The sequence below is a fragment of the Prionailurus bengalensis genome, chromosome B3 (assembly GCF_016509475.1).
Source record: "Prionailurus bengalensis isolate Pbe53 chromosome B3, Fcat_Pben_1.1_paternal_pri, whole genome shotgun sequence".
NCBI classification, from domain to species: Eukaryota; Metazoa; Chordata; class Mammalia; order Carnivora; family Felidae; genus Prionailurus; species Prionailurus bengalensis.
In genome coordinates this window covers 72,038,947-72,182,390 of record NC_057355.1, presented here as the reverse complement: position 1 = coordinate 72,182,390, position 143,444 = coordinate 72,038,947, and the positions used below count along the sequence as shown (strand labels likewise).

Sequence of the window (143,444 nt, the reverse complement as noted above, 5' to 3'; positions counted from 1 at the left end):
GTGCATACAGTTAACAGGTACAGTGCACTTAAAATTTTGTTAAGAGGATAAATCTCTCAGGTTAAGTTTTATCACAAAACAACAGTAACAACAACAAAGGGACACAAAGAAACTTTTGGATGTGGTGATGAATATGTTTATTACCTTGATAAATCACACCTTGATTGTGTGATGGTAACTTGATTATATACATTATGTCCACAGGTACCAAATGATCTGCATTAATTATGTGCAGGTTTTTGTGAGCCAGTTATGCCTCAAAGCTGGAAAAAAATAAATTGTACTTATCATCCTGTAGAAACTGGCCTGTGGCAGTTTCTATAATTCTGATTATAGAATATGACGTGTCGAACAGAAGTAAATCTTTAAGGCTGAGAGGGATAGTGTCTGGAGCATAGCATTTAGGTCAAGAGAGTTTCATTATAGACAAAAGGAGAAGAGATGTACTGAACATAAAATGGAAAGACCCAGGGAGTTTCTAGAGTATTTACTCTCTCCAGATAATTTTCAAAGGTGTGAAAAACACTCTCCCTTTTTTCTTTTGATTTTTCCTATCCTTTGGACTTGGAAGGTGGACTGAGCCACAGGCTACCTCTTGCCTCCTCTGAGGAGGCATTACCTACATTACCTTTGTAGGTAAATGTAAGAAATCCTACAGGGTAGGAATGGGGAAAATCTTATTTTGTTGGCATCAGGCCTCCAAATGGAGGCAAATAAAATGAGTACTTATTTCCTTTTTTTATTAAAAAAATTTAAAAACATTTATTTATTTTTGAGAGACAGAGAGAGACAGAGCATGAGTGGGGGAGGGGCAGAGAGAGAGGGAGACACAGAATCTGAAGCAGGCTCCAGGCTCTGAGCTGTCAGCACAGAGCCTGACACGGGGCTTGGGCCCATGAACCACAAGATCATGACCTGAGCTGAAGTTGGACTTCAGCTAACTTCAGCTAATGGACTGAGCTATCCAGGCACCCAAAGAAATACTTGTTTCCTAATGGAAGCCGGGTACCAAGGTTTTGGATAAGAAAAGACTAGTGTAAGTCAGGGTTGAGGGGAGAATTTGCCTTCCAGGAATGGGTGGTGATTCACGTGGCCAGACCAAGCTGCAGTCATGTCCTGGTGCTGGAGAGAACATCATCCTTAAGGGAAAAGGAAACCAAAGAAATTTGAAGTAATTAAGACAATGTGGAGAGTGGGACCTCTAGCAAGCAAGAGTTGAGGTGTAGTCTGTGGTTGTGGAGATGAGCATTAAAAAATAATAATAATAACAAACAAACCATGCTTGAATTTGTATCTTTGATGAGAATATTTTGCACATTGAGCCTTGATCTCTTCTTAAAAAAGAAAATGCAATAATAGGAGAGCACCTCTCTGCAGAGCACAATGAGATCAGCAACCTAGACTCCTGCCTTGTCTCTCTTTATTTTTGAGCAGGAAATGGCCAGCCTTATGGTGACCTGGGCTCCATGTTGCTGCTTGTCCAGCTGGACCTGCTCCTGGCTCCCTCTCCTCAAACCAGAGGGTAACCACAAATAGTTTGAGAACACAGGGATTTTCCTGGAGGTGAGGATTATTTGTGCCTGGGGTCAGCCTTCCTAGGTTCACCCATGCTGCTTCCCCCAGGTGATCATTCCTTCCCTCCAACCTTGCTCTTATGGTCTCTCCCCAAGCTCAGCATTCCCATACTTTCTAAGAGACTACTACTTTTTTGAATTTATTTTTTAAAATTATTTGAGAGAGAGGGTGGGGAGAGGGGCAGAGGGAGAGAGAGAGAGAGAGAGAGAGAGAGAGAGAGAGAGAGAATTTTAAGCAGGTTCCACACTTACTGAGGAGCCTGACAAGTGACTCGATCCCATGATCCTGGGATCATTACCTAGGCTGAAATCAACAATTGGACACTAAACCGTTGAGTCACCTAGTCATGCTGAGACTAATACTTTACACTGAATTTGGGTTTCTCAAAAAAGAAAAACAACCCAATAAAATTAAGTATGACTTCAAATACATACCTCCTTCAAAGACTACAGATATCCCCAAGCCAAGGAAATACAAAACATCTGTTGGAATGAGGGGAATGAGGAAAATATAAGAGAAGAAAGAAAAAGTAAGATCTCAGAAAAATATTCTGCCTTGCATTTATCTTTTAATTTTCTTACTGAAAAATTTCTGAGCACTGTCTCTGTGCTCTTCCCACCTAAGGACTCAGAATAGGGAGAATATGACGTAATTGTATCCAGTCTGTAATTTCAAATTTACCTTGAGTTGCAACGTGAGATCCAGTTGCTGGGAACTGCGGCAGTTTCTGCAAAGGTAGAGGGGTTCATGCACTGTGCCCCTCAGCTGCTCTTTCTTAACCTCACCTAAACTTAAAGGAGGCTTTTTGGTGTGTGTGTGTGTGTGTGTGTGTGTGTGTGTGTGTGTGTGTGTTACAGGGGAGGTGAGCTGAGAAAGAGAACTGGTTTTCTGATGATTGAGCATCTCTTCCTTAGTCTCAAAAATGTGGGGATGGGGAAGTTTCTGGCAACATTCCTGAGAGCCAACTTATTGCCTCAAATTAGAACTTACTGTGCTACAGGGGCACCTGGATGGCTCAGTTGGTGAAGCGTCTGACTACTCTTGATTTTGACTCAGGTCATGGTCTCATGGGGTTGGAGCCCTGCATTGGGATCTGTGCTGACAGTGCCTCCCTGAGATTCTTCCTCTCTCTCTGCCCCTCCCTGCTTGTGCTCTCCCTGTGTCTCTCAAAATAAATCAAAAAAAAGTTACTGTGCTATAGACCTTTGTTAACAGATCTTGTTATTTGGGAAGATAATTCTATGCAAATATGGAATCATTTTAAAAGTGAACAACCTTAGAATGCATCTTTTTGTTCTCACTAATTGTGCATCATCACAAATTCAGATGCTCCTGATTTCTCTGAGATAGAGCTCTGGAGACTCTATCAGGATCTCCTGCGTGAACATTCTCCAGTAGTCTGAAAGTTTATTAAGTAAAAATATGTGAAGGTCCACTAATAATATCCAAGCCAGATTACGCCCAGATAATGATCTCTAGAATGTTCCAGTTCAGCACATATTGTTGAAAACAGAGAGACACACATGTGCTGTAATCAAATGTGAGTGAGCCATGTACTGAAATAGGCCAAGGGATATGGAATATCTGAAAGGGAGAAAAGGAGACAAGACGAGGAAAGAAGGAGGGAGGGAGGATATAAGAGGGTATGAGCAAAGACTCCATGAGAAGATAAAGCTCCCAGTGTGAGAGACACTTTCTCCCATAATGCCTGTGGTCTTGCTGTGCATGGAGGCAGATGAGTGGCCATATCTAGTGAGTCCATGAGGCTGGAGGCTCCCTGGAACTGGGGTGTGTCTTTGAATCCTTATTACCTGGTACAGAGTCCATGCTGAGAAATGTTTGATTGGTGAATGGTGGGACATATTTTCATCTGACCCAGTACGCTGAGTGTGCTAAACATCAATAAGTATATAAATCAGAATATTCTACCAATTATATGTGATATTAATTTCTGTTCTATGTCTCATTGATTGTCTGGGTTTCCTGTTTTTAACTCTAGTTGTCTTCTAGGACTGGCACCAGGACCAGAACCCTAGAGATTCAAATCTCTTACCAGTGCTCTCCCGTCAAGAGCTGCCTCCTTAGTTCCAGACCCTTGACTGGTGGCAGAAGCCTTCTTTCTGCAGGCTATTCACTGTAAATATTACCACAGTTCCCACCTGACTTATAGAGTCAGGTAGTGCTTGAAACCTGTCCTCCCACTGGGCTGGTTCTTCTAGAATTTTTTTGTTTGTTTCTTTATTTTGAGGGAAAGAGAGCATGTGTGGGGGGCTAGGGGGAGAGAGAGAGAGAGAGAGCGAGAGAGAGCGAGAGATTGAAAATCCCAAGCAGGCTCCACTCTGTCAGCACAGAGCCTGACTGGGGGCTGGATCTCACCAACCATGACCTGAGCTGAAACCAAGAGTTGGATGCCTAGCCGACTGAGGCACCCAGATGCCCCTGGTTCTTTTAGAATTCTGACATCAGCCTGAATCAACAGGGCATTTTACTTTGCACTCTGGCCACTCTCCTTGGGAGTCAGCTCTTTAGCCAGTTCAGTATATCCTGACAAGAACCACCTTGTTTTTTTACTCAGTGGACTATCTCAGGGGTTTCCATGTGACCAGTAGTCAAGTGGGGACATGATTTAAGGGAAGTTGGAAAATGCATTTGTGAGTATCTTAGGTATCCTAATGAATTCTCTGAAAACTGGCGGTGTGATGGAATGTTTAATCCCACCACACACTAATGCATAACAACTATGGTTAAGAAGGCTTTGCAAAAGGCTACCTAGACAGTCAACCATCCAGGGGGGTTAAAACCATAGCATAGAACCATAGCACCTATTGGTTTGCATTTCATTTCTTTTCCTATGTAGTGAACTTCAAAGGTCTTTAATTCCCTGTTATCTCAGAAGATTAGTATTGTGGGAGCAGAAGGTTCCACCAGGTCCTCTATGGAGAGAGAAAAGGATTAGGTAAGTTTTTCTAATTCACATTAGTCAATAGTTATGGGTTAAGGCTTTAAAAAGAATAATTAAAATGTCAGTAAGGCCATTCAGAGGACGTAAAAGTAAATAAAACCTTTTCTCCCTTTGACTTTCATTTCTTTTCCTTTTTGTTCTCCTGATAATGGTTTAAAGACCACTAATCCTCTTATATTTTAGAGAAATACTATTGCAGAAACACTGGTAGTACTGGATGCTCTGTTGAGGGGAAAGAGTAGGTCGTCTGTGTTAAGAAAAGTTTAAAAAGTCTGCTGCGGTGCCTGGATGGCTCAGTAGGCTGAGCATCTGATTCTTGGTTTCAGCTCAGGTTATGATCCCAGGGTGGTAGAATCGAGCTGTGTGTTGAGCCCCACACTGAGTGTGGAGCCTGTTTGGGATTCTCTCTCTCCCCCTCTGCTCCTCTCACCCACTCATTCTCTCCTATAAAATAAAATAAAATAAAATAAAATAAAATAAAATAAAATAAAATGAAATGAAATGAAATGAAATGAAATGAAATGAAATGAAATGAAATGAAATGAAATGAAATGAAATAAAATAAAATAAAATAAAATAAAATAAAATAAAATAAAAATTTATTTATTTTTTATTTAAAAATTTTTTTTAACGTTTATTTATTTTTAGACAGAGAGAGACAGAGCATGAACGGGGGAGGGGCAGAGAGAGGGAGACACAGAATCTGAAACAGGCTCCAGGCTCTGAGCTGTCAGCACAGAGCCCGAAGCGGGGCTCGAACTCACAGACCGCGAGATCGTGACCTGAGCCGAAGTCGGCCGCTTAACCGACTGAGCCACCCAGGCGCCCCAAAATGAAAAATTTAAAAGTCTGCTTATCATGGTTGGTTCTAAGATATTTACGATGTGTGTTAGAACATGGAAAACTCTGTTATAAATTCAGTTTAACTTTATTTTGTTCTTTGTCTCTAACTGTTTAGGTCTTGGAACCCCTTTTCCCCATGGTTTCTGATAAACTTTGGAAAATGCTTTTGATTTATTTCATGATCCCCTTTGGGTGCTGAGATTCTTCCCATGTTTGCTCTTCAGTGTCAGTGTAATCTTGGTATCACACTAGGCAACAAACCTGAACAATAGGAAGGTTACACAGTTCTGAACAGAATTTATGGTGCCAATAAATTACAAGGGCCTTGTCAGGTAGAAGCTTTCAAATACCAATGGAAAGAGCATACCATTTACTTTGATGGCCCGAGGGCCCACAAAAATAACATAAAGAAACTCTTCTAGTCCTCCTTCTCCAGGATAAGCAGGAAAGCTTATATCCTACTCTTCTCCATGCTTCTTCTGATATGAGAATTGTTGGAATGAGAATAGTCTGAACCGAGAGGGGCTTTGTGAAAGAAGTTGCAGAATGAAGAAGTTAGCCCATGTGGAATTTTGTGAAGCGTTTCTTCCTTGATGTACATCTATTCCCTAATGCTGGTGAGCATTTCAGGTCCAGAAAGCCTCTCCTTAAGATTCCATAGCGTTATGAGTCTCTATATGCAGACGTGAGCAATCCAGGGAGGACCCTGGGATGGTGTTCCCTGAATAGCAGAGCTTGATGCATAAAAATTATTAAACAAATATCATTTTAAAATTTTAATCATTTACTTGGAACTTAACAATTTAAAACATAATTCTAGGGGCGCCTGGGTGTCTCTGTCAGTTAAGCACCCAACTTCGGCTCAGGACATGATCTCATGGTCCATGAGTTTGAGCCCCACATTGGACTCTGTGCTCAGATTCTGTCTCCCTCTCTCTCTGCCCCTCCCCTGCTTCGTTCTCTCTCTTTCTCTCTCTCAAAATAATTAAACATTTAGAAATTTTATTTTATTTTATTTTTATTTTTTAATATATGAAATTTATTGTCAAATTGGTTTCCATACAACACCCAGTGCTCATCCCAAAAGATGCCCTCTTCAATAGCCATCACCCACCCTCTCCTCCCTCCCACCCCCCATCAACCCTCAGTTTCTTCTCAGTTTTTAAGAGTCTCTTATGCTTTGGCTCTCTCCCACTCTAACCTCTTTTTTTTTTTTCTTCCCCTCCCCCATGGGTTTCTGTTAAGTTTCTCAGGATCCACATAAGAGTGAAAACATAGGGTATCTGTCTTTCTCTGTATGGCTTATTTCACTTAGCATAACACTCTCCAGTTCCATCCACGTTGCTACAAAGGGCCATATTTCATTCTTTCTCATTGCTGTGTAGTACTCCATTGTGTATATAAACCACAATTTTTTACCCATTCATCAGTTGATGGACATTTAGGCTCTTTCCATAATTTGGCTATTGTTGAGAGTGTTGCTATAAACATTGGGGTACAAGTGTCCCTTTGCATCAGTACTCCTGTATCCCTTGGGTAAATTCCTAGCAGTGCTACTGCTGGGTCATAGGGTAGGTCTATTTTTAGGTTTTGAGGAACCTCCACACTGTTTTCCAGAGTGACTGCACCAATTTGCATTCCCACCAACAGTGCAAGAGGGTTCCCGTTTCTCCACATCCTCTCCAGCATCTATAGTCTCCTGATTTGTTCATTTTGGCTACTCTGACTGGCATGAGGTGATATCTCAGTGTGGTTTTGATTTGTATTTCCCTGATGAGGAGCGATGTTGAGCATCTTTTCATGTACCTGTTGGCCATCCGGATGTCTTCTTTAGAGAAGTGTCTATTCATGTTTTCTGCCCATTTCTTCACTGGATTATTTGTTTTTCGGTGTGGAGTTTGGTGAGCTCTTTATAGATTTTGGATACTAGCCCTTTGCCCGATATGTCATTTGCAAATATCTTTTCCCATTCCGTTGGTTGCCTTTTAGTTTTGTTGGTTGTTTCCTTTGCTGTGCAGAAGCTTTTTATCTTGATGAGGTCCCAATAGTTCATTTTTGCTTTTAATTCCCTTGCCTTTGGGGATGTGTCAAGTAAGAAATTGCTACGATTGAGGTCAGAGAGGTCTTTTCCTGCTTTCTCCTCTAGGGTTTTGATGGTTTCCTGTCTCACATTCAGGTCCTTTATCCATTTTGAGTTTATTTTTGTGAATGGTGTGAGAAAGTGGTCTAGTTTCAACCTTCTGCATGTTGCTGTCCAGTTCTCCCAGCACAAACATTTAGAAATTTTAAAACATAATTATAACTTAGTGAAGCCTTAGACATATTTATTATGAGAGGTATAAAAGAATTACTACCATGAAAAATTCTTTCAGGTTTAATCAGATTAATTTTGAATGCTTGTGAATTGTTCCCTCGGTTTCCATTTACCCCTGTCTCATTTTCTCTGCCACATTAACCCCCACAGAGCCCAGTGTGAATGGGAAATTCATTTGGCATTTTGGGAACTATCTTTACTAACAAGGGAAAAACAAAGACCTAAAGGAAATTTAGCAAACACAAAGGTAATAATGATGCCATACAGCATAGCTCACTGAACCATCTAGTGGGAGAGGCAACTTAAGCCTCTCCAATTAAGCACTGGACCCACGGTCCTTTCTTTTCATCAAAAGAAAAGGAACCCCCAACAGATATCCACTCCTCCTCTTCCCTTTAGGATTTCTCTTCCAAGGAAAGTTCTAGAATAAGATGCTTGTCCCAGACTCAGTCTTAGGTGAAGAGTAGATGTGTAATCCTCCTATTAGAGTTTCTGTGTCTTCCTTTCCTTCTGAACGAATGAAAGATAAGGTTATTTTTCCCCTAGAAAATGAGTGCTGACCTAACCTCTGTTAGGGTAAGGAATGAATCAGTACATTAAAGCATGTGTGGGTGGTGGTGGTAGTGGAGGGAGATCATAAAAATATGAAGAAAAGTCTGAAAGACTTCTAAAAGCACCATGCTTAAAGAGGCCCACAGGTAATTGAAAAAAACCTCTGCTATTTCCAACTATTATCGAATGATTTTAACCTTAATAAGTATGATATTCATGTAGGCTTTATCATGATTGTGTGAACTTACATGTGGTTCCTGCTTTTTAAGTGCCTACATCTAGTTTAATAAGAAAATATAATCATAAATAGGTATTCTTATCCTTTATAATCAGAAGCTTTGATAAAGTTCTGATCAAGGATCACATTGACTCCATTAATCTGACAAAAACTAACTGCAAAATCACTTGCCAGAGAGTTAATTTTCACCATTCATTTGTTCATTCATCAACTGTTATTTAAGTGCCTATTATTTGCCAGGAAATGTGAGAAATGTGCTAGGCATTGTAACTCAGCTGTGTGAAAGACAGACAGAAGCCCTACTTTTTAAATTTTTTTAATGTCATGATAAGTGCACTCTTTAATCCTCATCCCCGATTTCACCTATCCCCCCACTTACCTCCCCTCTGGTAACTATAAGTTTGTTCTCTATAGTTAAGGGTCTGTTTCTTAGCTTCTCTCTCTCTCTCTTACTCTTCTTTGCTTGTTTGTTTTGTTTCTTAAATTCCACATATGAATGAAATCATATGGTATTGGTGTTTCTCTGACTGACTTATTTTGCTTAGCATTATATTATTCAGCTCCATCAATGTTGTTGCAAATGCCAAAATTTCATTCTTCTTTATGGTTGAGTAATATAATGGAATATTATATATATATATATGTATACACACACACGTATATACACACACACATATATACACACACACATATATATACATACATATATATACACATATATATATACACACACACACATATATATATGTGTGTGTGTGTATATATATATATGTGTGTGTGTATATACGTGTGTGTGTATGTATATATATATATAGATATAGATATATATATAGATATATACCACATCTTCTTTATCCATTCATCTGTTGATGGACACTTGGTCTGCTTCCATAATTTGGTTATTGTAAATAATGCTGCAATAAACATAGTGGTGCATGTATCCCTTTGAATGAGTTTTTGTATTTTTTGGGTAAACACCCAGTAGTGAGATTACTGGATTTTAGGGTGGTTCTATTTTTAACTTAAAAATTTTTTTTTAACATTTATTTATTTTTGAGAGACAGAGAGAGACAGAGCATGAGCAGGGGAGGGAGAGAGAGGGAGAGAGGGAGAGAGACACAGAATCCACAGCAGGCTCCAGGCTCTGAGCTGTCAGCACAGAGCCAGACGTGGGGTTTGAACCCATCAACTGTGAGATCATGACCTGAGCCAAAGTCGGATGCTCAACCGACTGAGCCACCCAGGCATCCCTCTATTTTTAACTTTTTAAGGAAGCTCTTACTGTTTTCTGCAATGGCTGCACCAGTTTGCATTCCCAACAGTGCATGTGAGTTCCTTTTTCTCCACATCCTTGTCAACAATTGTTGTTTCTTATGTTGTTGATTTTAGACATTCTGACAGGTGCAAGGTGATATCTCATTGTGGTTTGATTTGCATTTCCCTGACGATCAGTGATATTGAGCATCTTTTCATGTGTCTGTTGACCATCTGTATGTCTTCTTTGGAGAAATGTCTGTTCATGTCTTCTGCCCAATTTTAAATTGGATTATTTGTTTTTTTGGGTGTTGAATTTTGTAAGTTCTTTTTTATAGATAGATAGATAGATAGATAGATAGATAGATAGATAGAGATAGAGATATGGATATAGATATAGATATAGATATAAATATAGGTATAGATGTAGTTTATGTATATTTTGGGTACTGTTTATTGGATATGTCATTTGCAAATATCTTTTCCCATTAAGTTGGTTGCCTTTTAGTTTTGTTGATTATTTCCTTTGCTGTGTAGAAGATTTTTTTTGGGTGTGGTCCCAATTGTGTATTTTTGCTTTTACTTCCCTTGCCTCAGGAGACATATCTAGGAAAACGTTGCTACGGCCAATGTCAGAGAAATTACTGCCCGTGCTCTCGTCTAGGATTTTTATTGTTTCAAGACTCACATTTAAGTCCTTAATCCATTTTGAGTTTATTTTTGGGTTTGGTGAAAGAAAGTGGTGCAGTTTCATACTTTTGCGTGTAGCTGTCCAGTTTTCCCAGCACCATTTGTTGAAAAGACCATCTTTCCCCCACTGGATATTCTTTCTTGCTTTGTTGAAGATTAGTTGACTGTATAGTTGTGGGTTTATTTCTGGGTTTTCTATTCTGTTCTATTGATCTATATGTATATTTTTGTGCCATACTATACTACCTTGATTTCTACAGCTTTGTAGTATAACTTGAAGTCTGGAATTGTATACTTTAAGTTTTGTTTTTCTTTTTCAAGGTTGCTTTGACTATTTGGGATCTTTTGTGGTTTCATACACATTTCAGGATTGTTTGTTGTAGTTCTGTGAAAAATCAAAGGCCCTACCTTTTGAAACATTCATTTGAGTGGAGGCAGACAATATTAAACAAGTAACAAAATAAATAATACAGATTACAATAAGAGCTATGAAGGAAAAATGTGATGTAATAGAGGAATTGGTGTGTAGAAGAACAGAACTACTATAGACTGAAAGTTTGAAATGTTGAAATCTTCACCCCTAATGTGATGGTATTGGAGGTTAAGCCCTTGAGAGATGATTAAGTCATAAAGGTAGAGACCTCTGTAGTGGGATTGGTGCCCTTATAAAAGAGATCCCCCAGAGGTCCTGGTCCTGCCACCATATGAGGACAAAGCAAAAAGATAGCCATCGATAAACCGGGAGGTGGACTCTCACCAGACACCAAATCTGCTTATGCCTTGATCTTGGACTTTCCAGCCTCCAAAACTGTGAGAAATAAAAGTGCATTGTTTATAAGCCACCCAGTCTATGGGAGTGTGTTGTAGCATCCTGAACGGACCAAGACAAGGACCACAGACAGGGTGGTCAGGGAAGAATCTCCACTGAGGGGAAATTTAAATGGAAACTTGTCAGATAAGGAGACAGTCTTATAAAAGAAAGTTTCAGGTAGAAAAAATAGCAAGTGCAAAAGCCCTGAGAATGGCAAAAGCTTGGCATTTTCTCTGTCCTTAAAGAGGCCAGTATGGCTGGGGAGAAGTAAGGGGGTGCAAGATGATGGTGAGGAGGTAGAAAGGGAAGAAATAAAATCCATACTGGAAGGAATCAGCTGAAGAGTCAACAGCTCCTGGATTTCTTGCCATAGAGTCGGCATGGCCTCAGGAAAATGGGAAAAGGAAAGCTCCCATTTCTTATTTATTCTGAGAGAGAGAGTAAATGAGTGGGAGAGGCAGAGAGAGAGGGAGAGAGAGAGAGAACCCCAAGTAGGCTCTGCACTGTCATTGCAAAGACTGATGTGGGGCTCGAACTCATGAACCATGAGATTGTGACCAGAGCCAAAACCAAGCGTTGGACACTTAATTGACTGAGCCACCCAGGCGCCCCAAGTAAAACACCAATTTCTTAAAAATTTTTTAAAAAATGTTTTATTTTATATTTGAAAGAGAGAGAGAGTGAGCGAGCACAAACGGGAGGGTCAGAGAGACGGAGACAGAATCTAAAGCAAGTTCCAGGTGCCGAGCTATCAGCACAGAGCCTGATGCAGGGCTCGAACCCACGAAATGTGAGGTCATGTTCTGAGCCAAAGTCAGATGCTCAATTGACTGAGCCATCCAGGTGCCCCGGAAAGCCCCAGTTTCTTAAAGGAAGGGACAACAGTGACTGCTGACTCTCATTTGAATGAAATTTTGGATCAGCTCACAACAAGGAGTTAGACAAGATCCAACCTGAGCTCCAGCAATCAAATCCCAGGTTAACAATTCTCTCCACTGTGACTCTGAAAGTGAGGCGGTATGTCTCTGAGGTTCTGAGATCCCCTTGCAGACGACAGAAAGATGCAATGAGCCTCAGTACTAGATAGAGAGGAGCTGAGTGATGCTTCCCCTGGAGGAGCCATGCTAAGCATTCTGCCACTAGCTTCAAATGATAGCAGCGGTGGCAGTGACAAACTATGTTAAGTAGTGACAAATTCTGTATGGATGTTAACTTACCATAAGTATTGAGAATAGAGAAAAATTAATTGCATTTAAAATGTGAACACAGAGAGTTAGAACAATTATTATAGAGCAGTGGAGAAGGCTGTGAGATGCTCCACTGGATTACGAAAAGATAAATGTTGACTCTCCCTCTGTTGGTTCTCTCTATATGGTTTTTTTTTTTCTGCCAGAAAAGCAGAATATTTGGGCTGGTCTTTAAAAGAATCAGTTATCCCACATGTCAACGATCATGAAAGATCATTGATGAAAGTAAGGTCTTCTGTTGAATTGTCCCTTTCTTTTTCGCTAGTCTAATTTCCTCCTTTATCAGCATCATTTATTGTGGTCTAATCCATCTGTCCACACAGAGTGCACACAGCCTGTCCTCTCTGGGTGCATGGCTACTGCACGCAGCCTGCCCAGGTGCCTGACAGCTTGTTCTCAGGATGGATTCATTGTATCAACCTCATGGCCTGTCTATACATTCTTGATTAAGATCAAGGCTTCCTTCTTGTTTCTCTGCTTATGGCAAACCCTGAAACTGTGTGTGCCCCACTCTAGGTCCTCCTGTGTCCAGCCATGGCTTTAATCTCCTGGGCTCACCCATCTCCACCTACCTGTCATTGCACATTTGAGCTGTAGGGCTGGTGTAGGATAAGGCTTGCGGCTGTCATGCTGAGGGACTGGAAGCACAGACCTGGGGATTATGCAGAAGCCTTTCCTGCGCTGCACTTGCTGTGTCAGCTGTGCATATTAAGACCTTGCCAACAGTTTCCTGTCCACCTGGTGACCACCTGCAAATATTTCAACTCTTAAGGGTCAACTACTCCATTGGGCTTTCCTTGGGACAGTTCCTATTCTTTCCTTTATGTTCCTTGCACATTTAAAACTCTTTGATTACAGTGTGGGTCCACATATAGAACTATAAATGCCCTGATGGCAGGAACCATATCTTATTTATCTTTGTACTATAAAGCCCAGTGCGTATAGATGCTTGATACATAATTGTCAAATAAATTAACTATAGTGAACATCTATCATAAGAGAAGTCCAAGAGGTAAAAAGAAACATAGCACAGTGGCCCAGTATTAGTTTCCTTGCAGTTTAGTTGGAAAGGTATCATGCAAACTTATACAGGGACATGACTGAAAACACCAGGTGTTTTGTTTGTTTGTTTTTGAGAGAGAGGGGCAGGGAGAGGGACAGAGGAAGAGGGAGAGAGAGAATCCCAAGCAGGCTTCACACTGTCATTGCAGAGCCCGATGCGGAGCTGGAACTCACCAACCATGAGATTATGACCTGAGCTGAAATCACTAGTCAGATGCTTAACCAACTGAGCCACCCAGGTGCCCCTGAAACACAAGGTTCTAAAAACATAATGTAAGCAGTGCAGAAATAGCCTCTCTGAGTTCAGAGCAAGAATAGATCACTCAGGGCTGAAATGGTCTGCCAGGTTCTCTGGGTGGTCATGGGGTAGTTAGTTGAAGTTGGGAGGTGGCTGGGATGAGATTAGATGGGCAAAAGCTCTCTGGACAACAGGAATGGCAAGGGATTCAAAAAGAAAATTTGTACAGTAATACATAGACACATTTGGTTGGAGCACTAAATGTAACTTTGAAGCAATATTTTTATCTGGTCTGTTTGCATACCAACTTGCCAGTTGGCCCAATAATCTCCACAGAATATTTTTTTCCCCTCTAGTACAGGATCCAGCCTAATGTCAGGTGTCACATTTAATTGCCATGTCTCTTTAGCCACCTTTAATCTGTAATATTTACATAGTCTTTTAGGTCTTTGAACGTTTTGAAGAAATTAGCATCTCTCTTTTTTAGATTTCCTGTTAAATAGACCTAATTCTTAAAGAACAGTTGTAGATACACAGAAAAACTGAGCAGAAAGTATAGAGTTCTTATATACCCTCTGCCCCCCATGCCCACAAGCATAGCCTCCTGTATTAAAGTGGTACACTTGTTCCCACCAATGGACCTACATTGACATATCATAATCACTTAAAATCCATAGAATACATTAGGGTTCATTCTTGGTGTTGTATATATGTATGTAATTATTTTTTTCTCTTGTTAGTCTATGTTTTGTCAGTTTGTTTGTTTCTTTTTCTTTTTTATTTTTAGAGAGAGAGCGTGAGTGGTGGTGGGGGGGCGGGAAGAGGTAGAGGAGAATCTCAAGCAGGCTCTACACTCAGTGCAGAGCCCATCATGGGGTTTGGTCCCCCAACCGTGGATCTTGACCTGAGCCCAAATCCAGAGTTGGATGCTCAATCGACTCAGTCACCCAGACGCCACTCTCTTTTGTCAGCTTAATTTGTAGGTCCTCAGTCACTGAACTTAAGAGGGTAGAAGAGAAAGTTTCTTCCTCCCTTATGTTTCCTCCAACCATTCTGTAATCACATGTCCAAGTTGAACCCTGACTCTTCACAACATTAACCCTTGGGCTCATTTCCTCACTCCTGTAATACATCTAACGTAGTTTGAGAATTGCTTTGCCAGTACCACTATAAAGAATAAGACCACTCAAAAAGTTAAGGATGTGCTTGCAATTTTCCCCTTACCTCTGCCCCACCTTGTTTAAGACTGAAGGTTTACACTTAAACCATAAAATCAGAGATAATAAAAGTGTCAGTATTTAGTAAGTGTGCTGTATAGCAATACATAATCAACACAACGTTGTTAACCTTAGGTTAGACTGTTGGCTTTCAGTCTCAAATTCATTCCTGTGCTGTTTTCCACTACATTATGTTCCACAAAGTCACAAATGAAATTAACTGGGCATAGAATCAGGAGCAGAAAGTGGTTTCTAGACTGAGATGATAACAGAAAGATAAGTAGGCAGATGCATCTGGCCATTCCAGGGGGAGCCCTCTTTTCTTTCCTTAGACTAGTCAGTGGACGTGATGAACTGATTATGAGGAGCATGCCCTAAGGGGCTGAAGGTCAGTGAAAGTTCAGGGCAAACCCCAGATGTCCTCCCCCCACTCCAAATACCCAGACTAATTTTAATTGCTTTTCTCTGGAAGAGAGTATTTTCTGAAACTTGAACAATCAGCAAGAGCTCAGAAATGTTAAACAAATACTGCATTGTTCACTGAGACCCTAAGTCAATAATGATTTTATTATTTGGCTGTAATTCCAGTCATCTGAACTGGCTGACCAACTTCCAGCTCTGAAATGCTATCTGCAATGGTCTGTTTTTCTGAGGCCAGGGTGTGTCTGGGAGATTTGAAGCTGCCTCAAGGATCCTAGCAGGAATCAAGGGCTCTTGAGAGGGAGTTCAGAAGATAGGGCATGACGGGACGCAGCCCAGACAGCCAGATCTGCTCCCTTTTCTTCCTGGCCCCTCTTCTGTCTACCACACAGAGGTGGTATCCAAAGGTTGGTATCCAACCTTCAAGTGCGAGGAAGCTGTGTTGTTTAGACACCTCTTCCTTCAGCCTTCATTCACACCCTTTGCCTCCTGTTAACAAACTTATCTGTCCCATTTTCCCCCTTGGGTGCAGCCATAGCTCCCACCATGGCCCCCATGGAGTTATGCTCAGTTGTACATGGTGTCCCAAGGCTCTCTCAGAGGCATTGCTTTGAATTTCTCATTGCCTGCTGCAAGTTCCCCCAATGTAAATCTCAGTGTGTCCACAATGATGTCCAAGTCCGGATCTGTCTGCATTTTCCTGATAGGAAAATGCCTAATCAAAAACTTCAACCATTGTCACCCCTACTAATTCAGAATTAAAACTGAACTTTTAATTGTGACTTTTTAGGAAACAATATCAGTACTCGTGATGAAATTATGAAATGGGGTTCATGAGCGAATGGCTAAGAAAGAATTATTGAGATGTTTTTGGTGCAAAAAGGCGATTTTATTATAGCATGGGGATAGAACCCGTGGGCAGAAAAAGCTGCACTGAGAGGAGGAGGGACCGATTATATACTTTTTAATTAGTGGGGGTTAGGGATTGCATAAGTCTCTAAGGAATTTGGAAGCAAGGATGTCAGGACCTTGAGGGGCCAGCTGCTGTTAAGATAAGGTTACTTTTAGTCTTTAATAAAACACAAATATTATGGCAGTAGGGCAGCCATGAGTTCCTTGAGGAAGGTCATGCTCTGCATGTTTCAGGTGTCTATCAGTGGACTACAAGCTGCAGGGAGATTTAATTTAAGCTACATTTATCTTGCCTTTGTTTTCCTCATCACTGGTAATAATAGTGTTACAATTCTGTTAAGGGCTTGTTATGTGCTTTGAATATGGTGACTGTATAATTTACCGTGTGAATTGAGATACTTTAAATTTTTTTTTCAACGTTTATTTATTTTGGGGACAGAGAGAGACAGAGCATGAACGGGGGAGGGGCAGAGAGAGAGGGAGACACAGAATCGGAAACAGGCTCCAGGCTCTGAGCCATCAGCCCAGAGCCTGACGCGGGGCTTGAACTCACGGACCGCGAGATGGTGACCTGGCTGAAGTCGGACGCTTAACCGACTGCGCCACCCAGGCGCCCCTGAATTGAGATACTTAAAAAAAATTTTTATTTATTTATTTTGAGATAGAGATGGAGGGGAGGGGCAGAGAGAGAGGGAGACACAGAATCCTAAACTGGCTTTATGCTCAGTGCAAAGCCCTATGCAGGGTTTGATCCCATGATCCTGGGATCATGACCTGAGCTGAAATCAAGAGTCGGACCCTCAACTGACTGAGCCACCCAAGCGCCCCTGACTTGGGACACTTTTGAGAGTGAAAAGGGACATTATTATGTATTATGCCAAGAGAGTGGGCATAAATAGGGATGGTCCTGGGCAAACAGGGGCGTATGGTTTTGTAGCTATGAACCAGTTTCTCACTATTACGTCACATGACAATAAGGGTAAGGGAGCTCTATGTGGTTTCTCTTATAAGGGCACTAATCCCATTCATAAGGGCTCTACCCTCATGACCTAATCACCTCCCGAAGGCCCCACCTCCAAATACCATCACATTTAGAGTTAGGTTTTAATAGATGAATTTGGGGGTGGGGGTGGGGAAACATTCAGTCTGTATTATCTTTGAGTAAGGTACTTTAATTATCCCTAATTACAGATATGGAAACAAATTACAGAGGCTGAAATATCACTGATCTTCAAAACAGAGGGGCACCTGGGTGGCTCATTTGGTTGGGCGTCCAACTTCGGCTCAGGTCATGATATTGTGGTCCATGAGTTCAAGCCCGGTGTCAGGCTCTGTGCTGACCGCTCAGAGCCTGGAGCCTGTTTCAGATTCTGTGTCTCCCTCTCTCTCTGACCCTCCCCTGTTCATGCTCTGTCTCTCTCTGTCTCAAAAATAAATTAAAAAAACAAAAAACAAAAAACAAAAAAACCCAAAAACAAAATAGTAATGTAGGACTCTTGTGTATTAATCTTACTCATCCAAAAATGCCAGTCAGTGTTGCAGTAACTGATTCTACACCTCTGTCCAAATACACTCCAATACCTATACATTTAAATTATCTTTTATTGTTGCTTTGCCAGTCATCAAGCCTGTCTGTTTTGTAGAGATGAAACAGATCCAGAGAGGTGAAATAATCTTCCCTGAACACAGCAAACCAGTCGTGAAGCTACAGCTAATACATACAGTCTCTTCATTCTACTGGATATATTCTTTTTTTTTTTAAGTTTCATTTATTTGAATAATCTCCCCACCCAACATGGGGCTTGAACTCATGACCTGGAGATCAAGAATCGCATGCTCCTCTGACTGAGCCAGCTAGGTACCCCACTACTGGTTCTATTCAGTTTCTCAAAAGCAATTTATGGAAATAAATATCATGTTGTATGTGCATAAAGAAACTACAGTTGTGATGTAAGTCAAACTACTTGAGAAAAATTCCTAGAGATTGACATCACCTTTTGATATGTATAGTGACGATAAATCAATGTTGATGAAATGAGGCCTCTCAGTAATGGGTCACAGACTCATTCTATACTGGATAACTTTCCCTATGATCCAGAGGACAACAGAGATGATGTAGACATTCTTAGAACCCTGGTTTTTAAAAAAATGTTTATTTATTTTTGAGACAGAGACAAAATGTGAGTGGGGGAGGGACAGCAAGAGAGGGAGACATAGAATCAGAAGCAGGCTCCAGGCTCTGAGTGGTCAGCACAGAGCCTGACGCGGGGCTCAAACCCACGAACTGTGAGATCATGACCTGAGCTGAAATCAGATGCTAAACCAACTCAGCCACCCAGGCACCCCTAGAACCCTGTTTTAAAGCAGAGGTTTGAGGCAAACAAGAGAAGTCACTCAAGTCCCTTTCATAGGAGAAAATTCCATTGCTAGAAAGGACGTTCCTGTTCTACTCATATACTTAGTCAACTTCCCCGTTTCTCAGCTGCATCCCTTTCCTTGTCTGGTACCTATGTCCCCCTTTCCAAGATGCTCACAGAGAACACAGTCTCCTGTTCTTTACCCATCTCTGCCTTGTTCCTGGGGCTATGCTCTGTCTCTGCGCTGTATTTTCAGTGTCTTCTGTACTAACTCTTTTTTTTTAACTTGTTTTATTTTTTATTTTTTAAAATTTACATCCAAATTAGTTAGCATGTAGTGCAACAATGATTTCAAGAGGAGATTCCTTAGTGCCCCTTACCTATCCCCCCTCCCACAACCCCTCCAGCAACCACTGTTTGTTCTCCACATTCATGAGTCTCTTATGTTTTGTCCCTCTCCCTGTTTTTATATTATTTTTGTTTCCCTTCCCTTATGTTCAACTGTTTTGTCTCTTAAAGTCTTCATATGAGTGAAGTCATATGATTTTTGTCTTTCTCTGACTAATTTCGCTTAGCATAATACTCTCCAGTTCCATCCACGTAGTTGCAAATGGCAAGATTTCATTCTTTTTGATTGCCGAGTAGTACTCCATTGTATATATATACCACATCTTCTTTATCCATTCATCCATCGATGGACATTTGGGCTCTTGCCATACTTTGGCTATTCCTGATAGTGCTGCTGTAAACAATGGGGTGCATGTGTCCCTTCAAAACAGCACACCTGTATCCCTTGGATAAATGCCTAATAGTGCAATTGCTGGGTCGTAGGGTAGTTCTATTTTTAGTTTTTTGAGGAACCTCTATACTGTTTTCCAGAGTGGCTGCACCAGCTTGCATTGCCACCAACAATGCAAAAGAGATCCTCTTTCTCCGCATCCTCGCCAACATCTGTTGTTGCCTGAGTTGTTAATGTTAGCCAACCTGACAGGTGTCAGGTGGTATCTCATTGTGGTTTTGATTTGTATTTCCCTGATGATGAGTGATGTTGAGCACTTTTTCATGTGTCAGTTGGCCATCTGGATGTCTTCTTTGGAGAAGTGTCTACTCATGTCTTTTGTCCATTTCTTCACTGGATTATTTGTGTTTTGGGTGTTGAGTTTGATCTGTCTTTATTTTTTTTCCCCATCTTTTCTCCCCTCAGGGAGTCCCCCTTAAAATTTCTTGCAGGGCTGGTTTAGTGGTCACAAACTACTTTAATTTTTGTTTGTCTGGGAAACTTTTTTTATGTCTTCTTCTATTTTGAATGACAGCCTTGCTGGATAAAGAATTCGTGGCTGCATATTTTTCTGATTCAGTGCATTAACTATATTCTGCCACTGCTTTCTGGCCTGCCAAGTTTCTGTGGATGGGTCTGCTGCAAACTTGATCTGTCTTTCCTTGTAGGTTAAGGACTTTTTTTCCCCTTGCTGCTTTCATGATTCTCTCCTTGCCTGAGTATTTTGTGAATTTGACTCTGATATGCCTTGTTGATGGTCGGTTTTTGTTGAATCTAATGGGAGTCCTCTGTGCTTCCTGGATTTTGATGTCTGTGTCTTTCCCCAGGTTAGGAAAGTTTTCCACTGTGATTTGCTGACATAACCTTTCTACCCCTATTTCTCTCTCTTCCTCTTGTGGGACCCCTATGATTCTGATGTTGTTTCTTTTTAATGAGTCACTGATTTCTCTAATTCTTAAATCGTGCTCTTTTGCCTTAATCTCCCTCTTTTTTTCCTGCTTCATTTTTCTCCATAAATTTGTCCTCTATATCGCTGGTGTTCTGTTCTGCCTCAGTCATCCTTGCCACCACAACATCCATTCGAGATTGCAGCTCAGTTACAACATTTTTTATTTCATCCTGACTAGTTTTACTTCTTTTACCTACGCAGAAAGGGATTCTAATTTATTTTCGACTCCAGCTAGTATTCTTATTATCGTGATTCTAAATTCTGATTCAGACATCTTGCTTGTATCTGTGTTGGTTAAATCCTTGGCTGTCATTTCTCTCTGCTCTTTCTTTTGGTGTGAATTCCTTTGTTTTGTCATTTTGAAGGGAGAAAAGGAATTAATGAGTTAGAAAAATTAAAATTAAAAAAATTAAAATTAAAAAATATTAAAATTAAAAAATTAAGAACACACACACACACACAAAATCAAATAAATGATGCTAGATACTAGGTGTGTTTTGGTCTGGGTATGGAAAGGGGCTTGATAGTTAGAGAGAAAATGGGAAAGAAAAAAAGAAATTGTTTGAAAATTTGAAAAAATGAAAACACTGAAGTAGACTAAAATTAAATGATGGAAGTAAAATAGAATTTGAAAAAATTTACAGAAAAGTAAAAAATATGATAGAAAAAATTAAAGAAAATATTTTTAGTGAAAATTGAAAATAAAAATGAATTTTTTCTTTTCTGTATTCAAGAAAAAGAAAAGAAACAAGAAAAAAAGAAAAAAGGAAGAAAAAAAGAAAATATTGAATGCATGGACCGATGAACGGACTGAAATATGACTAAGGCTATTTTGTCTTCCCCTAGGAGTCAAACTATGAAGCACTTTATAGTCCATAAACTAAGCAGGTGGAGAGACTTGTGTTCCTAAAGAGTGAGGTTGGCCCAGTTGGGCGGGGCATAAGGTAATGGCTCCATTTTTCACTAGATGGCGCTGCCTAGCTTTTGGGGTGGATTCTTGTGGCGCTTGTAGGTGCGTATGCGCATGCGCGGGTGCGGTTAAAATGGCGTCACCCAGTCACCCAGTCTTAGTATCGAACTCTGTTCTCCCCGATCAGCAATGGCACACCCATCCTATGTCTTCGGCTTCCATCCACTCCACGCTTTTACACAGTCTGCGACCAAGCCCCAGGCAGCATCTGCTTCTTGAGTTTTGTCTCAGATGCTGTTGTTTTTCCCCACCCCTTACTTCTGAGGGACTGCAGCTTTGACCTGTTCTGCCCCTCTGCAGGAGGGTCTCACTGAGCAATGACCGGGTGCCAGCTGCACCGAGGAACGTTTGCGGGACAGTGCTGCTACTGATGCCCAGAGACTGTGGCCGGGTGCCAGCCCACCCCAGAAAAAGTTCGTAAGATAGTGTAGCATCAGCGTTTCAAGGATTATGGAAAATCGCAACACACATCTGGCACCGGGCTTCACCCTTAACGACCTTGTTCCAGCACCAGCAAATGTGGTTGTTCTCCCGGGTCCACTGGGGCCTTACCTTTGGGGGACCCACACAGCCTCTGCCAGGTGTCCTCCTGACAAGGCAACCGCCTTTCCACTTGTGGCCTGAAGAACCCTGGACTCCACTCTGCTCCTGGGGATTCACCCTTCCCACCAGAGCACCGCCAGGTATCGAGCTGCGGAGTTCAGACTCTGTGCACCCCCTGTTGATAGTCTTAATGGAATTTAAACCCTTTCCTTTCTCCCTTTTTAGTTCAGTCCTTGCAGCTGTTTTCACTTTTCCACTTTCTCTCCAGCTGTTTTTTGGGGGGTGCTTTTCCTGTATTCTCCCCCCATCTCCGTCGTCTCACCGCACACAAACCCAGCTCCCTGCCCTCTATGGCTTCTTTCTCCCTAAATTCACCTCTCCATGCTGCGTACGTACTGAATTCTGTGGTTCAGTTTGTGAAGATTGTTGTGTTAATCCTCAGATCAATTTTCTAGGTGTGCAGGATGGTTTAGTGTTGGTCTGGCTCTATTTCATGGACGCGAGAGACACAAAAACCTTCCATGCTGTTCCATCATCTTGGCTCCCCTAAAAGGATTTTATTTCTCTGTCCCTTGTACTTAAATGTGACCATGAGGCTTTCTCTGGTTAATGAAGTGTGAGTAGACATGACATGTGTCCCTTACAGTAGAAGGGTTAAGAACCATCCTGTGGGTTGCTTGTCTTTCCTGTGATTATGAGGTATGTGTCAAGACGAAGTCTGTGTGTTTGTATTCCCAAGTAACTACAGGGGGCAGAGCCCCTTGGTTGGACCAGGATAGACCTGTAGCAGAAATGGGAAATTTTGAGTTTCTTTGTTACTGGAGTACAACCAAGCCTATCCTAACTGATCCCCATTGCACTTATTGTCTCTGCTAGTTTGGAATTCATACCCATTCTTTTCATTATTTACCTTAGAGATTCCAAAATGCATACTAAACATATAAAAGTCTAATCAATACCTTTTAGTCATCTCTTGAACACTTGGCAATTCATATTACTTCCAAATTATGTTACTGACAAATATTTCGATTTTATCTTAAAAAAATTTTTTAATGTTTATTTATTTTTGAGACAGAGAGAGAGAGAGAGAGAGAGAGAGAGAGAGAGAGAGAGAGACTGAGCGTGAGTGGGGGAGAGGGAGAGAGAAGGAGGGAGAGGGAGACACAGAATCCATAGCAGGCTCCAGGCTCCGATCTGTCAGCACAGAGCCCGACGCAGGCTCGAACCCACGAACCACGAGATCATGACCTGAGCCGGAGTCAGGCACTCAACCGACTGAGCCACCCAGGCACCCCTGATTTTATCTATTTAATTCAACAAGATATTATTATTTTATGCAGTTGAGAAGGTTTTTTATATTTGCTCACATATTTATCATCATCTTTTTTTTATTCCTTCCTGAATTTCAGACATCCATCGAATAGCTTTTCCCTCTAACCTGAAATCCATGCTTTGAAATTTTTTTAGTGAAGGTTTACTAGTTAGAAATTCCATGAGGTTTTATTTTATTTTATTTTTATGTCTGCAAATGTTTTATTTTACCTTAATTGTTATGTGACAGGGTAAATAATTCTAGGCTGTTGTGTTGAGAAACCAGAGCTCATGTATTAAACTAAGAATATGCAGATTATGACCTGTTGAAGAGGAGGTGCAAGCCACCTACATGGCCATGTTACTCCGTCAGCCTTCCAGCTGCCACTTTGGGGAATGAAAAGCCCAGTGTCATTTTGCTTGGAGGCATAGTTTCAGTACACATAAATAGAAGTAAAGTCACAAGATTTTTACTTACAGATCCCAGAAATGGTGAGATGGAGGGTCGGGCAGGCAGTGGTGGGGCGGTGGGGAGGGAAGGTTGGGGGATGAGCCAATGGCACAGTGAGCCAGGGGATAGGGCGGTCCTCTGTCCCTGGTCACAAGTAAGCAAGAGATAGAGAGCAAGGTAACAGGCACCCATCACTTAAAAGGTGGTTGGCGTGGAGGCCACTAACTTTCCACCAGCTCAGCTATAAGTGGTTATTTCAAAAGGTGCCCTGGGTAAAGCAGAGCAAGAACTTGTTCTTATGTAAATATCCAGACTCTGAGCAGTTGTCATACTGTAAGATGTCTAGGCAGCAACTCAAAAATTGTTTTTCTCATCACAGTTGGCAATGATTTCCTGTCAGCGCTTTAAACATAATAATAGTTCCTTGCTTTTCTGCCTTCCACAGTCTCTATTGCGAAGTCACCTATCAGTCTGTCATTCCTTTGAAAATAATCTCAAAAACCCCATAGTCTATCTTTCTCATTATACTGGGTGTTCCTCCTGTGTTCTTCATCTTTATAAATGAATCACATAAGGCAGAATTCCTACAGTCATCACTTCCTAGCACTTCTGTGCCTCTTCTGCTAATGGACATTCCATTGGTAACAAAGCAGGACCTGGAAGATACTTTGCTGTTCCCTTTGCCATGACTTGCCATTCAAGCGTCAACACTTTTGGACATCTATGTACACATATGAACAAAAACTTGAAATCCAGAAGATCATTAAAGTAGTAAACTTAAAAACAATTTTTTAAAGTAATCTCTACACCCAACATGGGACTCAAACCCATAACTCTGACATCAAGAGTTTCATGCTCCGGCGACTGAGCAAGCCAGGTGCCCCCATAAACTTTCAAATTTAAATGGAAAATGACATTTTAAAAACTATTACTTTGGGGCATCTGGGTGGCTCAATCAGTTAAGCATTAAACTCTTGGTTTCAGCTCAGGTCATGATCTCATGGTTTGTGAGATTGAGCCCCCTGTTGGACTCTGCACTGACAGCACAGATCCTGCTTGGGATTCTCTCTCTCACTCTCTATCTACCTCACCCTGCTCATGCGTGTGCACACTCTCTCTCTCTCTCTCAAAATAAATAAATTAATTAAAAAATTATTACTTCTTATTTATGTCTTATACCTGATATGTGAAAATAAATGCCCAGTCCACTGTGTTTTAGTTAATCTGGGCTTGAATATCAAATCTATTACTTTCTGGCCTCAAGTTTGGCAAGTTATATAACTTCTCTGAGGTTGCTCATCTGCAAAGTGATATAATAACAGCATTCATCTCTTGGTGTTGTTGGGAGTATTAAATGAACAATTAAATTGCTACATAGGGCAATGTAATATGGGGTTCTACTCACCAGGTCTCTTCTCTTCTCTTCTCTTCTCTTCTCTTCTCTTCTCTTCTCTTCTCTTCTCTTCTCTTCTCTTCTCTTCTCTTCCCTTCCCTTCCCTTCCCTTCCCTTCCCTTCGCTTCCCTTCCCTTTATTTCAGATTTTTAAAAAATAATCTCTGCACCCAGTGTGGGGCTTGAACCCACCACCCTGAGATCAAGAGTCACACACTCCACCAACTGAGTCAGCCAGGCACCCTATCAATGTCCCCTTTCTCTCATTGCCCTGAACCAACCAATCACCAAGTTCTGTAGATTTTGGCTCTTTCATCTCTGTCTGCTGTTTTTTATTCCCATAGCTTATTTCAGGCCATCATCAATTCCCTCAGGTTCTCTAATGTAGCTGTCTCTAGTCCTTCCCTACTGTCTTTCCTAATACCTGTTACTTCCTACATTAGCCCCACAGGCCCACCAGGACTTTCAAGGCCCAAAGAGCCATGCCCTCTCTCATCTACAGATCTTTGACTTGCTGCTTCATTTATCTGGAAAACTCTTTCTCTCAACATTACTTTACTCTTACTCATCTTTTGGGTCCCCACTCAGCTGTGACTTATTCTGGGAAACATTTCTGAAGCCTACAAAAGTAGGGCGAAGTGTTCCTCCATACGATCTCTCACACTAGTGGTCTTTGCCATGAAACATTTTAAAGTTTAGTTATTTTGAGAGAGAGAGAGAGAGAGAGAGAGAGAACACACATGCACGTGAGTGTACGAGCCAGGAGGGGCAGAGAGAAAGAGAATCCCAAGCAGTTTCCACACTCAGCGAGGAGCCCGACATGGGGCTCAAACTCACAAACTGTGAGATCGTGACCTGAGCCAAAGCCAAGAGTTGGACTGTCACGTAGCATTTTATTTTACTGTTTATTTGCTTATATCTCCCAAAGGACTGTAAGGTCACTGAGGGCAGCAATTCTGTCTGAATCACTGTTGTATCCATATTGCCTAGCACAGCCCTACACTATGCAAGCATGCAGCGTAGCATGGAGGAAGGTATTGCTGGGAAACTCATCATCATCCCACCTCTGTCCAGTAGTTATGCATTTTGTTTTCTGCTTCCAAAGTCAGAAGATTTATACCTGTGAAATTTCATCTTTTAGTTTTTGGATGTAATCCACTATGACTGGCAAGAGCTTTTTGGGTCTTGATTCTATCATCCATGTTTTTTTCTCTTTCTGTCATCTGTCTGTTGCACCATGTGTTGTGAGATCCTGCATCTTTGTTGAAGTCATCTGTAAATATGATGAACAGGACAGGCCTGATGAAGCAGCTCCATGTCACAGCATTATAAGATCTGACTTAACCAGGGAGACAGGTAGCCATGTATCACGAGACTTTATCCAATGCTTTGCTGAAGTAAAGATGCCAAATATTCCTTAATTCTATCTTGTCAAGGCAGGGAATGAGATTAGTTTCATTTGATTTTCATGTGAATCTGTGCTTGACTGTTATTTATTATCATTTCATTTCAAGTCCGAACAGTAAATCAGAGCTTTAATTGCTCTGTTTGGAATTTTATTGGAGTTAGTGTGTTATTTTTGGACTCCATTTGTTTCTTTTTTGTTTTCACTTCCTCTGGCCCTTCAACCTATGTGACCACTCCAGATATCATATCCTACCCTGTCCTTACAAGGATCCTAGGTGATCACTTAAGATCATCCCATTCATGCCCTCTTGTTCCAGATTTTCTGGTGCTCATTCTCATCTCTAGTTTTGAATATTTTGCAACATACTTGCATTTGAAATTTTGACTCATGTCCTCTTAGATTTAGAAGTCCTCTGTCTGAGGGGTTCCTGGTGGCTCAGTTGGTTAAGCGTCCGACTTCGGCTCAGGTCATGATCTCCTGGTTCATGAGCCCACATTGGGCTCCGTGCTGACAGTGCAAAGCCTGCTTGGGATTCTCTCTCTCTCCCTGTCTCTTTACCCCTCCCCTACACACACTCTCTCTCTCTCTTGCTATTGAAATAAACAAACTTTAGAAGTCTTCTGTCTGAAGGGTGCCTGGATGGCTCAGTTGATTGAGTGTCTGACTCTTGATTTCAGTTCAGGTCATGATCCCAGGGATTCTCTCTCTCTCCCTCTGCCTCTCCTCTGTCTCTTTCTAAAATATCCTGTCTGGATTTTCCCACTGTGATATATATTTTTTTAATGAGATTTTTTTTTTCATTTTGAAAAGAAACTCAAGTTCACCTAAAAGTTGAAAGTAGAATTCCAAGAGCTTTCTTTTTCTTGAGCCAATTGAGCCATAAACCAGTTTGAAACCATGATGCCCACCACCTCCTGCCACCCTGACCCCCACCAAATACATTAGCGTGTGTTGCATACAAACAAGGACATTCTCCTACTTAACCACAGTCATCAAACAGGAAATGAACATTGATGCTGAACCACAATTCAATCCTCAGATCCCATTCAAGTTTGCCAATTGCCTCAATAGCGTCTTTAAAAAAAAATTGTTTTTTAATGTTTATTTATTTTTGAGAGAGACAGAGCAAGAGTAGGGGAGGGGCAGAAAGAGAGGGAGACAGAGGATCTGAAGCAGCCTTGAATTCACGAACCGTGAGATCATGACCTGAGCCAAATTCAGACGCTTAACCAACTGAGTCACCAAGGCACTCCTCAATAGTGTCTTTTATAGCAGAAGATTTCAGTTCAGAATTACATGTTGTTTTAGTTGCTGTGTCTCTCTACTTTCCTTCCACCTGGGACAATTCCTCAGGTTTTTCTTGACTTCCTGACTTTGACAGTTGTTTTGTAGCATATCTTTCAATTTGGGTTCACCTGATTTTCTTCATTATTAAATTCAAGTTATGCATCTTTGATAGGAAGATCAGGAAAGTGATGCTGTGTTCTTCTTGTTGTACCTTAATTAGGTAGCACGTGATATTTTGACTCATTCTATTACTTATGCCTGGAACAATCCACTCTTTGCTAGATTAACTTCCTTGTCCCACTTTCTTCTGCCTATAAAGGTCTTCCATTTTGTACAGCTCTTCAGAGCTTCTGTCTGCTCAATGGGATGCAGCCCCATTCATGGATCATCAAAGCCAATTACATCTGTATACTCACTCTGCTGGATTTTGATTTTTTAGCATGGCCCACTTGGATCCCCAGAGTTGATAGGGAGACTTTTTTATGTTTATTTTTTGAGAGAGAGAGGAGCACAAATGGTGGAAGGGCAGAGAGAGAAGGAGGCAGAGAATCTGAAGCAGGGTCCATGCTGTCAGTGCAAAGCCCAACGTGGGGCTCCAACTCATGAACCATGAAATCATGACCTGAGCCAAAGTCAGACGCTCAACTGACTGAGCCACCTAGGTGCCCCGATATGGAGATTATTTTAAACTGAAGATATTTGAGACTCAGAAGATGCAGAAGAAGGCTTTTCAGAGCTTCTTTTATCTGAATAAAGGCAGAGTCTTCTGAGAGTGAAGGCACTATAAATCCCCTCTGGGGCAGTTTTACAGCCAGAAAGAAGACAAATCACTCACACCTGCATAAACAAACATTATCACAAGTTATCTTACTTCCTGCTTGTTCCCCTAAAAGCTCATTTCTCTCTCTTCAAACAAAAAACAAACAAACAAACAAACAAACAAAGTGAGCCTGGGTGGCTCCGTTGGTTAAGTGACCGACTACGGCTCAGGTCATGATCTCACGGTTTGTGGGTTTGAGCTCTGCATCTGGCTCTGTGCTGACAGCTCAGAGCCTGGAGCCTGCTTCTGATTCTGTGTCTTCCTTTCTTTCTGCCCCTCCCCCTGCTTGCAGTCTTCCTCTCTCTCTCTCTCAAAAATAAACAAACAATAAAAAGAAAATTAAAAAACAAAACAAAACAAAACCCCACCTGTTTCCTATAGAGCCCCCCCTTCTCCCTATTAAGTTAGCATATAAACCCTCATCCTTAGCTTTTTAGCTTTAAGTCACTTTTGTGCTCTTACACAGGCATATGGATAAATGTTGTCTATTTGCCTGTTAAACTGTCTTTTGTCAGTTAATTTGTAGGCTCTCCAACATGAACCTAAGTGGTTAGGAAAAGTTTTCCTCCCAACACTACTCCAGATGATATGAGTACTGTCTAAGGATTAAGAGAAGACAAAACCCAGGTGGAGGGTGGGGTGTTGGTCAATTACAGAAATACAAAACTGAAAACTCACACCATACCACATCTTCCTTGGCCCTACTGCTACTTCCAAATTCATGTGCATTAGCAAATAGTGCTGACTTTACTACAGATTTCTTGGATATCATGTGGCAAACAATAAAAATGTTTCCCTTTAAAGAATTCTGTTCTTCTCCCAGAAGTCCCTCTCTTCTCTCCCTTTCCCTTGTCTCTCCCACCCCAGGGCTTCAAAACTTTGTGCTTTTTTCAATTCAGGTTTTCAGTAAAGCAAAAGCCTGGCAGTTCCCTTACTTCACCCCTTATAAGGAGTAAGTCAGAGTTGGCACAATGTTAATGAAACAGACTCCTTAAGGATCTCAACACCACCCTACATGAGCAATCATGAGAGCCAACATTGATCATGCTTTCTAGAGACCTTTCTAAGCCCTCTGTACACCTTACCTTATTTTGTCCTCATAATAAAGTTAAGACATACATATCATCATCCCCATTTCAGAGATGAGGAAACTGAGGAACAGAGAAATAAATTAAGTTCACTAGCTTGCCCAACTCGTAAGATGCTAAGTCAGAATTTGGACCAAGACAGCTGGAGGGAATGTTTATTTTTTTCACTCCACAAGAATTGAAATGGTCACCCAGCAAAAACAGGTCCCTTTCTAGGAGGTGTGAAATTTTATAAAATTTCTAGACATAACAGAATCCATCTTGAAATTCCATTTCTTTTTCTAATGAACTTTTGAATTGGGCAAGAAGACCTTTTGATCTGGGCCAGACACAGTAATTGTTTTACAAGCAGTTGTTTACAAAGTCAGCAGGACACCTGGCATCTGGATCATAAAAGTGGCAGTGTGGACTTTCTGAAAACAGAATAATTAATTAATGCCTATCAGGAAGAGTGTGGCTTGATAACACCAAGAAGTCAGTTAGTCAAAGTGTAAATACCCATGGCTCAGTCTGTTAGTGCCAATCACATTTTTCCTTCTCCTCCCTTATTTAAATTAGGTAATTGCCCCCCTGTCCCTCTTTCTCCTGAAAACCCCACTCTTCCTGTGTAGGCAGAACACTTTTCTGGGTACTCTGGAATCTGCTCCCCAAGCTGCAATCCTGAGACCTCCCACCCCCATAAAGGCCTTTGTTCTTCATCAGTTTTGCCTCTTTTTTGGTTGGCAGAGGCAATTCTGCTGTTAAGAAATATGGCTTTCTCCTACAACCCAGCAATTGCACTACTAGGTATTTATCCAGGGGATACAGTTGTGCTGTTTTGAAGGGGCACGTGCACCCCAATGTTTATAGCAGCCCTATCAACAATAGCCAATGTATGGAAGGAACCTATATATATATATATATATATATATATATATATACACACACACACACACACACACACACACAATGGAATGTTACTTGGCAGTCAAAAAGAATGAAATCTTGTCATTTGCAACAACGTAGATGGAACTAGAGGGTATTATGCTAAGCGAAATTAGAGAAACACAAATATCATATGACTTCACTCGTATGAGAACTTTAAGAGACAAACCAGATGAACATAAGGGAAGGGAAGCAAAAATAATATAAAAACAGGGAGGGGGACAAAACATTCGAGACTCTTAAATATGGAGAACAAACAGAGGGTTGCTGGAGGGGTTGTGGGAGGCGGGATGGGCTAAATGGGCAAGGGGCATTAAGGAATCTACTCCTGAAATCATTGTTGCACTATATGCTAACTAACTTGGATGTAAATTTAAAAAAATAAATTAAAAAATAAAATAAAATAAAAAGAAATATGGCGTTCTCTTTTTTTTCTCCAACAGGGATTTGGGGTTTTGGTTTAGCTTCAGTTCCTCTCCTCAACTCTGACCTTACAGGAGTGGTCGCTGTAGATGCGAACCACCCACACACTCACCTTCTGAACCCACGTCGGCTGCAGTGGCCACACTGGGCTAGGTCACAGGTGGGCACTACCTCCCTGCCCCTGGACCTGAGAAGCCTCCAGCTGGACGCCTCACCCCCCCTCCTCACAGAAGGAATTTCAACCGCTCCAGGACTCCTGGGGGAGAGAGAAGACCTTCATTTCCCTCCTGCTTGGAGATCACATGTTTATGTGCCCTCTGCTAACCACTACTGAGGGCTCTTTGGTGAAAATGGCCCTGAGATTACAAAGACTTTGCTGGAGTTCAGGCACCAGTGCTGTGGTGACTTTCTCTGCTGCTCCTTGTGAACCAGCAGACCCATGAGATTCACAGGAAGGTTCCTATAGGCAAAGACTCATCCTTCCCAGCAATGTTGCAAAAGTTTGGCCTGGCTGATTCCTCACCCCTTGCTCCCAACGTCCTCGATTCCCTCTGGACTGAAAGCAAGATGCTCCTCCCACCCTTCTTTTCTTAGAAACCAAGCCCCTTTGTAATCTATATAAGATTCATACCCCGGGGATCCAGGGATTGCAGAGACTGGCCTTCTGCTTTCACCTGGAGACGAAGCTAGAGACCCAGGTCAGTAGCCCAAGAGGTGGTCTCAGGGACTCCTTCTGCTTAAGGGTTGGAGAAGAGGGATCAGGGTGGGTGAGGCTCGCATGGAGAAAGCTTGGGCTAGACAAATATCCAGATGGAGCATGGGAGCTGCAGACAACTAATGAATGGGGCTGGAGAAAGAGCAGCAGCCCCCCCTGCCCCAAGCTGGGGGATACAAGCACCTCTCTTTGGAATACAATGGCATCCCTTTGTGATGCCAGTGTTGGGCAGTGGGCTGTTTCCCTTGTGTTGGAGGACAACAGGGCTCTGTCAGTTATGATCCTAGATGTTCTGGTGGTATCTCAGGGATGCAATTTAGCTCACAGTTTATTCAAAAGGACTTTCTAATGAGCCACTTGAGTTCTGGGTCTAGACGTATTTTAAATTTAAAACTCCCTAGTATTCAGGCACAGGACTGCAGGATTTGAGGTCGCTTTCAATGTCACCACCCGGAGGGGAAGACCACCTCTCTCTAGCTAGTGGGAGAACAGTGTATGTGAGTGTGTCGTTACTTGGAAAATTGTGCAGAGGGAGGGATATTTTTCTGGAGGACCCAAAGGGAGACTGTGAGCCAAGGAGGCCACAGGTAGGAGCTGGGGTTCTCTTTCTCAGGCAGTGCTTTCTCTCTTCTCTCCCTTTCCTAGCTAGGCTCTCCCAGGGAAGTGAGACCACCATGGCTCAGAAAAGGTTCTGCATCTGGTTCCCATTTCTGGTCCTGGTGCTGCTGGCGCTGGGGTACGTCCAGCCTTCTCTGGGCAAGGAATCCCGGGCCATGAAGTTCCAGCGGCAGCACATGGACTCAAACCCCACCAACTACGGCCCCAACTACTGCAATGAAATGATGAGGCGCCGGCAAATGACAGATGGACGGTGCAAGCCAGTGAACACCTTTGTACATGAGCCTCTGGCAGATGTCCAGGACGTCTGCCTCCAGGGAAATGTCACCTGCAAGAATGGGCAGCCCAACTGCCACCAGAGTGTCTCAAAGATGAATATCACCGACTGCCACCTGAGGCGTGGCTCCAGATACCCCAGATGTACATATGAGACCACCCAGGAAGATAAATACATCATCGTGGCCTGTGAGGGGGACCCGTACGTGCCAGTCCACTTTGATGATTCTGTTTAGCTCTCCACCTGAGGCCGGAGCAGTGAGATGCACCCCCTCACCACTGTGACCCCTGCGTCTCCCCTCTCCCTTCCCTGCCCTGAGGGAAATAACTCAAGTTGGTGCTCCTCCCCAGTACACAAATGTTTCCCTGCCCAAGGCTTGCCCTTGCATGGTTTGAGGGGTGAGGTGTGCCCCATGTTAACCACTTCACAACTTCTTTCAATAAAACACAGTTGCATCCACCTGTATTTCTTTTCTTTTCTTTCTTTTTTGAAAGAGAGGGGGGGGGGAGGGGCAAGGAGGGACAGAGAGAGGGAGAGAGAGTCCAGCTCCTGGCCTGACTCGGGGCTCACATTCGTGAGCTGAGCTGTGAGATCATAACCTGAGCTGAAGTCAGATGCTTAACCAACTGAGCCACCCGGGCACCCCTCCACCTGAATTTCTGAAGCTGGCCTCATCCTCGTACTGTTTGTGTGATTGCTTTCCTGCCAGGGGTGAGAACTGACATTCTGGTTAGCTTTGGTAAGCATTGGATAGAATCATTCAATGCCTTCTCTCGTCTTGGTTTTTAGTAACCTGAGATCATTCCCCTCCTTGTAGATTCCTTGATGCCAAATATTAAGCTGTGAAGTATGGGCGATTTGGGATAGAAGGGACCTCCAGTCTGGGACTGTCATGCTGGGTGAACTTACAGAGGGCAAGGCTCAAATACAAGAATGTCTGGCACAGAAGGAAGGACGGGGCAACCTCAGGAAGAGCCTGCTCAGCCCCTGGGTGGAGCAGACTGCATACAGGAGTGTATGAAAGTATGATCCTAAATTGTCCTTTTCCTTTTTTATTTGAGCTATCACTAAATCAGAAAAAAAATAGTTATGTCCTAGTTGGAAAGTCGGAACCTTCAATGTAGGAATTAGAGGGCACTGTAGAGTTTATAAAATTGGAGAATAAGGAGATTTTGGCTTCTGTGCCAACCCTTTTGGAAGGTCCTGCCCAGAATGCTGTAGAAAAAAATTCTAATAAGTGATGTGGTTGAACCATGGCCTCTATTAAAGGCAGGATGGAGGTAAAGGTGTGTGTGCCATTCACCATCCCTAATGTCATCCCTGCCTTTTTACAGAGGAACAGCCTGAATCTCAGAAAGGTTCAGTGACTTGTTCATGGCCACTGCTAGTTAGTGGCAGAGCTGGGGCTAGACCCCAGTCCCCTGGCTTCCTTCCAGTTGGTGTCCTTTCTGCTACCAGAGTTGACTCAGGAAGAATACTCTGTAGTCTCTCTTTTACTAAGTGCTATGGAGGGAGTTTGGTGGCTCTCTCCCTGAGCTCACTGGTGGCTCTCTCCCAGGTTCCCAGTGCACTTGGCCTGTGAGTGCTCCATTCTTGGCACCACTTCTGTACAGTCATTGTAAAGGCTAGACTCAGCTTCTGTCGTCATTTAATCATTACATCTGACCCCCCTCTTTACAGTTGCATCTGGCTCTAGACAAGGTCATAGAACTAGAGAAAGGCCCTACCTCCAACCTCTTTGCCCAGTTCTGTCATTGTCTTTATGTGCCACACTCATAAATGTCAGAAGAGACTGTGTTTCCCTCATGCAACATGAATCTTTCACATCTGTATGAGGGAGGAGGGCTACAGGTGAGAGGGAGCCATTTGTCCCTCTCTGTGGGGGGGGGGCATTTCTGTGGTAATGGGGATCACATTCTTACTAGCAGTGAGGATGGAAGAGAAGGAAACTTGGAGTTCCTAGATATGTTCCTTGAGCCAGAATTTGTCTTAAGTTCATTTCACTTTTGTTCCCAAACCCAAAGCTCCTCATTTCCCTCCTGCTGGTGCTGAGAGAATACTTCACTGGAGCTTTTAAGAACTCTCATTTGGGGTGTGACTGCATCAATATCTGTGCACTCACCAGCTCTGGCTTCTGACCCCCCTCACATTCTGAGCCTGGGACTTCTGGGGGCTTCCATCTGGGGAATAAAGTGATAGGTGATGACAATGGTCCATACCTGCACAGCCAGGGAGCTGGTGCAGAGGGAAAGTGCTCTGAATAGGAGGACATGTGGAGAAGAAAGACCTAGTCCTGTCCTGGAGAGGGTCAGGCACAATCAAGGAGAGAAAGACCTCAAACAGTCTGGTGACAAACCAGAGATCTCTGTTCAGTGGGGAGACTGTAGCTACCCCACAAATAAAGGCGTAAGTAACCCCTTCCAGGAGACTAATCCAGGCAGATTAATTTTAAGTTGGAGGTGCTAACACGTTAAGATGAGTATCTGTTTAAAGGCAGAAATGGCCATATCCAGTGATTCTTCTAAGAAGGAAAATGCTAATATTCAGAAAATTCTTTAAACCAAACAAGCTTCAGGAATTCTGCATTCTCAATGGACAGGTAAACACAGCTCAGTGTCCCAGCTCTTCCTTACTCCCACAGCTTCGAGTGTACCCACAAAATCACAGTGGCTCCTGCCCCACTGATCCTCTCCTGGCCCTCTCTGGGGTAAACTCCTCCTTCAGTTCAGCAGCGAATAGACCCCTGCATAGTCAATGAGAATCACTAAGGTTCTTTCTTTCCAAGTGCTGCTTCATTAGTGCTTGCAGTTTGAGCTTTCTCTCTAACTGAAATGAAAGGCTGCTCCCAACACCCTCCTCCTGCCTTCTTAGACTGATTCAGCCCTCATGGAGCAAGTGGGAACACTAACGGGGCATTGAATCTATCTGCCTCAATGGAAAGCACTTCAGTATTGCCTTTGGGACTTGATCCTAAGTGTGGGACGGCCCTCCGCCTGTATGATTCGTGTTTCATGATGGAGGTCCGTACACAGAATTTACAGAATGAAAACGTACTAGATGACGAGTATAGTAACATACCTGGAAGCATCTCAGAATGTTGCCAGGAGTCACTTTCTAGGGGACAAGACCGATAGCACCTCCACAGATCATTCAAGAAATTCACACGTACTTTGGGTTTCTCTGTGGCTTGCAGTAAGTGTGGATGGGTGGGTGTCTTCTCAGCCTCCTCCCTTCAAGCTTATCTCCCTTCTCACTCTCTTATTGTCTTCTTAATTAACAATAAAGAAGGAGTTGTTCACCTGAAGGGACAGAGTATCACTGGGCGGCTTCTACTAATGAGTTTGGTGACTGTACTTTAAAGTTCATCACTGCTATTCGTCATTCCCTACATTCGTTTTGCTGCAAGTCTGGACAGGGCCTACACACGGGGTCAGTTTCCTTCCTTTTTCACCTTCTCTGAGTATGCAGCCAGGTGGATAATTGGGCCAGGGCACCTGTTTTAGTCCTAGCCCTACTATCAGTTCCCTGTGCCCTGAGGCAAGTCTGTAGCCCTCTCGGGCCACCATTTTCCTCCTTTTTTCTTTCTTTCTTTCTTTCTTTCTTTCTTTCTTTCTTTCTTTCTTTCTTTCTTTCTTTCTTTCCTTCCTTTTTCTTTTCTTTTCTTTTCTTTTCTTTTCTTTTCTTTTCTTTTCTTTTCTTTTCTTTTCTTTTCTTTTCTTTTCTTTTCTTTCTTATAATCTCTATACCGAATGTGGGGCTCAAACTCACAACCCTGAGATCAAAAGTTGCACATTCCACTGACTAAGCCAGCCAAGCATTCCTGGACCACAGTGTTCTAATCTGTAAAGCCAGAGGGATGGGTTTGGTAATTTCAAAGTCCCCTCATACTGATGACTTTCTAGGTGAGCAACTATTCCCTTTCTAGCTGTGCCGGCCAGTGGCATGTGGTTTTTGGTTACGTGTGAGAAGGCATCTCTAGAATAGTCACATCATTGAGATCCGGTTTTATTCAGATTTCTTCTTTCATTGTCCTAGCCAACTTCAAGCACCCTTTTAGGGCCGATTTCCCTCTCAGGCAACTTTAGACAGTCTCTGAGAGTCAAAGTTGGCAGCTAGCTCCTATCGGGGCTTGTTAGGCTTTCTGGACCCTGACAGCTCATGCGGAGCCAAGATCTGGGCAGCAAACAAGAGAACGCAGGAGTGTGATCTGGAATTTCCTGCGTGCCATTGGAAACACGCCTAACAGAAGCTGGGGGGCGCCTGGCCGGCCCAGTCAACAAATGGTGATTCAACATCCTAAAGAACCATGCAAACTCCTCTCCCCAAATTTCTACACCCCAAATCTTCCTTCCCCTGCCCACTGTTGCCACAGAGGCAGTCCAGTGGAGAGACCTATGATATGCTTCTTAGTACTGCACTCAGCAATACTGATACTGTACTGATCGGCTTTCAGCTGGAGATTGTACTGATCGGTACAATACAGTACTGATCGGCTTTCAGCTGGAGATTGTATAAGTGGGAGTGTTTAGGTTGGGGAGGGCAGGCAGTGGAGAAAGCAGAGGAAGTCAGAAGACGGAAGGTAGAAGGAATTAAGGATATGGCATCAAAGAAGTAGGTCTGGAGAGACTTGGAGATAAAAAGGGATAAGAAAACAAGATTAGAAAGGATGGCATAGTTGGGTACATAGCTCCCTTGGTTCTGTTGACTTTCTGGTCTGGAAAGTTCACTGATCAAATCACTCAGGAGTAGGAAGAAAATCTATTTTTCCTCACAGGAAATATAGCTTCACTTTTACGGAATTCTACCTTCTTTATTTGGGCTTTTAGGAATGGTGGGCCAACTCTATGGCGAGCCTTGATGTTTTACTTAAGTTCTGTAGAGTGATATCCAGTCCTTGTATTTTTTTTTTTTAATCTGGCTTCTTTTATTTAGCATAAGGTATTTGAAGCTCATCCATGCTGTTGTATGTATCAGTCGTTTGTGTTCCATTATATGGGTATACCACAATTTCTTTACCCATTTGAAGGACATTTGAGATGGTAAATTTTGGCAGTTATGAATAAAGCCTTTATAAATATTCAAGTATTAACACATATTTTTATTTCTCTTGGCTACTTAACAGGATTTGGAATTCTAGATCCTATGGTAAATATATGTTTGACATAATAATAAACTATTCAACTGTTTTCCAAAGAATCTGTACTATCTTGCCTTCCCATCATTTTCTCTGCATTCTCACCAGCTCTTGGTATTGTTCGTCCTTTTAGTTTTAGCCATTCTGACTGGCATAGGGTGGTGTATTATTGTGGCTGTAATTTTCATTTCTCTAGTGATTAATAATATTGACCATCTTTTCCTCTGCTTGTCATCCACAACTTGAAGTGTCTATTCAAATCTTTTAACCACTTTTAATTCAGTTTTTCTTACTGTTTTCTTTTTCTTTTTTTGATTTAAAACAACTTATTTACTACTAGTTCTGGATACAATATCATAAATGTGGTTCCAAAGCAGTTAGAAAATCCTCCCAATTCAGATCTCCCCCACTACTTCCTCAAATCACAAATTATGAGTTTGTCTTAGCTATTCTAGGTCTTCGGCACTTTTTTTTTTATTTTATTTTTTATTTTTTTTAAAATTTATATCCCAATTAGCATATAGTGAAACAATGATTTCAGGAGTAGATTCCTTAATGCCTCTTACCCATTTAGCCCATCCCTCCACCCACAACCCTTCCAGTAACCCTCAGTTTGTTCTCCATATTTATGAGTCTCTTCTGTTTTGTCCCCCTCCCTGTTTTTATATTATTTTTGTTTCCCTTCCCTTATGTTCATCTGTTTTGTCTTTTAATGTCCTCATATGAGTGAAGTCACATGATTTTTGTCTTTCTCTGACTAATTTCACTTAGCATAATACCCTCCAGTTCCATCCACGTAGTTGCAAATGGCAAGATTTCATTCTCTTTGATTGCCGAGCAATACTCCATTGTATATATATGTATATACCACATCTTCTTTATCCATTCATCCATTGATGGACATTTGGGCTCTTGCCATACTTTGGCTATTCCTGATAGTGCTGCTATAAACATGGGGGTGCATGTATCCCTTCAAAACAGCACACCTATATCCCGTGGATAAATGCCTAGTAGTGCAATTGCTGGGTCGTAGGGTAGTTCTATTTTTAGTTTTTTGAGGAACCTCCATACTGTTTTCCAGAGTGGCTGCACCAGCTTGCATTGCCACCAACAATGCAAAAGAGATCCTCTTTCTCCACATCCTCACCAACATCTGTTGTCGCCTGAGTTATTAATGTTAGCCATTCTGACAGGTGTAAGGTGGTATCTCATTGTGGTTTTGATTTGTATTTCCCTGATGATGAGTGATGTTGAGCACTTTTTCATGTGTCAATTGGCCATCTGGATGTCTTCCTTGGAGAAATGGCCCATTTCTTCACTAGAGTATTTGTTTTTTGGGTGTTGAGTTCGATCAGTTCTTTATAGATTTTGGATATTAACCCTTTATCTGATATGTCATTTGCAAATATCTTCTCCCATTCTGTCAGTTGCCTTTTAGTTTTGCTGATTGTTTCCTTTACTGTGCAGAAACTTTTTTATTTTGATAAGGTCCCAGTAGTTCATTTTGCAACCCTTGTATTTTTTACAGCACCCATATGCACCTGCAATTCCTTCAGTCAGCCTAGATAATGGGAGATATAAAACCATCATTTCTTTCCTCAATACATTTCTTTACATAACTGCTATCTGTGAAATCTTCAACACTCTTGGTAGCCACCAAATAAACAGCTGTCATGAGAGCAGAGTACAGATTAAATTTATTCATTGTATTCTCATCTCACAGAAGTAGCCAAGCTGTAATTAGAGACGAAAACACATGAATGCCTCACACCATTATTTGGTTTTTAGAGGCTCCTATAAACCACTCTTTAAAAATTTATCCATTTCTTGATACCCTCTGCTATGTGCTGAATTGTATTTTCTCAAAGGCTATATGGTGAAGCCCTAGGTTCTCAGAAATGTTTTGACTGTATCTCTGAATGTGATTATATTTGAAGTTAGGGCCTTTAAAGACATGATTAAGTCAAAATGAGGCCCTTAGGGTGGACCTTAATCCAATGTGACTGGTGTCTTTATAAGATGAGGAAATTTGAACACACAGAGAAATGTCAGGTGTTCATGTGGGCAGAGAAGACCATGTAAGGGCACAGCAAGAAGGCAGCCTTCTGCAAGCTGCAGAAAGAGGCCTTGGAAGAAACCAAACCTTCCAAAGCCTTGATTTTGGACTTCTGGTTTCCAGAACTGTGAGAAAATGAACTTCTGTTGTTTAAGGCACTCAGTCTGTGGTATCTTATTATGGTGGCCCTAGCAAACTAATACACTCTGTCACCAATTCTTCCAGTTGTCTTGAGTTGAATCTCTTAATTTCTTGGATCAGTGCTCTGTGTGCCACCATTTCATCCCCCAGTCCCTGAAGTAACTCATCCCATCATACATCCTGCACTAAAGCATTGGAGCTTGGTGTTAGTGGGGACAGAAGGGAAGGCTCCATGTTTTCCTTCATGTGAGCAATGGGAACAGATTGATGAACATATATTATGCCAAGGTGCCATAGTTTGGGACGTGCATCCTGAACCTCATCAATATTAAAAATCAAAAGATTTGCCAAGAAAATGTAAAGAGAGCTATATAATGTTCATGGGTCTAAAGATTCAGTATTATTAATATGTCAGTTTTCCCCAAATTGATCTATAGAATCAAATCATTCCTAATCAAAATCCCTGGAGGGTAAGCTGATTCTAAAATTCACAGGGAAATACAAAGAAACTACAATAGCCAAAACAACTTTAAAAAGAACAAAGTTGAAAGGCTAACACCACTTGGTTTCAAAACTTATTATAAAGTTGGTGTGGGGGTGGGGGCAGTAAATCAGGAGGGAGGGATTATAAAGTAGTAGGAAGAAAATTTGGGGGAAGCATGGATATGTTTACTATCTTGATCATGGTGGTGGTTTCATGAGTGGATGCATAGGTCAAAACTTACCAGACTATACTCTTTAAATACATGTAGCATATGGTGTTTCAGCTCTATGTCAATAAAGCTTTAAACATAACTGGGAACTTCTGTTCTTTAAAAGAAGAATCAGGAGAATGAGTAGACAAGCTACTAACTAGGACAGTATTTGCAAACCAGATATCTGATTTTTAAAAATATGTATCCAGAGCACATAAAGGAATCTCAAAACTCAACATTTAGTAATAAGAAATCAAACTATCCAATTGTTCCATATCATCGGTCATTAAGGAAATGCAAATTAGAACCATTACACACTTATTATAGTGGTCAAAATTAAAATGACTGACCATACCACATATCGTCAAAGATGTGGAGCGACTGTAACTCTCACACTGCTGCTCGGAAGTGGGAGACTGTGGCGAGTGCGCGCGGGGAGCACATATCTGAATCCGGACAGGGAGCCTGGGCACAGCCCCTGGCGCACCGCGCCCCCGAAGTCTTCACCGTGGGACCCCAGATCTTTCCTGGACGCTCTTCCCACTGGGCCCTGAAGGGAGGCAGGGGTACGGGTCTCATCTAACGGGTGCTCCTCAGAGCCAGGGGCTTCCGTGGTCCCCCACCCGGTCCCCGAGGGACGGCTGGCACCCTGAAGCAACCGTGGGAGGGGGTGCGGACCCTGCAGAGGTGCCATGTACCAGACCGACTTTGGCCGTGGGCTGGCCCAGCTGGACACAGACACCCGGGCCTGTGCTTGGCGGACACAACAGGAGGATGCAGGGTGTGATAGACTGCCCGCCTGCGAACACGGTGGGCACAGGGGCCCTGGTCTCCGTGCACCTGCCAGAACCGGGTCATCTCTGCTCTGAAAGCTGCAGGTTAAAAACGTGTCAGTGTGAAAATCAATCAATCAATCAATCAGTCCCCCACTTCCAAGGATATTCCGTTGTTTATTCGTACCACAGGTCTTTTCAATGCAAAAGCCAACTATTCCTCTTTGCAGCCTGGGCCCACCAATTAATGACAATTTGAAAGAAAATTTGGTTTAATGTTTATTTATTTATTTTTGAGGGAAGGGGTAAGGGCGGGGGGGGGAGAGAATACCAAGCAAGCCCTGTGCTGTCAGCGCAGAGCCTGAGATCATGACCTGAGCCTAAATCAAGAGTCCGAAACTTAACCAACTGAGCCACCCAGGCACCCCAGAAAAGTTGGTTTAAAACTAGGATGATTACATTTTGCAAAACACCTGACCAGTTCTCTACAAAATTATCATGGTCCTCAAAAACAAGGATAGTTTGAAAGACTGTCATAGTCAAGAGGAGCCTAAGGAAACATGACAACTAAATATAAAGTGGTGTCTTGGATGGGACCCTGGAACAGAACAAGAACATTGGTAAAATCTAAGGAAATATGAATGAAGTATGGATTTCAGTTAAATAAAATACAAAGAAGCAAAAAACAAAAAAACAACTAAAACACTCCCCAGCTTTACTCTGTCCTTGATAGTGAACACTCTGAGACTCCCGCATGGTGAACTCCTTTGATTAAAACAGTAGCTGGAACATGACATGAATGGACTTTTAGACTTTTAGACACTGAGCTGCAGCCTGCATTGCAATCTTGGCTAACGGCCGTTTATCAACTGTTGTTAGTTAACTGTTGTTAGGAGGGTGCTATACAATATGACCACAAGAGGGGAAAAAAGAACATTTCTGCATATGTGGTAAAAACTGGGGCCATAGGCTGTTATATTGCTCAATATTTCCCTTAGAAGGTTTGTGTGAGAAATCTCCCTCCTTTGGGTTTTTTGTTTTGTTTTGTTTTGTTATAAAGAAAGGAAAAATTTGAGTGGGTCAGGAATTCAAATAGAACACAGTGAGGGCAGCTTGTCTCTGCTCCAATGTCTGAGGCCACAGCTGGAGGACTCAAAGATTAAGGGCAGGAATCACCTGAAGACGTGTTCACCACACATGATGAGTGGTTGATAGTGGCTGAGACATTAGCTGGGCCTGTTGGCTGAAATATCTGTACCAGGCTTCTCTGGGTGGCATGAGCTTCTCTATAGCATGGAGATTGTGTCCCAAGACAGAGAAGGACAATGCAGCTGAAGCTGTATCACCTCTTATGACTTGGCTGTGGACATCATGCAGTGCTACTTTGTGTTCTATTTATTAGAAGTGAGTTCCAGGGTCCCTGGGTGGCTTAGGCATTGAGCATCTTATTTTGAATCAGGTCCTGATCTCATGGTAGTTCATGACTTCAAGCCCCATATGGGGCTCTCTGCTGTCATTGCGGAACCTGCTTCAAATTCTCTGTCTCTCCTCTGTCTCTGCACCTCCCCCACTTGCGCTCTTTCTCTCAAAAATAAACATTAAAAAAATAAAATAGAAGTGAGTTCCTAAAACTAACCCATACTCAGGGAAAGGAAACACAGACCATACCTTTTAATAAAGGAGAATCAACATCACACTACAAGAAGAACATGTAGAATGGGATATGTTGGTGTGGACATCTTTGGAAAATGCAATATGCTACGATCGGTTTGAAGAAAATATGGCAATATTCAGTAAAATTGAAAATATACATATGGCTTGACAATTCCACATCTAAATCTACGTTGGTAAAAATTTTCTACATATTCATCAACAGAAGATTGAGATTCTATAGGTTGCCTTTTAGTTTCGTTGATTTTTTCCTTTGCTGTGCAGAAGACTTTTATCTTGATCAAGTCCCAGTAGTTCATATTTGCTTTTGTTTCCATTTGTTCTGGAGACGTGTCTAGTAAGAAGTTGCTTCAGCTGAGGTCAAAGAGGTTACCGCCTCTGTTCTCCTCTATGATTTTTATGGTTTCCTATCTCACATATAGGTCTTTCATCCATTTTGAATTTATTTTTGTGTATGGTGTAAGAAAGTGGTCCAGTTTCATTCTGCATGTTGCTGTCCAGTTTTCCGAACACCATTTGTTGAAGAGACTGTCTTTGTTTTTTTCATTGGACATTCTTTCATGCTTAGTTGAAGACTAGTTGACCATATAGTTGTGGGTCCATTTCTGGGTTTTCTATTCTATTCTCTTGATCTATGTGTCTATTTTTACAGCAGTAACATACTGTCCTGATGACTACAGGTTTGTAATACATCTTGAAGTCCAGAATTGTGATGCCTCCAGGTTTGCTTTTCTTTTTCAGGATTGCTTTGGTTATTTGGGGTCCTTTGTGGCTCCATACAAATTGTAGGATTGTTTGTTCTACCTCTGTAAAAAATGCTGGTGTTCATTTGCAATTATGTGAATGGAACTAGAGGGTATTATGCTAAGTGAAATTAGTCAGAGAAACACAAATATCAAATGACTTCACTCATATGAGAACTTTAAGACACAAAACAGATGAACATAAGGGAAGAGATGCAAAAATAATATAAAAACAGGGAAGGGGACAAAAACATAAGAGACTCTTAAATATGGAGAACAAACAGAGGGTTACGGGGGGGGGGGGTTGTAGGAGGGGGGATGGGCTAAATGGGTAAGTGGCATTAATCTACTCCTGAAATTACTGTTGCACTATATGCTAACTAACTTGGATGTATATTAAAAAAATAAATTAAAAAATGTTGGTGTTATTTTGATAGGGATTGCATTAAATATGTAGATTGCTTTGGGTAGTACAGAGATTTTAACAATGTTTGTTCTTCCAATCCATGAGCATGGAGTGCGTTTCCATTTCTTTGTGTTCTCTTCAATTTCTTTCATAAAGGTTTTATAGTTTTCAGAGTACACGGATCTTTTACTTCTTTGGTTAAATTTATCCCTAAGTATTTTATTGTTTTTGATGCAATTGTAAATGGGATCAATTACTTGATTTCTTTTCTGCTGCTTCATCATTGTTGTATAGAAAGGCAATAGATTTCTGTATGTTTATTTTATATCCTGTGACTTTGCGTAATTTGTGTATTAGTTCTAGCGATTTTTTGGTGGAGTCTTTTGGGTTTTCTACATAGAGTATCATGTCATCTGCAAATAGTGAAGGTTTGACTTCTTCCTTGATGATTTGGATGCCTTTTATTTCTTTTTGTTGTCTGATTGCTGAGGCTAGGACTTTCAGTACAATGTTAAATAACAATGAGACTGGATTTCCCTGTCTTGTTCCTGACTGTAGAGAAAAAGCTCTCAGTTTTTCCTCATTGAGGACCATATTAGCTGTAGGTCTTTTGTATATGGATTTTATGATATTGAGGTATGTTGCCTCTATCCCTACTTTTTTGAGGATTTTTATCAAGAATGGATGCTGTATTTTGTCAAATGCTATTTCTGCATCTATTGAGAGTGTCATATGGTTCTTATCCTTTCTTTCATTAATGTGGTGTATCATATTGGTTGATTTGCAAATATGGAGCCACCCTTTCAGCCCAGGAATAAATCCCACTTGATTGTGGTGACTAATTTTTTAATATACTGTTGGATTTGATTTGCTCGTATCTTGTTGACAATTTTTGCACCCATGTTAATCAGGGATGTTGGCCTATAATTCTGCTTTGTCTGGCTTTGGAATCAAGATAATGCTGGCCTTGTAGAATGAGTTTGGAAGTTTTCTTTCCATTTCTATTTTTTAGAAAAGTTTGAGAAGAATAGATATTAACTCTTTATTTTTAAAAATTTATTTATTTATTTAAAGAGAGTATGAGTTGGGGAGGGGCAGAGAGAGAATCCCCAAGCAGACTCTGTGCTGTCAGCACAGCCCAGTGTGGGGCTTGATCCCATGAACTGTGAGATCATGACCTGAGCCAAAATCAAGAGTCAGATGCTTAATTGACTGAGCCACCCAGATGCCTCTATTTCTTCTTTAAAGGTCTGGTAGAATTCTCCTGGGAAGCCATCTGGCCCTGGACTTTTGTTTGTTGGGAGATTTTTGATTGCTGATTCAGTTTGTTTCCTGGTTATGTGTCTCTTCAATTTTTTGTTTCTTCCTGTTTCAGTTTTGGTAATTTTTATGTTTCTTGGAAGTTATCCCTTTTTTCCAGATTGCCAAGTTTGTTGGCGTATAATTTTTCATAATATTCTCTTATAATTCTTACTTTTTCTGTTGTGTTGGTTGTCATCTGTCTTCTTTCATTTGTGATTTTATTTATTTGGGTCCTTTTTCTTTTCTTTTTGCTAAGTATGGCTAGAGGTTTATCAATTTTATTAATTCTTTCAAAGAACCGGTTCTTAGTTTCATTGATCTGTTCTTCTGTTTTTGTTGTTGTTGTTGTTCCTGTTGTTTCTATATCATTTATATCTACTCTATTCTTTATTATTTCCCTTCTTCTGCTGGCTTTAGGCTTCATTTGCTTATCCTTTTCAATCTCCTTTAGGTGTAAGGTTAGGCTGTGTATTGAGACTTGTCTTGCTTCTTGATACAGGCCTGTATTGCTATATACTTCCCTCTTAGGACCACCTTTGGGGCATCCCAAAGGTTTTGGACTGTCCTGTTTTCATTTGCATTTGCCTTCCATTTATTTATTTATTTATTCTTTAATTTTCTGGTTAACCCATTCATTCTTCAGAAGGAAGTTCTTTAACTTCCATGTATTTGTGGTCTTTCCAAATTTTTTCTTGTGGTTGACTTCAAGTTTCATAGTATTGTGGTTTGAAAATATGCATGGCATGATCTCAATCTTTTTGTACTTGTTGAGGCCTGATTTGTGACCCAGTATGTGGTCTATGCTGGAGAATGTTCCATGTGCACTTGAAAAGAATATGTATTCTGCTTCTTTAGGATGAAATGTTTTTGTTTTTTTTTTTTTTATAAATTTTTTTTTCAATGTTTATTTATTTTTGGGACAGAGAGAGACAGAGCATGAATGGGCGAGGGGCAGAGAGAGAGGGAGACACAGAATCGGAAACAGGCTCCAGGCTCTGAGCCATCAGCCCAGAGCCCGTCGTGGGGCTCGAACTCCCGGACCGCGAGATCGTGACCTGGCTGAAGTCGGACGCTTAACCGACTGCGCCACCCAGGCGCCCCTAGGATGAAATATTTTGAATGGATCTGCTGAGTCCGTCTGGTCCAGTGTGTCATTCAAAGCCATTGTTTCCTTCTTGATTTTCTGCCTAGATGACTTGTCGGTTGCTCTAAGTGGGGGTGTTGAAGTCCCCTACTATTATTGTATTATTATCAATGAGTTTCTGTGTGTTTGTGATTAATTGATTTATATATTTGGGTGTTCAAGTTAGGGGCATAAATATTTACAGTTGTTAGATCTTCTTGATGGATATATCCCTTAATTATGATGTAGTGCCCTTCTTCATCTCTTATTACAGACTTCAGTTTAAAATCTAGTTCATCTGGGGGCACCTGGGCAGCTCAGTCAGTTAAGTCTCCAACTCCTGGGCCTCTGTCCTCCTTCCCCAGAGGAGAACCACTGAGTCGACTAGGCAGAGATGGTATGTGATGGGGTTTTGGAATGGTGGTGGGGTCTAGAGCCCACAGCCAAGAAAGGATTCTTGAGAGATCTTTGGTGCAAAACGGTGATTTTATTAAAGCACAGGGACAAGACCCGTGGGCAGGAAGAGCCACCCCGGGACCATGAGGAGAGACTGATTATATACTTAGTAGTTGGGGGAGGTAAAGTCAAAGGGAAGTTTCCAAAGTGATTTTCATATGCTAAAGAAGACTCACAGGATATTGGAGGCTTAGCTGCTGTCAGGCTAAAGTTATTTTTCTCTCTAGCAAAGCTTTAACATTAAGACAGTAGGGAGTTCCGGGAGAAATTTTCTACTCTGCTTGCTTCCAGTATCTGTCAATGGGCTGCAGGTCATAAGGAAATATGATTTTATCTGCATTTCCTTCTGCCTTTATTTCCCACATCAGGGTGGACTTCTAAAACTTCAAACTTTGAGATCTGCTGCTTATAAAAACTTGCAATAGTCAGCCCTTCTCCTTTTCTCAGTCAATGGTTTTGGGGAAGAGTTTTTTTTCTTATGCAATTCCCTATGTGCTACTTTCACTCTTTATCTCTTGCTTCCTTCTCCATGATCAGGGGTCCCTCCCCTCTGCAGCAGCCTTGATTATTTTCTCCCCCAAATCAACTCTTTGCAGCTCCTAACTACCACTATGTGGCCATTTTTCTCCCTCTGAATGTGCAGTTTGTTCTCTCAGTCCTCAGATTGATTTCTTGGGTGTTCAGAATGAGTTGATCTTTATCTGGCTATGTTGAAGGGACAAGACAAGCATAGGGTCCCCCACCACTGTGCCATCTTAACTCCTACTTCCTAAATTTTTTTCTAAGTTTTACTACTTTTTGGACCATTGTATAATGCTCTCAGGTCATTTTAGCTGATTTAGGGATATACCTAAATGAGTATCTGATTTAGTCAATTATCTTGACTCTCCCAGAATACATTATTGAATGCAGAAAATGGCACAAATGTGAGAGACTCCACCATCTAGTCCATTTGTTTAGAAATAACACCTTTCATCATAAGAGATTTTCCCCAAGTTATCGTCATTCTTACTCCCTCCTACAATTTCTTCAATCTACGAGTTCCCTTTAATGTATAAATAACTATAGTTGAGTAACAGTGAGTAACTGAGTGGTTTGAGTAAAGGAAATTCAGTCTTTTCTTTCTCCAAGAATCTGTGGAATTGTCCAGGTAATGTTTATGATGAGGGAGTATGAGGCAAGCTGAGGACAAAGCACAAGCTAGCACCCCTCCTCCCCACCAGTGGGATATGTATGATATTCCTCAGCCACTCCTGGCTTCCCAAGAGCAAAAGGAAAGGAAAGGAAACAAGTGGTTGACTGATAGAGATCACAGTCATGCAGGACATATCTCTATCAGTTTACAATCAATAGCCTAATCTCCCGAAAACTATGGATTCACTTTCCTGGAGGCCCTATTATCACCCTCCCCTCCATAGTGATGTGGGGAATAAAGGCAAGAAGGAAATGGCAGGTAGAATTAAATGTCCTTATAACCTGAGCTCATTGACAAATACTTGAGGCAAATACAGAGTGTAATATTTTTCCACGAACCCCCTACCATCCTATGATAATGCCTTACTAGAGGAAAAAACAACCTGAACTTGACAATAGCAAGGACTCAGGTATCCCTGGAGTCCTCTCTAGCATATCAGAGTCCTTCTGGAGGCCTGCCTTTTGCCATTACCTCCCCCAACTCTGTAGTATATAACCAGGCACTCTTCACAACCCCAGTGCAGCTCTTTCTGCCCCTGGGTCCTGTCCTTGTGCTTTAATAAAATCAACTTTTTGCACCAAAGACATCTTTAAGAATTATTTCTTGGCTGTCAAGAAATACAGTATTTCTTGGCTGTCAGCTCCGAACCCCCACCACCATTCCCAAACCCCATCATTTATATTGTACATAAGTCCATTCTGATTCCTGATTAGGTCAACGCAGGCCATCTGAAGATCCCTTTCCCTGAGGATGATGCTACTTTCTTACACTGGTTTACATCAAGCACGAACACAGGTCCTTCTGTCCACTCCCCACAGACTTTACTTGAAGACTGAAACTATACAATGTAAATACAACACTGCTTAAAGATGAATACTATTGAAAGCTGCTCTACACTGGGTGTTGTATGGAAACAAATTTGACAATAAATTTCGTATATTGGGAAAAAAAAAAAGAAAGCTGCTCTAAATTGGAGGACTGAAATCCTCTCAGAATTTCCCCTATGGGTACCCACCTTCTCAGACGCCAAGTTGTCCTGCCTTCATTTCTCTTCCCACTGAGAAGGGCCTTAAATATTTAGCACCCTTGGAATCCATGCTCCTGAAACCTGAAACTTCATATTTCAGTCTTTGTTTCAAAGATATGATATAAATATGTGGCATAAAGGAAAGTGAGCCCAATTAGCACACCTGTTAAAGGAATAGCTTGGTTTGGAAAGAACCATTCTGCAGTACTGGTAATTGACAGACTTGAAACTATTTCAATATGTGGCCTTTCTAATATGCATTGTGTTTGGCTGCTACTCAAAGTCAGATCAGTCTACAAAACACTTTGACTTACACTGGCCTGCTAGCCCAATGAGTCTAGTAGTTGACAAGGAAACTGAAGGGTATGATGTGTAGCAGAATATGCCACCCCAAAATGTGACTCTTTGGCATAAGAATTATTTTAAGCTGCTCATTTTGAGACACAGGAGAAATTCTGAAAGCAGAGTAGAGGTTACCCTTTCATAGAGCAAATTTACATGAGAAAGGGGACCTGTACATGGAAGTGAGCTATAATAGAGATTGCTTTTTCATCTGAGTGGCTCATCTGCATGGCAGGGCAAATTTGTTTACCAAACGTTTCCTCTTCTTACCTTGCTATGAATTGCCTTCCCCCTCCTCCCCTCTTAAAATCCTTGACCCCTATCCTTTCCTTAGCCCAGGATGGTACATAAGCCTCAGCTGGCTGGCTGCTTTTGAGTATCCCATATTTTTGTGGGGCTCCCATATGTATGTACGTAATTTAAATGGTTTTTGTCTCATTAATCTGCCTTTTTATTATGGGATAGGGAGGGTCTCAGTCAAGAATCTAGGAGGATAGAGGGAAAATTATTCTTCCTCCCCTACATCTAAGACCTAAATTCCTAATCCAGCCTAATTCTTAACCCTAGTCCTTCAATTTCTAAATCCACTACCTGTTCCAAAACGCCATTATTTCTGTGATATTTCAGGATTTACATAAGGCTTTTTTTTAGTTTCCCACTGTTTTTTTTTTTCTTGAATTTATGTTTTCTCTTCATTGATTCCAAAAGATTGGGAGAATTGGGGGCACCTGGGTAGCTCAGTCGGTTGAGTGTCTTGATTTCAGCTCAGGTCATGATCTCATGGTTCATGAGATTGAGCCCTCATAGGGCTCTGCGCTAATGACACAGAGCCTGTTTGGGATTCTCTCTCTTCCCCTCTCTCAGCCCCTCCCCTGCTAGTACTCTTTCTCTCAAAATAAATAAATAATCATTTAAAAAATAGTTTTTTTAAAAAATGATAATGGGAGAATTGACTCTAAGCCTATAGTGGATTATTATCCTTACTACTACCTATATTTAAAACATTATCTGATGAAATATAGAAACCAATAGTAAAGATCTACGATGCATCAGTTGTCAGTGTTAGAATCTGTGTGTGAAAGTGCTGTCAAAACAGTCTATGAGGCATCCATGCCACCTACAGATAAACATAGACAATGGTTTTAAGGGAAATATGTAAAATCTATGAAAAGAGTTTGAAGGGATAGAGAACTTTCTTGCTCCAAAGTCCCAAAGACACAGTGGTGAGAGAAGTGGCAGAGGCCCAAGGTTGCTTAATAACCTCTAAGGTTGCCTAAGACCCAAATAGTTCTGAGAATGCTGGCAAATGCAAGTCTAGATGGCTCCAGAGTGGCAATGATGTACAGGGGCCCCAAACACACATACTCATAGTCGTTACAATGCAAAAGAAAGTGGTTTTATTGCTGTGAACACATTGCACCAAAGCTTGGCAGAAGTTCCAAGATTAAAAATATGGAAGCCTGTGTCTTTCTTTGCCCTCTTCCCTATTGCCTTCCTTCAAAACACACAGAGCTCCCAAAGCAGAAAAGAATCCCATGTCTCTTTGTCCCCAGCGCTGGTCTTGCATCCTTGGCATGTGAATCCCTCCCCCCACCCCAGTACCCTCCTTCTTTCTTCTATGGGAACCATGGAAATCAACAAAGGAAAAGAAATAGCAGAGGAGATCATAAGAAAACCTGTGCTGAATGACAGGGAAAGTGATGGCAACTTCAAATAACCTTATCTAAGTGTACAGGAACCCATCGATAGGGAGGGTCACCCTGCTGAGGGGGATCACAGGCAATAATGAAGAATTTATAGAGGGGAGTATCTTTGTACTTGCAGTTGGGATACTTCCCTGAAGTGAGTGTGCAGTCAGTCATATTAACACGCTGTGGACTCCGGTGGCAGTTATTCATCCCATTTTTGCAGGTCACGTTGGACAAAAGACAGGTATCAGACACGTTCTTGAAGGAGTCATGCAGAAAGGTGTTGTGAACCTTACAGTTCTGAGTATAATTATTGACACCATTCATTTCCGTGTTGCAGCTGACAGGGCTTGACCTTACATGCTGAATTTCAAACCACTGGGCCCTGGTGAGGAATTGACGCCAAGCACAAAGTGGACGCGCTGGCCCCCATAAAGCCAGCAGCAGCAGGAGGAGAGGAAAGCGTCCCAGAAGATCCAGTCTCATCTTTTCTCTGTAAGAAGAGAGAAAAAAATGAGGTAGTGATAGTAGTAGAAGCAATAAGAGCAAAATTATTATTCACAACCATTTAGATTTTTATTGTGCCTTTTAAGATGGTCATTGGTCTTTCCTTTTTCTTTTTTTTTAGTTATCTTCTTCCTCACTTGAGTCTCACAATCCTATGAAGAGACTGAAGCCCAGTGAGGAGGAATATAAGGTAAGATGTCTTTTCCTCTGATTGGCAGATCATTTTCTTCTCTTTTTCCTATACTTATGCTTACAGAACATTGTTTCTTCCCTCCACCATCCTGGAATATTTGTCCTCCATCTATTTGACGCAGACCTTCCAGCCATCTTCACCGCTCTACTCCCCAGCTCCCAGGCTTCTCTCCTTACCAGGTCTCCGTGTTGGGGCTCCTGCTGAGAACAGAAGCAGTGGTTAGTCCCAGACTCAGAGGCTTTTGTCTGCTGTTCCCCTCCCAGGTATGCCAGAGCCTCCTGTCCACCTGGGTGCAGCAGGGGACTGATGGGTTCTGGGCCCTAGGAAAGAGAAACCTAGGACTTGAAAGGTGAACTTCTTACGCACAGTGTGGATGAAACCCAGACTCTCAAACTCACTGTTTAAAATCAGTATCACTGCAGACACAGGAGGAGTAAGCCCTATTTAAACAAACAACGTGACTCAAAGAAGTTTTGAGGAACTGATGACTTCCTGATATGGGTTGAGTGTTTCCTTCCTGATCTGAAGCTTCAGCGTTTTGAAGCTCTATGATTTCAGTTCTTTAGGACAAAGCACACCATGTAAATTTGATATAATAATTGTCATGTACTTGATAATGTTGTGAATTCCAACAACAGACATGAATGAATTATTTATTTATGTGTATGTTTATTGGGGGCTAGATAATGGCTACTTAGATTCAGGAGCTCATGATTTAATGAAAGAGACAGCCAGATAAATAGAACACTACATTGTATATTAATAAATATAAATAGCACTTGCAGCTGCGGTGGAGGAAACAACAGGGGACTGTGAGGAGTGAGCAGAGAGAAGGTCACAACACCTGAACTGAGTTTTGAGGATTAATTAGAAGTTAGGTGAAGAGGTGGGGTAAGGGTACCCCAAAGAGGGAACTGTGTGTGAAGATAAGGCAGGACTATTGGTTTTTGGACCTGTTTTGAAAGCATGAGCAAAACTACAGTTGAATTAATTGCATTAATAACTCAGTTCCACGTTGTTTTGTTCTGTACTTACGTTTAACGTACCTCTTAACCCCATGCACCATCAGTCAGTTTTTCACCCCTACTCCCTGTTTACCCACCACTTGTAGAAACCTGATAGAGACCAGACAGTAACATCTATCTTGATGTGTCTGATCCCAGGTCCCAAATAGCGACTCATTTTCCAGAAGAATGCTTACCTCCAGATTGTTTCAAGGCCTCCCTCCTAACAAGGGGGTTTCTTGAAACCTCATACCTTCCCCTCTCTCATGTATATAAGCTGTAGCTAAGCTCATCAGGGCAAAGCAGCTTTGGGAATGATCCTCTGACTTCTCCCTGGGCTGCCTTTCCTACAATAAAGCTTTCTTTGTTTTAAATCCAGTGTCTCAGAATTTGGCTTACTGTGCATCAGATGCACGGACAAGTTTGAGTTTGGTAACAAAGAGACCCATACACATGAAGGAAAAGGGCAAATTGAGGGTATTTGCCTCTTGAATCTGTTATTACTATTCCACTGGTGCTGCAATACCTTTATTCACAATCTTGTTGTCTCATGGAGGGCTCACATAAAAGCCTCCTGCATGGACTCCCAGCCTCAAGCTTCTTTTCCTTCCAATCTGTTGTACATATCACTTCCAAGTTAGTATTTCTGGAGCATAAATATAATAGTGGGACACTTTTGCTTTTAATGGCCTCAGTTACCTACAGGATAAAAATGATGTCTATTTATAGCAAAATTGTAGCATACAAGGTTAATATACAAAAATCAATTGCTTTCTTATATACCAACAATGAACTACTGGAATTTGAAAAAAAATTTTTTTACATTAGCATCAAAGAAAAATGAAATGTTTAGATATAAATCTAATAAAAATGTACAAGATCAATATGAGGAAAACTATAAAACTCTGATGAAAGAAATTAAAGAAAGTCTAAATAAATGAGGAAATAGTCCTTGTTCATGCTGAAGGAAACCAGACCTCCACCTCAAAATCTGGCTCTTAGACATAAAAATTATTTTTGGGGGCGCCTGGGTGGCGCAGTCGGTTAAGCGTCCGACTTCAGCCAGGTCACGATCTCGCGGTCCGTGAGTTCGAGCCCCGCGTCAGGCTCTGGGCTGATGGCTCAGAGTCTGGAGCCTGTTTCCGATTCTGTGTCTCCCTCTCTCTCTGCCCCTCCCCTGTTCATGCTCTGTCTCTCTCTGTCCCAAAAATAAATAAACGTTGAAAAAAAAAATTATTTTTGCAGTAAAGGCAATTAGAATCAGTAAATGCAGAAAAGCTCTCTCTCTCTCTCTCTCTCTCTCTCTCTCTCTCTCTCTTTTGCATAAAGGCAGGAAATAAATTCTTTTACTGGAGACAAAGACATACCAGCCAGAGGTGGTACAGAGGAACCTGCAAACAGACCTTGTTAAGCTAGCCCTTGTCTTTCTAGTTACTTCCTCACCATTTACTATCCACAAACCAAACCCCTTTATCTTGTCAATTCTTCACAGATGTTTTGTTTGTTTGTCTAAAAGGTATGAAGTTTCTTGCTCTGGTCATTTCTTCAGCTTTTCATTCCCTTGTGATGGTTCCCATGTACATGTAAAAAATTCAATAAAATTCGTATGCTTTTCTCCTACTAAATCTCTCTTTGTTGGTTTAATTTTCAAACCCAGCCAGAGACCCTTAGGGAGCCAAGGAAAACTTTTTCCTCTCCTACAATGACATTATGCATGGTCGAAACCCATAGAACTATATAATGCAAAAAATTGATCCTAATTAAATTGTGGACTTCAGTTAATAATAATCAATATGGGTTCATAAATTACAGCAAAAGGAGCACACTAACACAAGATGTTAATAGCAGGAAAACTGTGGACTGTGTGGTTAGGAGAGAGAGGAAGGGAGAAGCATAAGAGAATTTTCTATAATTTCTGCCCAATTTTTCTGCAAACCTAAAATTGCTCTGAACAAATAAGTCTATTAATTGAAAAAGAAAAGAAAAAAGATGTCTATTTGCCTAGCACTCATATATCCAATTGTACAGCCACATGTGTCAGGACAGGACCCCTTTTCTCTGCACTTCCACAACTTGACAGTACCCAAGCTCACCAGCAGAGGGAAACTGTATCTGATTACCATGTCCCTAGGCAGGGCTTCCCAACCCTGGCCTCACATCAGAATTGCCTAAAGAGGGGTGCCTTGGGTGGCTCCGTTGGTTAAGTGTCTGACTTCAACTTAGCTCATGATCTCACAGTTGGTGGGCTCAAGCCCCATGTTGAGCTCTGTGCTGACAGCATGGAGCCTGCTTTGGATTCTGCATCTCCCTCTCTCTCTGCCCCTGCTCAAGCTCATGCTCTATCTCAAAAATAAACATAAAAGAAAAAGAATGGTCCAAGAAATTTTTTTTTAAATGCCAAGATCCCAGGCCTTCTGAAACAGAATCTTTGGGAATGAGGTCTTTTGCACACCTATATTTGGTTAACTCCACAGTGAATCTGATACCAATTTCTAGTTGAGAATCATTTTACTTGGCTGACATGGATTTTCACCCATTGCCCAAGTTCTCAAGACTGGGCTTTGCCTGACTCCTGAAATAAAGTTTTCACTTTGTCTTAATTCAGGCAGGTGAATTAATGCCTAGCTACCACAGATAAAGTGCAAGACAGATTGGAGAGGACATGAATGGGAGAGTCTACTTCTCCTATCTATCTTTCTGAAATTATCCCAAATCTTAGAAGTGCAGGAGAGGAAAAATATTTTTTCCTTTTACTCTTTGAAGTTCTCAGCTGGGCTCCCTATAACAACAACAGATTAACAACAGAAAAACATGCACATTTATTTAACATAAGTTTAATGTGAAATGGGAGCCTTGCTAAGGATGTGAAGACCCAAAGAAGTGGTTAAACCTGAGTGTTTTCATGCTAGGTTTGATGACAAGTGGAAAGTTGTGGAAAGATGTGATAGAACAAAGGGTATGAGCTAAGTGTAGTCAACTGGGGGAAACTCAGCAAGAAGTTTGTTCAGATTCTTCTCCATGTCTCTCCATCTTTGGAGATAAGGATACTCCTTTCCTCTGGGTATAGGGAGAGCACCTCTTGCGTGAGAGTTTTATGGCCTGCCTCAGGGGAAGATCAGAAAGTCTTTTCCTCACCTGTCGTTTCTCAAATTTCTTTAGCTTAAAAGATTCTCTATTCCAAGATGCCATATCCTGGAGTAATGTGTCCTGAACACTGTCAGAAGCTCCTTGTGTTAGGAACAGACCCTGGTGGTTGGCTTGGCCCTTGTTCCAGCCCTAAAATCGCAAAGCAAGTTTAGGGCATCTGATGTGTCCATTGTGGGCACACCTCACACACCCCATGTGTATTTAAACACACCCGTGTCTCCTCCACTCTCCTGCTCAGCTGGAAGGGGATAGGCCTGTTATTCAGCCTATTCCTTTCTCTAGACTTATATGCTTGCTTATGGCAAAAGTAAGAGTGCCAAATTCTTGTCACAGAGATAACAGATTAGTATCTTAAAAAAACATGTTTTTAACATTTATTTATTTTTGAGAGACGGAACGTGAGCGGGGGAAGGGCATAAAGAGATGGGGGGGGGACACAGAATCTGAAGTAGGTTTCAGGCTCTAAGCTGTCAGCACAAAGCCCGATGCAGGGCTCAAACCCACGGACTGCATGATCATGACCCGAACCAAGTCGAACACTTAACCGACTGAGTCACTCAGGCACCCCAGAAGATTAGTATCTTTAACCAAACAACAATGACGATTATCAGCCATATTCAGACCGCTTAGAACACTCCCCCTTCCATGGTTACTGAGGTATTTCTGTGTCAGGCATCTGGCCAGTGAGTGGCCAGAACAGTGAGTCAGAAGCTGATGCTACGTGATAAATTCCAAGTTTATTTGTGAGGTTTGGTTTCATGGTTTCTGCAGAGCTGGCACTCAAAATTGTCCCCAACTTTTAGCCCATTGGTCAATTTGGGCATGTAATGCCTTTTTTTTTTTTTGGCCATTTACTAGGTCATACTGTTTCTTATGATTTCTTTCTTCCTTTCCACACCAGTATTAAGGAACTCTATACATTTTCCTGCATAAGTTGTCAGTTTTCCATATCTCCTGAGGGGAAAATTGTCTGAGACTTGGAAATGGACAAAAGAGATTATTGTGTGTCCTCCCATTGGAGTGCCTGGAGTTCTTTAGCAGATCTACAGGGATGGACAGACACTACAGAAGTGTATACCTTTCCTTGACCTGCAGTATAGAAATGAAATTGTACAAAACTGAGTATAATGCAGATATTTCCTGTTCATCGCAGCACAACTGAATTTTGTCCAGCAGAAAATATACATTTCTACAAACCAAGATCACACTTGAACCATTTTTAACATGTTACTGATTTCCTTATTAATTAATGAGTCCAATAAAATGGGTTTATTTATGAAGTTATTCAATAACATGGATTTATTTTTAAAATTTTCATGATAGCTACTCTTTTTTACTTTTAGAAAACATTATATTTAAAAATTTTTTTTAATTTATTTTTTGAGAGAGAGACAGAGCAAGCAGAAGAGGGGAAGAGAGAGTGAGAGAGAGAGAATCCCAAGCAGGCTCCACACTGTCAGCACGGAGGCCGACATGGGGCTCGAGCTCAAGATCTGCAACATCATGACCTGAGCCGAAACCAAGAGTTGGATGCTTAACCGACTGAGCTACCCAGGTACCTCGAAAACATTATGTTTTAGCACTTCACACTTTCACTGGTGTTGTTTCTTTTGCTGACCTATTCTGACCTATTCTGCTTGATTACTCACCTATCTTTCTAGGCTGTGCTCAGATACCCTCTCCTCTGATCTTTCCCTTCTCTAGGCACAGAACTATTGTCTCAGCCTTAATGTGTTCAGCTTTTACTAGTGCTCATTGTATTCTACTAAGATTATTAAATTACATTATAATTATACCAAAGTGCAATCAAAGGGTATATTCAGTGAGAAAACTTCACATGTGCTGTCTCACTCTTCTGTTCTTTACTGTAGTTCTTCAAGGCAAGGTGGCTTTTACTAACCACACATTTACACTAAACGCTTTCCTTCCTTCCTTGTAATTGGGTTAGAATTCCTCCGTTAAGCAAATTGATTTCTAACTTACACAGCTTTCCCATAATAAGACTACAGGGGGAAAGAATGTGTGCCTCCTGTACCTGGAATGGAAATTTAGGAATGTGAAGAGAACCGTAAGCTCAAGAGTCACTTATGCTGGGACAAGTCATCCAGGTGGGGCCTAATACCTAACCGAACTGCAATTTCCACCTCTCCCAGAAATGTAGTCTCAACTGGTCGGTTAGGAAATTTCTGGTCAGCACCAAGGCAATAATCGTTCAGATGGGCTCTTTTCACACCCCAAAGGAAGGTGAGGTAATTGGCATGATAAGCCTCCACTGCTCTTCCCCCTAAAGGAAAGTGACCCTCCCTGAAACAATCCTTTGCTTTCTTTTGCTAAAATTTCCTTGCTCCACAGCCCTGACTAGAAAAGTCTTCCCTTTTGTACTGCTCTTTGGAGCTCCTTTCTGATGTGGTTTTGGGGTGGTGGGGGTCCAGAGCTGAAGGCCAAGAAAGAATTCTTAAGACATTTTTGGTGCAAAAAAGTGATTTTATTAAAGCATGAGGATAGGACCCACAGGCAGGAAGAGCTACACTGGGGTTGTAAAGGATGACTGATTATATACCTTCATGTTGAGAGGGGGTGTGGGACAGCCTAAGTCTCTAAGGAATTTGGAAGCAAGGTTTCCAAGACCTTGAGGGGCTAGCTGCTGTTAGGAAAAGATCATTTACTACTGTCTAGTAAAATGTTAGTCATGAGACCCTTCAGGTGAATAGCAGTGGGCCATATGCTTGGAAGATGATTCCTAACATATACCTTGGGGGGGTAGAGAAAAAGGAAGTTTCCAAAGGGATTTTTACAGGGTCCTGGAGATCAGGCTAATGTCAAGCTAAGGTTGCCTTTCGCCTCTAGCAAAGTATGTGCCCCAATTTTTTCCCCTATATTTCTTTTGCCTTTGTTCTCCACATCAGGATGAGTCATTCAATAAGGTGCTATGACTTTGGGCTTACATACTATTTTTAGCTAAAACAAAGGAAGAACAGTGTGGGGCTGGCAGGTTATGGAAAGATGACCAGGAAAAGTATAGTAAACAAAAGTAAAGTTTGTTATGCAGAGTTAAGTTTGTGCCTTCTCCATTGATAAAAAATAATAATCTTTATGCCAAAGAGTCATCTTTTAGGGTGGTATATTCTGGTCTCCTATAAGAAAAAATCCTGTTAGCCTAGCTTGAATCTCATGACCATCATTTGGCCCAGTAGAGGAGATTGGGAACCTTGATGGATAACTCCACCAATACTGCATGATAAGGGAGCATGAGGCAAGCTGAGGGAAAAATACAAGCTGGCATATCCCACTTCCCAGGTGGAATATGTGTGATATTCCTCAGATGCTCCTGGCTACCCAAGAACAAAGGAAAGAGGTTTAAGTGCTTGCCATGGTGATGTGGGAAAGTAAGGCAAAAGCAAAATTAAATTCCCTTACAGTAAGCAGCCCATTGACAAGTCTTTGAGACCAGCAGAGTGATCTCCCTACCGGAGCTCAGCTGCCTTGATGATGACACTTTGCTTTGGGCAACAGGAACCTTGGCTTAACATTTTCCAAACCTAGGGGAGCCTGGGTGGCTCAGTTGGTTAAGTGTCTGACTTTGGCTTAGGTCATGATCTCGTGGTTTGCAAGTTCAACACCTCAGCTGTGCTGACAGCCTGGACCCTGTTTCAGATTCTGTGTCTCCCTCTCTCTGTCCCTCCCGGGCTCATGCTTTGTCTCTCTCCGTTGCTCTCTCACTCTCAAAAATTACATAAACATTAAAAAATTAAATAAAACAAAACATTATCCCAACCTCCAGGATCCTGTAAGTCTACTTCCTTTATGTCAAGTGCCCCAGGATATATGCTGGCAATCATGCTCCAGGATTATAACCCCTCTGATATCCATCTGAAGGGTCTCATGACTGAGGTTTTATTAAATGGTAATAAGTGGTGTTTCCCTAGCAACAGCTAGTCCCTCAAGGTCCTGGAAATCTTGCTTCCAAAATTCCTTACAGACTCTATCCCTGATCCCTTCCAACCTGAGAGTATATAATGAGTTACCCTTCACGACCCCTGTGCAGCTCTTCCTGCCCATGGGTCCTGTCCCCATGCTTTAATAAAATCATCTTTTTGCACCAAAGACATCTTCAAGAATTCTTTCTTGGCCATCAGCTCCGGACCCCACGAACCGCCCCCCCATCACCCCAAGACTTCACCACTGCACACAAAAAGGGGAAGAATAGGAAGGGGAACATGAACCCCAATATTTATAGCAGCACTATCAACAATAGCCAATGTATGGAAAGAACCCAAATGCCCATAGATGGATGAATGGATAAAGAAGATGTGGTATATATACACAATGGAGTATTGCTTGGCAATCAAAAAGAATGAAATCTTGCCATTTGCAACTACGTGGATGGAACTGGAGGGTGTTATGCTAAGCAAAATTAGTCAGAGAAAGACAAATATCATATGACTTCACTCATATGAGGACTTTAAGAGACAAAACAGATGAACATAACGGAAGGGAAACAAAAATAATATAAAAACGGAGAGGGACAAAACAGAAGAGACTCATAAGTATGGAGAACAAACTGAGGGTTACTGGAGGGGTTGTGGGAGGGGGGATGGGCTAAATGGGTAAAGGGCATCAAAGAATCTACTCCTGAAATTACTGTTTGCAGTATATGCTAAGTAACTTGGATGTAAATTAAAAAAAATAAATTAAAAGAGGGGGAGAAGAATAGGGGCACAGTTGATTGAGTATCTGACTCTTGGTTTTGGCTCAGGTCATGATCCCAGGGTTGTGGGATGAAGCCCTGAGTTGAGCCCTGTGGAGACCTGTGCTGAGTGTGGAGCCTGCTTAGGACTCTCTCTCTCTCTCTCTCTCTCTCTTTCTCTCTCTCTCTCTCTCTCTCTCTCCCTCTCCCTCTCCCTCTCCCTCTCCCTCCAACCTCAGTCATGAGACCCTTCAGATGGATATCAGAGGGGTTATAATCCTGGAGCATGATTGCCAGCATATATCCTGGGGCACTTGACATAAAGGAAGTAGACTTACAGGATCCTGGAGGTTGGGATAATGTTTTGTTTTATTTAATTTTTTAATGTTTATGTAATTTTTGAGAGTGAGAGAGCAACGGAGAGAGACAAAGCATGAGCCCGGGAGGGACAGAGAGAGGGAGACACAGAATCTGAAACAGGGTCCAGGCTGTCAGAACTTGGGATTCTCCCTCTCCCTCTCTCCACTGTTTGCACACTCTCTCCCTCTAATAAAAGGATAGTTCCTGACAGGAAATGAATATGCAGCTATTCAAATGGAGTTAAAGAAGTGGATGTGGGAAAACCCAAGGAACAACATAAAGCTATTACACTAATTGGGCTTAAATCCATTTTCCTCCTATACTGTTTTGGACCATCATCTTTTTATTTTCTTTTTCTTTTTGTTTATGTTTACTTATTTTTGAGAGAGAGACAGAGCATGAGTCGGGGAGGGGCAGAGAGAGAAGGAGACACAGAATCCAAAGCAGGCTCTAGGCTCCGAGCTTTCAGCACAGAGCCCAAAGCGGGGCTTGAACTCACGAACTGTGAGATCATGACCTAAGCTGAAGTCAGACACTTAACTGACTAAGCTGCTCAGGTGCTCCTATCATCTTTTAACACTTTAACAAAAGGAACTTTCAAAGTTTTTTAAATGGGGTATTTGTGAAAACTTACTGTGGGTGACCAGAAAAGACCATTCTGAAATATGACTATAGGAAACCAAAATATGCCACCACAAAATATTCCACTACATTTTTAAAAGTTTATTTATTTATTTTGAGAGAAAGAGAACACAAGCAGGCTAGAGGTAGAGAGGGAGAGAGAGAATCCCAAGTTGACAGTGAGGAGCCCGATGTGGGGCTCGAACTCACCATCCTGACCTGAGTCGAAATCAAGAGTGGGACTCTTAACAGGATGAACCACCCAGGCACCCCTGCCATTACATTTTGAAGCAGCTTTTATCAACTGAGAAAAACAATCAGTATTCCTCCTCATATGTAGATTGATTATTGATACAGAACTACTGGTTTAACACTAATCTCTTGTGAGTTTGGTTTGTATAGGTCATCATCTCCCCACTGTCTGCTCATCCCCAGGTGCACTGAAAAATTGCAAACCTGTGGTGCTGCTCTTGGCACAGGATGACCAACCTAGATTCATTGGCTACTCATTGAGGCCAGACCTCTAGGACTAGGAGCACAGCCACCTCGCTGAAAATGTTCATACCTTGGTCTTTTCTCTGATTGTTTCAGGACTGGAGTCTTTCAACAACGCAAGAGGCCGAAGAACACAAGGTACTTTAGTGTTTAGTATTTCTCCTCCCCATACCTGCCTGAGGCAAAATTATATGAAGTGAAGACTTACCTTTCTCTGAATCTCTCTTCCCCATTTAGCAAACAGAATTCTCGTGGACTCTGCTTACTTGTGTCCTCAACAGTTCATTTTGCAATTCACTTCCTCTTTCCTCCAACAAAATTTAAGTCTTAAGACCCATTCTTGAAGGTTGCATTTTAAAGTCTTGTACTGGACTCTATTTCTCTGCCTAGTGAAAATGGTTATTATCAGGTAAACTCATTTCTGTGATTATCTTCTACTTAATGTATTATTCCTCAAGAAACATAATGCCTTAACCTATCCAAAATGCATGCATTTCCTTAGAGATATGTTTGATGAATGAGTCCAGTAACACACACCTTAACCCTACACTCAGCACAAATCATATCCAAGCATAATCTGCATCACACACCCTGTAACACCTATACCAGTCACAGAACACATACTCTGCACATATAGCATGTATAAATTTCATACACATTGGAACGATATAATTTATTTAAGGAAGGGAAGATCATTTAGCTTGGGGAGGTGTAAGGAGAGTCATTATCAGGAAAATCCCTGGTTCAGTAAAAAAGAAAAGCCATAAGAGGTAAATCTTAAAAAAAAAAAAATGTAAGAGCAAATCAGGTAAATGAGGGCAGAAAGGTATTCAGGGTAGAGAAACAACGCAGGCAGTTTTAATATCAAGAAACCTTGTGGTACATAACTTCAGTCGTGAGAAAACATTGGCACATACATGCAAAGGAAGGAGTAGCCAGCGCTGTTGATGTAGGCATCAGGCTACCACTTGGGAAGTAATGGGCACTCTACTAAAACCTGGGGGTGTGGGTAGACTTTCTAATTTTTGATGTCTAACAATTGGATGTCCTCTATGCTGTCCACATACCCATTCATGCCACAGTGGAATTCAATGTAGCTATAGCTGCTATGTTCTCTGTAGCTCTTTTTGTTACTCTCCTGGTAGCACTGGAGGATTTTGAAGGGATGCTGGGCCCATATATATACATTTCTGTAACGATCTCTCCACTTCCTGAGGCATATATGCTCGATTTTGTGCCACAAGGTATAGATGAAGGTGTGATAGTTCCTGTCTTTTGGAGCTCCTCTTTCCCTCATGAGATCATCGCATTTGTAGTCGCTGAATTTCCAGCTTGTGCTCAGGTAGTGCTGCTTCATGAATTCCCTCCAGGAAAGGTTCTGGCTGTGTATAAGCAGCCCACATAGGGGAAACAGCAGGGCCAAGATAGAGCCAAGGACCTTTAGAGAGGATGCCATCTCAGTCACCAGGGCCACCTGTGAGTCCACAGCAGGGAGAGAGGAAAGCATTATTTCAGCTGCCCTAAGAGCTGACCTCGAACTTAAAATTCCTTCCCTGCCAGTGTAGACACTTGGGCCCAATTTTATCATTTTGTTCCCAGGCTTGAAGGTGATGAATCTCGTTAGATAATAAAGTTTATGAGAACTGAAATTATGCTAGAGCCTGAGTGAGACAAACACAAAATTGTAAAAAATAGGTGGAGTTTATTTTGAGGATTTCAAACACCTCCTGTCTGCCCTCTCTTCCACTCCAACCAATCACCCTCTAGCTAATTCTGTCTTACGGTGCGGATCAGTTCTCAGAAGAGCGTGAGTCTGAAAAAAAAAATGGCATTTTAAGCTGTATGGCTGTGAAGTGGAAAGGATTGCCACCTTTTAAGGGAATGCAGAAGATGAGTGAAGACTTGGGTGATATTTTCCAAGCAAGAAGGCTTTGGTTCCCTCAGACCCCAGGCTACAGTTACACTGATTCTGCAAGATGGTGTTTATCTAATCCTGCCTTCCTTATAACACTTCCCCAAAGCCTGTTATCACTTCTGACTACCCACATACCTTCTCAGAGGCCGTTTACCTTGTTATCATAGTTATAAACAATCTTGATCTATTGTTAAGAATGCCATCATATAGGAGCTCCAGTTCTGAAATACCATTTTAATCAATCCTGTACCAAGATTGAAACTACCCTCACAGGAGCTACCCTGGCCAAAATTAGGGCGTAGAGGTGTGTGAAAAAGTTTCCCCTTTAAACCAGCTCTCTGTCCTCATTTACCATGGGGAGTGGAGCTGGCCCTATGGAATCTCTAACCTGATTCTCAACTCTCTGAGCACTTGTGTCCTCAAATCTGCCTAATAATAGCTGCCTCACAGACTTGTGAGGGACTCTAACAAGATATGCATGTGAGAGCCCTTCTGAGAATGTTGTAGGAACACAGGGTAGGCCACCCTAAAAGGTGTCACAATAGTATATTGATTGTTTTGAATTGAAGCTACTTGGAAAACAGCCAGTACAAGGATACTCAGACCCTCCTCTGTCCCCCTAAAAGCAGAAAATGAATCTCATATGAAAGGTACCCTCCTTATACTAAGAAACAAAAAGGTATTCTTATCACCAAAGATAGAGATTTTACTTGCTTAAAATTATTTTTAAAGTAGGTTCTATGCCCAACGTGGGACTCAAACTTTTAACCCTGAGATCAAGAGTTGCATGCTCCACTAACTGAGCCAGCCAGGCACCCCACCAGAGATTGGAATTTTAAAGCCAAGTAAGCTGAATAAATACACTTTATTCCTTTTTACGAATCTACTATTTCAGCCCAGATTCTGCTTAGAATTCCTTACTAATTGGAACTCCCAAACATTTGTTTTCTTTCTCCTGTCAATTCCTCACAAATGTATTGTCTCACTATTTAAAATGTATAAAAGCTGCCTGCCTCAGTCATTTACTTGGGGTCTCCATTTCATTACTGGGCCTCCATGTGCACATAATAAAACTTTGGTGTTTTTCCCTCCTGCTAAATCTTATTTCATTTTAATTCTTAAACCAGTTGGAAGTATCTTGAAGGATGGAAGGAAATTTTTTTCCTCCCCTATTGTGTAAAGTGCTACATGGAGCATAGAAGACAGAATAGGCACTTGCTCATTTCTGGCACCCTATACCTGGCCAAACGTCCTAACTAGGATAAAAGATCAGGATTCAAGTTGCTTCAAAATATTATGCTTGGAAAGATTGGAGGGGTTGACAGGACAGACTGTATCAGTGGGATTACTCCTGAGTTGAATTCAGGTCTTTGCTTCTTACAAACTGGATCACTTTCCAATCTTAACTCTACTGTCTAGAAGTTCAGTCAGGCCCCTTCCAGTGTTTCTGGGCCTTTCCCCTCAAGCATCCTCAGCACCAACCCTAAATCTAACTCACCCTGTTCAGATCCAACACTCACGTGTCACTGGTGGTGGAAATCAGTATGTGGATCTGAAGAACAGAGAGCCAAGAAGTCTGTGGCAGTGAAGAGAGGAACAGCAGTGAGAGGTACAGCACTCCACCGATTAATAGTGGGGGTGGGGAGAGAGGGAACAGACTTACTAAGTGAACCTGTTCCTGTACCTTCTCATCTAGAACACTTGGGTTCACTCTGAGAATAGCCTGGAGCAAAGGTGTCCAACATCAAAGACTCACTTGAGGGCACAAAGGAATGGCAAGGCTCTGGGGAGAGGTAATACTGAAGAGGAGTTGTCTGGAGTTATCAGGAGACAATCAGAGATTTATCTCCTAAATTCACATCCCAAAAAACCTCTGGGGAAAATTCCCCGGATGACTAGGCTATGGTCTATGGGAACATCAGTGAAAAACAAAACAAAACACCTCTGGAGTTGTGAACTGTGGAATCTTCATTGAGAGATAGAGAGGGTATGTAGTCCAAGGTGCAATTTATGGATAAAGTGAGATCCATGAATGTGCTTTCCATTAATGAATTTTTTAAACCTTTTTTAATGTTTATTTATTTTTGAGAGAGGGAGAGAGAGAGAGAGAGAGAGAGAGAGAGAACACGAGCAGGGGAGGGGCAGAGAGAGGAGACAAGGAATCCAAAGCAGGCTCCAGGCTCTGAGCTGTCAGCACAGAGCCTGACATGGGTCTCAAACTCGCAAACCATGAGATCATGACCTGAGCCAAAGTTGGATGCTTAACCGACTGAACCACCCAGGCGTCCCTATCAATGCATTTCTTTGCGGGCTATTCCCAGCTAAGCCACCTTGGTTGAGTTTCTCACTGGGCCACCTTATCATCAAATTGTCATGAATGGTAGCAAAGCATGCCACTCCAAAGTATACCTCTTTGGCATAAGGATTATTTAAGCTGGTTATTTTTAAGAAGCCACAAGCCCAGGAGAAGCTCTGAAACCTGGGAGTGGAAGTTGCCCTTTTGTAAGGGACATTTAGGAAATCTCCATTTGTGAGAGTATCTCACTCTTAGTACCAGGAAGAGAAGGCTGACTCTAAATCACAAGAAACTCTTACCAATGGAGAAGGCACAGACTTAAATATACACAACAAACCTTAACTTTGTTTGCTGCGCTTTTCCTCATAACCTCCCTTAACTGGCCTCCCCACTCCCACTGCAATATCTTTCTTTTGTCCTTTTTTTTTAAACATTTATTCATTTTGAAAGACAGAGAGAGAGCAAGGAGAGAGCACTAGAGGTGCAGAAAGAGAGGGAGACACAGAATCCAAAGCAGTCTCTGAGCTGTCAGCACAGAGCCCGACACAGTGCTCAAACTCACAGACTGCAAGATCATGACCTGAGCTGACGTCAGACGCTTAACCGCTTAACCAACTGAGCCACCCAGCACCCATTTCTTTTGTCTTTAGCTGAAGATGGTATTTAAGGTGGTGGCCTGAGTCATTTTGGGAAGTTTTACTCAGTTTTTCTGACTATCCACAATATATACAAGAGATACACATGTTGTTGAATTTCTGTATGTTTTTCTTTTGTTAATCTGTTTTTATTACAGAGGTAATAAAAGAACCTAGACAGTGTCAACCAAAAATTGTAAGGAGGCAATGATTAAGCAAAAGCATTTATTTGAGATCCAGAATTGTAATTTGGGGTGCTCTGATCACACAACCCAAATAGTGTCCCACAAGAGAGCAAAAGTCAGGGATTTGAGAGACAAAAGGGGAATGCTGTTATACATTGTTTACAAAGAATTTTGATTGGTGTTGTTGACAGAAAAGGCTAAACATAATTGGTTGCTAAAGCTATCACTATGCAAAGGTCCAATTGATACTGTAGCAAGTTGCAGGTGTTCTGCAGAGTCTTTAGAGTATTTATGAGTTGACCCAGTTCAAAAGTTCATGACTCCACCAAATGAGGACATACATAAAGGCCACCTCCTTAATGGTCTCCCTGCTCCATTTTACCCACCCCCTTGACCTAAGTGACTATTTATTTTTGTTTTCAAGTAAACTCTACCCCCAATATGAGGCTCAAACTCCTGACCCTAACATCAAGAGTCACAATATGTACCAACTGAGCCAGCTAGTCACCCCATAAGTGACTTTATTTTATTTCACTGCTCACAGAGAGTAAAGGGAAATTTTTTGTTTTTGTTGTTTTATAGTCATCACGTTCAGTTCATACCCAGAGCTTATCTTCAAAGCATATTAGTAGCAATGCCATCCTGGTATATAGTGTCCTGATCTTCTCTTTGAATGGGAGCTATGTCATTAGGATTAGGTAGAGAAGTATTGGCACTTATAGAAACACATTTGGATTTACAGAAACTCTGGTGCACCTCAAAGCCCAGCTCATGTCAAGTTTTCCTTGAATAATTGGTAATCGTGTGCTGAGAGACTGAATGGGAGTTGTCTCAGGGCGTACTGCAAATCCAACTACTCTCTAGTATTTTTGGGTGAAGAGGGAGAGTAAAAAGGCAGGGATTTTGGGCACCTGGGTTTGGAGGATTTGAAAGATGACTCTGAGAAGAATTAAGGTGGCCATCATGTGGCCACATATCAACAGCCCTTTCTAACAAGTTCCTGTGATCTGCTGAATCAGGTAGTGATTTAATGAACACAGAGAGAGGCAGTGGGGAGAAACTATGAGGACTATTGTGTGAAAGTGCAAGCTCAGAAAGAGATCCATGGGTTTCCAATACCGTATTTTTTACAGTACATTCTAGGACATGAGTGAGTAATTTTGAGAATTACAGGAAGCAATGCATGGAAAAGTAGATTTTTTAAATTATTTTTTTAAAAGTTTTTTTTTAATGTTTATTTATTTTTCAGACAGAGAGAAACAGAGCATAAACGGGGGGAGGGTCAGAGAGAGGGAGACACAGAATCTGAAACAGGCTCCAGGCTCTGAGCAGTCAGCACAGAGCCTGACGTGGGGCTCGAACTCGTGACCACAAGATCATGACCTGAGCTGAAGCCGGACGCCTAACCAACTGAGCCACCCAGGTGCCCCAAAAGTAGCTTTTTAAAAAAAAATTTTTAATGTTTATTTATTTTTGAGACAGAGAGAGACAGAGTGCAAGTGGGGGAGGGGCATAGAGAGAGGGAGATACAGAATCTGAAACAGGCTCCAGGCTCTGAGCTGTCAGCACAGAGCCTGACGCGGAGCTCGAACCCACAAACTGTGAGATCATGACCTGAGCTGAAGTCAGACGCTTAACAGACTGAGCCACCCAGGCTCCCCCAAAAGTAGCTTTTTTTAAACAATAAAGTGTTATGTTGATATCAGTTGTTGATAATATTGGTTGATAATATCAGGTTGTTGTACCCCAGTCATTTCTAGTTTTAACTACTTAATCCAGTGTTTCTGAAATAAGTGTGATATTCTACTTTTGATGTGGAAGAAAAATTGTGAACCAAAGCATACATCCACACATTCAACTATGGGCTAAGCCATAAATTCTACGGCTTCTCTGAAATAAAGCCAGTTGGGAAACAACCTGAACTGAACTGTAGGAACATATCCCTTTATATCTGCAGAAATCAACTACCAAAGCAGCCCAGGAAAGTGAGTTAACCATTGTTTCTGAGAGCTGTTCATTTGGTCTGCTTCCTAGAGTTCTACCAGCTTTTGTAATAGCAGCTGCTTGGGTTGTGGCTTCTGATTTGAGTGCCTAAAGAGATATTATCCTTGAATACAAATGTAAACCATTTGTTAATTATATTCTTTCTTTAAACATTTTCCCTGACTTTAGCTCCTTTCTATTAAGTCCTTGATATATCCTTTTGTTGACCATTATTCAGTTTTTCAGTGTTTTGGTACAGCTGTTTCCCAAAAACATAGTGATGAATTTTCTCATGCAGATGATCATTATGTCTCAGGGTGTCTTAACCTGGAATCCAGGGGCTTCCAAGAACCACAGGAATGGAATTTATAGGATCCATGAACTGGTATGGGGTGTCAACCTTAAAAAACAAAACTACCAGTTATTCTACCAGCAAAAATGGGCTTATTCAGGAATAGCAGAGAATTATAATCAAGGACAAGCAAGCTACAGCAAAACCATAGGCCAGTCCCCTGAACAAAGGAGAGGAACACTTGTTTCTAGAGGAAAGGAAGAAGTTTGGAAGCCTGTTATAAACAAACAGTCCATTGGCGTAAAGTAGGAATTGGAGGTGTAGTGGCTTTTCATTGGCTGGGTTGTGACAGTCTTAACTGGCTGGGCAGTTCCCTAGTAGGGAGGGAAAGCCCATCTTCCTGCTGGGATTGTAAAGTATTAAGACTTGGAAAGTAGTCTTTCCGTAGGATCTGTAATTGGCGTGAGTGGCAGGGTATGAGAGCGCCCCCTGCTGGCCTCCCCACGCCATTCTGAACCAGGTTTCCTTTTGATTTTCACAGGGGGGAAAATTATCATCTTTATTTTCACTAACCTGCAACTGAAATTTAACAATTCTTTCACTTTTGGGGGCGCTTGGCTGGCTCAGTCGATACAGCACGTGACCCTTGATCTTGGGGTTTGAGTTCGAATCTGATGTTGGGTGTAGAGATTACTGTAAAAAAATAAAATTAAAAAACAAAAACAAAAACAAAAAACAAAAAAACAATTATTCACTTTTGAATTAAAAACAGTGGAAATCTTTGATATCAGTTTATAGTTATTGCAAATATCTCAAAATATTTTGCACTGATCATACACAAAACTATAGTAGTGATTAGACCCCCATTTAGATATTATTACTTTATGCACTAATAAACACGTATATTACTATATCACAAACTTTAAATATTTGATTTAATTTCATTTAAAATCCAATGTATTTTATTTTGTACATTTAAAAATATTCTCTTGTTCTTAATTATTGTTATTATTCTCAATTATTCATTGGCTTCACCAGAATGCCAAAGGGGTGTATGATACGATTGAGCTTAACACCTCTCCCCTTGGGGATGGCAGAGTAATGTAACAGAAGAAATGGGATTCCTAAGTAACTTATACCAATTACCTGGGAATTCTTAAATGAGAGACAAATAAAATGCTTTGTTCTAGCCTTTCCATAGTTAACCCCATCTTGATTTTCTGGACAGTTGTGATAAATGTTATCTTTTATTATTCATAATGTTCTAATTAAAATATTCCATAACTATTTATGCAGAGAGAAATGGTATGTAAGAAAAAAAAAGACAATTCATTATTTTTATTAGGCTTTGGATGAATTTCTGAAGTCTCAGTAAAAACACATTCAGGCAGAAATACACTTGTGCCTTAATACTTCTCTTACAATTTCTCTTGCTAATTTACTTTATGCCAGTTTATTTGTTACAACAGTCAAAGAACCTAGAAAGGAAGAAGGGAAAATTTTGCTACCTCTACACTTGAAAACAGTAGGTAATACAGGGTCTGAAACATTATTGAAGGATTGAAGGTCAGTAGAACATAAGCAGAGGGCATACAGACAAGAGTCGATGGTAAATTCCACAAGTGAGTTATGTGCCCAGCATGGGTTGTTTCTTTTATTCATTTATTTTTTAAGGTTGCCTTTTTTAAAGTAATCTCTATACCCAACATGGGTCTCAAGCTCATGACCCCCAGATCAAAAGTTGTATGCTCTTCCAACTGAGCCAACCAGGCACCTCAGGTTGTTTCTTTTACTTACCGACTCTCGCGACTATTTGGATTGAGCCAAGGACAGAATTCTTTTCTCATCCTTCCTCCTCACTCTAAATATACATTTCCAAACACATCTTTGGGAGGAAAATAGGTAGATTAACAGGAAAAAAAGAAAACAGGTTTAATTGTACACATGCAGGAGCATTGTGATGAAGAGGTTCACTGCCCAGCTAGAGATAGAAGTTTATAAACCAACTTAGTTAGGGGAAAGAGAGTGGGGAAAGACTTCCAAGGGAAAAACAAATGGGCTTTTAGGGAAGACAAATGAAGGGTTCTGATAAACCTCATTTACACAGTTTCCTTTCCTTTCCTTTCCTTTCCTTTCCTTTCCTTTCCTTTCCTTTCCTTTCCTTCCCTTCCCTTCCCTTCCCTTCCCTTCCCTTCCCTTCCCTTCCCTTTCTTTCTTTCTTTCTTTCTTTCTTTCTTTCTTTCTTTCTTTCTTTCTTTCTTTTCTTTTCTTTTGGCATTTTATTTATTTATTTTTGAGAGAGAGCCATGCACGAGCTGAGAAGGGACAGAAAGAGAGAGGGGAACAGAGGATCTGAAGCGGACTCTGTGCTGACAGCCGCGAGCCTGATGTGGGGCTTGAACTCAAGAACTGTGAGATCTTGACCTGAGCTAAAGTGGGATGCTCGACTGACTGAGCCACCCAGGCAACTCTACACAGTTTTTTTGAAACACCTCCTGTCTGGAGACTGCTTTGGAGGGAAGTTAGTGGTGGCCATTTTTTTTTTAGGAGGCTCTGCTTTAGTCAAATGATGGAAATTCAGTTAAGATTTCTTTCTGCTGATGCTCCTTTTGTTTTTTTCCCCTGTCTTGGCTACTGTGAATAATGCTGCAATGAACATAAAGGTGTGGGTATCTCTTTGAGATCTTGATTTCAATTCCTTTGTATAAACACCCAGAAATGAGATTTCTGGATCAAAGTATAGTTCTATTTTTAATTTTTTGAGGAGTCTTCATGCTTTTTTCCATAATGGCTGCACCACTTTACATTCCCACCAGTAGTTAGGAGGGTTCTCTTTTCTGTATATCCTCACTCTTTTGTCTTGGACTCAGCTCTTGTATTGTGATGTCGTCAACTAGGGATCCCTGGAGGCATGTACATTGCCTGCATGATTTGTGTTGAGCCCCCACAGACATTTCCCCAACCAGAGCCAATCTTGTGGCTGGACTGGCCCTTGTGGCTCTTATTATGATGGCAGGATACATCTCAGCAACAACCACTGTGAACTTTGAAAAAACAAAGCTTATTAATCATATATTCTGGAAGGTACATGGCACACTCAAAGTCATACAGTGAGCTCTTGTGTGGAGAAGGAGTGTGCAGACTCTGCCTTTGTTGGAGTCATGGGTGGTATGCCTACGATTTTGAGAGTTTAGTTTTTATTGGTGAATTTAAAATATAAGGGGGAATTAAAGCTTGGGAAAGGAAAAGCAGGGTCACACAAATGGTCAGTTATCTAGGTCATCCAAGGCTAAAAGGGGAAGTTCATGGGTGGGACAGCATAGCTCCTTATTTAGCTGTAAAGCTAGCAGTATGTTTATTTGAGATGGATGTCTTTGGAATGGATGCCTTGGCAATCAAAAGCTTACTGTCAGGCACCTCTGTTACAATTTAAAAAGCTAATTGTCTGGCACTTTTCACTCACCTATTATTATTTTTATTTTTTATGATGGCCATCCTATAACAGGTGTGAGGTGATATGTCAGTGCAGTCTTGATTTGCACTTCCCTGATGGTTAGTGATGTTGAATGGATAAAGAAAGTGTGTGATAAAGAAAATGTGGTATTAATATACAATGGAATGTTATTCAGCCTTAAAAAGGAAGGAAATCCTGTGATTTTTGACAACATGGATGGGCGTGGTGGACATTATATTGAGTGAAATAACCTAGACACAGAAAGACAAATACTGTATGATCTCACTTATATGTGGAATCTAAAATAGTCAGACTCATAGAAGCAGAGTACAGTGGTGGTTACTAGGGGCTTGGGAGGGTAGGGGAAATGGGGAGATGTTCATCATGAATAAATAAGTTCTGGAGATCTGATGTATAGCATACTGACTGTAGATATGTTAAAACAAGATAACAGGCCCCAAATGGAGTTGCTTATGCTAAGCCCCACATCATCAAATTGAGACTTAAAGTAGTTTTGGCTCTCCCAGAAACCAGAAACTGTTTGATGCACTAGTTAAATAATCTGCCTAATATATTCCTACCACTCCCTTAAAGAAAGTTACCTTGCAATATAGGACCTGCTTTTTTGCCTAGTATAACATCCTTGTTCCCGCTTCCTCCTGCATATAAAAGTCTTTAATTTTGTATAGCTCCTTGGATCTCCTTTCTATCTGTTAGACTGGATGCTGCCTGATCCATGAATCATTGAGTAAAGCCAATAAGATCTTCAAAATGTACTCCGTTAAGGGGCACCTGGCTGATTCAGTCTGAGGAGTGTACAACTCTTGATCTTAGGGTTGTGGGTTTGAGCTCCATGTTGGGCGTAGAGATTACTAAAAATAAATACACAAGCTAAAAAAATTTTACTCAGTTAATTTTTTTGTTTAACAGGTAGCGAAATAGTACTGTATACTTGAAATTTGCTAACGGGATAAATCCTAAGTGCTCTTACCACACACACACAAAACAGTGAGGTGACAGATTTGATAATTAGCCTAATTGTAGTGATTATTTCACAATTTATATGTATACCAAATCCATTTATAAAGTGATTTCTTTCTGTATCTGCTGTAACTCAAATGATTTCAGTTTATATTTACAAACACACACACACACACACACACACACACACACACTTCCTTTCTTTAGCCCTAGCATCTTCATACATCTCCCCAGTTTGTTTAAAACAGTCAGAGGGAGAAGGAAAGGATTTAAGAATTGAGAGGGGTCTCTTCCTCTGAGTAAATGAGACAAAGGTTTCTGTGTCATGGTCATGGATCTGATAGGCATTAGTCTTTGACCAGAGTTTATGAGGATATTAAGGTGTGTGCATACTTATAAACTTAAGAATGCAAAGAATTATTCCCTACCCAGAAGGGAAAAAATAATCCCCCCAAAAGAACGACAGCACAGCCTTCTCAGATACCTGCAGTTTATGTCCTTTATTACAAGGAAAACATCAAAAACATTTCAGTCAGGAAGAGTGAATAAGTCATAAATGATCTAGTACATTTTTAATATTCTGACTTATTAGAGTGATTCAAAAGTCGCGGAGAGAGAGAAAGAAAATTCCTCGCATCATTTCCTGATCTTATTAGAGCCCAGCATAACAAGGGAGCCAAATCACACAGATAGAGTTCTCATTTGCCAGCATACATTTCCAAATTTGTAATGCTTCTCCCAACAGCTGACTCTGGGAAACAACAAAAAGCAGTTACTTTCAAAACGCTCCTTGTGATGAAGTGGAGAAAGCCCTGGACTGGTAGTCAGTTCAACTGGATTTCTGTCTCAGTTATTCCACTAACTTCATGGTCTTCAGCAAATCTCTTAACTTTGGGCTCCTACATACAACAGGCAGCATTACAGGAGTGCTGTACTATTAAAATGAGATCATTTAGATGAAAGCACTTTGAAATGCTTGAAGTGCTATATAAATACAGATAATGACTAAATTCCAGAGGATAGGATCTGATGAGAGAGCTCAACTGACCAGTATGATAAAAGAAAGCAAAAAAGTTTACTATAGAAAAGCCCAGCCTCATTTTATGTCTCCATTTCTCTTTGATACAATGTGCTTAACAGAATGGGTTATAAAGAGAAAAAGAATAAGAAGTAGAGGAGACAGAGCCTGGGGCAGCTCAAATGCATTACTCATTGCAGTTTACACATTAAGTTGAAGGCCAAGGGCTGGGTTGTCACCCCTGCAGGATGGTGTCTACCTGTCAAAGTGTACAGGCATCTCGGGGTTACCCTCACAGGCAATGACCACACGCCTGGTGCTTGCCAAGGCCCTATATCTGCAGTTGGGGGTCCTGGAACTTCCTGTCTCCCTGCAGTCTGTGACCTTCACTACACCCTCATGGCAGTTCATCTTGCCATTCTTGCACTGGATATTAGTGGTGCTGCAGATACTACGAATGTTCCAGATGTCTTCATGGATGAAAGTGTTGACATGCTTGCACTGACGCACGGTCATCTTCCGTCTTTGCATCATCAAGTTGCAGTAGGCATCGTTGCCACCTGTCCCCTCAGGGTCCACATGTTGCCGCAGGAATCGTTGGTACATGCGATCCTGGCCATAGGAGGGCTGCACCAGACCCAGCATGGTCAGCAGCAAGAGCAGAAGCAATGCATGAATCCTCCGGAGAGCCATCACGACCTTGGAGATGCCTAGAGAGAAGCCCAAGGGGAAGGAGAAAGGAAGGTAAGATTTGGGCACTGGAGAGAGGTGAAGAGAATGGCAAACTGTCATTTCCTCAACTCTAGTCTCCTCTTTCCTCCTTATCTGTACCTTATCAGCTCCTCACTCTTCTCTGCTCACTTTTCTTGTCTTGCTTTTGCTATAGCAAAGAGTATGTAAACATGGCTTTTTCTGGAAGCAAGAGTCGCTCTCTTTTATGGAGAGAAGTTGCTGCACTGAGCACAATAACTCAGGATGGACACTGACTGGGTGGCTGTCCATTGTATCTGGCCTGTATGGTTAGAGCGTGAACAGGAAGAAAAGGCAGAGCTAAGTGAAACTGGAGTTGACTATTTCTTGAGGTAATTCTCCAGTCATGTGATCTTTGGAGTGTTGAGTCCTCTGGAGACTCTGATTCCCCCAAATTTGGATAGACTCAGAATATGTCTTTTTTCTCTTCTCTTCCTTTCTTTTCTTTTCTTTTCTTTTTTTTTTTTTTTTTTTTTTGAGAGAGCAGGGGAGGGGCAGACAGAGAAGGAGAGAGAGAGACAATTCCAAGTAGACTCTGCATGGGCATTGCGGAGCTTGGTGGGGGCATGAACTCATGAACTGTGAGATCATGACCTGAGCCAAAATCAAGAGTCAGACACTTAGCACTTAACTGACTGAGCCACCCAGGTGCCACTAGACTCAAGATATGTCAAAGAAAGCTGATGAACTGATTTTAATTCCTTATATCTGGAATTGAAGAAGTACAGAAAAGAGGTCGGGGCAGTATTAGGTATTAGTATTAGTATTAATATTTAATTTTCCTCTTAACTGGCTATTCTCCTATGATATTAAAATCAGGGCCTTTTGGAAATCCTGTTAATATTACATAAAGAAACCCTACAAAAACAGAGTATCAAGTCTCAGTGCACTAAAGGTAGTAAATATTGGCTGAATAAACTAATAAATGAAATGCATGAGCTTGTGAACAAATGAAGTGAAATGGATATAGAGCGCGAAGGTGTTTTCCAGGCTTGTGGAATTAACCAATAAGCTAAGAAACATTAAAAAAATAAATCTTGGGGGGCCTGGAGGGCTCAGTCGGTTAAGCGTCCCACTTCGGCTCAGGTCATGATCTCACTGTTCGTGGGTTCAAGTCCCACATCGGGCTTTGGGCTGACAGCTCAGATTCAGAGCCTGCTTCAGATTATGTCTCCCTCTCTCTCTGCTCCTCCCCCACTCACACTCTGTCTCTGTCTCACAAGAATAAATAAAACATTTAAAACAAAGTTAAAAAAAATAAATCTAGGGGCACCTGGGTGGCTCAGTCGGTTAAGCATCCAACTTCAGCTCAGGTCATGATCTCACGGTTCATGGGTTCAAGCCCCTGCTTCAGATCCTCTGTGCCCCCTCTCTCTGCCCCTCCCTTGCTCATGCTCTCTCTTTCTCTCTCACTCTTTCAAAAATAAATAAACATTTAAAAATAAATAAAGAAATATAAATAGCACAATCTCCACAAAAAAGGATGTGGATTGTGGGGTTTTCTTTTTCTGTTTCTATGTACAACCCAAAAAACTAGGCCCTGCTGATATACTCCATTGTCCTGCATCTATCCTTGATACTCTGCCTGTCTTGTCAATAGCTGTTGGTAATTCTCTGTATTCTCTGGCTGCAGGATCTTTGTGCTGGCACCTCTTGATGGTGGGAAATAAACATTTATTTTACACAGTCAACAAAGAAACAAACAAACACCTCTGGAGCAATGACAAAGAAAGCATTGTGATATAGTTTCAGAACATTGCTGCTAGGGACTAATTAAAGAAAGGAATCCAAGGCCTATCTGGCTCTAAAATCTGTACTCTTTCTGCCATCTTCTAATTGCCTCTCCCACCCCATGTCCCAAATATCCAAGGTACTATAGATGTCTGTGCTCAGAGTTGGTTCTCTCTAGCAACAGAATGTAATCAGGGGTGGAATAGGGTGGGAGTGGAGGTGGGAGTCACTTACCACACTAACTCACTAGCTAGATGCTGCCTTCTGGCTGTCAGTCTGGGACTCACATGCACTCAAACTGTGAACTACTTTGACTCTTATGATGAGGCAGGATTGACTCATTAGAGGGGGGAAAAAAATCTCCAATTCAACAGGGAGTGAGCATCCCAATAGCAAAGGCAATTTTTTTGAGGAAGACTGGCCCATTTCTACATGTGCAGTCCAAGGGCTGGCCTCAGCTGAACCCCTGGGTTGACATATATGGGCACTACTGGCCTTTGTTTGCAAAGGTGCTGCTTCCTGATGCCGGATCACACGTGTAAGTGACTGACAAGGCTGATGAGGGACCTGTGATCTGTTCCACCTAAAGCCTACACTTTGGTTAGTGGTAATGACAGGATGAAACATAACCATGATTCTTTTACATGCCACCTTCTATGTTCACAGCCACCTTTTGCCTGTGCACAGAAAGTTGTAAAGCTCTATGTCATATTGCTGTGCCTGCAGCTGATATGACAGATGGAGTCAGGAAAAGAGGGAAGTGAGGGAGTCATGGGAAGAAGGATGGATGGGAGAAATGATGCTCAATTTACTCCTTACCCCAGCACCCATGGATACAACTTCTGAAGGCACACTTAGCACTTGGGTAATGGCTTCATCACAATGACGTACTTTGGGTTGTTTTTCCCAGATCTGATCTTGCACCTCTCATCTTGCACAGTTCTGTCTACTTTCTCTCATCCCTCTTTGTGACCAAGATCATGGTTCAGCAAAATAACTGACTACAGAGAAAACTTGAACTATTCATATAAGAACAAACCCATGGCTTCAGCCACAATAACGAACTGATTTAACAAGACATGGGAAAATATTTGTGAACCGAAGTCCAATGTAGACGTCAATGGGTACATCTCAGGGTGCTAGGTACTACAGAAAATCAAATGATGCCTGAATCATCCCAACACATAGTTTTTGGTCAGAGTTTGTCCCAAAGTCTTTCTCCACTGCACCAGATTGACTCTCAATAAGAACTAATTTCTATATGGTGATCCCCAAAGCCTAGCTTTGCCACATTAACTGTGTGACCTTGGGGAAATTACTTAATCTCTCAGCCTATTTTCTCATAAGTAAAATGAGCATAATGGTAATACCCACCTCTTAGAGATGTTATGAAGAATTAATGATAAAATCAATGTCAAGTGCTTATCACAACGCCCAGCCCATGATAGTGTTTACTAAATGTTGGCAATGATCTTTTCATAATTTCCATTCATCTTGTTTTCCTTTGATTCCTTCAATCTGATAAAAATAATGAATAACTGCACCAAACTGCATACATTTTGGATCCCTTCCCCCTTATTTTGTAGAGTACCTATATTCCCAAGAAATTACAAGGCCCCTTTTAAGCTGAAATATCTCACCTACTAGCATTTCTGCTGTGTCTCTAGAGAAATTTGTCCTGTCCAAATTGCACTGAAGTTTCTTCCTTGAATGTGACCATTCCTCAAAGGACTTGACATTTTTGAAGTTTTTCTTCTCTTTCCCTTGCAAAGTCAATAAAGTACAGCTGACCAGTACTGCAACTCCTCAAATGATTCACTCCAGATGAAATGACTTGCCTGTGACTTGACATTTCATTCTAAACACCTTTTGACGGTGAGAGAACAAGAGACCCAGAGCAAAAAGTGCTAGGATTGGCCACCAAGCTGCTACTAGCTCCAAAAGTAGGACAGGAAGCACCCACAGCCCGTTGCCATGTCATCGCCAGGGAAACAGTCATTTGACCCAACACTAGAGCAGAGTTTGCAATGGTAATGCTCTAAGCAGATGTTTGGAGAAGACATGAGTTTTCTCACATATGGTGTGATCAATGTAATAATGGTCTGTGCCTTTAACTTTCTATATCAAGAGAGGGGCAATGATCTGTATGGAAGTCACTTTGCCTCATATCAAGGACATAGTACTGGTTGGAGACCCCGAGAAAGCGTCCAAATGTTCTACCACAAATTGGAATTTTCTTACTCTTTAAGGAGTTTTTGAGATTTTATGATAAGGCACATTTTCTAATAATAGAGGTTTGGAAAATTCTTCTCTCTAATGACAGTGTTTTTAATTTTGAAATAGATAACTCAAGGCGGACAGATTCATGTGCTGAGTATACACCTGTAACCTACTTCTCCATCACTTCCTCCCCAAATTTGAATATTTTCAGGGAGGCTGGGCTCTCCCAGATGGCACCTAGACACTGATCTATAACCCAAGTATTGAGAAACCAGGGTTTTTGGCCCATTTAAGAGCAATGTGGGCAGCAGGGGAGGCCACCACTGGGGATACTGTGACCACGACAGTTATACATTCACAAGATGGCAAACTGTAATTTATAACTGTAATTTATCAACTGCTTTCTAAATAAAATATTGAGACACCTGTTGATAGGAATTAGGTTAACAGGAAGTTAATCACTTAACCTGTGGACTGATAAGTATATTTTACAAAGAGAATGTCGTTAACTTAAGTTTCTGTTTACTTGAAAACCAAATCTAGTTGAAGAAGAATAAAAAACAAGCTTGGAATCTTTCTATGCCTTCCCAAAGATCTCACAGTTGCCAGATATTATTTGATAAAGTAAGAGATTAGGGAGAAAAGACTGAATGAATGAATAATAAAGTAATCACTTTTTGATCTTTATATAAAATAGCCATGAGAATATCCGGGGAGTATTCCATTCAAGGCAACATAAAAAAAATTAGCTCCTGCTTAAGATAAGAGGTGTCTACTCTGCATGGATTTTGGTATTGATGCAGGGTTACATGTATGGGTGTGGGAAAGAGAGAAAGTGTGATTAGTCTGTTGGTATTTAGTCCTCAACTTTTCTCAAGGTTTAACATTTGTAAAAATAATATTGGGCTTATTATTTGCCCCTTCCGAAAATTCTGCTTAGTTGCCATAAGCCCTGGAATTTTCCTAGTTCTTTCTGTAAGATGAATTTAACCACCTTCTTTTTACACAAAGGTAAAGTCCACCTCCCTACTGACTAATGAGGAACTGACTGATAAGGAAAAGGGCATTTCTATTGTATCCAATCCTCTCAGGGAGCAGCTGAGTAGAGAAAATGGGGTTTTAATAGATTTATAGGCCAATAATCAGTGAGAAGACTTTGATTCTTACTGATTTCAGAGTCATTTTTATTTCTTAAGCATGTTGTAAAAAGGAAAGCAAGAGATCCAGGCAGGTCATTCTCCGGGCCCCCGGCAATGAATGTTGCCACCACTGTTCTGGGGTGTGGAGGGAAATGCAAGGAAAGGGGAGCAGAGCCAGCTGTGGCCTGCTGGTTATGGACGGAAAAAGGACTCATCAAAGTGGACAGGCAGGCCATTTTCACAGGCAACAGCAATGTGTCTGAAGCCTGGTGTAGCTCTGTACCGGCAGGGAGGCCGGGGAGACCCTCCTACGTGCCTGCAGGTGGTGATCTGGAAAGGAGACTTGCTTAGTCTTAAAGCTTCTCCGTAAGGGTTTCCATTCTTATTTCCACAGATGGCCTTGATGCTGCCCTTGTTGCCATGAATAAAGGTGTTGGTGTCTTTGCAGGGTGTGGTCAGGCCTCGTCTCTCCATCATGCTTTCACAGTATCTGTCATTCCGGCCCTTTGGTTTGGCGTCATAGTGCTGGGTCAGAAAGTGTTTGTACCTGGAGTCATCCTGAGCCAGGGTTGGCGGGGTCAGACCCAGACCCAGCATGAAGATCAACAACAGAGGACCCTGGCCCATCACCATCTCTTCCAACAGGGGCTCCTGCCAAGGGCAAAAGGAGGTGTGGTCGGGGCACAGAATGGCATTGCCAGATTAGGCTAAAAGGACAGGGACTTTCCTCTCTGACAGAGCTTCTAGAGTCAGGTATCCTCAGTCACCTAAATACATCTTTTCTTTTCCCTTCCTCATTAATCTCAAACGTTTCATCAGTCCATTCCTTTGCAAAGTCGAATTAAAAGTTTCCTGAACACAACTCCCTGCCCCAACCATTCTTTCCTATCCCTTAGGATCGCTATTTACCTTTCTATCAATCACAGTATTACAAAATCCATCCACATTCTTTACTTCACTGATTAACATATTAACAACCTTTATGTAAGTTCCTACTGGGTACCAGACACTGTGCTAGGTCCTGGAACACAAAGACCATCAAGATACACCAAATGCCTCCCTGAAAGAGAATGGTGCATCCAGGGAGAAGGGACGGAGCTCCAATTTCCTGAGATGAGACAGTAAAATAGGAGGCGAGAGCTATGAAGAAGGGGTACTTAGAGGGAACCCTGAGCCCAGGGAAGGGTCGATCAGAGGACTATTGAAGACAGGATGTCAGATACTCAAGTCAGTTAGTAAGCCGGCTGTGAGGAGAGCAGTTGAGAGCAGTTTTATCCTCAGGAGAAAGGAGGCAGACCTAGTTCCCCAAGAAGTAGGTGTTTCATGGCCAAAGGTGGAATTATGAGGTGCTATTTAGAACGAACAGGGAGGAACATGGAAGAACCCATGTAATGCTTGGAACTGGGTCTGGGTCAACTCTTAGGACTGGAAGAAGAAGAATAAAAGCTTATCCTCAGTTGTTTTATGCATTGGGGACACTTTGAATCATTCTCAGATAACATTTTCTTTTTTAAAAAAAAAACTATTTATTTTGAGAGAGAGAGAGAGAGAGAGAGAGAGAGAGAGAGAGAGAGAGAGAGTCAGAGTCCCAAGCAGGCTCCAAGCCAAAATCAAGAGTGGGACGCTTGGGGCGCCTGGGTGGCGCAGTCGGTTAAGCGTCCGACTTCAGCCAGGTCACGATCTCGCGGTCCGTGAGTTCGAGCCCCGCGTCAGGCTCTGGGCTGATGGCTCAGAGCCTGGAGCCTGTTTCTGATTCTGTGTCTCCCTCTCTCTCTGTCCCTCCCCCGTTCATGCTCTGTCTCTCTCTGTCCCAAAAATAAATAAACGTTGAAAAAAAAAATTTAAAAAAAAAAAATAAAGAGTGGGACGCTTAACTGACTGAGCCACCCAGGCGCCCCTCAGAGAATATTTTCTAATTTTTCCTGCACGTGTACGCAGACTGTTTACACACAGGCAAATGATGTTACCTTGTGATAAAAACAAAAACAAAATAAAAACAACTCCTTAGACACTTTTTACCCCTTAAACTCTATGGCTCAAACTCACAACCCTGAGATCAAGAGTCCTGCCAGGCACCCCTCCTTAGACTTTTTCAAGTCAAAGGCCTTACGATTTGCTGCGATGATTTCTCAAATTTTTCTCAGAGGAAGAACAAGGAGAATAGGATTGCCACCATTCTCTCTCAGGAGCTGTCAATCTCAAACTGTAGAACTCACACATCCCAGGGGTGGTGTGTCAGACACTCAAACACACCCACAGGGTAAACAAGGTGCTTTTTACCTGGAACATGATGTTTACTCAGTGATAGATAATTAAAAATAGGATTAGGGACGCCTGGGTGGCTCAGTTGGTTAAGCATCCAACTCTTATTTTGGCTCAGGTCATGATCTCACGGTTGTGAGATCTAGCCATGTCCAGCTGCACACTGGGCATGGATCCTCTTTAATATTCTTTCTCTCCCTCTCCCTCCAACCCTCTGCTTGCACTCTCTTTCTCTTTCTCTCTCTCAAGAAAAAAAAAATAGAATTAAACAAGTATAGATGATAACAAAATAGAGAAGAAATTCTTTATGGACTTTTAAGATTGTATTTCTTTTTTTTTTTAAATTTTTTTTTTCAACGTTTATTTATTTTGGGGACAGAGAGAGACAGAGCATGAATGGGGGAGGGGCAGAGAGAGGGAGACACAGAATCGGAAACAGGCTCCAGGCTCTGAGCCATCAGCCCAGAGCCTGACGCGGGGCTCGAACTCACGGACGGCGAGATCGTGACCTGGCTGAAGTCGGACGCTTAACCGACTACGCCACCCAGGCGCCCCTAAGATTGTATTTCTTATGAAATTTGTAGATTTGAGAATTGAAAGATATCTGGTGTTTGCAGCAAGTAGTTTCTGACTATACCTTTAGTTCTTTGGAGAAAACCTTAAAGAGTATTCAGTGCCTTTTAAAACCACCATAGTCCTTGAAAACAATATTACATTATATGTTTACAATCTAGAATTTAAATAAAAATTTGAGGAAAAATATCATCTTGATTCTACATAAGTCAGAAAAAAAACACCATAGTCCTACACATTATATCAAATACATGTGAATGCCCCATATCCAACAATAAAAAAAATGACTTTTCACTGAATATCTGAAACTGATTTTTATAATTTTGTTTCTCAAATTGTCTGTGAGTAATTAATTTAATTTATGAACAGCTAGGTTTTTTTGGCAATCATCACACATACTGAGAAATTCTCATAATGGGAGAAAATTTTGACCTTTGAATTATTCTTGAATGTAATATAATTCTTTTGAATACTAAATTTAATAATAGATGGTATATTATCATAGATATTAAATTAATTATTGATTTTTATGTTGTGCTTTTTTGTGTGTAAGTCAATAAACATTATTTTCATATAAAATTATTTTGGTAGACCTTACAGAGGCAATAGGTCCTAGCAGTAAGCCTGTTGCTAAACAGCCCTGGGAGTATGATCCAGGGTTTTGCTGGTTACATGGAAGGCATGTGACAGAGTAAGCAAAGTGAGCTCTCATTCTCATCAACATTTGGCATTGATCCACCTTGTCTGTTTCATAATAACTATAAACAAATTTGGTACACTGTTGAAAAATACCAGATGAGACACTGAGGAATCTTTTGACCATTCTACAATACTGAAATAACCAGCGGCTGAAAAGGTTTCCATTAAGCACACAGAGTATCATTTGTAATAGAATCAAGTGAAATTGTGTTCTTGGAAGTTTAGCAAGAAAGTGGCACATCATTGCAGGGAGGAGAGCCACTCCTAAAAGAGTAACAAGTATTCCTACATGGTTGCTGCTCCAATACAGTATCTACCAAGTTCTTTACACTTGCACTTTTCATTCTCCTGGCTGTGTTTTCTTTTTCTAGTTTTTTTTGGAAGACCTCATCAAAGTTTTACTGACTTGTAATCAACTAAGTTTCCTGTTCAGCAATGCCTTCTAACATCAAAGGTATTGTAGAATAACAGGATGTCAAGACAGAAGGGACGTTAGAGACCACACAGTCAACACCTCTCTGCCAGAGAGGGAGAAATCCCAGAGTTAAAAAGAAAAAAAAAAAAAAAAAAAAAAAAAAAAAAAAAAAAAATCAGGAAGTAGAACCAGAGCTGGTAGTACCCAAAAGAGTCATTAGGTGGCAGTGGTGGATAGGAATGTTGCCAAGGGTTTCCACGCTCGGGAGGAGACCATGGGTGCTTGTAGGAAGTGCCAGTGTTAACAGGCTGTGGGGATATCACTGCTCACAGAAGGGAATATGAGCTGACAGGTCTGCCAAGAGTGTCTGTCCAAACACTCTATGCTTTAGATATTAATATCAAGGACACTTTACTAGATATAAGTGTTAAAGCAAAAGTCACGAAGCTGATCTGTCCACAAGGATATAATAAAATAAAGGTTATTTCTTGTCGGGTTTCATGGATGCCATTTCCAAGCCATTATCTATGTGATCTTGGGACAACAATGACCTGTTTGTCAGTGTTTCCTACTGGTGTGTAATCTATAGGAGGGCAGAGCCGATATTAGTCACCTTGAATCACAGTGTCTGCCTCATGGTAGACCCTCAATAATTATGTTTTTAATGGTTGACTTCATTTTCCTCTCCAGGCCTACTGTATTCATCTGTAAAACTTTTAGGGTTGCTAACTCTAAATGCCTCTTTCTCCATGGTTCTCATTAAGCATAAAAGCCTTTTCTAGTTCCACCAGGATGGAATTGCAGAGACAAGTTTGTGTCTAAGTGTAGTTGGTGGCACAAGGCACCACCTGGAAGAAACAGATGATAGGTTGACTGAGACGCATCATCTCTTAAGGCTTGGTGTGTAAGCCAAGCCTACAGCCCACCTCTAGTTAAGACATTGGACTGACACAACACAGGAACTTCACATCCTAAAAAACCGCTTGCTTGTTGGAGCTTGAAGGCCCTCATGTCCTAGCCTTAGAGGTTAAGGAACATTTTTGTTTCTGATTTGCAGCATTTGTACATTCATTCTGTAACAACTTAGCTGAGGTTTGCCCAGGCTTACTGCAATCTTAACTCCCTCAGCCACCCAGAAACCAATCCTAGCAAGTATACACTAGGGCCACCAGTAACAACATCTGCTCTCCCATTCATAACTTCCTCACTTATATACTCAATACTAAACTTCCCCTAAAGAGAGGTCAAATGGAATTGGGAGAAAACAAGTAAGAGATTATTTGTGGTGGGGAAGCAAATCTGCCCAGGCCAAGGGTACAGAGATCTGGTGGTCAAATTCATTCACATTTGTCCTTCCACACCCAAGCACATAACTATCACATTTTTCTTACTGGAATTTGTCCCACAATTTGTTTTCTACATTACCTTTACCTTCTACCTCAAACAATCCTTTAATCTTCACAAAAACTAATATTCTCTCTCCTCACAGGCAATGCTTTGTATTCAAGAGATCTATCAAACTTTATTCACTAGGGAGTTAACTAGACAGTTTATGATCAGTGACTATGGTTACAGCTTCCATAAATATGGTCTCACACTTTTATTTGTCCTAGGGCAATATTCTCCAAAGTGGAAGCAGGACACCTAATGCATATTCCTCCCTTGTCCCCTTTCCTTCCTTCTTCTGTTCAACCTGCAGTGTACCTTTTCTTTTCTTTCTTTCTTTCTTTCTTTTTTTTTTTTTTTTTTTTTTGCTTTTGCCATGTGTTGTTCTATTGTGCTTTAAAAGAGACCCAAAACTTTCTTAAGGAAAGAATTAGCAGGAAAGATTACAAGAAAACAAAGGTAAAAGTATACTTTCTGTTTCTTTCCTTGTTAAGCCACATATGACATCAGGGCGGAGGGGTGGGGGTCCAGATACCCTTCAGCAAATGCTTTTCCCAGATCTGTGGGGACTTTATCACAATTTAGGAATCCCTTCTAAATCTCCACTTGTTCCCAGTATCACTAATTTCCTTTTATTTCTACATTTAGGCTATCCCAAAAGAAATCTGTTTGCATTTTACATTTTAGAATCTGACTTATTTCCTTCTTAATTCGTGAACTTGGACCAAGAGTTTTTAAAAGGGAAAAAATGGTTTCACTGAAGTGGATGGATGTCTAGAAATAGTATACATATAAACAAACAGAAAAATAGATTACCCAGGAGGAAGAATCTTACAAAAGTCTGGAAGTTTCCCTCCAACTGAAGATGGGTTCCAGCTGTTTGTTCCTGGAGATGAGTTCCAGCTGTGTGAACCTAGAGGCCCCTTTTGGTTCTGATTATATAGTGATCAGATAAATGGGGTGGGAAGATTAGATCTAAAGATCTCTGATCCTGGCAGAGACATGAAAACCAAGGACACTGCTCTTGGACAAACAAGGAGAGTCATTCACCTTTTCCCTGGGCATGACTGGGTCAAATATTAACCCACCTGAATGGATTAGAAATTTGTTCTGGAAGGCCAAGTTTGATAAACATGGCCTTTTGTCCCATAGCTGCCTATTTCTGATGTCTGTGGTTCTGACTCTTGCCCATGACAGGACATGCAGTAATCTGGATCCAGAAGATGTTGTTTCTGATCCTATGGGCCATCTCCGAGAACTGCCTTGGAGAAAGCCTGCAGCGTAAGACGATGCTGTTTCACTGTCCTTTGTTCTTACCCACATAATTTTGTTTCATGAAAAATGCTAAGTAGGCTATTTCATCGACTTCACAGAACCAGGAAAGTATTCCCAGAGAAGGTTACGTGACAGCTATTCATACCCTGCCTGTGACCTCAACCTTCCAGCTACTAACCCTCAGAAGTTTCCTGGCTGTATTTCCTGGGCTTCTCCTTCCTTTCATCCTAACCTGTTCACAAGAGATAAATCGCAAGCACTCAATTTTCTGTTCCTTGTAACACAGTTGCGAAATTTATCTCCACCATCAGTGCAACACTGATACTGCATCTACTCACAAAGCCGATTTGGATTTGTTGCTTGAATAGAAACAAGCCAAGTGAGCCAAAGGTCACTGGGGTCACTTTATAAAGATCCTATAGTTTCAAATATCAGGTAGCTGTAGGCTGCCAACTGCTTCACAGACCTTCAGCAACCATCTACACTGGTGTGGCATCTCCAACAGGGCTCTTTTTAAAAAAATTCTCAACCCTCTCTTGTCATCCATCCACCTGTTTTCTGCCTGCCTGTCTTTGAGAAGGTGTCAGTAAAGACAGGCTGCCTGCCAATAAAATAACTGTACTTGAAATCATCATAATAATCATAATTACAGTCATTGCCTTTCATTTTATGATGCTCTCACATACGTGATCATATTTAACTGTCACCAGGACTGTGTGAGGTAGGTGTTACGTTAAGCCAGGAAGCTCCCAGATCAAACAGCAGGGGAATGGTTTAGGCAGACTTCAAACCCCTCATCTTCGGGGAGCGGATCTACTCATCTTTCCAGACTCAGCATGAGCGGCGCCTTCTCTGAGTCCTGCCAGGTGCTTCACAGTCCCACCGATCCCAGGAGGAGTTGCCCACGTCTTCCTTTGGGGGATTCTCTGTACCCAGGACACACTGTGCTGAGGCCAGCATGGAGCAGCGGTCCCAAGCTGACTCTAGACTTCAGGTGGGTCCTGGTGTGGGTGAAGCTAGTGGGTCAGCCCAAGTGAAGCCTATTTGTGTCAGAGTCTGTGACGCTCCAGCGATGGATTCATCCATAGAGAAGGCCATGATAAGAGGTGGGAGAAAGATGCCAAGGCTGTGGACCGGTGTTGGGCAAGGAATATGATGTGCTTCATTCACATCCCCTCTGACCTGGCCTCCTGGGCCTACAGGGAGGGCTCTACAATAAAAATCAAGGTTGTTTCATGAAATCTCTCTAAGATTCAGGAAGCACACAGCAAACCACTGTAAACAAGTTCACTACATGGTTGACTGCAGGTTGTGAGGGGGGTGGGGCAGGAGGCAAAATACCTTCCTGGAGGAGGCTCCTGTTGAGACAGAGTTGAGTCGAGTCTGGACAAGAACTACAGCAACAGGTCAGACCATGTGCTCTATCAAAAAGGAAGAGGACACTGTGTGTTGGTATCTTCAAGCATTCTCAGCAGCATGGGACCCTTTTAGGGCAGGGATAGACCTCCCCCAGGGAGCTGGAGTAAGAAAGAACCAAATGGCAGCCTCACTATGTTGGCTAAAGGGGCTATTTGCAAACATGTTTGCACCCCCTGGGAACTTCAGGAATGCTCAGGGAAGAATGCGAGCTGATCTGGAGTTCTTACAACACGGGTGGGATGGATCTGGCTTTACTTCAGGTTAGGAAACAGGTCGTTAGCCATCACCCTTTGATGATTTCTGTCTCTCCATTAGATGGAATCCTTAGAGAGAAGAATAATGGTTTCATTCATCTCTGCATTCTTAGTATATAAAAGAGTGACTGACTCCTAGGCCCCAAGCTTTTTTGTTACCTCTCATTGCTTCTAGAAATATACCATCTGATCTCACTTTGGAAATCCCAACCACAAACTCTCCTGGATTCTCTTAAGACTTACAAACACAATTGGGTTTGGCAACAGCTACTGGACAAGGCGGGCCTGACTCCCACGTAGAGCAGGAAGGCTTCCAAGGTTACCAGGAAGGCTCTGCTTCTGGCTGACTGGTAAATCCTGAAAGCCCATGGATAGACCTTCATTTCTTAGGTACTGGTCCCTGTTCCAATGCCAAAATTCCTAGGAGGATAAACTCCTTAAACAGCTGTCTGTGATTCACACATGCTTGGGCATGGGCTTTATGGCCCAGCTGAAGAATGGTTTTAGGCAACTGGAATGGCCTGAGGATTTGAGGAGAAAGAAGAGTGGGCAACACGGAGAGCCTGGAAGGACAACCTTCACTGGCTTTTCAGCTGTGTTGAGGCCCAGCCCTGCCTGAGCTTCACTTTTTCCCCCTGTTCTCTTCCCTTTTCCCGGCACCCCCTAGCCAAAGTCTGAGCTAAAAGGAAAAAGTCTGGTGCCAAAGTCTGAGCTAAAAGGAAAAAAGTCTGGGGGAGTGAGAAAAGGGCCGAGCACACAACCGCAAACTGCCTCTCCCTCAGTACCTGGTGCCTCAGGGTTACTGAAGTCTCTGGAAAGGAAGGGACAGGCGTGTCCCTGATCCACACCATTGTTCTGCCAAATACCAAAGTTCAAAGTCTGTTAGGTACCAAGAGAATCAACAAGACAAGGGGCCCACAGAGTGGGGACTCTACCTGCACCTAACAGGGTGCCCTAGTCCTCACTTTCCTTTTGTGGGCAAACCTGATATTTGAGAGTGGTACCTATTTTAAATTAATCATATATCACTATTTAAAGAGACGCTGAAGAGCTGAGTTCTAAAAAGTTGTTAATGGGTTGCCTGCGTGGTTCAGCCAGTTAAGCGTCTGACTCTTGATATCGGCTCGGCTGAGGGTCAGGATCTCACGGTTCATGGGATCAAGGCCCATGTTGTTGGTCTCTGTGCTGGCAGTGTGGAGCCTGCTTGGGATACTCTCTCTCCATCTCTGCCCCTCCCCTGCCTGCTCTCTCTCTGTCTCTCAAAATAAACACATATTAAAAAAAAATTAAAGTTATTAGTCAGTCATTTAGTGGGGAGGACACGGCCAGGCCCATTGCAACACCCCTATGGCCTCAGCAATCCTGGACAGTGAAGCAGTAGCAAACTCCCACAGTCTGTGGAGATCAAGAGGACTTGATTAACAGGATCCTTCTCTGATAAATCACCTAAAATGTGAGCGCGCACGCGCACACACTCACACACACACACACACACACACACACACACACAGAGTCCCATGGCCTGAAGCACCAGGCCAAACACCAACTCACACAAACAGACGAGCCTCTGATGTTAGCTTTATGCTGTATTGCTGGGAGCAACCTCAGGCCTCTGCACACAGCCAGGTCCCTTCTTTGCCTGTGGTATTTCACCTGACAACTTGGGGATAATTAACACCCTCCCCCACATAGGTGACAATGCAAAAAGCCAGTTAGGTGAATGGTGAATGGTTTGCTTTCAGTCCCATGGTTTTTCCTTTCTTTTCAGCTTGGCACAATGTGGTTATGATGAAAAACATAAAAGAAAGGTTTGGGGGGGTGGGAGTTTGACTATTTCATTAAAATGCATTTAAGTGTGGGGCACCTGGGTGGCTCAGTCCGTTGGGCGGCAGACTTCGGCTCAGGTCATGATCTCGCGGTCTGTGAGTTCGAGCCCCGCATCGGGCTTTGTGCTGACAGCTCAGAACCTAGAGCCTGTTTTGGATTCTGTGTCTCCCTCTCTCTGACCCTCCCCCATTCATGCTCTGTCTCTCTCTGTCTCAAAAATAAATAAACGTTAAAAAAAATTTTTTAATGCATTTAAGTGCTTACTCATTTGTATTTCTAAATACCTACAACAAGGAATTATATCTATATTTTTTCAGTAATTTTAATAGGTGTGAAGTAATTGTCAATTGAGAAAAACCCACTCATATATTTAAAAAATGTTCTGACACCTTGAATTTGAAAGTCATTCCCCTCTTCCTGAAATTTTTCTTGTGTCTCTTCTTCACGCCACTAGTTTCCTTGCATGTAGACACAGGAAGCCTGGGGTTCTCCTTCTAAGGACTCAAGTGCTGGTGTCCTTTACCCTTTAGACAGAGTACATATGTTTAATTCTGTCCTTAACACTAATTATAAAATTAGGTGATGGGGAGAAATGACTAATCTCTAAATTTGTTTTAACTCTAACTTTTTTTTAGGTTTATAAGCATGAAACTTATTGACTAACAGAAGTAATGGTTAAAAGAGGATGAAGCTCCAATGAAAAGAAGGATCACATCTCCAGGGATGGGGGGGGGCAGTATGACTGGGGGAAAATAAGCCACACTCTTGCTTACATGCCTGTGTATTTTCAAACAAAGACAAAAATTACACATGTACTGTCAACAAATGTGGGGCTTTGTGCCCATTCTCTCTCCCAGGCATCTCAAGGTGTTCTTCTAAGAATTACTATTAACAGAAATTGCTCTTTGCTCAAATATGGATTAAGTGAAAACTCCTACTGAGGGGTTTTACTGGCCTGATATGGTCCACTTTCTTAGCCATCTACTTTAATTTCTGAATCGCATGGGCAAATGCTTCCAACAATAGCTTGACAAATCTCTTACCTTTGCCTGCTTATAACCTGACATCTGCCCTTTCAACAATAGCCAGAAACATTCTTCTTTTCCTGGAATGGTTTTTCCCCCATCTTCTCTGCCAAACCACAGCTCTTCTCCACATTACTAGAGTACCCTCTTTTATATAAGGGTCATTTACACACTGCCACCCCAAGATGTCCTAGAATAAGAAAGAGGGAGACCTGGAGGACTATCAAGCCCTCATTTTACAGGTAAGGAAACTGAGGAACAGAGAAAGATAACATGCATTCTCCAAGGAACATCTGGTGTTCCAGGACCTAGAAGCTTTCCAACACACCGCACAGCTTTCGTATTCCACACTAGCAATTTCTAGAAAATTAAAGCTTATTTTAAAGGTGCCACTGAAAGTTGTTGTTTAAGGGAAACCTATTGACTATTTCCATGAATTTCAAAAATATTTTACTCCCTCTTTATCTGTAAAAGAGTTGCTTAAAATAAAGTGTATCAAAATTGTCCTTCGGCACTAACTAGTTAGTAACTGTAGTTAAGGAGTTCTTCGAATACCTGAGGCTGCTTCTGGGAAGTTAGTTGGCCAGTGCTATTCAGGTAATTATGTCACTTGCGTTTCTAGTGATTACATTTATGACTTGATTATAAGGTTCTTAACAACACAGAGGGAGGGTCTTGCCTCATTTGCGATTTCCCTAGTCCCTGGCATGATGCTAAAACTGTTTTTACTGTCCTTCCTAAATAAAGATGCTCTGTTTCGCCCATGTGTTACCATGTGTTACCATATGACATGCTGTCTCAGAGTAAGAAGGCCAAGGATCCCAACATTCTAGTAAGAAAGCTTGGGTTAGAGGTTGTTTGCAGTGTCTCCAAGAAGTTCAGCCCTGGCTGATGGTGGGTTAAGGGTGAGGAGACAGATGTGAGTAACCAGAAAATGAAAACATCAGCCCCAAGTGCCAGTTATGCTGGCAAAAAAGAACAAGGCCTGCTTCATCAATCTGGCGATCCACCTGGGTACCAGGTAAAGAATCCTTAGGTTTGAGCAAGTGCAGGCTCCCCCCTACCCGCCTCCATTCTGTCCGCCAATTCTGTGGTCCCCCTCTGAGCCCACATTCTAGGCAACAGATTGTCATGCTGCCATCTCTGCTCAGCTGCGGGAAGAAAACCTCAGGGCGGGAATGTAGACTCGCTAAGTCGTATGAGAACAGGACTTTTACCTTCCTTCCCATTCCTCAGCAGCTCCAACCCGATTCCGCAAACGCCTCCCCGAAGAGCCCCACACTGACTCTGCTAAGAAGGGGCTCCTCGGGACAAAACGCTCTTGGTAAAACTACTCACAAGGAGGAGCAGCGGAATGTGAACCCACCTCGGCCTCGGAGCAAGGCTGCAGAAACGCGCAGGGCGGCGGGAAGAGAGGTTTTTCTCACCGGCTTCTTCCCCTCCCCTTGTTTGATGATAGGGAGCTGGTAGAAGACGCAAAGACGTTCTTTTGAATCCTGTTTTGGATCCTGGGTGGGGTCAGTTTGCGATTGTGTACACTGCTACACCGACGGGCGGGGGATGCAGCGGAAAGGGGGCGGGGAGGAGGACGGCGTTGGAGCCTCTGTGCAGTTGGGACCGCGCCCTGTTTCCCCGAGGGGGCCTTTCCGGCCGGGACCTGCCTCTGGAGCAGGAGCTGCGGGCAGGTCCCTGCCTGGAAAAGGAGAGGGCCTTGGAGCCCCGAGCCCCACGCGCCGCGGCCTCTAGGACGCGACCTCCGGGGACAGTGGGCCTTGGGACACCGGTCTCGCTCCCAGGAGCGAGGCGGTCCCTCCGAAGTGTCCGCTGGCGGAGAGTCCAGGAGACCAGGCAGTTTCTTCCCTCATAGCTCATCAGCCTCACCTGGCACGTGTTCGTCCAGTGCACCTTTCTTTTGCAGCACAGTCGGAAAGTGAGAAAGTTTGTACAGAACTAACTTTGGCGTAGTTTGGAAGGAAGGAGAAAAAGCAAAAGTCTGGGCTCGTCCGGGATTTGAACCCGGGACCTCTCGCACCCAAAGCGAGAATCATACCCCTAGACCAACGAGCCACGACAGCGAAAGTTTGCCCATGTTTCCTCTGAACATTACTTTTCTACTCACAGTTGGCCGCCAGGCTGCTCCTGAGTTCTGCTGCATGTGGTGACATTACCTTTTGCTTTGCAGCCCTTTCTCCCATCTTCACAAAATCTCACCCTTTTGAAAGCTGACACGAGTTCTAGCTTCGCTTATTCTCCCCGATCCACGTTTTGGAGCCCTCCAGAGGCCGGATAGGGTGAAGAGAGGCGACTTTTCAGACCTCAGGCGGCGTGTTGGGCTCCACCGAGCACCGCCAGACGGCTGAAGCTGCGAGCTGGATCCTGGAGGGAGCCTGGCGGGGGCCCGAGGGTCCGAGCCAACCTCGCCTGCGAGGCTGTAGGGTCCTGAGCCCAGGCCGGACACGCTTGCAGCTACCTCGCGCGAGCCTAACACCCTAGGGGCAGGAAATGGTGGGCTCAACATATGGGGAGCCGAGGTCAGTGGGACGTGCGGCCGTCTGGCACGTGTGGGGATAGTTCAGGCCCCTGAGGGAGAATCGACTTTTCCATCTCCCCACCTTGCCTCACTTGCTTCCTGGGTCTGGAATTCTCTCGCCTAGGCTCAGCCCAACTCACGTCCAAACCTGTTGCAGTTAACTGCTCTGGCTCAAAATCTTTTTTGTAAAAGTATAAAAATATATAAAAGTTGTCTTGTAAGGGCCTCCCCCTGAATGGCTGTGTATATAGAGTGCGGGCGAACACTCGGGACAAGGGCCACAGTTTAGGGGTTTTCTTTTGCAAATTGGGGCCTCTCATCCCGCAGGGCGCAGACATGTGCATACAGCGTTTATAGACAATGTTCTTCTGTACCAAACAGTGGTCTTGGGTTTTCGAACCGTAGACTTCAGGCAGCGATCCAGGATCAAGTAGAAGCCAAAAGAACACATCTGAGGGAAAATTAAAATTAACTCCCAGCCCTTCCAACTCGCTGCCAGAGGTGGCTCGCAGTCGCCTCCTCCCTAGAATCTGTGCGAACGGTTTCCACTTGTTCACACACGCTTGGTGGAGCTCAAACTCTTTCTTTGGGACAGGAATAAGGTCTGGACAAAGCAACTCTAGAAGATCCCCCAAAGAAACAAGAGAGCGATGGATTCTTGGGTGACACCAAAACTGGAACTCCTCCTTCGAGCCGGAATCGAACCAGCGACCTAAGGATGACCGCACGGGAAGCGCACTACAGTCCTCCGCTCTACCAGCTGAGCTATCGAAGGGGGCACACGTAGCACCTCTCCAGAGTCACCTATTCAGGACATCCATAAACAGAGGCGCGTGGGAAAAGATCCTCTGCCGGCGAGCGGACACTTCAGAGTCACAAAGCCAGCGTGTGAAAAAAGTCCCGCTTTCGCAGTTCTGGGGACAACCCTTCTAGAGTGGGATTCCCCTCTTTCACCCAGAGGGTTCCAAAACAGGGCCAACCCATGAGCTCTTCACAGGCACCCCCAGGTCCCTTGCATCACGTGGCCGCGCGGGGCGGGGGCGTCTGCTCGCCCGGGGGCCGTTGGCTGCCGCGGTGGGAGACGCGGTTTTAACCGCGGAACCCGGCGCCAGGCGGAGGGCGGGCCTCGGGACTCAAGCCTGCGCCCCTTCCCGTTCCCTCCCTTCCTGCGCTCGCCTCCCAATCCAGGCGCGGCTGCACTGGCGAGCTGCAGCTCTCTTCCGTTTACACGTCCACAGACTCGGGGAGGCGGAGGATGTGGAATATGGCATGTACGGGTAAGCCCGATGTTTCTGTGAGAAGACTTCTGGAGAAAATATTTAAAGGTTTTTGTAAAGAGGAATCCACAGTTCCTTTGAGTCAGTAACAAACTTAGTGACCCAAGTCTCGACCTTACTGTTCCCGCTGGCATACTGAAGGTGTTCGAAAACCCACTGAAACGGGACACCTTGCTGGAGTGCCCACACTCCAGAACCCCTCGCCCGGACGGCTCCTCCCCTTTGGCGAGGGGAGCTTGTTCTGGGCTCCAAGCCTGCCAGAGGGTTGGACCCCATTCTTTTCCCCCACCGCCATCAGCCCCGCTAGGGCTCCCGCCGCCCTCAGAGAGGGCTCTCGCGGCCTGGTCAACAGAGTCTGTACGTCCGCGGGGCAGGCAGCGCTTCCCGCCGCTTGTAATGGCCTCCGCCACAATCTAGGCAGCAGAGCTGCACTTGCGCAGTAGCGCCTACGAGGTGGCTGCTCTGCGTGGTTTATTCAGGTTGTCAGCCCTGCGGCGAGAAGATTATAAGGGCCGAATTTCGTCGGGGGTCAAAGTTACTGGAGAGAGAAGGGGTCCAGGAGTGAGAGAGATTTAAAAGAATAAGAAAGATCAAGCAGGCCCCAGCGAGATTTGAACTCGCGACCCCTGGTTTACAAGACCAGTGCTCTAACCCCTGAGCTATAGGGCCTCGCGAGCTAACGTCTCGCTTCTTTCTTTGAAAAGGAAAGTTTTTAATGCTGGTTCTTTGTTAGAGGATCAAGTGTAGGAGGCAGATCAAATCTGAATTTCGTTTCAATCAGTTTACTTTTGGAATTCGGTCAGCAGGCTCCTGCTAGGGATAACACAGTGTGAAGGCCAGTAACAGCAACCACCACTATTTTAAGATTGGAGAAATCTGCTTAACCCAACACAATCTAACACAGTGAAAGAGTCCACCTCCCCGCCCTCACACTGAAAATTAAGAGGGGAAACCAGGCGTAGAGGAAGTTGCCTACCATGGGTCTCTCAGCTGAAACTGGACCTTCCCACTTATTTTCTCTGTGACTCAGGATGGCTGCCGACTTTCAACCGCCTACCTCAAGTTCCTTACATGTAGGGACCTTTCTTACAGCTTGAGTTTCCACGCCAGAGCAAGCATTTGTTAATTCATTATTTAATTCATTTCTCCATTCAACAGACACTGACTGAACTCGAATTCTGTGCTAGGCACGAGGAACAAGGCATCAGATAGGGTCTTGAACTTGAAGTCCCTGTCATATAGTCTTGTGGAATAAAAGAACTTTACTTTTTTATGAAAGAGAACAGTGAAAAGTAGCTGTGCCAGGTGTGAGGGGGGTAGTGGACAGGGCTGAGCTTCGCAGATTCACAGTGAGCCATCACAGAGGCAGGCCTTCAGGTGGGGATGGGGTTTGAGCTGCACTTCGAAGGGAGATTAAGGCACAAGTCTGGGGGCGGAGTGATCTCTGGTACAAGAAAATATATGAGCAAAGTTGTGAGAGAAAAACGGAGGCATTTAAGGAGCCAAGGCAGAACAGTGGCTGGGGCAGATGTCTGACCTCCTGGAAGCATGGGAAGGTAAGACAGGTTAGTAGGAGACCAAGAGACTTTTGGAATGAGGTTACGCCCTTTAAAAAATTGAAAATGGAAACTCACCAGGCATTGATATGCAGAATGAATTGAAAGGAAGAGAAACCAGAGTCAAAGGAACATCAGAGACTGGCCACGGTACAGGTACGCAACTATAAAGCTGCAAGAGGGTGACAGTTATGGGACTGGAAAGGAAGGAAGGAATGAGGGAGAGAGAGGGAAAGCAGATTCAGCTGAAGTTAAATATGAATAAAGAGTCAGTCCAGAGTCAGGGAGGACTCTCAAATATTATATCTCAAAAAGGCAAGATGATATTTTCAGAGGGGAAAAAAAAGTCCAAAGGAGAGATAGGTATTTGGAATGGACAGAGGGGTGAATTGCTGGGATTTAGGTAGGCTGGATTTGAAGTGAGATTGGAGGAGTTTATGGGAATTGTACAATAGCTAGAATACTCGTGTCCTGAAGTCCACAGATTAATAGGCCATGATTAGATCAATTTACATGAATTATCCACTGAGTTAGAGCCTCTAAGAGTCATGTGTTCTTGAAGGAAGAGAGTACAAAAGGAAAACTGAGAAAGTCTGAACATGAACTGAATAGCTCTGTTGCAGGCATTTGTCCTATGAGTGACTCCCCAACATTTTTGAACATTGTCCTTATATTTGGTAATTTCACATAATATAAGTCTGTCTTAGAAAACTTGCTTTCCCAGCTGGGTGGACATGTGACCTAGGTTCCACCAGTAAGATTAATCCAAGGAAGATTTCAATTTAGGTGGTGAATGACACCAGAGGGAAATCCCATGTTTTTTCAATGGTGAGATAAAGGGCTTTCATAAGTCTGTAGACCATTATCTTTCTTCGGGTTGGGAAAATTCTTGGTCAACTTTTCAAATGCTGTTTTGCTATATTTTTCTTTATTCATTTATGAAACTGGAGTTAAACCTTCACACCTCGTCCTTCATTTCTTTTAACTTCTCTTCCATATTTTCTTTTTGTCTCTCCAGGTTGCATTCTGAATAACATACACGTAAGATACTACTGCTCTCTACAGCTGTGTTTAATCAGCTGTTATATCTGCCTACTGAGTCAATTGCACTTATAAATTCTAATTTTCAATTCTAGAAGTTCTATTTTATTCTTTTTTAAAACTATGAAGCCAAAAATTTTTCCAGTTTTACTGAGATATTATTGACATACATCACTGCATAAGTTTAAGCTGTACAGCATAATGGTTTGACTTCCATATATTGTTAAATGATCACTGCTTTGGCTTAGTAGCATCCATTATCTCATTTAGATACAATAAAAAGAGAGAGCAAAAAAAAAAAGAAAAAAGTTTTTCCTTGTGAGGAGAACTCAGGACTTATTCTTTGAGCGATTTTCATATATATCCTAGAACATGGGTAACTGTAGTCATCAGGTGTCCATTACATGTACTTAAGTACTTATTTATCTTGTAACTGATAATTTGTACCTTTTAACCACCTTTCTCCTATCCCCGTCTCCCCAACCCCTGCCTCTGGTAACCACAAATCTGATCTCTTTTTCTATGATTTTGGGGGGGGGGAGGTTTGTTTTTGTTTTTAAATTCCACATATAAATGAGATCATATAGTACTTGCCTTTGTTTGACTAGTTTCACTTAGCATAATGCCCTCAAGGTCCATCCATGTTGTCCCAAATGGCAATATTTCCTCATTTTTATGGCTAAATAATATTCATATATTATTATATTACATGTTGTGTGAGATATTATATATTAGATACTATATATTATATATAACAACTTTATTCATTCATTTGTCAGTGGACGCTTAGGTAGTTTTCATGTCTTGGCTGTTGTAAATAATGCTGCCATGAACATGCAATTGCAAGTATTGTTTTAAGCTAGTGCTTTCAGGGGTGCCTGGGTGGCTCAGTCAGTTGAGTGTCTGACTCTCGATCTCAACTTAGGTCTTGGCAACTTCAAGCCCCTGTTGCCCTCTATGCTGAGCGCAAAGCCTACTTAAGAGAAAAAAAAGGCAGCAAGTTGTTACTTTTGTTTCCTTTGGGTATTTTCCCAGAAGCAGAATTGTTGGATCATATGGTAGTTCTGTTTTTTATTTTTCTGATGATTCTCCATATTGTTTGCTATTGCGGCTGTACTAGTTTATAATCCCACCAACAGTAAAGCCAAATTTTGTAATTTCCTATTCCTTGCAGACATTTACCAGCTTGTTTTTTATTTCTTTAAACATAGTAATTATATTCATTTTAATATCTATAATGGATAATTCCAATAGTATTCTATCTACTGTTTTAGGTAATTCTTACTCAAGTCACTTTGTTTCACTTTGTTTCCTTGTGTAATTGGTCATCTTTTTCAATGAGCACTGCTCAATGTCTTTTCAAAATTATATGCAGTGAATTTTGGGGGCCAAGATGAAGGAGACTTCTTGAGGGGGAAAATATATATATATACACATATATACATATATATATACATATATATATATATATATATATATACACACACATACACATATAGCTTCGGTTTCTCCCAGGCACCTGGAGCACCATCAACGTGAAAGGACACTAAAAAAATGTTAGTGGCCAGACATTTGCTGAGCCTCCAAGATGATGTTACCAAGCTGTAAATCAGGGAGAATGGAAACCTGCAGTCACAGCTTCTCATTCTTTCTGTTTTCCCTTGCTAAGCTCAGCTGATTTCTGCTGAGCTCCATAACCATTATTGGAAGTAGGAGGATAGAGGTAGGTTTACTTCTTGTTCATCTTATGGGAACAGCTCTTTAATATTACGAATTTAAACTTAATATTTGGGGAGAGTGTCTCACCAGACTTTCTATTTTTGCTAGGTGCTGGGTCTTGACATCTGTCCCTATTGTTTCTCCCACCCAAAGAGGCTGCCAAAATTCTAGCCCAGTTTTGCAGTAATTAGCAAGTGTCTTCAGAGCTACAAAGGTCCGTGCTTCCCTTGCCTCTCAGATTCTGTCTTTTGTTTAGATTCTGGCCTAGTCGTTGCTTACTACCATTTTAAGTATTTTGATGCTTTTAAGAAGATTTGGTAAAATCTTATCCAATATTCTTATCATTTTTCCTCAAAGAGTTTGGTCCAAATTAATTAGCCCACAATTACTAGAAAGGACATTAGAGTTGGAAGAGCTGTAACATCAATCATATTCTACCACATGAACTGGGAAGCAAAGAAGGCATTACTGTAGGAAGAACACAAGGGAGAGCATGGGGAGGTGATAGTGAGAGAGGGAGCCTGCCTGCACACCTTCTGAGTCCCTGGCTGTGGCCCACTCCAGAGGCCTCAGCATGCTCCACTTTTGGAATCTATGAGATTTTTCTGGATCCTTACAGAAATCCTCCTTTTTTATTTTAGCAAAAATTGTTTTCAACTTAAAGACTCTCAAGTACCCTAAAGTGCTCTCAGTCTGTGCCTCTTTACCTTACCACTTTTGTCTTCTAATATTCAGATCAACATTTACCCAATGACAGGTGTATATTGACAACAGATCTCTGTTCCAGTCAACCTGATCCACTTATAATTCCCCAAACAGAACTCACACCTTTTTCAGTTGTGATCATTTGCTTATCATTTCTTCAACTAGAGTGATTTCCCTTTTCACCTTACCTGTCAAACACTACTTATCCTGGAAAGACCATCTCACTGTTCTAACTCAGAAAGCCTTTACTGTTTACCAAATAGATTTCATCTCTTCTGTCCTCTGAAATCCATGATACTTTTTCTTATCCTTGCTGTTCTTTCCATTTCACTCCCACTCTCAAAAGACTGAAGAGGACAGATATAATGGAGGTGACCCATGGCACCTAGGAAGTAAGCATCCAGCCTGACATTACCCACTCAACATATATTCAGTTGCTTATGAAATTATTGAATTGTTCTGTTCCCCTTCCCATATTTCTTCATCTTATATGAAAGACTGTCAAAAGGTAACACATATTTTAATTTTATTTTTTAGTCTTCCAGACCTACTTCTAAGTTGTGGTTTCCTATCTATTCCTATTTTTCTTATTTTACTTTTTAAAAAAGATTTTATTTTTAAGTAATCTCTACATCAAGGTGGGGCTTGAATTCACAACCCTGAGATCAAGAGTTGCCTGTTCTACCAATGGAGCTAGCCAGGCACCCCACCTGTGTCCATCTTTTTGAAAATGCAAAGAGGCGCCTGGATGGCGCAGTCGGTTGAGCGTCTGACTTCAGCCAGGTCACGATCTCGCGGTCCGTGAGTTTGAGCCCCGCGTCAGGCTCTGGGCTGATGGCTCAGAGCCTGGAGCCTGCTTCCGCTTCTGTGTCTCCCTCTCTCTCTGCCCCTCCCCCGTTCATGCTCTGTCTCTCTCTGTCCCAAAAATAAAAAAATAAAAAAAAGAAAAGAAAAGAAAATGCAAAGAAAGACACAAAGAAAGAACAAACGAGAAGGCAAAGAAAAAAGGGAAGGAGATTCTAGTGCATTTAGCTATAGACTACTAAGTTTATTTTGTTTTAAGAATCATATGCAAAAAAATAAAAAAAGAATCATATGCATTAACGGGGCACCTGGGTGGCTCAGATGGTTGAGCATCTGACTTCTAATTTCAGTTCAGGTTGTGATCTCATGGTTTGTTGAATGGAGCCCATGCACTGATGGCAAGGAGCCTGCTTAGGATTCTCTCTCTCTCTGCCCCTCCCCACAAGCATGCATGCTGTCTCTCTCTCTGTCAAAATAAATAAACATTAAAAAATCATATACATTAATATAACGTCCTCAGCTTATACCTCAGCTCCTTGAAGGGAAGGTTTTATGGTTCATACTTCTGAGTCTTCAGCTACCTAGCCAAGAGACCAGCACATCTCAGGGCATTAATAAGTATTTGAAATGGAGAGCTAACAAATGCAGATTTATGTGCAAAGAAAAAAGGATATCATAACCCACAGAAATCTGGACTACCATGGAATCTTTTACTTTCCTCTTCCTGGAATTCTTGGTAAAACAAACACTAAAAATCTCCAAGGGCATTCCAGCTCTCATACAGTTTAAGTGTAAATTCCAGGAAACCAGGTGGCACCTGAATTCAGGTGCCAATTCTCATATGTATGTGGTCACTAAATGGTGTGCCAGATACCAGCACACAGAGCATTCTCATGGAAAAGGGGAGAACTTACCTAAACATAAACATATGGTTACCTACTGAGAGTGAGAATCTCTAAGGTAATGTCCTCAACCAAACACTAAGCAAACACTAAGTAGAATCAGTTTGATGTGGCATGTGCCTTCAGCCCTGCTGGGCAGGTTCCCCTGGAAAATGTCTTGCCTCCTCTCTCAAGTTAGTGCATAGTTTCAGACTCCCAAGGAAACATGCTTTCCACTGGGAGAAGCCTCATTCTGTCCTGCTAAGTGGATGACCAGTGCCAGCCACCTTTCGGCTTTTCTTCAGGCCTGAGCAATGCTGGGTGTGGTCTGAGCTGCATCTGGGTGCTCTCAGGTTTGGCAAGTAAGGTAGGCAAAGGGGATTTTTCTTGGACTCAGCTTCTACAAGACTCTGCGTTTCTAAGACCTGGAGGGAATGGCCTTCAATCCCAAATAGGTTGAGCTTAATTGCAGGATTTGAGCAAGAGATTTCATGTTTTTAACAGTGTGAGGAAACTAAGACTGGGTATTTAGGGGATCAGAGCAAATGAAAACACAGTAGAGAATGTCACAAAACTCCCCAGAAACTGACTGAGATGAGTGGCCATGGAAATGCAGGTCCTTTAAAGGATGTGCGGTTCAGTTCTTTGACTCATGATGTGATTCTCATGACATGTGATTCTCACTTTGGACACCAGAGGGCCAGGGTTCAAACCTGTAAGATCCAAACCTATGATGCTTAAACTAAAAATGATAGTTACTTCCCAAGACTTCATTTCTGCATTTCATTCGTGTCCCCACCCCCATTTTGGACCCAACAACCTTGTAAGACTGTTCTGTCCCATCTATTAAAAGATTCAAACTTTGTAGTATCCTAAACACAAAATGGAGAAATGTGGCATGTAGCCGTACATAGCTCAACCAGAAGAGGGGAGGACAGTAGGGCTTAGTGTATAGCTATCCTTGAGCCGCTGATTCCCTCGACCAGCTGGGGAAGGGTGGCAGCTGACTTTCTACAAAAGTTGATGGCTTGCTTTTTTAAATTTAAGTTCATTTATTTATTTTGGGGGAGAGAGAGAGGGAGAGAGGGAGAGAGCGAGCAAGCGAGCAGGGGAGGGGTGGAGAGAGAATCCCAAACAGGCTCTGTGCTGTCTAAAGGAAATCTTTTAAGAATTGAAAAGTCAAGCCCTACCCTACAAACATTTGCCTGGTGCCCTGGAATTCCTGCTGACTTATTCTGCTTTCCATAGCCCCTTTAAATATCACCTGCAGATTACTCTGGTCTCTGTAAAAAGCTTTCTCTTGCTACTTCTGTTCAGACCTTCCACTACTGTCTTCTTGCCTTTGATTTCTTTCTCCCTACACTGCTCATGGCTGTCCAACTTTTTTTCTATCGGGATCATTTTGTAAGCACTGTTCTCAGGCATTATGCCCAGGTGAACCACAGGAATGCAGAGGGACTGAGTGGCTGGCTAGCTGGCTACCTCACTAGAGGAAGAATGTTTAATGGAACTCAAGTTTTTAGGTATGCGAAAGAGAAAACTTGAGGGACATTATCACCATCCTCAAATACCTGGTAGGCTGCCGTGAGGAAAGAGGAAATAGAAGTATTCCTGGTGATAAAAGAGAACCAACTCTCAAGTTACAGGAAATTGTTATTTATAGACATGTGTATGCATACACTTCCAAAAGAATCCTTTTTACATTTATTTTTTGAGAGACAGAGCACGAGTGGGGGAGGGGCAGAGAGAGAAGGAGACACAGAATCTGAAACAGACAGCACAGAGCCCAATGTAGGGCTCGAACTCACAAACCACAAGATCATGACCTAAGCCAGGGTTGGACACTTAACCAACTGAGCCACCCAGGTGCTCCTGTATATGCATATACTTAACGAAATGTGTAAAAGACTCATACACTGAAAATTATAAAACATTAATGAAGGAAACTAAAGAGGACACAGATAAATAGAAAAACATCCTGTGTCCATGGATTGGAAGAATCCAAACTATCCAAAATTGTTAAAATATCCAAACTACCCAAAGTGCTCTACAGATTCAAGGCAATCCATATCAAAATCCCAATGGCATTCTTTATAGAGATAGAAACAAACAATCCGAAAATTCACAGGAATTCACAAAGGTCCCTAATGTAAACTACGGTTCTGGGTGAGAATGATGTGTCAGTGTTGGTTCATCTATTGTAACAGATACACCACCGTGGTGTGGGATGTTAATAATGGAGGAGGCTGTGTATATGTGGGGGCAGGAGGTGTATGGGAACTCTTTATACTTTCTTTAGTTTTTTAATGCTTATTTATTTTTGAGAGAGAGACAGAGTGGGAGCAGGGGAGGGGTAGTGAGAGAGAGGGAGACACAGAATATGAAGCAGGCTTGAGGCTCTGAGCTCTCAGCACAGAGCCCAACGTGGGGCTCTAATCCATGGACTGGATTGCGAGATCATGACCTGAGCAGAAGTTTGACCCTTAACCTACTGAGCCACCCAAGCACCCAAACTCTTTGTACTTTCTAATCAATTTTGCTGTGAACCTAAAACTGCCCTAAAAAATAAACTCTATTTAAAAACCCCACAATATTTCTGGATTTCCATGTATCTAATAATGCAGCTTGTTATAAAACATAAATACAAAAAGCAAAATATAACAAGCAAATATAAGAAGCAAAATATAAGAAGCATTGTAAGAATAAGATACATAAGACACAAAAGTTGACAGAACTAAGAGGAGAAATAGAAAAATACACAGTTATCATCGGATATTTTAACAATCCTCTCTCAGTAGGTGTTAAACAAGTAGACAAAATATCAGTAAGGGCATAAAAGGTTTAATCAACACAGTAACCAATAAATATATGGTTGTGAGAGGTAATAGAATAGATTCCTCAATAAATTTTGCATAAATTTTACTATGCATCTTTGAGTAGCTCAGTTGATAGAGTGGAGGACAGTAGGATGCACATCCTGGTAGACATCCTTAGGTCTCTGATTAAGATCAAAGGAGAGTTCAGGTATTGCACACTACGGACAAGGGTGTGGACTCCACCTTGTCTAAGCCCATACAATGGACATGATAAAAAAAAAACACACTTGGACTTAGAAAATCAAGTGAAATAGATTGTAAATATAAACTCTATTTATAATTTGTTTTTTCTTTGAATACTGGGTACAATTGCAGGATTTCTGCCCCAATAGTCATACAGAAGTCTGTGGTAAGTCTTTGAAATTAGGAGACCAAGTATTCTACTTTTGAGAGTTGAACAAAAAAGGAACCACACAGTAGTGGGTGACATTCCCTGTTCTTGGGCTGAGATCTTGCAGGTGCATTGTTCTGGGACCTCAGCCTTCCCAGGCTTAATGTCTCTGAAGTTCTTTCACAGATGAGAAAGATCTCCAGCAGCAAGTTTTCTGGGGGCCTCAGGCGATTGTTTTGGGCATGTACTGAACTTTCCAAATGGTCCAGGAGAGGGTAAGGCTGCTAGCATTTCTCCTAGTTTCTCCTGCACCCTTGCTTATCATTATGTCTTACCCAGCAGGACAAATAAACATGCCCAGAGATCACAGAAGATAGCACCATTTTCCATTTTCTGTGGTTCATTTGAGATCTCTGTGTTTCTACAGGTGGGTATCCTTAAGTGGAAGCTCTATCGAAATCCCAAAGGGTGGTGAAGTGGCCACTACCATTGTCCAGTATTGGGAGGCCCTTTTCCCTGTCCCTAACATTAGGATTCACTAGGGGTGCCTGGGTGGCTCACTCAGTTAAGCATCTGACACTTGGTTTTGGCTTAGGTCATGATCTCATGGTTAGTGGATTTGAGCCCCACATCAGACTCTGCGCTGGTGGTGAGGAGCCTGTTTGGGATTCTCTCTCTCTCTCTCTCTCTCTCTCTCTCTCTCTCTCTCTCTCTCCCTCTCTCTCTGCCTCTCTCCTGCTTGTGCTCTTGCTCTCTCTCAAAATAAATAAACTTAAAATAATTTAAAAAAACATTAGGCTTCACTATTTTGCCAGGCTTTTCTCCCTCACTTATAAATTTATTTTATTTGTGATTTCTCATTTATTCCCACTGCTGTCAATTAAGCACACATATCTTCCCTGGACACTGCTCTCAAGAGGTCTCAGGTCTTTGACTTCCTCAATTCTTTTTCCTCACTTCTACCAGAATTCTAAATTACAAAACTGATCTCCAGGGCGGTGGTTCTCAAAGCATGTTCCCTGGCTCAGTAACAGCATCAGCTCGCAACTTATGAGAAATGCAAGTTCTCAGGTTTACTAAATGAGAAATTGCAGGGGTTGTGTCCAGCAATGGCTTTTTAACAAACCCTGCAGGTGATTGGGTGCACGTGAAAGTTTGAGAACCGCTGCTCTGTGCTTAAAACCCTGTCCCTCTCTCCAGTTATTTGTCTCCACACAAGTGGCCCCAATGTGCCTACACCTATACCCTTGAAAATGCATTGCAGTTCTTTTTCTGAGAGCCCCACAGAATATATCAGAGTTAGCATTGCTCTCTTTATGTTGAAGCTTATGGGATTCCAGAAAGAGATCTCTGCCTCTATGCCCTTTTTCCCCTTTTTATAAGGACACCAGTCATATTAGATTAGGGCCCACACTAAAGACCTCATTTTAACTTGATTACCTCTGTATAGACCCTGCTTCTAAATATGGTCACATTTTGAGGTACTGGGGATTTGGACTCTATAGATCTTTTTTTCGAGGGCAGGGGGCATGGGAGAGGGGGACAGGATTCCACCCATAACAAGGACCGTAGAATTTTACAGGAGGCTCTTGGGGGGTGGGGGGGGTGGGGAATATCCTTTATGTGTCCCAACACCACCATGGGATTATTTTTCCCTTCTCTTGGGAAGCATAATTGATTAATAGACAATGACTATTGTCTATTTTTAGGAAAGTAAGCCCGGTCTGGCGGCTTCTTCCCTGACATAGGCTGTATATTTGCAAGAGAGAGGGAAGCATAAAGCATAACCATACACAACCTCCCTGTTTAAAGCTCTTTGTGTAAAGTTGCCCCCAAATATCCTTAATTTTATCAAATAAATAATGTTAGCCAAATATGATTGCATGTCACCAGGGAGCCACAATTTCCATCTTCAGAAGGCAGAAAATTAGCCGAAACATCACCCAACCCACATCCCCCAGCCTTTCTCTGTGACACAGGCACCTGTTTTTCTCTGAAGACTAGGCACTAACTGAATTTATTTCTCTGCTACTGCCACACACTAACAAAAGAGACACATCAGCTATTGGCAGTCTGTAATTTCCACTTGGATGTAATCAAAAGGAGCATGGAAACCAAAGTTTGGTAGGCTCAGAACAGAAACGCTGACATTTGGAGAACTGAGGTGTGTCTACCTTCCCTGTGTCAAGAAGAGAATAAGTGTGAATCTTTTTTCTCCCCCATTCTGGAACCTGGCTTGGGCTTCCGGGGAAGATGAGAAGAGGGAAGTTCTCCGGAATCCTGGGTGCTAGGAGCACCCGTGCGGGCTCAGAATCACGGCTCTGTCCCCAGGGAAGGGCGCCTCTGGCTATCTCCGTCCTCCGTAGTCGCCCGTAATAACAGGCGCCACGTGGCTACTACTGATCAGGGGAAAGGGGACCTGTCTGGCAGACGAAGAGTTCTAAAGAAAGGGACTGAAGGCTTCCCAGCAGCAGGAACCGATCCATTCTGACACAGCCTTCCTTTCGGGCAAGCAGGACGGGGGGAGGAAGACTCTGTAGACTCTGTTCCGTCCAGACTAGGGAGCTGGCGGAGATTGGCACCGCCTATTTGCAGTTAGGTCTCAAAGGAGCAAAAGGGAACCAGGAGGCAAGCTTTTTTTCTCGGTGGTTTTAATTCACGTCCTACGCTTCCTGGAGACTCGAAGGCTTCTCTCCTGGCTTCGGAACCGAAAAGTATCAAACTCAAAATGTAGCAAAAGCTGCTGCTTTGGTCTTCTTTACCCCACCAGCCCCACCCCGAAGCTATCTGGAGTCAAAAAGAGTTCATTCATCCGTTCAATAAATACTTTCTGAGCGCTTACTAGGTGCTAGGCGGAAGCTGACGCGACCCCTGTCTTTGGAATGCTCTTAAGGTTCTAGATCCCAAGAGCTTCGCTTCCGGAGCGGATGGTTTGGTTTGAAGATCTTTCCCTTTAGTTACTGGAGTGAGAAGAGCTGTTCCGAGGTGGGCGGATGCAGATTGGAATCCTAGTGGAGCGAAGCAGGGAGGGAAGAGTCTCTTCCTTAGGGTCCTTTGGTGATACCTACAATCTTGGTCCCAGGTTGAAGGTTTAAAGACCAATGCTGTAAAAAGGAGCAGAAATGTATGAGTAGGAAGTGTAGGCAGCCCACTTCTGTGGATTTGGTAGCGTGGCCGAGCGGTCTAAGGCGCTGGATTTAGGCTCCAGTCTCTTCGGGGGCGTGGGTTCGAATCCCACCGCTGCCAGGGTTTTGTTTCTAGTCATAAGTAGTCACGGCCTTTGCCTTCACTCCAAATAAAACTATAGTACCCCTGCGGGATTTGACCAAAACTCAATGTGTGGATTTTCTGACTACTCGGCTCTTGACTGATGGGGTGGGACTAGTGAATGAAGGACTCCGTTTTACTGGCAGGGAGCTCACAAGCAGATCTTTAAAAGACGCACTCCTCCGGATCCCCAATCCCCCCCGCCGCTGTTTGGAAGGGAGAGGATAAGGCCTTGCTGGCCAAAGGATGGCATTTAACCTGGGCACTTAGGAGAGGAGAGGTAGTCTTGGAATCTTGACAGAACCTTGAAAGTGCAGTAAACAGGTAAGGTGGGGCACGGAAGGGGAGCAGGGAATGAAGTCAGCCTTTGCTCCTAAGCGTTAACTCGGAAAATTTCAGCAGTTCCACTCGGAGCCAAAGTAAAAAAATTCAGACAGTTGCACAGGGCGCCCAAAGTGTCCCTGTGGTCCCCGGTGCTGCCTCTCGGACCCCTAATGCGTTACCTATAGGATGTTCCGTCTTATTTCTCTTTCCAGGTGCCTCTGGTCTCTCTGCTACTACGGCACCCCCTCCCAACCCACAGTCTGTCTCTCCCTCCAAGTTCACCACAGGACAGCAAAGGAGATGTGTTAAGCAGGAAGCTTATCGTCAAGGGAGGCAAGTTCTCACCAGGTCAGGTAAGTGATTCAACCACCAGACTTGAGCCAGGCCAGGAAGACCACTCTGACTCTTACCTAGCCCCCAAAGAGTCCTAGAATGGGTTTGAAGTAAGAATTTGAGCTCTTTAAGGAACATTCTCACTTTCTGGCCTTTGAGGGCAATGCCTTTCCTGCGCCATGTACGTGTATAGCCTTTGGTACCTAGAGGGTGCATTAAGCATGATTTGGATACATACACATGTTTATGAATATATACTGCATTCAGATTTGAATCCAGGCACTGTCCCCTCCTCAAGGCTTTGAGAAGGAGTTCTCTGCTCATTTTAGTAGATGGTGGTGGAACCTGACTGGCCTGTGCCCTAAAGGAGGCAAGAGTTAAGTTTGTCCATGTGGCTTGTTATTCTAGTCAACATCAACAATAGTGACATTTTTGGACCGGATAATTCTTTACTGTGGGGGTCAGAGGTCATGTGTAGTATAGGATGTTTAGCAGTATCCCTGGCCTTTACTCACTGGATACCAGTAATACTGTCTCAGTTATGACAACTGAAATGTCTCCAGACATTGTCAATGTCCCTTAGGAGACAAAATCGTTCTTAAAGACTGAGGGTACTACTATTATGTTCCCACTTTGTGGCTTGTTTTCTCAGTCTCTCAACAGTGTCTTTGAAGGGCAAAGTCTCCTAATTTTGATGAAGTACAATTAATCATATTTTTCTTTTATGGATCATGCTTTTGGTGTTGCTTCTAAAAAAAATCTTTCCCTGATACAACTTGATAAAGATATCATTCTAAGTACTTTATAGTTTGGGTTTATGATCAATTTTGAATTATTTTTTTATGTGGTGTTAAGTAGGGATCAAAATTATTTTTTAACATTATTGAAAAAACTACCTTTCTAAAGAACACATTTATCGTGATGAGCACTGAGTAATGTGTATAGAATTGTTGTATGACTATCTCATACACCTGAAACTAATATAACACTGTGTTAGCTATCCTGGAATTAAAATTAAAAACTTAATAAAAAATAAAAAGTAAATTAAAAAAGACTACCTGTCTCTACTGAATTGCCTTTGAAACTTTGTCAACAATCAATAGATAATTTACGTATGGTTCTATCTCTGTACTCCTGTTTCATAGATATATTTTTTATATTTTAATACCAATACTATGGTCTTGATTAGAGCAGCTTTTATGAGTCTTGATGTCAGTCAGAGTGAGTTTGCTCCAACTTTGTTCTTCTTTTTAAAGTTGTTTTGGGCATGCTATATCTTTGAATTTCCATAGGGATTTTGGAATTAGCTAGCCAATTTCTAAAACAAAGGAAAAAGAAAAGAGAAACCAGAGTCACATGGGTGGCTCAGTTGGAAGCACATGGGACTCTTGATATCATGAGTCATGAGTTTGAGCCCCGTTTTGGGTGTAGAGACTACCAAAAATAAATAAACTTTAAATTAAAAAAATGTCTTAAAAATACATTTTAAAACCTTGTTATTTTGATTAGGATTGCATTGAATCTATAAATCAACTTAGGGATAATTGATATCTTAATGATATTGAATCTTCTCATTCACAAACGTGAAATGATCCAAGGATCCTTGTATTTAGGTTTTCTTTTATCTATCTCAGCATTTTTTTTTCCTGGTGTACAAATCTTGGACATATTTTGTCCCTAAGTATCTCACATTTAATGTAAATTGGATTGTTTTTAAAATTGTCAGTTTCTGATAGTTCATTGCTAGGTACAATTATATATATATAGATACAGTATATAGACAGTAATATATGCAATTAATTGTAATATTTGCTTTATATCCAACAACTTTGCTGGATTCACTTATTAGTTACAGCTTTCTGTAGATTCTGTAGGAATTTTACATAGATTTTCATGTTTTCTTAGGATAAAAGATACCTTTACTTGTTTGTTTAAACCTAGATGCCTCCTGGGGCACCTGGGTGGCTCAGTCGGTTGAGCGTCTGACTTCGGTTCAGGAGCCCCATGCCAGGCTCTGTGCTGACAGCTCAGAGCCTGGAGCCTGTTTCTGATTCTGTGTCTCCCTCTCTCTCTCTGCCCCTCCCCCGCTCATGCTCTGTCTCTCTGTCAAACAATAAATAAACATTAAAAAATAAATAAAAAAAAAAACCTAGATGCCTTCCATTTCATTTTTTCCCCCATTATTGATTGGGCAAGAATCCCCTGCACCATGTTGAACAAAAGTGATGAAAGCAGATGTCCATGTTTACTCCCAATCTTATAGGGAAAACATTCAGTCTTTCATCATTGAGCATGATATTAGCAGAAGTTTTTCATAGCTTCCCTTTATCAGGTTGAGGAAGTTTCCTTCTTTTCCTAATTTGCTGTGAGTCTGTGTCTGGAATGAATGTGGACTTTGTCAAATGCTTTGTCTGCATTTTTGGGTAAGATCATATGATTTTTCTTTTTAGTCTGTTGAAATAATAAATCACATTGATTTTGAATATCAAACCAACTTTGCTTTTCTGGGATAAATCCCACTTGATCCAGATGTATTGTTATTTTATATATTGTGGATTCAACTAGCTAAAGTTGTTCAACTAGGAGGAACTGGATTTCATATTTTAGCCCCTGACTGGTGCACTCACTCTTGAGTTACAGCTTCTTACCCTATTCTTGTAAGAGAGATCTTCATTTTGTTGATCCACAACCAACAAAACTGGCAGAAGGAAGAAGTAACAGATACTTGTCCTTGGCTCAAGTAATTGCAACTCAACATCCCCAGGCCATCACACTCTAAGACAAAGCCCCCCCAGTTCCCCCTCATCCCACAACCAGACAGGAACCGAATCTTCTCAAGTGCAACCTGTGCATTGGAGTCTGGAGGAAGCCTGAGCTACCACTGCCCCCTTGTGTACGATTTATCCTGCACAATATCCATCAGGACCCCTAGTCTCTCCTAATGTGGAAAATCTCTGAAGTGTCCTGCAGATCACTCTGGGAGTGGCACCAAACCCTCCCCCAAGATTCCCCGCCTCCCATAGCCTCCCAGATTCCTGGGCTGAACTTTGGGAAGAACGCTGTGGCGCTGGAAGGGGCTTCTCTATCCCATCTCTTCTATAAACTGTGTAAAAGGTCATGGAAAAGCCAATACGTTAGAATATATTGATAAAGTCAGCTCTGAGGATTAAATGAATGATTTAAGATCCATGCAATCTTGAACTGGAAGGCCCATTCTCAGCTGTCATTTCGGGTATGTATTTGGTCCTAGAACTAAGGCTAGTTCAGTCCAGAGCTCACCCCAGGTGTGTGGGAGGAGATAAGGAGGTGAGAAGCCTTGGGTCATCCTGAGATACATAAAAGAACGAGGCTGAAAGACAAATAGAAGAACATGGAGGGATTAGGGAAGAACCCTTCCGATACGTGGCTCCACATTATAATCTGTGAACAACTTCACCTCTGTTCCAGCACACAGTCCTTACCAAGTCACATGGTCTGGCATGTGGTAGTCAAGCAGCATTGCGACTGCCACTCAGGCATTGAACCTGGCAACTTCTTGGCTGTGTCACAGCAGGTATCCAGAGAAACAGCCTGTGTCAAGCAGGTTTGGACATGACAGGTGGGACAAGTGAGAAGTCCTTAAAAGAAATAGAACTGCTTGTTGGAATATCCTCAGGCACTGGTTTTCTCTGTTGGCTGCATGTGAGAAACTATAGAATATTGATGCCTGGATACCACCCATAGAGATTATGAGGTAATTGGTCTAGAGCCCAGGTTCACGTCAGAATTTTTAAAAGTTCCACACGTGATTCTAATGAACAGAGCTTAGAACTACTGCTCTAGGGATGTCATGATTATTTTGGCTGTGATGTGCTGGAGCAAAAACCCGACAGAACCCGAAAGCTCTTTTGAAAACTGGAGGCAGCTATCAAATGAAGGCAACTTGTAAACAGGGACAGAATATCCTGCAATAATAAAAACTGCCTGATGGGAGAGGGGAGCTGCAGGGACTGGCAGTCACAGTCTAGCCTCTGTGCAGCTGCAGGACCGTCTCCTGTCACTTCTCACTAAAATGTTTTTCTCGGAAAAATGAGCACATCGTGTCCCTGAGCTCAGAGGAAAGCCTGGAGATGACGTTCCTTCCTGGGGCTTGGGCATAGCTCTGCAGTGTGTGTGGAGACCGGCAGAGTTGGTCAGCAGGGAACTTGAGCGCTGCTCTCTCTACTCACCTGGACATTCCCCTGCACAAATTCTGGAGTGACAGGAGCAGTCTCAGAGGGTTGATTTTGCCATGCTTAGATGACAATGTGGTGGCCTGGGAAACCTCTAAGGTCCTAAAAGCCCTCAGATTCAAAAGAAACGAGCACCCGCTCTATGAGAGCAGAAAGAAGACATCTCCAAGTGTCTTAGGAATGGAGTGTAAAACCATATAAGGGGCTTCGCTTCCTCTGAAGAAATAATTTAGCAGAGACACATGCCTGAACTCTTTGATATCTCACCTAGTAAAAGAAAGGACTGTAGATTTCCATTGGCATCTAGGTTGTTGGTTAGATTCTAGCTCTAAGTAGGTGTTCAGGCATTTGCAAATGCCCTAGATCTCCGTTTGATAAGACATGCTCCCTCGGAGCAAGGATTTTGTGGCTTTAATTAGCTTGAATACTTCATTGATCTTCCCTAAGATATTTGTAGCAAGACGGAGAGGAAGCCAACATAGTCGACACCTGCAAAAGGCCCACAGCCTTCTCTTGTGTTACAAATTTCATTCACTTATTACTCATGTATTCTTCATTCACTCAGTAAAATATTCCTCTTTAAGCCGTGGGTGGGAGATGGACAATCCAGAGTCTACGAGGAAAGTAAGCTTTCGCGATGAGCCCTACGGTTTCTCTGTCCCTTCCTCCATATGTTCTTGAGATTTAGGACTTCAGAACACAAATCTATGTAATAGAACGGAGATGTAAAGGAAGGTAGTTACCATCAGAAAAAACCAGGCAGAGCCACTACAAGCCAGCGGTAGCGTGGCCGAGCGGTCTAAGGCGCTGGATTAAGGCTCCAGTCTCTTCGGGGGCGTGGGTTCGAATCCCACCGCTGCCAAGTGAAATTTTTACCAGCAGCGGAACTGAGGTCAGAGGATGACGAATAATCACTCCAGTGTCTACATAGGTAGCACCGGAATGGGTCTGGGGTGAGTACACGAGGGTGAACTTTCAGGTCAAGTGCAGAGAGCGCCTGCTTTCTGGCCTGGGTAGCGCTCTGGAAAGTTTTGCCAACCCGCAACATTTTGATAAGTCTTCAAAGACGAAGTTCACCAGGAGGTTAAGGGACGGCAAGAAACAAATGTTAAGACTTCACAGTGGCAGGTGTGTCCACAGAAGTAGCTGTCACACGCGGATTGATATAAGGATTGATAGAAGGGCTTGGAAGGGACAGGGAGTGCTTTTTTGTTTTACGTTTTTCCCACTCATAAACGGAAACGCACAGAGGCTTTGCAGCCAGTCCCGGAGCAAAACGTCCAGAGGAAACTCCTTTGGCAAGATCACAGGGCTCAGACCCTAGGGCTGCACTGTCGCCCGCACGTACCTGCAACTTTTGCGCCGGCTCCTGGGTTCTTAGGTCCCCGTTGGCCTGTTTCCTGGAGCCTTCCGGCTCGCGTTTCTGCCTCCCCACTCCCAAGCCCCGTTTCTGCTCTCTCGACGCAGTGTCTCCCGGTTCCTCCAGGTCTTCTCGGCCAGAAAGCGAGAAGGAAGGACACGGCTGAGCGAGACTGTCCGAAGATGTGTCTCGGAAAGGAGGCAATGCCCGCGGGAGGAGGGGGGTGTTTCGGTTTTCGCAGACCTGAGTCAGGGATCCTTGATGACCAACTTGGAAAATAAGCTCACTGACCCTAAGCGCTTGCTCTCAGAAAGCCCGAGAAAGTTTCGACCCCAAGTGCGAACTCCTATCAGACATTTTCACGTCTTGAACTGTCAGAACTTCCGGACCTGTGTGTGTGGTTTGGGGGCTCCCCCGAAGAGTGGATGGGTGGAACCCAAGTGCAATCTAAGATTTGCCCCTCTCACTGTGTCTCTTGGGGGAGGTTGTGGTGAGAGCGCTTTTGGGCAACGGGGAGAAACTTCCTTTCGAGGAGGGGGTGAAGAAACGGAGGTGGTCCGTGTCCTTAAAAGAATGACCAAGAGAAACCAAGTGTCTGGGCTGCTTCTCCATCTAGGAGTTCGAGTATGGTTGTTCCTCTTTTGCTTAAGCATACTCACTTAACAAAATCACAATCCTTATTTAAAGAAAGCCTTCTGTCCCCGCACTCACCTGGCTCATCTAGAATGGAGAGAAACAGTAATGCTAGACTGGCCTCAATTTAAATTCATGGCAGTGATCTCAAGCGTGTCTGCATGACAATCTTACAAGTTTTCGAGAGTCCTCTACTATATAGGATTCTTAAAGACTGCTGTTTCATCCCTTCTCAAAACAGCCATCACCTCCTCAGGCATTCTAATGCTCAGCTTTCTCTTTCACCGAGAAAACAGAAGCAGTCACAGGAGAACTTCTACAAGGTCCTCATCCACCTGCTGCTTTCTGAGTATCTTTAGGACTCCCGTTACTGTGGATGATCTATGCGAGATCCTAGCTAAGGCCATCTCTACCCTTGGTGCAGGAGATGCCGTCCTCTCTTGCTTACCCCAAAACATTCTTTCCAACACTTGTTTCTTCTCTGTTCTGCGGGATCATTCCCATCAGCCTACGCGGCTATTAAGATCCAATTATCAAATAAAAATAGCACGTTCTGGCAGCAATGATGGGAGCAGATACAAGGCTCGCTTTATACTCATGGTCACTCTAAATCTTCATGCGGCTTTTCCTAGGTCTCTTAGTATCACGCTAATAAGTGGTGCAAAGGCCTGAAATTTGGTTGCATGGGTGGAGTGTGAGAATGGACATTTCTGTTTTCTCCTTAACCTCTTTCTCCCCAACGCTGGTAGGAGGTGATGTAGATCAAGATGTATGCACCTTCCACAAATTAGTGAGTGCCTATTTTTTGCCAAGGATTGACCTTGGCTGGAGGAGGTAAGGTTGTGATCCCAGGGAATTCACTTCCTAGAAGTCAAAGGATTACTTTCTCAAACAAATGGTGATGTTCAACCCAATCACCTTCCATCTAGATTACAAAATGTGAAAATAAGTGAAGAGGTTAAGTATGAGGTAGTGTGGCAGAGTGGTCTGAGGTGCAGGGTTTAGGCTATCGTCTCTTGGATTTGTAGGTTTGAATTCCACCACTGCTAATGAATGCTTTGATGTTTTTAAAATTTAAAAAAATCCATCCTTTAAACTTCTCTTATGTACTAAAAAGTTAGTACAAAAAAATGTGATCAATAGCAGGTGTCTAGTCATTGAGGGAGACCCTCACAATCCAGCCGGGTACATATTACTGATCCCTCAGTGAGAAGACATATAAATTTCCTTTTTCTATAATTTACAGAGAAAAGGGAATTGCTGCTCCATGAAATAATTGAAATGTTGTGGTCTCCCAAAACCATTCTGATCAAAAAGAACTAGGCCGATTTCAGGTTTGGGGCAAGAAACATACATGAAGAGCTGGCAAGGAAGCAAGAATTTCTGCAAGCTACTAGGCCATGGCAAAAGTTCTCAGGAGCCAACAAGTTTCCACTGGCCAAAGATGGAACAAACGGATGACCAAAAGGAATACCTACTCCAAAACATTGAATATAAAAACATATAATGATCTCCTAAAGGCAGAAAGAAAAACAACCCATTGATCACCAGTGGGGACAACCAGGGAGAAAATTATTTAATGTGAAATTCGGCAATTAATGGGTTAGAATCAAGCATTATCCCTACCTATTAAATGTTCATTCTGTTTAAGATAACCAAGTAGCCCTAGCTGGTGAATAAAACTTCTGTGAAGAGGAAATCAAGCCAGTAAATATGGATGAAATATAAAATTGGATATCATGATTTAGCTGTGATGATATTAATATTTAAGGATAAGCTGATGGGGCAATTTGCAATGGAGGGATCAGGCTCTCTGTATGTGAACCCACTGATCAACACTAACATTTAAAATTGAAAGATTATGTGACTTTTGAGCTGATACTCAATACGTGAAGTACATAGAATTGCTTCTGAAGTACTTTTGTAAAAACTCTAACCTTAATCAAGAATTGACAGTTAATGTTCTATTTTCAAGAAATGAAAGAGCAGTATAAATTAAAATGAAGGAAAGCATTAGATTTGGAAAAACGTATAACATTGTCCAAAACAACTGATTCATTTCTTTATTATCTCACTGGCAGAGAGAGAAAAGAGGAGAGACACAGAGACACTGAAAGAGACTGATCCAAAATAGAGGAGATTTACACACAAAGCAAATATATGCGTAAAATCTGTTTCGCTCTTGATTAGATTAAAACCTCTTTATGTGCCATTTTGAGAAAATCAGGGAAATTTCAATATGCATTATGTAATAAATGTTACAAAAGAATGAATACTAATTTTCTTAGGTATAAATTTGTGGATATGTAATAATGTTCATATGATTAGAGAACCATACTGAAATATAAATGGTGATAATACATGATATAGGTTTGTTTTATCATACTTCAGATAAGAGGAAATAGAAGAGGGGACCCAGGCTGGTTCAGCTGGTAAAGCATGAGACTCTTGATCTCAGGATCATGAGTTCAAGCCCCACATCCAGTATGGAGCCTACTTAAAAAAAAAAAAAAAAGAAGAAGAAGAAGAAGAAAAAGGGATAGATAAATTAGTAAAACCCTGAAGATTGTTGAATCTGGGTAATGATTATGATTATGGTATCTCACCATTTACTTTATATGAAAATTGATAAAATAAAGATAAAAATGAAATTCCTTTAGACTTGTGAAAATGTTACATTATGCTTAGTACTTACAAAAATCTGATGCGAAACATCAACTTCACTTATGTAGTAAAAACATTCTCATTCTCTAGAACCAAGTAAGACTTACTATTCTATTTTTAGTGTCCTGATTTGTATCTCCAATGTGTAGGTGTTGTTTATTTTATATTTATCCTGCTCATCTATGATTGGACTATTTCATTGTGCAGATTAGTTCCCATTGGTTCAGATTACTGTTATTTTAACTACGTTTACCAAAGTTTTCTTTGTACTTCTTACTAAAACTCCTGTAACATTAGGGTTAGATATTCAGGATTAACCACTCATTATTTGAAAAAAATTTTTTTTAATATTTATTTATTTTTGAGACAGAAAGAGAGAGACAGCATGAACAGGGGAGGGTCAGAGGAAGAGGGAGACATAGAATCTGAAACAGGCTCCAGGCTCTGAGCTGTCAGCACAGAGCCTGACACGGGCTCGAACCCACAGACCGCGAGATCATGACTTGAGCTGAAGCAGGACGCTTAACTGACTGAGCCACCCAGGCGCCCCTAACCACTCGTTATTTTAACATTTACATTTTATATTCTATACCTTGTTACTCTTAATGTTTTGGGGAATAGTTCTCTTAGAGACTGGTAAGTCAGTATATATACATCTGAATAAATAAAATTAGTCAAATAAATTTATTAATTTTTCAATTAATACACTTTATGTTTGGGGACAGTATTATGTTAAATTAAGCACAGAGTACAGAGTTCCCATGTATACTCTAACTGCCCTTCATCCACTGTTGTCCCCTATAATGATAACGTGCACTGCTGTGGTATATTTTGCTGCAGTTGATGAGACAATTTTGAGGGTTTATTAATAATTAAAATCCAAAGACACATTTTCACTATGGCAAAATACCTGGGCTCAAAATTGAAGCTTGCTCCCAACAAGACAAGAGAGGAATGCAGCACAGCCTGAGAGAACCAGAGCATGCAAAACTACAAACCCGGCCTGGCTGACTCTTTCTGCCTGGTACCACACAGAGAGAGTAGTACCGGCTCAAAGGCACTACCCCTCACCCCTATCCTCGAAGGTGCAGATACACCTGCCGCCCACACACGCTCAAGGCAGGGGCACTTGAGTGTGGCTTGTTGTGCCTCTGGGAGACCTTCGCTGGATGGATGAGATGTCTTGGGGAGCATGGGATCTGGAACTAGGGCAAAGGAGTCCAACCGGGCTCACGCCGGTGATCTCTGCCGCTCTTGTCTTCGGTGCGTCTCCGGGAAGCCCACAGAACCGTGAGCTATTTCGGGGAACAGCCGCCTCCGCCACAGGAATCCGGGTCGGGGGGCAGAGGTGGGGAGACAAGTGCCCAGAATGGCCGCGACGCCTGGGCCCCGTGGCCGTGGTCTCTAAGCCTGTCCCCAGAGCCTTTCCCCATCACTTCCCAGCAAGGGTCCCCACGCCAAAAAGTGAGCCCCACTGGGGGCGCAGCGCGGCAGGTGCGTGGTGGGTGGGTGGCGTGGGGACGAGGCGGGGGCGGGCACTCACAACACTGGGGAGGCGAGGGCGCTGAGAGGCGGCGTTCCTTCAGGGGCCTCCACCTGAGCCTGAGGTCCTGCAGTTCGCGGCCGCCCACCCGGTGCCCATGGGGTGGGTTCTCCTTTCCCTTGCTCCGCAAGCCCTCCCCACCCGACCCATGCATCTGTTTCGCCAACGCCTCCATCTCCGCCCCCCTCCCTCTTATCCGCTTTCTGGCCCCTGACAGACGGCCTTAGTCGCCCCCCCTCTCCATTGTATTAAGGAACTCCGGGAGGGGAAATGACGCCACACGTGAGGGCCCGGGTTGGGTATCTTGAAAATCCCGGTCCCAGGACACCTGACTACCATCACGTGGAAGCGTGTGTTTGGCTCTCTTCAAAGGGACTTTCCGACCAACCCAAGACAAACTGCACCTGTGACGGACCAGTGTCTTGGCTTCGTCATTTCCAGAAAGAGCGGTGACTCAGCCCCAGTGCCGTGCACCCTTCGATAGCTCAGCTGGTAGAGCGGAGGACTGTAGACTAGACGCATGTGGACATCCTTAGGTCGCTGGTTCGATTCCGGCTCGAAGGAGGTGCCTGTCATTTTTACTGGACCTCATGAAGGCCTCCACCGGCTAGTGTCAAAGGCCTCGCAGGAGGGACCAAAGCCAGGAAACAATTTCAGAACTCCTATACAGCTACGTGTGTGCTATCTATCCCCAGGGAACACAACTGCACCTCTTTTCCGCAGTCCGCACACCCATGGTCTGCAGCGCTCAGTCTGCTTGGTACTCCTGCCTTATCAAGGAGCCCTGACGCCAGCCCTTTTTATGCACCCGGTGCTGTAGCTCCGGGATCTGCCACCACCGTTTTTGCTAAACATACATCCCTACCAAACAGGCACTGTCCTCGGCAAGCCCTGGAGGCTGATAAGCACACAGGCCATCACACGGGTCTTGGGCATCCTTCTTGAAAACCTACTCTCTCAACGTCTGTCTCAGTCTCCTTCTCCTCAGCTTCCTCCTAGCTTGAGCACCGTCTCACGTCTGTCTAGCCCAACTTCAGACTCTTGAAATTGTCTTCGATGCGTCTCCGGGAAGCCTACAGAACTGTGAGCTATTTCGGGGAGCAGCCGTCTCAGCCACAAGAATCCGGGTCTGGGGGCAGAGGCGGGGAGACAAGTGCCCAGAATGGCCGCGACGCCGGGGCCCCGTGGCCGTGGTCTCTGAGCCTGGCGCCAGAGCCTTTCCCCATCACTTCCCAGTAAGGCTCCCCGCTCAGAAAAGTGAACCCCGAGGTCCTGGGGGCGCAACGCGGCAGGTGCATGGTGAGTGGGTGGCGTGGGGACGAGGCGGGGGCTGGCACTCACAACACGGGGAAGGCGAGGGCGCCGAGAGGCGAGATTCCTCCAAGGGGCCTCCACCTGAGCTTGAGGTCCTGCGATTCGCGGCCGCCCACCCAGCGCCCATGGGGTGGGTTCTCCTTTCCCTTGCTCCGCAAGCCCTTCCCACCCGACCCACGCATCCGTTTCGCCAACGTCCCTTCCCCTCCCCCTCTTAATGACTTTCTGGCCCCGACGGATGGCCGTAGTCCCCCCATCGTCTCCTCTCCCACTGTATTAAGGAACTCTGGGAGGCGAAAAGACGCAACAGGTGAGGGCCCCAGTCGGGAATCTTGAAAATCGCGGTCCCAGGACAGCCGGCTGCCATCACGTAGCAGCGTGTGTTTGGTTCCCTTCAAAGGCAGCTTCTGACGAATCCAAGGCAAATTGCGCCTGGGGCGGTCCAGTCTTGGCCTCGTCATTTCCAGAAAGAGCGGTGACTCAGCCCCAATGCCGTGCACCCTTCGATAGCTCAGCTGGTAGAGCGGAGGACTGTAGACTAGACGCGATGTGGACATCCTTAGGTCGCTGGTTCGATTCCGGCTCGAAGGAGGTGCCTGTCATTTTTACTGGCCCTCATGAAGGCCTCCACCAGCGGCTAGTGCTTAACGCCAAAGCCCTCCTCTGAACCTGGCAGGGTCAGGATTACAGCAAACTCACTCTCACAGTCCAAAGCCAGGAGAAGCTTTCGGGAACCCCTGCACAGCCAGGTGTATGCTGTCGTTAAGGAACACCTGCACCACCTTTCTGCAGTCCACAGACGGGTGCCTTGCAGCGCAAAAACAGTCCACCCTGCTGGGGCTTTATGGAGGAGCCCTGAGCAGCCACTTCCCACACCATCCAGGGCACTTTACACTAATGCACCCACCCCCTGTGTTCTGGGCTCTGCCACCAACACCAATTTGCCCAGATGGGCAGATCCCTGCCAAAGAGGTGGCCAAATAGGTGCTGCCCAGGGCAAGCCCTGGAGGCCCCCAAGCACACAGGCCAACACAGCGGTTAGAGGACAACCTTGGCATCCTTCTTGGAGACTCACTGTTTCATTCTCTGTATCTGTGCACGGGTGTACTCTTTTCTTTCCTCTATGTTTTTGCTTCCCAATTCCAATGCTGGGTAAATATTTTGATCTACAAAGACAGAAATGGCTCATCTTCGTGCTTAGCATAGTATTTGTACAGAATTGCCCTTGGAGAACTTTCAAATAATTGCCAATTCTGGACTGCACCTTAGCTGACATTTGTAGGATGCAAATGTAATTTTGTATGTAGTTTGAAAGGGATGATTATAACTCTCAGTGGCCTATTTACGTGGGTGTCTAGATTGTTGCTCCTGACAGACACAGGTTTTATTTGTGTTGCACTTTTTGCCTCTGGAGTTTTGTGGCTTTTGTCATAAGAACAGTGATCTTTCCTACTCTGTTCACACCATTGGGCACATACAGGTGATCTACATGAAGATTTTATAACTCTTTCTCGGCAAAGAGACCTCAGGTTTGAATGTCACCATATGCAGAAATTAGCATTGTGGGATCAACGATGACATTTCTGGCCTCTCTTTGACACCCGAGAATTCTACTTCTTTGTGCACTTGGCTAATGCTTCCACCATTACATTTAGATTTGTTTTTTCCTGTCTACTGAGAAATGTTCCCTGAGAATATGAACTGAAGCAGGTATTCATCAATAAGGGTATAGCAAGTCCTACATCCTCTTAGCTCAAGAACCTAGGTCATGTTGGCTCAAAAAAGCTGTCACTCCTTAAGACTGTGTATGTTTTAGTCACAAACCCTTTAATAGGTACCTAATCTGTCCCAAGTACTGTGATTGTGCCAGGGAAAGAGAGATTAAAACGTAGGTCTTGCCCTAAATAGTTTAGTGTTTGTAGGGGACAGACAGATGGAAGCAGATAATTAAAATATAATGTCCTGAAAACTGTAGTAGAGGTACATAGGACATTCCATGCAAATCTAAAACTAAAACTAACCTTGGAAAGTTTTAATTCAGGCTGGGGTAGAGGTCAGAGTAAAAAATGGGAGAGGTCTTCTGGTAGCACCAATGGCCTGGAGTCAGTTGACTTTTAGAACAGGAGACTAGATCTGTGATCAGGTGAGTTCAGTGGACACAGAACAGCTTTAGAAAAATACACAGAAACCTGAAGAGTGTTGATTTTGTGTGTAACCGTATATAATATCACTAGAGCATCCATACAAGTCCAGGACTAGCCAGAAATGAAGTATTGATAATCATGCATGAAATTTAACCCAATCTCATCACATCCCTTGGGTTTTAATTGCTACTCACTCCAGAAGCAAGGGGAAGATTTCTCAACATCCCGTTTGAGTCTTCATAGAGAAATCACCATGGCTTTATCACTTGATCTATATGTTATTCTAGCAGAATGGCAAGAAGAAGAAAAATGCGTAATGTTCATGTACTTCAACATTCATCTCCACTCCCGTTATCACTTTCTCTGCACATACATTTTTGTTGCTGCCTGGCTTGGGTGAGCTGACAGATAAAGGCAGAAACATTGCTAATGTTGGGAGAGAAAAATCTTATGTTGAATGAAGGCTTTACTTCTTTTTCAGATTTGACTAGAATAGGGAATCGGGAAATTTCCATTCAAGATCTCTTGAGCAGTGCCTGGCTGGCTCAGTTGGCACATGCAATTCCTGATCTTGGGGTTGTGAGTTCAGACCCCACTTTGGGTGTAGAGATTACTTAAAAACAAAGTAAAATAAAAAAGATCCTTTGAAATTGTCTTCTTTCTTTCTTAAACCTCACCATCTCTTTACCACCTGGGTAGCCTTTCTCAGCAAGGGGGTTCCTGATGCCTGGATCAATATAATTCTTGAGTGCAGGTCACCCCCAGTGGTAACTAAATAGTTCCAAACAGGTTATAAATAAAAATGTTTACTTTTCACTAATGGGATTAATTAGAAACCAAAGCTTTTGTCACTCTCCTCCATCTCTGCACTTGTGCTAATACCAGCAGTCAAGAAGGATGTAGTCCAAGACTGGCAAAAACAAACAAACAAACAAACAAAATATATACATATATATGTATAAATGAATATATATGTATAAATGTATATATATGTATAAATATATATATTTATATATGACTATTTGCATGTAAAATCCATAAGTGAGAAACCTGAGACCTGACCTCAAGTGGGATATGTTTTCAATCAGTGTGTAAAGGAGAGTGGAAAAATGTCAGCATCTGTTCGAGATGGAGGACAAGGGATATCTTCCTCTCAGGTACACTTTTGCCTGCTAGTCCTATATTGCACACAGACTGAAATATCTTGGGGCATTTTGTGGCAAAGCCTCCTTATTTAAATAGTAGCTTTTAGAGGGGTGCCTGGCTGGCTCAATTGGTAGAGCACTGGACTCTTGATCTCAGGGCTTGTGAATTCAAGCCCCATGTTGGCTGTGGGCCCTACTTTAAAAATGTCAGATAACGTATCAGATAAACTCAGAGCCTACTAAAATCATTGAGCACTGTCCAATAAATAAAACTCTCTGAAACAGGAGAGGGTGAGATCCTAGAAGTTGGTAGCCTTGAGAGATAATACAGTGACTCAGAATCAGAAGGCACCCTCCCCCTCTTTTTTTTTTTTTAACCAGGCAGAAAACTGAATCTGAGAAGCCACACTTGAGATTAAAACATAAAAAAACAAGTAGTTTCTTCGTAGGCAGGGCTTGGTTTCCTGAGTGCTGTTCCCATCCCTGCAGCCTCACTTCCCCCTCAGTATGTCAGATAACAGGGCAAGAATCTGTGTCACAAAGAGGGGAAATGAGTTCCTGTCCCTCTGTCCTGTAGCATGACCCACCCTCAGTGGAAGGCCAGCACTGTCGCAGAAGATGGCAAGTATTGCTCTTTTTACAAGTGAGCTTTTCTGCCTCTCACCTTAATATTCTAATGGGGGCCTGGGTGGCTCAGTCAGTTAAGCATCTGAATTAAGTGTCCCACTTCGACTCAGGTAATGATGTCACCATTCAAATGGGTTGGAGCCCCACATCAAGCCCCGCATCACACTCCTCAATGATGGAGCAGACCCTGCTTGGGATTCTGTCTCTCTTCTTCTCTCTCTGCCCCTTCTGCACATTCAATTCCATTCCCTCCATTCCCACCTCGGCCCAAACTCTGTGACTCAGTCAAAATGTACCATGTTTCCTGGCTTACAAACACCAGGTGATGACAAGGTTCTCACTCTGCTTTGATCCCTCTGCCTCATCCTTTATCAAAGTCCTTCCCATTATCTCTGAATCATTTCAGGATCATCTTTTACCACAATCTTCTCCTAGCTCCTCAAGATTCAATTTCGTTCTCCTCCTCTTTGTGTCTTTGGTACTCCTTGATTACTTTCACCTTTCCACCTATCACAACATACAGATGGTATACTTTCACATCCTCTTTAGGAGTGAGCTCCTTGAAATTTGGGGCAATGCTGTATTCATTTTGCATAGGACAGACACCCAGCATATGTGAAAATATTAACTGGCCTAAGGCATTACAGCATCAGTTCAAGGAAGATGAGGGTTGTGAATGAATCATTACAACTCGGAGTAATAACTAGAGACCTGCTTTATTGGAAGACCAAAAACAGCCCCATAATTTCTTCTAAGATAACAACCATAGATGACATATCCCACATAAAGAGCCCAGGGTTTTCTGTGATGAAAAGCGAATGAGGAAGCATCTGGGAATCACACAGTAAGATATTCAAATTAACTCTACCCCTGAGGAAATTTGAAAGTTGAAAAAAATACATGAAAATATCTGCTGATGACATCGGAGAGATAAAACAAAGATAAGAAGGGTTATTTAGCCAAAATATAGGAGTGATAACAACTAGAAATCTACAGTGATATTAACTAGAAACTCCCCACGTATAAGGAAATAATTCATATTATGCTGCCAATGTGAATTGTATGTCAGAAGCAAGCAAGAACATAAGAAAATTACCATGGGCCAGTTTCATTCATAAACATAGATATAAAAAATTGTAAACAGAAAATTAGCAAACCAAATAGTGATATATATAGAAATTATGACTTATCTGACAGAACTGGAGCTATTAGATAAAAGTAGGATTGATTTAACATTAGAAAAATTAATGCTCTTCACTACACTAAGATACCAAAGGAGAAAAATAGATGCAGAAAATCCGTCTAATAAAATCCAATATCTGTCATGGTAAAAATGATAAATAAACTAGGAATAGAAGTCAATTTACTTGGTTTGAGGAAGTGTTTCTGCAAAAAGGAAGTCTCATTGTATCTTGTATCTCACAATATATTTAATGGTGAAATGGTGTTAGATTTCTGTTTGAGCCTGAAACACGATTAGGATGCCCACTAATCTGCTGTTTCACATTATACTGAAGGCTTTCGTTAGAAGAAATAAAAATGAAGAAATGATTGAGTAAAAAGAAAATGTGAAGAAATCTACGAAGTAACAATACTGTGGACACCATTTGTAGGATTTAAGATCCACCAACTGAAAATCAATGAACTCCTAGGTGTTTGTCCCTCTTGGTTAGTGGGATGGCTTTTGGTGACAATAGTCTGAAACACCTTCTCTTCTCGCCTCTCTCTTCTCTCTGGTGTCTGTGGTGAGGTGTGAAGGCTCATGTACACCATGACACATACCGCCACGCCCCTCCCCCGCCCTTGCAGTTAACCTCATCAGTCCTGGCCTGAGATATGTGAGCACAAGTGATATAAGTGTCCTCGTATGCCAACCCTGTGCTCTCCTCCTCATCCTTGGTGACTGTGCAGACCTTACATTGAGGAGCCTGGATCTCCAAGCCACTGCTGCAGCCCACAAGACTGTGAAATGACTGAGAAATAAATCTTCACTGCATAAAGCCAAAGAAAAAAAATCTACAGGTGTATTACTAGCAATAATAAGTAATAGTCAAAGATTACTTACGTTCTTCTATGCCATAATCAACTAGTTAGAATGTTAAATTTAAAAAGATTACCTTTATAATAGCATCAAACAATGAAATACCTAGAAACACATCTTTTAAAATGTGCAAAAATCTCCAGACACAAAATGCAAAATATTATTGGAGAATTAAGGAAAAGCTACACAAAGGGAAAGACAGCCCCTGTTTTTTTCCTGTACTGGAAAACTCAATACTATAAAAATGTCAAATCTTAAAGTAATCTATGATCTTAAAATCCAATAAAAATTCCACACTTAGGCAGTGCAACTTGACAATTCTAAAGTATATATGGGCATGCAAAGGGCCAAAACTAGTTTAATAGACTCTTGGAGAAAAACAAATAGAGAAGACTTGCTGTATCAGAAAGCAGTCATAATTATTATGAAGACACAATTTAGTCAGAGTGGTAGTGATATAGGATAGGCAAATATACCAATGGAACAGTACAGTTTAGAAAAATAGACGAATGGTTGGTCGCTGATTTATGACAAAGATTAGTGAGAGAGGGGAGGGAACAGACTTTTCAATAAATGGTGATGGATCATTCACCTAACATAATGGGGGAAATGAATCTTGATTTATTAAAGCACATATCACATGTAAAATGATAAATGATAAACCCAATTGTGAAGTGTAAAATAGTAAAGCTTATTTTAAAAAAACATAAGAGAATGTCTTGATGACCTTGAGACAGGCAAATATTTCTTAAACAAGACCTATAAAAACAAACATAAAGAGATAAATATGATAAATTGGGCTACATTAGAAGTAAAATCTCATTTAAAAAATTCCACTGAAAAAAATAAAAAAACAAAAAACAAAAAATTCTGTTGAGTGAACAGTCCTGCACAGAGTGGAGAATGTATTTGTGTATACAACAAAGGATTTATATCCCAAATATGTGAAGAATGCCTACAAATTTATAAGAAAAACAATTGATAACCCATCCCAAATGCTTTTTTTTTCATCAGTTTTTAAAGCAATGTAATTCCTGAAATAATATTTTGATGACCTTTTATTCTATTAGAAAAAATAGGTTCTCCTAAAACTTCACAAACAATGTATCTATGTTCCAAAGGTTTTAAATACAACATTTTAAAAGCCTTAAATTTTTCTTTGAGGTTTTATGTGAAACATTTACTTTCTTCAGGAAAATAACTTTTAATATCTAAATAAAGATATTAAAATCAATCATTTTTTTATTAAAAATGTTTTTGTAACACTTTTATTTATTTTTGAGAGACAGAGCATGAAAGGGGGAGGGGCAAAGAGAGAGAGGTAGACACAGAATCCAAAGCAGGCTCCAGGTTCTGACAGAACAGATCCTGATGCAGGGCTTGAACCCATGAACAGTGAGATGATGACCTGAGCCAAAGTTAGATGACTAACCAATTGAGCCACCCAAGCATCCCTAAAGTCAACTATTTTTAAAAATGGATGAATGCTCATACAAAAAAAAAAAGTGCTTTTATCACCTTTTCCCTAAAGAGAAACACAAACTATTTCACTATCTTTAACAAACTCTCAAACTACAGCTGTTTAAAAACTTGAAATTACATGAATCAAATTTTTCAACTATTATGGAGCCAAAGGTGTTCAGATTTCACATATTAAAGAACTATCTTATAGTTTTCAATAGCTCAAAAGCCAATAACACACAAGTGCTACTGTTTCTAGATAGTCAAAAATCAGAAGGAATTGCATGGTCTGAAGGGTATTTTAAGTTATATGAGGTCATTGATATCCCATACATAATTCAAGTATGATATTCTAAAGATAGGCAATTAAAAAATAAATATCACTTTACAACCCAATACATGACAGTAAAGTCTGGAAACTTAGTTTTTCCTCCACCTTTAATTTATGTTGTTAAATATTGGAGCCTTAAGAATCTCTTAAAAAGTCATTAGACTACTTTTTAGAGCAGTTTTAGGTTTACGGAAAAATTGCATAGAAATTACAAGTCACCATACTCCTCATGTTTCCCCTATTATTAAAATGTTGCATTAATGTAATACATTTGTTATAATCAATGAACCAATATTGATACATTGATATATAACTAAAGTCTATAGACATTACTCTTTGTGTTGTATAGATTTGAGAAACGCATAATTTCATGTATCCATCATTACAGTAACATACAGAGTAGTTTTTCTGCCCCCCAAATGCCTTGTGCCCCACTTATTCATCCCTCCCTTGTAAACCTCTGATTTTTTTTTCTTTAAGATTTTTAAGTAATCTACATACCCAACATGGGGTTTGAACTCACAACCTTGAGATCAAGTGTCACATGCTCTACTGACTGAGCCAGCCAGGAAACCGACCACTGACCTTTTTACTTTTCCAATAGTTTTGCCTTTTCTAGAATATCATATTGTTATAACTACACAGTATCCTTTTTAGACTAGTTTCCCTTACTTAGCAATATGCATTTAAGTTTTCCTTCATGTCTTTTTATAGCTTGATAGCTCATTTCTTTTTTAGCACTGATGGATTTATCTGGAAGAATCCCAGTTTATTTATCCCTTCATCTACTGAAGGATATCTTGGTGGATTCTAAGTTTTGGCAGTTATGCATAAAGCTACTATAAATATTCATGTGCAGATTTTTGTGTAGTCATAGTTTTCAACTCATTTGGGTAAATACATAGGAGCATGATTGCTGGATCATATGGTAAGTCTATGTTGAGCTGTGTAAGAAACTGACAAACTGTCTTCCAAAGTGGCTGTATCCTTTTTATCCCTGCCAGCAATGAATTGCTATTCCTATTCCTATTACTAATTGCTATTCCTATTACTGCACACTCTTGTCAGCATTTGGTGTTGTCAGTGTTTTGGATTTCAGCCATTCTACTAGGTATGTAGGGTATCTCATTGTTTTAATTTGCCATTCCTAATGATGTGTAATGCTTTTTCATATGCTTATTTGCCATCTGTGTGTCTTCTTTGGTGAGATGTGTGTTCAGATCTTTTACCCATTTTTAAAACTAGGCTGCTTGTTATTTTATTGTTGAGTTTTAAGAGTTCATTTTATGTTTTGGATACAAGTTCTTTACCACACATATGTTTTGCAAATATTTTCTCCTAGTCTGTGGCTTGTGTTTTCATCCTTCTAACAGTGTCTTTCACAGAGCTAAAGCTTTCAATTTTAATGAAGTCCAATGTATCAATATTTTCTTCATAGCCTGCTTTCTGGGTTGTATTAAAAGACCCAGTGCCAAATGCAAGGTAATTTGGATTTTTTTCCTGTGCTATATTCTGGAAATTTTATTTTGCATTTTACATTTAAGTCTATGATCTCTTTTGAGTTCCTTTTTGTGAAAGGTGTAAGATCTGTGTCTAGAGGCTTTTTTTTTTCTTTTGGTATGTGGATGTCTAGTTGAGCACCATTTGTTGAAAAGACTATCCCCTTTCTCTCTCTCTCTCTTTTCTAAAGTGTATTCATTTATATTTTTAGTTATCTCTACACCCAATGATGATCCCAAGATCAAGAATTGCATGCCCTTCCGACTGAGCCAGCCAGGTACCCCAAGACAGTCCCATTTTCTCCATTGAATTGCCCTTGCTACTTCTTCAAAGTAGCCTTCTTCTAATCTTATATTTATGTAGGTCTATTTCTGAGTTTTTTATTCTAATCCATTGATCTGTTTGTCTGTTCTCTTGCCAATTCCATTAGTGTGTTGATCACTGTAGCTGTGTAGTAAGTCTTTTTTTTTATGTTTTTATTTTTTATTTTTTTTTATGAAATTTATTGACAAATTGGTTTCCATACAACACCCAGTGCTCATCCCAAAAGGTGCCCTCTTCAATGCCCATCACCTACCCTCCCCTCCCTCCCACCCCCCATCAACCTTCAGTTTGTTCTCAGTTTTTTTTTTTTTGGCTTTTATTATTTATTTATTTTTTTTTATGAAATTTATTGACAAATTGGTTTCCATACAACACCCAGTGCTCATCCCAAAAGGTGCCCTCCTCAATACCCATCACCCACCCTCTCCTCCCTCCCACCCCCCATCAACCCTCAGTTTGTTCTCAGTTTTTAACAGTCTCTTATACTTTGGCTCTCTCCCATTCTAACCTCTTTATTTTTTTTCCTTCCCCTCCCCCATGGGTTCCTGTTAAGTTTCTCAGGATCCACATAAGAGTGAAACCATATGGTATCTGTCCTTCTCTGTATGGCTTATTTCACTTAGCATCACACTCTCCAGTTCCATCCACGTTGCCACAAAAGGCCATATTTCATTTTTTCTCATTGCCACGTAATATTCCATTGTGTATATAAACCACAATTTCTTTATCCATTCATCAGTTTATGGACATTTAGGCTCTTTCCATAATTTGGCTATTGTTGAGAGTGCTGCTATGAACATTGGGGTACAAGTGGCCCTATGCATCAGTGCTCCTGTATCCCTTGGATAAATTCCTAGCAGTGCTATTGCTGGGTCATAGGGTAGGTCTATTTTTAATTTTCTGAGGAACCTCCACACTGCTTTCCAGAGCGGCTGCACCAATTTGCATTCCCACCAACAGTGCAAGAGGGTTCCCGTTTCTCCACATCCTCTCCAGCATCTATAGTCTCCTGATTTGTTCATTTTGGCCACTCTGACCGGCGTGAGGTGATACCTGAGTGTGGTTTTGATTTGTATTTCCCTGATAAGGAGCGATGCTGAACATCTTTTCATGTGCCTGTTGGCCATCCGGATGTCTTCTTTAGAGAAGTGTCTATTCATGTTTTCTGCCCATTTCTTCACTGGGTTATTTGTTTTTCGGGTGTGGAGTTTGGTGAGCTCTTTATACATTTTGGATACTAGCCCTTTGTCCGATATGTCATTTGCGAATATCTTTTCCCATTCCGTTGGTTGCCTTTTAGTTTTGTTGGTTGTTTCCTTTGCTGTGCAGAAGCTTTTTATCTTCATAAGGTCCCAGTAATTCACTTTTGCTTTTAATTCCCTTGCCTTTGGGGATGTGTCGAGTAAGAGATTGCTACGGCTGAGGTCAGAGAGGTCTTTTCCTGCTTTCTCCTCTAAGGTTTTGATGGTTTCCTGTCTCACATTTAGGTCCTTTATCCATTTTGAGTTTATTTTTGTGAATGGTGTGAGAAAGTGGTCTAGTTTCAACCTTCTGCATGTTGCTGTCCAGTTCTCCCAGCACCATTTGTTAAAGAGGCTGTCTTTTTTCCATTGGATGTTCTTTCCTGCTTTGTCAAAGATGAGTTGGCCATACGTTTGTGGGTCTAGTTCTGGGGTTTCTATTCTATTCCATTGGTCTATGTGTCTGTTTTGGTGCCAATACCATGCTGTCTTGATGATGCCAGCTTTGTAGTAGAGGCTAAAGTCTGGGATTGTGATGCCTCCTGCTTTGGTCTTCTTCTTCAAAATTCCTTTGGCTATTCGGGGCCTTTTGTGGTTCCATATGAATTTTAGGATTGCTTGTTCTAGTTTCGAGAAGAATGCTGGTGCAATTTTGATTGGGATTGCATTGAATGTGTAGATAGCTTTGGGTAGTATTGACATTTTGACAATATTTATTTTTCCAATCCATGAGCATGGAATATTTTTCCATTTCTTTAAATCTTCTTCAATTTCCTTCATAAGCTTTCTATAGTTTTCAGCATACAGATCCTTTACATCTTTGGTTAGATTTATTCCTAGGTATTTGATGCTTCTTGGTGCAATTGTGAATGGGATCAGTTTCTTTATTTGTCTTTCTGTTGCTTCATTGTTAGTGTATAAGAATGCAACTGATTTCTGTACATTGATTTTGTATCCTGCAACTTTGCTGAATTCCTGTATCAGTTCTAGCAGACTTTTGGTGGAGTCTATCGGATTTTCCATGTATAATATCATGTCATCTGCAAAAAGTGAAAGCTTGACTTCATCTTTGCCAATTTTGATGCCTTTGATTTCCTTTTGTTGTCTGATTGCTGATGCTAGAACTTCCAGCACTATGTTAAACAGCAGCGGTGAGAGTGGGCATCCTTGTCGTGTTCCTGATCTCAGGGAAAAAGCTCTCAGTTTTTCCCCATTGAGGATGATGTTAGCTGTGGGCTTTTCATAAATGGCTTTTATGATCTTTAAGTATGTTCCTTCTATCCCGATGTGTAGTAAGTCTTAAAGGTGGGTAGTGTCAGTCTTCCAACATTGATCTTCAGTGTCATGTGAATTGTGGGCCTTTCCATATAAACTTTAAGTTTTTGATACCACAAAATTTGCTGGGATATTTATTGGGATTGTGTTGATTCTATAGGTCAAGTTCAGAAGAACTGACATCTTAACAATATTGAATCTAGGAAGACCCATGTACATAAAATATCTCTCCTTTAATTCTTCTTTGATTTTTTCATCAGCATTTTGTAGTTTTCCTCATACAGATCTTATACATATTTTGTTAGTCTTTCTCTCTTTCTCTCTAGCTCACCTCTCTAAGGTCAGGGCTCCCTCCCCACTCTGCTCCCATGGCTCTTTTCTCCCACAAATCAACTCTCCTCAATTCCTACGTTCCGCAGTGATTTTCCTGTTTGTAGACATGCAGCTTTGCTCTCTAAGACTTCCAATAAATTTCTTAGGTGTGCAGAATGATTTGATATTTATCTAGCTGTTCGGAGAGGAGGCAAGCTTAGGGTTGCTCTACTCCTCCTCCATCTTAACCCTTTCCCCTATACATATTTTGTTAGAATTATACCTAAAGATTTATTTTTTGTTGTGCTAATATAAATGATACTGTGTTTTAAATTTCTTTTTAACGTTTTATTATTATTTTTGAGAGAGAGAGAGAGAGAGAGCGAGCAGGGGAGGGGCAGAGAGAGAGGAAGACACAGAACCCAAAGCAGGCTCCAGGCTCCGTCCAAGCTGTCAGCGCAGAGCTCGACAAGGGACTGGGACTCATGAACTGTGAGATCATGACCTGAGCTGAAGTCAGCCACTCTACTGACTGAGCCACCCCAGAGCCCATTAAATTTCAAATCCCAACTGTTCCTATATACTAGCTGCTATAGAGGAAAACAATTGACTTCGGTATTAAACTTGTATCCTATAATTGTGCTATAATTACTTAGTAATTACAAGAGGATGGTTTTTTGGTCCATTTGGAAATTTCTATATAAACAATTATATCATCAGTGCACAAAGACAGTTTTATTTCTCCCTTCTCTATCTGTATACCTTTATCTTATTGTCTGCATTAGCTAGGACTTCCAGTATGATGTTGAATATGAGTGATGAAAGAGGATATCATTGTTTTTGTTCTTGATGTTAGGGGGAAAGCATCTAGTTCCTCACAGTTAAGTATGATATTAGCTATAGGTTTTTTGTAGATATTCTTCATCGAGTTGAGAAAGTTCCCCTCTATTCTTAGTTTACTGAGCATTTTTATCATGAATGAATGATGGATATGTCAGATGCTTTTTCTATATCAACTGATATGATTATATGATATTTCCTCTTTAGGCTGTTGATGTAATGGATTACATTAATTGGTTTTTGATGTTAAATCTTCATATCTATAATAAATCCCACTTGGTCATGGTGTAAAATACATTGTTGGATTTGATTTGATAATTGTGTTGAAGATTTTTATATCTATGTTCATGAGAGATATTGGTCGGTAATTTTCCTTTATTGTTTTTGTCTGGTTTTCATATTAGGGTAATTTTGGCCTCATGGAATGACTAGGAAGTATTCCTTCTGTTTCTAACTTCTATAAGAGATTGTAGAAAACTGGTATCATTTCTTTCTTAAATGTCTGATAGAACTCACCAGTGAAACCATCCAGGAATGGTGCTTTTTTTTTTTAGAAGGTTATAAATTTTTGATTCAATTTCTTTAATATAGAAAGGCCTAATCACAAGACCTACTTCTCCTTGTGTGAGTTTTGGTAAAATGTGTCTGTTAAGGATTTGGCCTATTTCACCTAAGTTATCAGATTTACAGGCATAGAATTGTTAATAATATTCCCCTATAATCCTTTTAATGTCCATGAGATCAGTAGTGAATACCTCTATTTCATTTCTGACATTAATAATCTGTGTCTTGGGGCGCCTGGGTGGCGCAGTCGGTTAAGCGTCCGACTTCAGCCAGGTCACGATCTCGCGGTCCGTGAGTTCGAGCCCCGCGTCGGGCTCTGGGCTGATGGCTCAGAGGCTGGAGCCAGTTTCCGATTCTGTGTCTCCCTCTCTCTCTGCCCCTCCCCCGTTCATGCTCTGTCTCTCTCTGTCCCAAAAATAAATAAACGTTGAAAAAAAAATTAAAAAAAAATAATCTGTGTCTTTTTCTTTCTTTCTTTCTTTCTTTCTTTCTTTCTTTCTTTCTTTCTAGTAATTTGCATCTTTTCAATTTATATTTCACTAAATAGGTTAGCTTATTTAGAAGTTTATAAATGTTACTGATCTTTTCAAAGAACCAGCCTTTTTTTCACTGGTTTTCTCTACTAATTTCCTGTTTTCAATTTCATTGATATTTGTTCTAATTATTATTATTTCTTTTCTTCTGCTTATTTGGATCTAATTTCCTCTTCTTCTAGTTTCCTAAGATGGAAGCCTAGATTACTGATTTTAGATCTTTCTTCTTTCCTAATATGTGTATTCAATGTAATAAATTTTCCCCTAATCATTGTGTTTTCTGCATTCAACACTTTTTGACAAGCTGTGTTTTCATTTTAATTTAGTTAAAAATATTTTACTTGTTTTTTTTTTTTAGAGAGAGAGAGTGTGAGCAGGGGAGAGGGGGAGAGGGAGAGAGAATCTTAAGCAGGTTCCCATGCTCAGTGCAGAGCCCAATGCTGGGCCTGATCCCACAACCCTGGGCTCATGACCTAAAAATCAAGAGTTGGACACTCAACCGACTGAGCTACCCAGGCTCCCCTAGTTCAAAATATTTTAAAACGTCCTTTCATGTTTCTTTTTTGACCCATGAGTCACTTGGAAGTGTGTTGTCTAATCTACAAATATTTGGGGATTTTCCAGCTATCTTTGTATTATTGCTTTCTGGTTTAATTCCATTGTGGTCTGAGAGAATTATATAGTTTCTATTCTTTTAAAATTGTAAACATGTATTTTATGACCCAGACTGTGGTCCATCAAAATCAGCTTATATCAGTACAGCAAGGAGAGCACTAGAATGATTCTTTTTTTTTTCCTAGCCAAAATCCTAAATTGCAAAATCCTTTTCTGTAAGGAAGGAGCTTACTCCTGTCAAACCCAGCAAGAAGGTGTTAAGAAGCTTAAAGTCTCTGGCAGTTAATGCACAACTCAGCCCTAACTCCTGAGAACACAGCCTCTTTACCAGCACCATTTGGGAGAGGTGCTAAAATTGAGATTCAGAGCAAGTTACGATGGAGGAAACCCAACTCAAATACTTGCCCACCATGTGCAAACAATTCCAACTCCAAATTTAGAGCACAGAGCGACAGCCTGGTCTGAAAGAAACCCTGGCCTGTCAGGCAAGACTCCTACAGGAAACTGGGAATCAGCAGGCCACAGTGATCACGCTCCCTCTAGGAACGTAAGACCTCCATGGTGGCAACCTTGTAAGTCTCAATGATTGACTCAAGCTTTGAGTCAATCAAACCTTCCCCTAGAATCCCTGCTAGGCACATCCACCTGGATTCCTGCGTAACAGCTTAGGGAACATATTATACTTCCTATGTGGGAGGTTAAGGAGGCTGAACTTCAACTTCAGAGACCATGTTGTCCTCTGGGGATCAAAGGGAAAGAGTCCACACATTCATGAAAGAGATGACTCTCCCTTGGTGGAATATTCACAAACATTATTGCTTCGGAACATGAAGGCTTCTGGTAAGGGTTAGGGACTTCTTGTCCTGTCAGGTGTGATTGGTGGAGAACATGGGTCACATGTGGTCTTAAGAAGCTGAGGCCTTCTTTATTACCCAGGCTAGTTGTCATCCCTCTCACTCCCAGCAAGAGACTGGATGGTTTGTCTCTGGAACAGGTAGGTAAAGCAGAAAGTCTTTTACCTTTGAAACTAGGGGATTAAATAAATTATATATACTGGTTACTGTGATGTCTGTTTTAGATGCCACATATTTAGCAGTTAGATAGGAAACTGAAGAATTTTCTTTGCATTATCTGACATGTCCAAAAGGAAAAGTATGAAGATACTGGCATAGGTGCTTCCTAAGATACAAGCCAGTGGTATCACCTTAGAGTGAGGCTGAGAATTATCAAGTACCATCCATGCACTCAGAGCTTCCAAATAGCTACTTAGTTTCCCTCTCTTAATATAAACATTTAACCAAGGATCAGCCAATTATTGGAAAAAAATCATCTAATGTGATTTTATTTGTCTGAAACAAGTAAGCGAGAGAAGATAACTTGGAGGAAGCAGTGACCAAATAGGGAGAAGACAATTTTACTTAAAAATTTTTTTCTTAAAGATTTTGTTTTTAAGTAAGCTCTACACGCAACATACATCAAGAGTCACATGCTCAACTAAGCTTGCCAGATGCCCTGATAATTTGAAAGTGTCATTAACAGGGTGCCTGCATGGCTCAGACGGTTAAGCGTCTGACCTCAGCTCGGGTTATGATCTCACAATTTGTGAGTTCCAGCCCAGCGTCAGGCTCTGTGCTGACAGCTCAGAGCCTAGAGCCTGCTTTGGATTTGGTGTCTCCCTCTATCTGCCCCTCCCCTACTCATACTCTGTCTCTCCATCTCTCCAAAGTGAATAAACGTTTAAAAAAAAAAATGTCACAGGGGCGCCTGGGTGGCTCGGTCGGTAGGTTGGAAGTCTGACTTCGGCACAGGTTATGATCTCACTCGGTTTGTGGGCTCGAGCTCCGCGTCGGGCTTTGTGCTGATGGCTTGGAGCCTGGAGCCTCCTTTGAATTCTGTGTCTCCTCCTCTCTCTGCACCTCCCATGATCATGCTCTGTCTCTCTCTGTCTCTCAATAATAAATAAACGTTAAAAAAAATTTTTTTAATGTCATTAATGTTCTCAGAGAGAATATGTTACAATCATAAGACAGAAAAGTTTTGCAAAACCAAACCAAACAAAAAAGAATTATATGAATTAAAAAATATGATAGATTTTAAAATGTGCCATAACATAAAGGCAAGTAAAGCAAATACTTACTAATAGAGAATAAGATAGAAAAGGTAAGAACATTTCAGGATCAGTAAAGGAGGTTGTATTTCCAGTTGATAAAAGAAGAGAGGAAAAATGGAGACAGAAAAATTGCCAAAATAATCCCTGAAAATTTACTATATTTCAAGGGCATTAGTTTCTTGATGATGTTGTTTGATATTCAAAAGTCTTTATTGTTGGGGCACCTGGCTGGCTCAGTCAGTAAAGCATGTGACTCTTTTTTTTTTTTTTTTTTTTTTTTTTTTTTTTTTTTTTAGCATTTATTTATTTTTGAGAGACAGAGAGTGAGCAGGGGAGGGGCAGGGAGACAGACACACACACAGAATCCGAAACAGACTCCAGTCTCAGAGCTGTCAGCACAGAGCCCGATAAGGGCTCAAACTCACAAACCATGAGATCATGACCTGAGCCAAAGTCAGATGCTTAACTGACTGAGCCACCCAGGCACCCCACATATGACTCTTGATCTTAGGGTTGTGAATTTGAGCCCCATTTTGGGTGTAGAGATTATTTTTAAAAAGTGTTTATTTTTGCTGAAGTACAATAGATCTATTTTTTAACAATTTTGATACTGGTGCTTTTGGTGTTACGTCTGAGAGTCTGTTGCCAAACCAAGGTCATGAAGATTTACCCTTATGTTTTCTTTTAGCAGTTTTATAGTTTTAGCTCTCTTGTTTGGGTCTTTGGTCCATTTTGAGTTAATTTTTGTACATGGTGTGAGCTAAAAGTCCAACTTCATTCTTCATTCTTTTGCATCAATTAAATAACTAATTGCTCTAACACCATTTGTTAAAAGACTTTTCTTCTCTCTTTAAGTAGTCTTGGCACTCTTTTTTTTTAATGTTTATTTATTTATTTTGAGAGAGAACGAATGCAGATGCACAAGCTGCGCAGTGGCAGAAGGAGAGGGAGAGAGAATCATGACCTGAGCCCAAATCAAGAGTCAGATATTCAACTGACTAGGCCTCCCAGGCACCCTGGCACTCTTGACTATAGATGTATGGATTAATTTTAGACTCTCAATTCTATTCCATTGATCTATCTATCTATCTATCTATCTATATACACACACATATATATCTGTCCTTATGCCAGTACCATACTGTTTTGAGTGCTGTATCTTTGTAGATGACTTTAAAATCAGGAAATGTGGGGGCACCTGGGTGGCTCAATCGGTTAAGCAGCTGACTTCAGCTCAGGTCATGATCTCGCGGTCCGTGAGTTCGAGCCCCGCCTTGGGCTCTGTGCTGACAGCTCTGAGCCTGGAGGCTGTTTCGGATTCTGTGTCTCCCTCTCTCTGACCCTCCCCCATTCGTGCTCAGTCTCTCTCTGTCTCAAAAATAAATAAACGTTAAAAAATTTTTTTTAAATCAGGAAATGTGAATCCTCCAACTTTATTTTTATTTTTCAATACTGGCTTGGCTAGTTGGGGTCTCTTGAAACCCCATAAGAATTTTAGAATCAGCATGTCCATTTCTGAAAAAAAAAAATGCAGTTGAGGTGGTTTTTTTTTTTAATTTTTTTTTTCAACTTTTATTTATTTTTGGGACAGTGAGAGACAGAGCATGAACGGGGGAGGGGCAGAGAGAGAGGGAGACACAGAATCGGAAACAGGCTCCAGGCTCTGAGCCATCAGCGCAGAGCCTGACGCAGGGCTCGAACTCACTGACCGCCAGATGGTGACCTGGCTGAAGTCGGACGCTTAACCGACCACGCCACCCAGACACCCCCAGTTGAGGTTTTGATAAGGATTGTGTTGAATCTATAGATTACTTCGGTTAGTAATGCCATCTTAACAATGCAGTTGATCCTTCAACTGCATAGGTCCATTTCTTTCAGATTAAAAAAAAAAAAAAAACAAAGTACAGTACTGTGTTTTTTCTTTTCCCTATGACTTTTTTTTTTTTTAATTTTAAAAAAATTTTTAAGTAATCTCTACTCTGAACATGGGGCTTGAACTCACAACCCTGACATCAAGAGTCACATGCTCTACCAACTGAGCCAGTCAGGTGCCCCTTATAACTTTATTAATAACATTTTCTTTTGCTTACTCTATTGTAAATATAGCATATAAAAATACATATAACATATAAAATGTGTGTTAATTGACTGTGTATGTTATTAGTCAGGCTTCAGGTTAACAGTATGCTATTAGCAGTTAAGTTTTTAGAGACTCAAAAATTATACTTGGATTTTCGACTGTGCAGGAGGGCCAGTATCCCTAACCCCAGTGTTGTTCAAGGGTCAACTGTATTAAGTCTTTTGAACCATGAACATGGGATGTCTTTCCATTTAATTAGGGATACTTAAATTTCTCTCAACAATATGTTTAATTTTTAGTGTACAAGTCCTACATCTCCTTGGTTAAATTTGTTTCTAAGTATTTTGTTATTATGCTATTGTAAATGGTAGAATTGTTTTCTCAATTTAATTGGATTATTTATTGTTAGTGTATAGAAATACAAATGATTTTTGTATGTTGACTTTGATACCTACAGCATTGCTGAATTCATTTATTTGCTCTAATTTTTGTGTGAATATGTGTGTGGATTCCTTAGGATTTTCTATATAAAAATTATAAAATCTCCCAGTAGAGATAGTTTTAATTTCTTCCTTTCCAATTTGGATGCACTGTATATATTACATTGTTTTGTTTTGTTTCATCTCATCTTGTGTCATTTCATTGTATAGCATTCCATTCTATTCTATTTGCCTAAATGCCCTGGCTGGAATTTCTAGTTCAATATTGAATAGAAATGAAGAAAGTGGTCATCTTTGTCTTGTTTCTGATAAGGGGGAAAAATGAAAATGAGCCTTGAAAAAGAGACTGAGATGCAAAAAGAAAGGTCAACGAAGAAATTGATTTAAAAAAAGAAAATTCTTCAGTTTCTTATCTAACTGCTAAATATGTGGCATCTAAAACAGACATCACAGTAACCAGTACACATAATTTATTTAATCCCCTAGTTTCAAAGGTATAAGACCTTCTGCTTTACCTGTTCCAGAGACAAACCATCCAGTCTCTTGCTGGGAATGAAGGGGATGACAATTAGCATGGGTAATAGAGAAGGTATGTAGACCCAAACTGCTTCTTAAACATTTTTCATCCAACTCTTAATTTAGCCTTCCACTCACTCCACTTCCAAAAAGAGAGGGAGTCTGGAATAAATTGAACTGATTTTTTGTTTTTTCTCACTGCTTGAAGAGAATTCATCTTTTTTGACAAATCTTTTCATGTCAGCCACTGCTAAATTAACTGCTTTTCTTCTTCTGAAATGGTGTCGCTACTGTTTCCTTTTCCATGCTATGGTTTTAGTGGGGCTTCAGGAAGGAGTAGATGTAGATTTATGCCTTTTTCAAATTTGAAAAATTAAAGATTTTTTTTTCTACTTTTAAGTACGTGTTTCCTCTAAAGCCACTTGTCCTGTTTTATCCTTCTCTTTCCACTGTGGCTATATTCAAAGCCAGGTGATATTTGAGGGTCAGTTAAAATGTATCAATTAAGGACTATGGAGTGGTTATCTCCTGTTTGTATTTTAGATTTGCATTGTATTTCTCCGTTCGTAATTCAATTATCTACCATGTTTTTTTCTCCTAGAAGTTCTTTTTACATAAACATTTGGTAGTGGCACTCTGCCTTGTTTTTTTTTAATGTTGTTATGTAGTTACCCTTTTAAAAAATGAAAAGGCAAGAAAAAGAAGAAGAGAAAACATAATTTTTATTTCATTTTAAGGAACTTGTCATAGTGAGAAAGATAGGTTTCTGTATTCAGTGTAGTATTTTAATCCAGTCTCCCGATTCTGAACTATGATTCTCTATGTGTGTGTTTTGGCATTGCCTCCATTATTTTTGGATCAGAAAACAGGGTGTTGCTGAGAGAATTGAATTCCTCTTGGAGTTAGTAGTTCATTATAGTTTTACATTTTCTGGCTCTGAGTAGCCCACATGGTATTTGATATTCCCCAGTGGCTACTTGGCTAATTTTGTGGAATTAGAGTTGCTATCTTTAAGAAAGTATTTCTGACATTAATTTTTAACCAATTTCCAAAAACTTAGAATTTTCTTTAGGGTCATATTTCTGAGGCTTTTTTATTATAAAAAATTTCAAGCATACTAAAAATAGAATAATATAATGAATCACGGTGTAGCCAATGCACAGTTCCATGAATTACCAATTCAGGGCGAAGCTAATTTTACCTACCCCCCCCTCAATCACTTTACTTGGAAGCAAATCCCAGATATATCATTTTGCTATAACTTATTTTTTGACATAGAGTTGCAAGAGCTGCTGCTCTCAAGTTTGGGGTTCAGAGCAGTTTAGTTCACATACCATTATTGAGCACCTAATGTGTGCCAGGCACTGTGCTTGGTGCTAGAAATACAGAGATCAAAATATAATTCCTGGGGCGCCTGTGTGGCTCTGTTAGTTGAATGTCTGACTTCGGCTCAGGTCATGATCTCGCAGTTCCTGAAGTCGAGCCCCACGTCAGGCTCTGTGCTGATAGCTCAGAGCCTGGAGCCTGCTTTGGATTCTGTGTCTCCCTCTCTCTCTGCCCCTCCCCTGCTCATACTCTGTCTGTTTCTCCCTGTCTCTCAAAAAATGAATAAATGTTTTAAAAAATTTTTAAACATATATAATTCCTACCTAGGAATTCAGAGTCTAACAGGGGATGCAGATGAGAAAGCAGAAATACAATGGGTTAAGTATTGAGAGAAAGGTCAGCAGAACGTGCCCCAGTTCAGGTTGGAGAGCAGGCAGAGTGGTGGGATAGGGAGTGGTGGGTAGGAGAAGATTCTCAGAAGAACTGATATGCACCAGAGTACAT

At 41.8% G+C, this 143,444-nt stretch overlaps 5 protein-coding genes, 1 long non-coding RNA gene and 7 other non-coding genes across 21 annotated transcripts; 6 read left to right on the top strand and 7 right to left on the bottom strand.

Moving 5' to 3' along the window:
• Positions 1–32,075: 32,075 nt before the first annotated feature.
• On the top strand, positions 32,076–33,105 carry LOC122467690 (ribonuclease pancreatic-like). The gene has a single exon (XM_043554216.1). It carries the CDS (start codon positions 32,192–32,194, stop codon positions 32,879–32,881), a length of 690 nt encoding a protein of 229 aa, XP_043410151.1. The 5' UTR covers positions 32,076–32,191; the 3' UTR covers positions 32,882–33,105.
• Positions 33,106–51,084: 17,979 nt separating this feature from the next.
• LOC122467689 (ribonuclease K6-like) lies at positions 51,085–52,538 on the bottom strand. The gene is made up of 2 exons (XM_043554215.1): positions 52,275–52,538; positions 51,085–51,891 (listed from the first exon to the last, which is right to left on the bottom strand). The coding sequence occupies exon 2, from the start codon at positions 51,882–51,884 to the stop codon at positions 51,420–51,422; it is 465 nt and encodes a 154-aa protein (XP_043410150.1). The 5' UTR covers positions 51,885–51,891; positions 52,275–52,538; the 3' UTR covers positions 51,085–51,419.
• A 10,583-nt stretch (positions 52,539–63,121) lies between these two features.
• EDDM3B (epididymal protein 3B) lies at positions 63,122–63,880 on the bottom strand. Its single transcript, XM_043554214.1, has one exon. It carries the CDS (start codon positions 63,866–63,868, stop codon positions 63,431–63,433), a length of 438 nt encoding a protein of 145 aa, XP_043410149.1. The 5' UTR covers positions 63,869–63,880; the 3' UTR covers positions 63,122–63,430.
• Positions 63,881–74,629: 10,749 nt separating this feature from the next.
• On the bottom strand, positions 74,630–93,618 carry LOC122467685 (ribonuclease 4). Of its 5 annotated transcripts, none has more exons than XM_043554210.1 (2): positions 93,513–93,618; positions 74,630–75,881 (listed from the first exon to the last, which is right to left on the bottom strand). In XM_043554210.1, exon 2 carries the CDS (start codon positions 75,862–75,864, stop codon positions 75,427–75,429), a length of 438 nt encoding a protein of 145 aa, XP_043410145.1. In that variant the 5' UTR covers positions 75,865–75,881; positions 93,513–93,618; the 3' UTR covers positions 74,630–75,426. The 5 variants fall into 5 exon arrangements, with proteins under 5 accessions (XP_043410145.1, XP_043410148.1, XP_043410146.1 ...); XM_043554213.1 differs by lacking the exon at positions 93,513–93,618 and adding an exon at positions 88,963–89,041; XM_043554211.1 differs by lacking the exon at positions 93,513–93,618 and adding an exon at positions 87,182–87,277.
• On the bottom strand, positions 81,036–93,624 carry ANG (angiogenin). 5 transcript variants are annotated; one of them, XM_043554206.1, is made up of 2 exons: positions 93,513–93,624; positions 81,036–81,662 (listed from the first exon to the last, which is right to left on the bottom strand). In XM_043554206.1, exon 2 carries the CDS (start codon positions 81,642–81,644, stop codon positions 81,204–81,206), a length of 441 nt encoding a protein of 146 aa, XP_043410141.1. In that variant the 5' UTR covers positions 81,645–81,662; positions 93,513–93,624; the 3' UTR covers positions 81,036–81,203. The 5 variants fall into 5 exon arrangements, with proteins under 5 accessions (XP_043410141.1, XP_043410143.1, XP_043410139.1 ...); XM_043554208.1 differs by lacking the exon at positions 93,513–93,624 and adding an exon at positions 88,963–89,035; XM_043554204.1 differs by lacking the exon at positions 93,513–93,624 and adding an exon at positions 87,163–87,275.
• A 517-nt stretch (positions 93,625–94,141) lies between these two features.
• On the bottom strand, positions 94,142–94,213 carry TRNAP-UGG. The gene has a single exon. It is a non-coding gene; the product is annotated as a tRNA-Pro (tRNA).
• Positions 94,214–95,360: 1,147 nt separating this feature from the next.
• Positions 95,361–95,451, bottom strand: TRNAY-GUA. The gene is given in 2 exon segments: positions 95,361–95,396; positions 95,415–95,451. It is a non-coding gene; the product is annotated as a tRNA-Tyr (tRNA).
• Positions 95,452–95,728: 277 nt separating this feature from the next.
• LOC122467687 lies at positions 95,729–118,648 on the top strand. The gene is made up of 3 exons (XR_006293045.1): positions 95,729–95,953; positions 109,670–109,810; positions 118,386–118,648. It is a non-coding gene; the product is annotated as an uncharacterized LOC122467687 (long non-coding RNA).
• TRNAT-UGU lies at positions 96,550–96,622 on the bottom strand. Its single transcript has one exon. It is a non-coding gene; the product is annotated as a tRNA-Thr (tRNA).
• Positions 109,031–109,112, top strand: TRNAL-UAG. Its single transcript has one exon. It is a non-coding gene; the product is annotated as a tRNA-Leu (tRNA).
• TRNAL-AAG lies at positions 114,782–114,863 on the top strand. Its single transcript has one exon. It is a non-coding gene; the product is annotated as a tRNA-Leu (tRNA).
• A 2,027-nt stretch (positions 118,649–120,675) lies between the features above and the next one.
• On the top strand, positions 120,676–120,765 carry TRNAY-GUA. Its single transcript is given in 2 exon segments — positions 120,676–120,712; positions 120,730–120,765. It is a non-coding gene; the product is annotated as a tRNA-Tyr (tRNA).
• A 1,250-nt stretch (positions 120,766–122,015) lies between these two features.
• TRNAY-GUA lies at positions 122,016–122,106 on the top strand. The gene is given in 2 exon segments: positions 122,016–122,052; positions 122,071–122,106. It is a non-coding gene; the product is annotated as a tRNA-Tyr (tRNA).
• Positions 122,107–143,444: the final 21,338 nt, after the last annotated feature.

What these genes read in the sequence shown, in the direction of transcription:
- LOC122467690 (XM_043554216.1), top strand. Translation starts at nt 32,192, where the DNA reads ATGTCACCACCCGGAGGGGAAGACCACCTCTCTCTAGCTAGTGGGAGA.
- LOC122467689 (XM_043554215.1), bottom strand. Translation starts at nt 51,884, where the DNA reads ATGAGACTGGATCTTCTGGGACGCTTTCCTCTCCTCCTGCTGCTGCTG.
- EDDM3B (XM_043554214.1), bottom strand. Translation starts at nt 63,868, where the DNA reads ATGGCATCCTCTCTAAAGGTCCTTGGCTCTATCTTGGCCCTGCTGTTT.
- LOC122467685 (XM_043554210.1), bottom strand. Translation starts at nt 75,864, where the DNA reads ATGGCTCTCCGGAGGATTCATGCATTGCTTCTGCTCTTGCTGCTGACC.
- ANG (XM_043554206.1), bottom strand. Translation starts at nt 81,644, where the DNA reads ATGGTGATGGGCCAGGGTCCTCTGTTGTTGATCTTCATGCTGGGTCTG.